Source organism: Rhea americana, unplaced genomic scaffold, assembly GCF_003343005.1.
Source record: "Rhea americana isolate MKP2758 unplaced genomic scaffold, rheAme1 scaffold_57, whole genome shotgun sequence".
In the NCBI taxonomy this organism is placed as follows: domain Eukaryota; kingdom Metazoa; phylum Chordata; class Aves; order Rheiformes; family Rheidae; genus Rhea; species Rhea americana.
The window spans coordinates 1906264-2042749 of record NW_028186723.1 but is presented as its reverse complement, the minus strand read 5'-3'; the positions used below and the strand labels follow the sequence as shown (position 1 = coordinate 2042749).

Genomic DNA, 136486 nt, shown 5'->3' with positions numbered 1-136486 from the left:
CTAAATAGTGCAGCATTAACTTTGAGGTAAAGTGACTCCAAAAGTGTGCACTGATAAAACTTAATCTTTGAAATACACTTTGTTATTCAGTATTTGAGCTAAGATCTACCTAGAGAAAAACAACTATCACAAATCCTAGGATTATAGAACTCAGCGATGGAAAAGGACTAGAAGATGTCTCTGTGTTGCTAAGGATCATTTACTTTTGTACCTTTTCTGACAATTTATTTAGTCTCATTTAAGAAAAGTGAAATTCTGTGTTACAGTAATTTCCATACACTTCTAAAATAAAGAAGTTTACATTTAAAAGAGTGTTCTAGTAACAGAAAGAAATGTGCAAGTTTAATAGGAAGTGATTCTGGTGTCTAGAAAATTTAAGAGAAACGAGAAGTTAGTAAGGTGGTGCAATTCTAAAATGTTGTAATGGAAAATGTATTTTAAGGCAGAAAAGAAAAAGGAGGAAGAAAAAAAAGTTGCAGAAAGTAATAATAAGCCAAATAGTCATCACAAACCTATAACTGAGCTGGCAGAGCTACACGCCAAGTTTCAGCTAAGGACATTGAATTCGGCTGACAGGTCCATCTAATTTACTGCTTTGTTTTGGACATCAGGTTAAAACACTTTAAAGAAAAACTGGACCAACAAAGCTAYGTCCTGGGTTTTCCAAGCATGATGAGCTCAGCCTGGAAAAGCAACTAAGTATTTGACTTTACTGTGCAAAACTTAGGCTCTTAATTTTGTCTCTTTCTTATTTTTTAAAAGGGTTATTAAATCCTGGATCTTATCAAGAGAAAAGACTATCAGGGCAAGAATTTAAAAGCTCAAGAAAGTGTAAAAACATGGACAAAAGTATAAAAAGGACTTGTGGTTAAGGGAGAAATTCCGACTGCTTACTCACGTGTGTAAGTCTAGTCATGGAGAATGATTCAGAATGCCTGTATGCCACCAACMCCAACCCCAGAGGAACCTAACCACCATCCCCATTTATGACTGCTCAAATATTTGTGCATATATTTAGGCACCCATGTGTGTTTAGAAGGGCCCYGGTACTGAGGTGCTGGCACCTCCTTTCCCTCTGGGACAATAAGGGAGACCAAACAGGCCACTCCTACTTGAGCACACCCATTGCATAGCAAGTCTTGACTTGGACATACCCCAGCTGAATAAGAGTGAGTCATTGCTCGGTTAGATGCCTGGCCTCTGAGTCAGACTTCATGCTCTGAATGTCAAGTGGACGATGGATAATGAGCAATCCTGACTGGTRCTTATGGTCAAGAGAGGAAAGGGATTTTAGACAGACTCCCCGTGCAAGACTTTTGTAAGCACCTAACCTTCCTGTGCAGCCAATGAGGAGAGAAGAGTGTCCCACTTAGATTCTTTTTATCATATAGGGAAGTCCTGGCATTTCATTCAGGTGCCCTCAAGCATTTACAAGGGTAGGTATCTGTTAGCACCTGCGGGGTGAGGCAACTCTGCAGTGTAGGGATTATAGCTCCCTAAAGTGGGATGCATGACTTTGAATAGGTCATGTTACTGAGTCTTCTTAGAGGTCAGTTTTAAGCACAAGCCTAACATCTAACCTAGCAACATTAAATTAATTATTCTTTCATCAAATGAGGCTTCAGTACAAGGCTCTGCTATTTCTTGGTCATTAAAAAGCTGAGGGGAATTCTCTCCAGATTTCAGCTAAGATAGTTACCCCATTTTATATGTGATGTTACAGCAGAAAGCAATAACCTTTAAGTTATTATGTATGCCATATTCCTCATGGGTTTATGTTTCCATGTGGTGAAGTGATACATAATATGCTGGTCTGTAAAACTGTATAGCTCCTAAATGACCTCCCAGAGGAAAGGTACAAAGTAAAGGCAAGCACATGTGAAAAACTGCAACCACACATCCACAAAGCCTTGTCTCACTCAACTCTTGGAAATCCAGCTTGAGTTTCTCTTAATTGCAGTTGCCAGTGTCATCACCCCACTTTTCAGATTGTAACGGTGGAAGGCACACTTGACATACGGACAGAAATTTCCTGTCTCAGCCTGCACCAAATTGGAAAACCTCCTCCACTGTAACGAGTCTCAAATGCAGATTAGAATCCCAGGTTGTTACCTTTCTACTGCTCATTCCCTGTCACATTAATCACCCTTTTCAGCTTCAGATGGTGTCCCTGAACCGTAATGACCTGAAGAACCATACAGCTCTCACCGACTTCTCTCTGCAGTTGATATGCAGATAGCACTGGCCTTTCACTGTGTCCGAGGTCCAAGTTCAAGAGCAGGCCAAAAGGCAAATGAAATTGTTTATTCAGTCACATTCTCTATTAGCACAGATCCATTTTTTAAAGTGACAACACAAAACCAGATGAAACAGTTTGGCTATCTTGTAGCCAAATAGCAAGCGATGCTGCAGATGACAGCTTAGATGAGTTGGCAGAACAGCTTAAGGTCTCTACACTGAGTCGACTAGCTATATTTTTAAATCATTCTAATTTATGAAAATAATCTAGAAAGATTGTTCTGTCTTTTGCCTTCCCAACATAAATAAAATCTCGAAAATGTTGGCTGGCTTTGATTTGTGTATCTTTGCTTTCTGCACATTCTTTCTGGTTTGGGGTGGAGAAGTATAGTCCTTTCTTTCACAGAACAGGCACAGTCCTGACAGCAGCTATTCAAAATTAACCACATTTGTGTACAAAATATGCTGCATAAAAACTGCTGTTATTGTCTCTTCAGCACTGGGCTTCAGCTCAGTTCTGGAACATCCAGCTCAAAGGCACTTCTGTTTCCCACTTTTCTCAGTGTTTTACCTTTCTGTAAAGTCAATCTAATGCAAGTTAGTTATGATGGCATTTTCCTGGAGAGTTGCTTCGTGGCTACTGAGTAGATTGAGGCCATTAATAATAGGTATTAAGTGTGTATAAAGTGGGCAATGCTTGTTCTCTTCCTACTTTGAAATCTTCCAGCCAGCAAGAATCCCAGTGTCTCTTATGAATGAGCAGACTTTTGGTAGACATACTCTGATCGAAAATGTAATCTATATTCATGGAATCTGAAATACTGAATACTATGAAGCTTTGGTCCTCCCCACCACATGCCCTATCAGAAACAGTCTTACTGTTCATGTGTATTGCTCTGCTCTCACACTTCTGTATACTCTTCTACAAACTTTACTTGTGGTCTTTCCTCTGGATTTTAAACCAACTTTATGATGAGGTAAGGCCTAAGGATTTGCAATTGTGGTGATTTAATCAACTCTAGAACCTTGTGCCCATGTGTGTATTTTTCTACAGTTTCAAAAGTCTTTCATAGCTGGATGATTCATTTTCTTTCTTGTCTGTTGCATAATTTTAGCAGTGTTACTTGCTGAGGAAAAATACAGCAAAGGTCAAGCTTTAGYTGCAAACCAATACGAAGTTTTGAGGCACGCACCATTGTCAGAGGAAGTAAAATAAAAAGAGATGGGGAAGTGAAAATCATTTTTGGACTCCAAAGCTGTGGAAGTATTTGGTAAGCATTTGCAATGTGCAAAACTCTTAAAAACAGCATTCTTGAAGCACTTTCTTCTATTTTTGTAGAAAAAAACAGTTAAGTTACCTAAAATTTCTCAGTAAGACTTTGGCTGGAATTTGTAATACAACTCAGGCAAATTTTTTCTGTTCATGCTACCACCTTGAAGCTGTGTAGTCTTCTAGTCAACAGCAGCTGCAAAGTAATCTAAATTACTGTGGCCCTCAGTGAAGACAGGCTCACTCAAATAAACTTGCTTGTGGCATAGGCTACAGACATGTCCAACTGATCTTTTATGTTGCTGTAAGTTGACTTATGATTCAGGAAGACTCTTTTTTTTTTTTTTTTTTTTTTTTTNAACACTCAAGTGATTCTGCAGCTCAAACCCATTTCTAAAGAAGATCTGAGAGCCCTTGAATTGCCCACCTATGTAAAAAATCTATTTTGGGAAATGTTAGCATAGCTATGTTGAAGTTCATTTTAAAAATTAAATGATTATATATCTTCCAGTATTTCCTTTGCATATAGGCTGATATCTCCATTTGCCATTTTTGCTAATACATTTTGTTCTGTGATTTATATCAAACACAAAAACAAAGCCTTCTAAATATATGGAGAAGACCTAACATTATACAGCTTTAAATGGTTTGTAGTCAAACACATCAAAAATGTGTACTACACTTTAAAAGATGACCAATCCCTGTTGCCTCAGTTTGTAGACACCTGAAGGAAAACAGTCTGCTATTCAGAAAGCACTGAACGGCCTTCCTTTAAAATTTAGATGCATTTAAGGGAATATTAAGATTGGTGTCCCAAAATTGAGGTATCATTTAAACCACTTACTTAAAAATATTTGGAACTGAGGGCTCAGCTGAGACTCTGGGAGTTCTAGAGTGCTCCCAGGATCTTCAAAGACGAAAGGCTTYACAGCGGATAAACATCGCAGTGCTAGATTCCTGCTTGATACATAGTTTAATTCTCAACTTAATGCTGTTTAGGTTATTTGATTTCGTTTTGTGTTTACTGAAGGATGTGCTCTGCGAATATGTTCACTGATTTCAAAATTAAAGGAAAAGAAGGATTCCAGAAGATTAAAGATGGGAATTAGTGCAAGTCCCTTAGAAGTAGGATTATAGGGCATTTTACAGTGGACAGTGCCTTCCTGCGTACTACTGAACCAGCATGCATAAAAAGTTTGACAACACATACTGAGCACCTGCCATAGCATTGACAGAATCTGTTCTAAGAAGTTGTGTATATAAACTTTGATATTTTGCATAATAACATGTTCTTATCAGATCTGAAGCTGCTGAATTAAAACAGCAGGACACTAGACATGAGCCTTTCTTTAGAAGTGAGATTTAAATTTGCCTGCATTTTTGAAATGACTGGAGCTTGTTTTGCCACTGTGACAAACCCTCAGATATATTTTATATATTTATTTTTGTATTTTTACATATTTATTTCATACGGTAAATGGAATCTACAGGCTTATTCAGGGCTTTTAACTACTTTTTCACCCTACTGAAGGCTTTCATTAAAATTGCAGAAAATGCAATGCAACCTTTCAAATACCAGTCTAAGCAAAAAAACAGTATAGGAAATACTTTTTATGACAGGGCTATTTAAACATAATCACATATCTGTCATCAAACAGGCCTGCATATAACAGGTTGTCAGTTCTCCTGGAGAGGGGGTGGTCTACGGTCACAGTTTTTAAGTAAGTAAGAGAGCAGAATTTTTAAAAAGCTATAATGGGCATCTAAGAAAGAATCTGTAATTTCAATCATTCATTCCTATTAAAACGGGACTTAGCACCCCAAAGTTTTGCTAGGCACATGAAAAATGTAGGCTATGCTTTTTCAGATATGTGTTTATTTATGTGCAGATCTCTACTACAGTGAGTAAACTCTTTTTTTATCAGCAAGGATGTTCCTGGACAATGAAGCATGAAYATAGTTTTTGAAAAACTGCGATCAACAAATAGAATCTACAAATCTCACAGTCTTCCAAAACAAATCCTTTGCAGGATTTGTCTAGGGTATTCAGTCACAGAAACTGTCTCTACTAGTGAATTAAAACTATTTAGGACCTTTCCTTGGTTGTGAGATGAACAAGCATGAAAGAGCGTAAGTGGAACTAGACCCCGTCAGTGTGCAGATTTGGGGGAATGCTTGCGAAGTGCCTCCCCCTGCGATGCCCTGAACCATGCCTCCGAAATACTTAGCGTGGTTTTGGTTCTAAGTCTCAAGCATGCAGAGGACTGTTCTAACAACTTACTGCTACAAACAGGGAAGCTCCAGTGTCCAGGAATGTTTCCTGTCACTACCTAATTTTCTAGTACCACTGTAGACTGTGGCCAGATTGGGAATGCATTCAAATTAATATACAGTGTCTGTGACAGAGAGCAGAGAATGGTGACAGAGGACACCAGGGTATGCTGGGCTCTTGCTTACCGCTCCCTCTGCTTGCAATGGCCAGCTCTGGTTTCTTAGTTAATTCTCAAATTGTTGAGTTCTTCTGGGCAGGGAGCTCTTGTTATATGGGGGGCCTATGCCTGCCACATTCGGGCCGGGGTACCCAGGCTTGGACACAACATCCCTATTTCTGTCCTATACAATCGATCAAGAAACTTGCTTGTGGGGGAATATTGACAGCTGACAGTTAAAAATGAGTTTTATTTCTTACTGGAAAATAAACAAAAAAATCATTCTGTATTGGATGAAATATGATTTCATGTGTAAAAACTAAAAAAAAAAAAAAAAAAAAAAAAACCCACAAAACAAAAGGTATTTTCAACCTAAGTTAAAAGAATAGATTTATAGATTTTCAGAAAGAAAAAGATAAATTTTCACAGAAGGCTGGCTCAAATACTTTGTTTAGATTCTTGTAACTGAAAAATCAAAATGTCATTGAAGTTGTCAGTTTTGTACAGAAATTTAAAATTTCCTGAAACAACAGAGAGAAGAAGCTTGCCAAAAGTACTATTAAGCCAGTACCAACAACGGTAGTGCTGAACTCTGGTCTAGGGGATTCAGAAACTGATACATAATCGTTCTGAACCAAGTATTCTCATATCCCACTGACAACAGACAAGACCCCCCTTGCGGTCTGTTTGTGTTTTAGACAGTTTTGGTTACATAACCACATCTTACATTCTTCACTATTCAAAAGTACTTAAAATTAGTTACCTTAGCTATAATTTGCAGTCTTCAAAGATGTGTCTGTGACTCTTAGGAATTTAGGACTGAGATTAAGGAATCTGAAACAATTATTTAAGCTCCTAGGCCATGGTAATACCTTTAGATTTTTCTTGAACTTTATGGTCTTAGGTGCTAATTTCCCAGTGTTAATATCATATATGAGATGTTTTACATTTCAAGTTCCTCCACTTCATAGAAAAGGAAAAATATCACAGAATCACAGAATGGGTAAGGTTGGAAGGGACCTCTGGAGATCATCTAGTCCAACCTCCCTGCTCAGCAGGGTCACCTACAGCATGTTAGACAGGGTTGCATCCAGGCGGGCCTTGAAGATCTCCAGAGAAAGAGACTCCACAACCTCTCTGGGCAACCTGTGCCAGTGCTCCMTCACTCTCACAGGGAAGAAATTCCCCCTCACGGTCAGCCGGAACTTCCTGTGCTTCAATTTCTGCCCATTGCCTCTTGTCCTGTCACATGGGACAACTGAAAAGAGTKTGTCCCCGTACCCTTGACATCCTCCCTTCAGGTACTTATACACATTGAAAACATCCCCCCTCAGCCTTCTCTTCCCCAGGCTGAAGAGGCCCAGCTCTCGCAGCCGTTCCTCGTAGGGCAGATGCTCCAGCCCTCTCAKCATCTTCGTAGCTCTACRCTGGACTCTCTCCAGTAGCTCCATGTCTCTCTTGTCCTGGGGAGCCCAGAACTAGACACAGTACTCGAGATGAGGCCTCACCAGGGCTGACTAGAGGGGCAGGATCACCTCCCTCGACCTGCTGGCAACACTCTTCCTAATGCAGCCCAGGAGACCATTGGCCTCCATGGCCACAAGGGCACATTGCTGGCTCATGGTCAACTTGTCATCCACCAGCATTTCCAGGTCCTCCCTAGGTGCAGGACTGCACTTGCCCTTTTTGAACCTCATGAGGTTCCTCTCCGCCCAACTCTCCAGCCTGTCCAGGTCTCCCTGAATGGCAGCACAGCCCTCTGGTATATCAGCCACTCCTCCCAGCTTGGTATCATCAGCAAACTTGCTGAGGAGGCACTCTGTCCCCTCATCCAGATCATTGATGAAAAAGTTGAACAGGATGGGACCCAGTATTGAGCCCTGGGAGACACCACTAGCCACAGGCCTCCAACTAGACTCTACACCACTGATGACGACCCTCTGAGCTCGGCCTTTCAGCCCATTCTCGATCCACCTCACTGTCCACTTGTCTAACCTGCACTTCCTGAGCTTCTCTAGGAGGGTGTTATGGAAGACAGTGTCAGAAGCCTTGCTGAAGTCAAGGTACACAATGTCCACTGCTCTCCTCTCATCTACCCAGCCAGTCATTCCATCCTAGAAGGCGATCAGGTTGGTTAAGCAGGATTTCCGCTTGGTGAATCCATGCTGGCTACTCCTGATCACCTTCTTTTCCTCCATATGCCTGGAGATGACATCCAGAATGAGCTGTTCCATCCCCTTTCYAGGGATGGAAGTGAAGCTGACCGGCCTATAGTTGCCTGGGTCCTCCTTCTTGCCCTTCTTGAAGACTAGAGTGACATTGGCTTTCTTCCAGTCCTCAGGCACCTCTCCAGTTCTCCATGATTTTTCAAAGATGATGGAGAGCGGCCTGGCAACAACATCCGGCAGCTCCCTCAGTACCCATGGGTGCATCCCCTCTGGGCCCATGGATCTGTGGATGTCTAGCCTGCCCAGAAGGTCTCTAATCCTATCCTCCTCAACCAAAGGAAAGTCTTCCCTTCTCTAGACTTTCTCCCTCACGTCCAGGCTGCAGGATTCCTGGGGGCTGCCCTTAGCAGTGAAGACTGAAGCACAGAAGGCATTCAGTAATTCTGCCTTCTCTGTATCCCTTGTCACCAGGGCCCCCGCCCCATTCAGTAGTGGGCCCACATTTTCCCTAGTCCTCCTCTTGCTGMTGATGTATTTGAAGAAGCCCTTCCTGTTGCCCTTAGCATCCCCTGCCAGACTCAATTCCAACTGGGCCTTAACCTTCCTCGCAGCATCTCTATGTACTCTGACTGCGTTCCTGTAATTCTCCCAAGTAGCCTGTCCCCTCTTCCACATTCTGTGGACTTTCTTCTTCTGTCTGAATTTGGCCAGGAGCTCCTTGCTCACCCATGCAAGTCTCCTGCCCCTTTTGCTTCACGTCTTACTCATAGGGATGCACCGCTCTTGAACTTGGAGGAAGTGATGTTTGAATATTAGCCAGCTCTCCTGGACCCCCCCGCTTCCTTCTAGGGCCTTAAACCATGAGAGTCCTCCAAGCAGGTCTCTGAAGAGCCTGAAGTCTGCTCTCCTGAAGTCCAGAGTTGCAATCCTGCTTGTTGCCCTACTTCTTTCCTGCAGGATCCTGAACTCCACCACCTCGTGGTCACTGCAGCCAAGGCTGCCCCCAACCTTCACATCTCTAACCAGTCCCTCTCTGTTGGTAAGGACAAGGTCCAGCAGGACACCCTTCCTCGTAGGCTCCTCCACCATTTGTGACAAGAAGTTACCATCAATGCATTGCAGGAGCCTCCTGSACTGCTTGTGCCTTGCTGTGTAGTCCCTCCAGCAGATGTCAGGGTGGTTGAAGTCCCCCATGAGAACCAGGGCCTGTGATTGTGAGGCTACCTCCAGCTCTCTTACATTGCTCCTTCCAATATTTTATTCAGATACCACATTATCTTAAAAAGAAAAACCACCAGAAGAAGATGTGAAAGAGTTAAAAAGACAACTTTTAATGAAAGGCTAAACTCAGGATCCCACACATACTGGAATGAAGCTTGGTAAGTTAGTTCTAATAAAACATGCAAAAATAAGGTTAGAATATCAGACAGGAATTCTTCAGGATTAGGATAAGAATAAACCAGGCCAAGCTAGGAGGAGATTTATATATGATTGCAGAAATTCCCCAAGAAAGGGCTTCCTGACWATCTGTCTGGGTATTTACATCGCAACGAGAGTACTCCTTGATTCCTCACTGACACTAAGCTTTCACAAAACACCATCTCTGAGTAACACTTTCTGCCTTCCCTGGCTGACTAGAAGGTTCCTATCCTGGCAGACTACTGGCCTCCGTTATAAATGCCTTTCATAATAACCTCTTCCCTGGACAGCAACAGTCTGATACTGAACATGAAATTGTAACTGTTTTGGGAACTGCACCAAAGTCAGCAAATGAAAGGTCTTACATGTCTCCCTCTTTCATCGAGACAATCTTCTCATAAAACAGTGTCATCTAGCTGGCATTAATAGGATTCAGACCACTGCCTTGCTTCAGAGGAAATGTCCAAACAGCTAAAAATCCTCCTCCCACTGACCAGTTCTTCTGAAGTTTTACCCCATCCCATGCCACTCTGCAGGGAGCAGTGCTAGGATGCATCCTCCAAGGATATGGGAATGGTAGGAGGCAGCTTCTGATGCAGAGTGTGGAGAAACGTGGAGAGAACAGCTTATACAGAACAGCACATATCTAGATGAGGAAAGTGAATCCTTCAGCTCCAAATATCAAGTAAAAGTCATGAAGTTGTTCATTATCTTCCAGATGTTCAATGCTAAACATAAAAAAGTCAGATATTAAGAAAGAATGCTGATCATTCACTGAGATTTCCATTATAAGGTTAAATTTAGCAGTTTGGGCTTGTCCAAAACCAGCTATAAACTCCTATATGGAACTACATATCCCCACAAACCTCAGCTCCTACAAACACTCTCTTGCCAATACATGTCTTCTTCAGAGGAGAAGATAAGAGAAAGTATGAACCACAAATGATGGCTCCCAGTCATATATATTCACCAACACACAATGCAAGATGCTCTGCCATTATGATAAGGAGGTCAGGAAAAAGCTGTAAAAATATAAATTATCCCTTCTGAGTGCTGTATGATTATATACAAAGAAAGTATATAAAACTTATTGCTGTAGCCTCACAACACCAGATCATCAGCTATAAACTTATTTCCTACATTATAGTTCAGCTCTTGCCTGACGGGTATTCTGAGCTGTATTATTTGACAGTGGTGCTGGCAGATCATGTTTCAGGCTCAGCCTCGCTACTGCCAGGCTACCAAGAAGACTCAAGCCTGGCCTGCGAGCTTTACGCTCTGCTTGTCTAGCGCATGTGGAACCCATTCCTTCTGTTCCGTGTTACGGTGCCTCCTGTTTTCTGACCTTCAGTCTTCTCCTGACCATATTCCTTCCTTCAGACTGGTATAGTGTACTACTACATTTATCAGCCATGAACTCAGCATACAGCATGTTACTGGTTTGTCATGGCTGGTATCAAGGTACTGCTTCTCATCGACCAGACTGAACAAAAATCACCTAGTGAGTACCGGTAAGAAAAGAGTGGTTTTGCAACACCCTACGTTGGAAAGACTCATGCCTTGACTCACATGTGGCTAGGATCTGTTGTGTTTCAGTGAGACAGATGTACCACAGTGCAGAATTCAGCCCCATGTCTTTTACTATTTTATTTTCTATATGTTCTAATCAATCACCTCTTTATACACTAGAACAAACTAAAAAAGCCGATAAATAAAGACTGCTGCCTCTCTGGCCAGCTTCAACATTTTTTCAATATGTGATCAAACATCCATATAACAAGCTTGATAAAATCTCTAGACCCTTTAGAGGTGGAACCTGGAAAGACATCGAGTTCAACTGAACTCCATTTGCCCTTCCGGAATTCCTGGACTAATGACTTAATCTCTCAGTTCAGGAAGCTTTTTTATTTATTGCTTGTACATTTCTGAAGCTTTAGGAGAAAAAACAATGCGAGTTTTGTATATGAAAAGAAAGACTAGAACAAGCCACTGGAATGATGGAAGTAGAACTTCAGATTTTGTAGAGTTCATTTATTATACTGGCTTTTGAATCTATTTTTAAAGCTGTTTTGTTGAGATTATACGCTGCTGGGGAAATAAATCTGTCATACTAACTATTATTATTGTTATTTATACTACCATAGTACCTAGGAGTTCTTCTTAGGAAGATAAACTCTGTTGCATTAGGTATTATGTAAACACATAAGAAGAAAATGCCCTATACACCAGGAGCTTACAATCCATATAAAACATAAATCAGCAAATGATACTATGCAGACAACAGAGAGAGACTAACAGCAACCAGTGAGATGATGTTGGATTAAGAGTGATCTTAGTGCACAGGGACCTAAATACTGTCAACACTTTGACAATATTTTTGAATGTTATAGAGAGGCTTTGTTGGCATTTTTGAGGAAATGCCTCTGAAAATGAAGGGGAGCATTGGAGAACTTGTTTTGAGAATAGTAGGTGGAAATTGGTGTCTAGTAAGATGGAACAATCGAAAGCAGGAGCTAGTATTTCAAAAATGAATAAAAACTCACAGAGAGGATGTAAATACAATGGTCATATGGTGAATGGTCTTCAAAATGAGTAGGTGCAGCAAATGGCTGAAATGAGCAACTAGGGAAAGATGGCAGTAGGATTTAACATATTAATGTTTCAATCTTCAGTTTATGGGTAATACTTAAAGTTGCATTTGCACAAGTAATACTGGATACTGGAGCAATTGAGACACGAGGTCCGGAGACCTTTAACTGTTCAAAGGTGTAAAAAGATTATGCAAGATCCAGACACTGCTGAAATATAAGAGGTTGAAATCCAAAAGTACACTGAAGCTCTAAGCCTTAGGTGATCAGCATGATTGCTTGATTGCGAAAGGGAGCAACAAGAGCGAGCAGTGAAGAGATAATTAGGAGTTCCTTTTAGCTATACTGATTATCAGAAAAGTCAGAGATAAAGGCAGAGATTGAGCTTTGATAGAAAGACAGAGTTCTGAAGTGATGGCTGAACTTTGTACAACACAAAGTGTTGAATGAGAAGAGGGAAGAAGCAGTGACAGAGCCCAGTGCAGTTCCCACAGAAAGCTGGGGAAAGGGAAGATGAGGACTATTCGGCCAACGACAAGATGAATTTCCAAAGTAAACAGAATGCCAGAATAAAGAGAAGTAGAGAAGCAAAGAGAAATGAAGATTTCAAAAAATAAAAGGCTGGTTGCATGTGTTCAAGGTAACTGACAGGTCAGAAGTTTTGAGAGATTTGATGAGCAATAGATCATTAGAAACCTTGCTGAGAGCAATTTTAGTGGTCAGCATGGGAACAGCCAAATTAGTGGGAATGTAATACAGAAGTGAAAGAGGAAGCAGGAGCTACTGTTAATAGCACATTTCATGAAAGGGGAAAGGGATGGAAAGGTTAGCAATTTATTTTTTTTTAATATGAGAGAGACTAAATTACTTTTCCTTTGTGAAGAAAAAGTGCTACAAGTTGATACTCAATGGGCTGCAAGCTCTAAGAAGACAAATTAGAGAGGTGAAGGTAAAGTGAAAAGGATCAAGTGATAATCACTAAGAAGAAACTCAATAAACATTAAAGAGATGAGCCCAGCTACAAAATGATAAATACACCTATTTGCTGCCTAGGARAAATGTATAAACTCTACTGCCCAATTAGAAGCAAGAAAATTAATATACTCTCTTGAAGATACTATCAGAACCATGTGAAATGTCTGGCCTCATAAATGGGACAGCTGAAGGGACGTTTCAGGTTGAAAGCAAATATGAAGGCAAAGAAAGGACTAGCTGAGAGGCCAGAGGCACTGGCTAGGTGCACATGTGCTTAGGAACCTGTGYGTTTTGCTGAGTCTTCCGAGTAACAGTGGCCACAGCCTCCTTTCTCCATCGCCACAGATTTATGCCAGGGATGGACTGACCCCTCCGAATGACTGAAAATGTTCAGGGCCCACTGTGATGTGACAAATATATTGCTAAAGAGAACAACTCTGATTTATCCTGCCCAAGGATTCAGCACTCATATAGTGATATCAGAGAGTCAAATTTACTATTAAATCTGAGTCTCTTGCCAGTCTGAGATTTCCTTACGCTTTAATGATGATACGCACTACTGAAGTGCCTCACTGAGGTCCCACAGTGTAATCCTAACGGATTTTCCTATTTTTCTTGACTAATAAAAATAATGGATGGGCTATATCATTGCTTGTAACAGTACTCAAAACACATTGTCAAGCTGAAAAGTCAGAATTGCTTTAGAATAACATGATCATAGAATAACTTTTTCTGAAAATTTCTTTAATTGGCCATAAACATTTCTCAGATAAAAATATTCATGTGTTCTAGGTTAACAACATAAATTTGTTGGGATTTTTTCCAAATAGCTGTTCAGCACTTTCTGGGGACCACTTTAATCACAAATACGAATATCTTTCAAGACTGTGAGAAACTCAAATACTGATTAAATCTAAAAGACTCCCAATCAGTTCTCACTTGTCTGCTGTAATGAGGCACACCATTAGCTTTCTGCATATCAGAAGAAAATGGAAAACAATTACCAGGAAGGATTCGAGCTCCTCAAAAACAAATGTATATGTCTTGTCAGATGCCTACGGTAAGGTAGTCTTTCCTGCAAGCAAGGTCAAACCCACGATAGGCAGGGTAATGAATGGCATCACAGTGATTACACTACCATGGTATGTGAAACAGGAGACCCCGCTACTAAGCATATAAGAAAACTTTGTTAAAGGGGATATACTTACATAGACCTGAAGCAGCTCATAAAGTTGTTGAGACTCTCCATCCACTAACATTGATTTTAAAAAAATATTTTTATATAAGCTCTTGGTATTAGAAGAAAAGATGCTTACACATCTATGTTAAAAAGTGTAGCATTCACCCCACCTCTTCACTTCTCCTAGTGAAGTTCTATTTTTTGCATTTGATGCACTCTGAATTTAAACTTACTGTGAACTGCTCTGTTTAGCAGCCTTAAATAAACAAAAAACAAAATAATCCCCTAATTTCATTACTACCTCTCTAAGGCTTCAGTAGATGCTTCACTTTACAATTACTAATAAATTTGTGAAGCAAATACAATCGTGCCACTCTTCACTAGGGACTCCATTTCTGAGAGTCCCAGCGTATCCGCCGCACTTTCCATACAAGGTCCGAGAAGTTCTGCCACATCCTCCCTTGACTCAAGTGTACAATAACATCAGCATTTTACAGCACTACTAACAGCATGGCAAAAATGCTAATTAAATCCATCTTCTTCTCTCAACTGCATAAAGGAGAAAAATTTAAATGATGGGTGTTTCAGTAGCACCCAGCAAGTTTCCCTTCGATTGAACTGCCATTTAAATATAGATGCTCCCATGCACTGTTTGACACACTTAAATTTTATATCCATTTGCCTAATGTGTTAAGATCTCGAAGAACAGCTACATCTCTCATTCTTAAGGATCTTTGTATCGTAACTCCAAACAACATCTTTTAAAACATTACAGCTTTATTCAATCATTAGTGTGTCACTGTCTGTATGGAGAGAGGAGGGAGGGAAAGTGCAYGGGCTTTAACTATTATACTTGCTACTAGCTTTTAGACTGTGTATCGTACTTTGCTCTGCTTAAAACATTTCATATTTACACGCACTCATTTCAGACTTAGGATTCAGACATCGCTAGGGAAGTGATGTGCTTTTCCAAGCCCTGTGATACAAAGAAGATAATAAACTTGACTTACTGCTTTCTCATTAGTATATAAAGATGACATTAGAATTTTCAGCTTCCAAAATTACTGTCATTGCAACGTCAGCTTCAAAGATCAAAAATAACATTGCATAGGAGGAGCTTAAAAATAGCAATACAGCACACACAAATTTGATATAATAAAGTATTTGGTTTTACCAATGCAATCTTTTCATTATCATCTAACTACTCCYTAATACTGCAGTTTGTTCCACTTCTGGAAAGTATACCCATTATTTACAGCCTGTTGTTAGGCTCTCCGAGCATTAATAGTCCCACATAGTCCATTTAAGGAAATACCTAAGATAGCAAAAACTTGGAGGGATTTCACTAAGTTACAACTTGCTAATGCTTTTTCAAAAAAGAGAAAATACATACTCCTATAGCACTAACTTTAGAAAGCTATTCTTTCACATATAAAAGTTGAAATCATCACCTCTACTTTGATTTCTATGCTTAAGAAGGAGCAAGGAATCATAAACAAGTTCTTGAGACCCCAGATACAACTAGGGTACAGTATTACTACATACAGGCAGCATGCAACAGTCATCAGAAACCACTTTGCAAGTTCCAGTAAGATTACGTGTAAGGAGTACTGGCGTGGCAGGTCAAAAAGACAGAATTCAGGTGAGGCAGCAGGGTCAAAACATTGAGCAGCCTCAGAAAACTATACTTTCGACTGGAAGTATAGGGTAGGGAAAGAAGCCTTCTAAAGCCTCAACTACACAATCTCTGGGCATTCTTCTAGGAGGCAGATGGCAGAGTCCCTTGCAGTAACTAGAAAACATCTTGGCCCTGCTGGTGACTTTCAAACAAAAGGCTCCTTCCCTCCACCTTCAGAAACGAGGAAAGGACGATTCCTTCCCTAGAACAGCTAATTTGATGGAAATCTGTAACAGGGCAGCGACTCCAGCTGAGTCACACAAACGCCGTTGTACACAGCGGCACCCACTCCTGCGTCAGCATCTCCGGGTTCGCACGTAGGATGCACAGGCCCGTTTCAATAATTCTTAGGTGAAAGGCGGGGAGGGGGGAAGGTCTCATTTCAGAAGGGATGTCCAAAAGCAAGCAAACTTTCTGCTTTATGAGTTGAAGCAAATGCTGAGAGATCACATGACCCTGTGTAATTTGGTTGGGTTTGGCAGAAGCTTTATATGCCCTTTATAACAAACCATAGAAATTGCAAATAAATTTGTCTGAATGTTTTTCCAAGTGGGACTTGCATCAGGCTAAGCTGATACTTARTCTGGATAGAAATCAAAGAAAACTAATCAAATTTTATAGGTAGGAGTTGTAAATGCTTTAAGTATTTGAATAGATACACAGAGAAATTTTTAGCAGAGAAAAAAAATCAACATAACTACACTACTAATCATATGGCTCACCTATGGTAAATAAGCCAGAGTTTTTGGCATACAATATTTTCATTAAAGCTAAATCACTGTATCAGTAAAAACATGATTGGAGTCATAAGTAAGAGATCATCTTTTCAGGCATGTTGGTATTGCCCCTCAGTTGTATCAGTGCATACAAAAAGCCTACATTAATACTCAGCATCCCAAAGGGTTTTATTCAAAGCTGCTGAAATGTGATTCAGCCATAATTATTCAAATTAAATGCTTTCACTATGATAGCTACTGTTGTGAACAGAATAAAATGCTCACCTCCCTAGGCAAGTGAGACAGAAATGCAAGGGGAAGGCATATTCCCCCCCCCCCCCATTAAGATATGGGGGAAATCAAACCAAGCATATGGTTATTGCCAAAAACCTCCASGGAGAGCCTCAATGCAGCTAGACTTCTTCCAGTATCGAAGCTAGCTCTGCTACCTCCGCAATACCCAGTCTACGACGCAGGCAGTATACCGTTCCTCATCGCTCTCATGTGCAGAAAGGAAAGACATCAGACCTCTTGTTTCCAGATCACTGTGTAAATTTGAAGCTGGGGAGTCCTTACATCCATATACTCTTTTGTAGAACCTCAGGTCATGGATTTCAACCAATCATTCAATGTCTGCAGAGCCTGTTGGTGAAATGTGAAACAACAATACTTGCTAGTTAAAGGATTTTAACAAAGCTGTCACCCTTATGACATACCTATTTTATTATTTTCACACCTACATTGATACAAAGATTGACAGACAAGACAAGCCGTAAAAGATAAATTTTTTTAATGTTTATTTTTCCACAAAAAAGCTTTACAGGGAGAAGCATGTTTTATTAGAGAAAGAGTACATTCTTTAATCACTGTTTATTTGTCAAATTTATATCTGAGGCTGCAACTTCTACAGTGTATTTCATCTCATAATATTACAGGATGTATACCTTTTATTTAAAAGGACTATAATCCTTGGACGTTGTTAACAATTCTATTAGGTAATGCTACATGTGAACAACTGTATCCACTGCAGATGAAGTGCCTTCAGTTTAATTCTGTGTACACTTCACAGCGGTAAATATAAAACATCTTTCAAATATTCAGATTTTTAAAAGGCTTTGCATCACATGTAATGGAAAAACAGATGTTTAGAATCTTAAACAGCAACAAAAATATTCCAATGTCCACAATGCAACACTCCAGAAAGGAAAACAAAAGAAAATCCCCCCCTCTTTCCCCATAAACAACACTGAGACATTTATAGGGTGTTAAGTGCTCAAATATGACTTTCCTCACCAGTGGTAAACTGCTGCGTCAGACATCCCAACATCAGAATTTAAATGAAGTTATATGGTTTTACACAGTGAGAGAACCTGACCCTTCATAGCTGCCTGTATGCACAACCCTCTGCCATTTACAGCATCTTTGTTGTTCTTCAGAACAAGTGAAAAAAAACAACAACAAAACAACCCTAAAACAAACCTCTCACACTCAAATACCAAGGTAACAATCTTCACCCTTAGATCAATGAAAGTTTTGTCCTTCATTTTACTCAAATCAGAATTTCAGCAAGATTTTTGCAATCTCCCTGCCAAATGTGTTTTGAAGTGTGCATAAAAATGTAAGAACAGTCTCAGAAGCAGGTTCACAAACTGATAAAAAAAATGTTTTACAGAAAAATACTTAGTAAGAAGAACAGATTGAACAGAAAGCATTTTCCTTTCTACTTCATCGAAAAATCTAATGAAGAGGGAAAATTCTTAACAGTTTCCAAATTAATATAGAATTAAAAAAATTCCAAATTTACAAACCATGAAGGTTAAATGAATACTATATTTCAAACAATACTCCAGCAGTTCTGTAAATATATGCATTCAAATATTTTAAGGCACTGATATTTTATTCAGTCATCATGACTTAAGGAAAACGTGATATTTTGATCTGAGGCTGAACTACTAGCCCAAAAGATATTTACCATCAACCTTAAAAAGCCAGGATTTCACCTACAGTTTCACAATTATCTCATTTTTATTAGTGCCCTTATAAAATCAAATAAGCCCATTACAGGTTTTAACAAACATACAATGATTACATATGAGAAAGTTTTTATTGCATTAATCCTCCTTTAAAAAATGAAATTGGATAACTTTGAAGTTAAACATTTAAACGTGTAAAACACTTAGTAGTTTTGTTCCTCCACTTCAGTCTCAACTCCATTTTTTTTAAAATTTGGAAGTCAGTTATCCGATATAGACAACTCTCAGGACAGATTACTGGACTGGATTGTTTAAATGCAGGTAATGTAAAATCAAACTGGGAAGTCATCTTGTTTTCTATGACGTCTGTTAACAGCCAGATAGGTTGAGTTTCTAAATACTTACTCCAAAGGGGAGAAGTTTTGTGTGCAGTATTGCTTAACTGAGGAATGTTGAGTCCAAAACATTAAATTTCATTAAATTAAGGTAGACTTAAGAACAGATTTTTACAAGTGGTGTTTCTTTAACTTAAAATTGTCAATGTTGCAAACGAACCAGGTAAGATTTGAAAAACACTTGCAACTCTTCTGCTTAGCCCTGGGGCCTGCAGTTGGACAAAATGTTCTCCAGTATGCTTGAAAGCAATGGATGAACAGAGAAGAGATACAGTAGACAATCATAATAGTAGTTATAGCTGCACAGACAGTCCCCAACTTAAACCCACGGTTTTTAGCTTTTCAGCTGCGACACAAATATGCTAACCTCCAATAAAAAGCAAAATCTGCACCAAGAAAGCAAGCTGGAGTATCTTTCAAATCACCTATTACTCAAAGTATTTTCTGTAACACTGAAGTTTCCTGAAACTGAGAGCCATCAAAATCCCTGCATAGGCCACTCAAGTTTGCTGGGACGCTCTGGGAGGTCTCGAAACAACTGTACCATCTTACCGTATAGTAAGGCAATGGTAAAAATGCTGATGGTAGCTGCATCAGTACAAAGCTTCATGAAGCTGACATGAGAACATAATCTTACCTAGAACAGTGGGGGAGTGTCCAGATATCACCTAGATTTCAGTAATTATTACCTGTAATTATCTCAAGATAAAGAATACTTATTGGATCAGATGGTGGCAGATTTCTGCAGGAAGAATAAGAGCAACATTGCTGCCTTCAGTACAGAGCAAGATTGTAAAGAATGTAAATAGGACCTTGGAAGTAGCTAATCTCAGAAACTGAGTCTATACATTTTGAGAATCACTGTCATGGTGTAGCTCATCCTCACACTCTCAACTCATTTGCACCACTGTGCGTGCACTGCCAGAGAACATCAGCTTTATATGGAACAGCCCTACTGCACTGTCTATTTACATCCGTCTCCCTAAAGCAGGAGCAGGGAAAAGTGGACAAGGTAACTGTCCTGCTTTGTACCCTCTGAGGTATCAAGAAACTGGCTGGACTTCACCCTTGTGGGAAATGATAGGAAAGCCTAACCAAAACCCCACACAACAATTTTATGACAAAGAAGCCAAAATAAACCTGGAAATCAAATCCCTAACAGGAGCAAGTGATTTTACATATAAGAGTACAGAAACTACAAAAAACAGGAACAGGTGGTTCTGACAGAAGACAGTGGTCAAGTTTGGTTATATGAACATAACTGAAAATAGAAATATTGTTGGAAATCTTTTCATATTTATGATCTGCTGTAGAATACAGAGACAGACGTGGCAGAATAATTCAAAATAACCACGTCTCACTTTTGCATGACTGTAAAGGTTACCATCCATAACTGTCAGCATTCTTCCAGCTTTCTAGCTGGGGACAAACAAGCTCATTTAATCCCCAACAAACCTATTCCAATGCAAATTATTAAATTTCACTTAAAATACTAGATTTTTGCTAACATATATGAATTATTTTAATTGATTATATGAACAACTCTTCTGGCAGATCTAAGCAGAGAGTTACTGTCAGGAAGAGCAGGTGATAAGCTGTTGTGTGTGGTAAATTCCTCAGGTAACATAACTGCTGCCTGGAGAACACATGCACATGGCCTGTTACAACATCTGTCACATGTTATACAAGAAGGAAAACTTCCTTTTGACTTGCAACACACAGTTTATGCATACACTTCTGTGGGACCYTAGCTGCAATGTACCTTTGAAGTAAGTGTTAATGAGTAACAGTGATTTTTAAAAGTTAAGCATCATAAGACTGTAATAATTTAGCAGACAATAGCAGAGATATTTGTAAGTTCTTTCAGCTAAATAATTTTTGACTTTGTAGAGTTTTAAGTGCTTCATCTATGTAACAAACCTTGTTAGGAACGAAAAATTCAAGAAAATTTGCAAAAGCACAGTCAGTAATACCTCTATCTTTGCTTAAATAAACAATAATTAAATGAATGGAATGACATTTCCCCGTACAAGAAGGAAAATCACTTGATTCTGATCATCTCCCTTTTCTGAGCAATAGATAAGGAATATATTTCTCTCCATGTTCTCACAAATAATACTTTTACCCATAGTTTCAACTACAAGATTTGCCCACTGGAAAGAAAAGTGCATTAAGAATATATACAATATACTGAAACCCATATATACCTTTTCTCAGATTTATAGCAGATTTATACGATGCTATAAAACTACCTTCTTGTGTATTACACATCTGGTTTGTACTTGCTTTGAATCACTACATTGCTGTAGTATTATACAAGCACAAGGTTCTACAAGTGGAAGACATGAGGGGCAAAACAGTGACTATGACAGGATGCATCCAACAGAATAGCCCAAAATAACACGTGAGAAGAGAACACAGAAAGGAATCTTGCATGATATATGCTTACATCAATAAGCTCACACAGCCAGTATCCTTCCCAAACCCTTTTCAACAGAAAGAAATAAACTATATGAAGATATTATTGAATTCAAATAATACGGAAAAGTTAATAAAACATATCATCTTCCCTCCTATTTTTTTCTAATAAAAAATAATCATACTGTAATTAAATTACAATTCCTAAAACGTTCTAATGGTACTTTTATATATTCCTTCATAAAAAAAAGCTTTCTAGGAGAGCAAGCATTAGCCCTAACGTAGGGTGTAGGGTGACTTACTATGGGGTGTGGGAGAAAAAGCATTTCAGGACTATGTTTTGGGGGTGCTTTAAAGGGACTTAGGGTCCCTTAAGTACAAAACTTACTACAGGATGTTTAGGGGAAGATCAAACGTCAGGAAAGGGAGGGATCCAGGTGGAGTGAGAAGGAACAAGCACAGGAAGGTACAGGGAAAAGAGGATAAAAAAGGCTAGTTGAGTATAAACACGACTGTTCAGCACTTGTCTTGATCAAGTCTTGTAGTTTGATCACCAGTCTAGCATACATTTGTATTAAATTCTACTTTCAACTATTCTGGAGGGAGGTGTATTCTCTACTCTATGTGTGTATGCTATAAAAGCTTCAGGACAGACTAGCCAGTGAGCTAGAGAAGAGCGCTGAGCAACAACTGGAGGGGAAACAAACCACAGGGGCTCACACGTTCAGGTGCCAGTGGCTGGAGGAGCCTGGAGGCCAACTACTGGATAGATCAAGTGCCTAAGAGCAATTACTGAAGAATCCCATAATATATGTGGGTGTGCACATGTACACACACACATGTATATACATACATCTCTCAATACAAATACATTCCACTTCAATCCTGATCATCCAAAGAGGGGGCTGTTCATGCCGCTCCTTTTTTCGCCACTGCTGTGTCTGTTTAGGAGGGTGTCAGTAAATTACATCCCTCTGGCTGTGCTGGTCTATGCAGCTGCCTGTGTGTGTACTCTGTATACAGTGTATTCTGTACACATACGTGTACCTACTAGGAGCGCATGTTCAGCATTGCTACTGACTGGACCAGGAGGAACTGATCTGGGTAGGAAAATCCACCAGATTCTGCTATCTCCAACATATAGCTTTTCTTCTAAATAATAGGTGGTATGTCTTTTTGAGACGGAACCACACCTTGTGCCTCTGTTTTCTATTTTTAGCATAAAAACATTACAGCAGTGAAAGCAAAGCAGTAGCAAGGATATAGTATCTTTACAAAGCTCATGAAAAATGCACGAGGGAAGCAGAGAATAGTTCTTAAATTTAATGAAAAAGCTTTTGGTGCTGGACTAGCATCACCAAATTGTTTTCACATTCAGTTCATTGCTGCAAGACATGGACTTAAAAGAAAAGAGAAAGAAAAACTTGGTCCAAATGGATATATTCCTGTCCTTTGCTAGTTAAGCGGAAATTGTTTTCACTGGAATACAATTATTAAAATTTGGCCATGACTAAATATTTAAAGGTCCTTTACTGTCACATCCAGGACTTCAGCTTGATTTTACCCAACAGTTTTCCTGCTGCTACTCACGTCCTCTCCCAATAAGCTTACAGTGGTTCTGAGTATGCAAATATACAATAACTTTAAGTTGAGACTTGAAAAAACAGAACAGCTACGACCCTTAAGCGCACATCTATGCACATTTATCTAAATGTGCAAATGTGTGCATGTTTGGATAGAAAATGTATCTACAATACTGTATTTAAATGCTACATATTATATTTAAATGAAAGGTAGGAATACAATTTTTCCCCCTTCAACAATATGTTAAAAAGTGCCACTAAGGTAACATATATTGACATATGGATTACTTTTTTGAATACAGGAAGTTAAACGGGTCAAATTTGATTATCTTGCCAAATAGACAAATATCAAATAATTCTAGTTGGAATTTAGAGAACAAATCTATCTGTTGAGTGATATACTCAAGATAACAGTAAAAGCTGAATTGAGCATTTTGAACTCGTGAAACTAGTGTTTTTTTTTTTTCAGTAAACAATAGAAAAAGTATGAACTGATTGGAAGCTAACCTAAGGCTTCCTGGCTACCATCCAAAGTTAAACAAAAAAAATTTCAGAAAAAAAAAAAAAAAAAAAAAAAAAAAAAAAAAGTCTGGATCAGTTTCTTTGCTTTCATCTTTCAAATAGCATTTACAAACTGTGAACAAAGTAGGAAATCTTGTTCCTCAAGACTACATGTAAACTGAAAGGCTATACCAGAAAAGTTGCTTAAAAAACACAAGAAAAATAATATCTCAGTCCTTGCCTTGTTAACAGATGAGATAATTATCATTTCTTGTACCACAGAGCTCACAGATCGGCTGGTATTTCAATGGAAGGAAAACACACCAGTGCATATGGTTTCCTTAAAACAAAAGTCTCTTAAGTTCATGACCAACATTTCAATCAGCTTCTAAGTAGCAAAGAGCAACAACAAATCATACTGAGCATTTACTGACAGATGTCAGGAGCAATGGCTTTCTCTCTCTCTTTTTTTTTTTTTTTTTTTTTTTTTTTTTTTTTTTTTTAGAAAAAGCTATTTAATTCTTTAACTACTGTGGTGCTTCATAATATATATAAAAGTCTATCTTCAAAACATATGTAAAAAGTGCATCTTCAAACTTTGGATAAATTCATCTTTTTAGAACGGATCTTCATGATTCAAGCATTGAGCCCAATCTAAGCATCACTGAAGCCTAGTGGAAACCCTACCAATTCATGTAATAAACTCACACACACTCCAGTATTCCTGCTATATGCTATGGCAAATTGATAGGATTTTACTTGCAAAACATTTAAACAGCAAAGGCAGAATGCAGTTTTGAATGCTTTTGGAATACAGTTTTAAAGTTCCTTGTTCAAAGACTAGAATACCAGTTTACTAGCAAAAGCTCAGCTCCTGCACAAATGAATATGAATGCGAGTAGTCCACCATTAAATGTATGGTTCTGGTTGAGAGGCCACTATAACAAATGACTTAAAAGGCTTTGAATTAGATTTCAAGAGTACAATACCATTCTTAACCGTAAGTGTTCGCAAGACAGGTCTTTACACAGGAATCACAGAAGGGGGAAGAAGTGGTGATTTACCTGCTTGAAATGTCTGATGCTTAATTTTTGTGGTTTAGATAGTCAACTATTACCTACAATTTACTATAAAATGTAAATGGGTAGATAACAGGAAAACTCTGACATGTTTTTAATACACACATTAGAGAGAGGCACATTTTTTGTTAGAAATCAGTATGAAATGCTTCTGAAGGACTTAAACACGTTCTTTCACAGAATTTTTTTCATGAAACTGTGCTTTTCATATAAGGCGGTCATATCTAGTTAAGTAAAACACAGTTTGCATAAAATTAAAGCTGCACCTAGTTTAAGATGTGTTTTCAAAATACATACATCATAAATGCCAACACTGAAAAAYAAGAAAAATAATTCTTTTATAACCTGGAGAAAGCAAGCACTGGTTTTGACATTCTGTTAGAAATTAAGGGCATGAAAGCAGTTTGGACTGCTGGTTCAAACGATCTAGCTGTTCTACCGGTACACACAGTGCAAAGAACTTATTACAGTAATATCACAAAGAAATACTACTTCTTCCAAAAGTACTCTTGAAATAGTTGCTCATTGCTCCGAATGGCATAATGTTCACAACGCAACAGAATCTAGAGTGTTACTGCATTATTGCTGCTACAGTAATGAAAAGAACTGAGGTGGTGATTATACATTTTCATGTTAAATTGTGAGGAATTATACTTTGATTTATCAAGCATATTACTTAGCTTCTTCATAAGCTGTAGGAAAATGAGCAGTGGAGAGAAGTTATCTATTCGTATTTTTTCCTACAGAAACATCAAACGCTAAAATAAAATATGAAATTAGTTGTCTTTGTATTAGTTAGTTAAAAATGAGTATGTCAGTTCAACTTGAGTCAAGCTACCTCGGTTTGTATTAGCTATCTGTAAAGGCTGACTGAATGAGATTCCTTTCATCATACAGGCACTGCTATCTTTGCTGCAGTAATAGAGGCATGCTTTGATAGCCAGGATAGCTTCAGCTGATAGACAGCTACTGGGTAACTGAAAGGGAATGAGAGTTTGACAGGAAACATCCTTAATTCCTCCAGACAGGCATTGTCCTTGAAGCAACCATGCATTATCTGCAAAAAACAGAAAACAAAAACAAAAATATAGGTTTTCTCACTAGGAACAAAAAAACCAGGTTTTATCATTAGGACATTCAACATTGTGTCTAAAACCTATAGAAAACATTGATATTATTTATCAAAAGACATAGTCTTTCTTTCCTTGTGCAATACTAGGAGAAACTAGAAAAATCTGTTTTTTCCAGTCACAGAGAAAAAGGAAAAGTGATTTAAGTGCTTTTGGTTGTCATTTAAAGGTGGAAGGATCCATAGCTCTGATTTAAGAAGTATACCTTAGTTAAATACAATGCATCTGCAATTTGTCCTATAAGCTCTAAAAAGAGTATTAAAATTTATTCTGAGATATGTAATCAAAACTCCTTAAATTAACGGGCTGTTACAGATTTGTATCAGAGGCTTAACACTCAAGGCAAGGTGACTGCATGTACTTTATGACATCTCCAAACAGAAATGTTGGTTTCATAAGCGGGTTGCTATGACTTATTACTGTTCAGGCTGATTGTTACAATGGGACCCAAGCTTTGTATTTATTTAAGTATTTAAGAGTATGTGAGCTGAAAAACTAACTGCACAATAAATGCACCTAACGCATTGCACTCTGTATTCTGCTGTGAGATGAATGAAGTGTTCTTTTTGGCATTTTACAGCAAATAATTACAGCTTGGCTCTAGAATACATGAGCTTGAAAAGGCTTGTTGAGTTTCAGTTGGTTAAATTCTGCAATTTTACTAACTCTTGCAACTATGACATATCTCTTTGCTTCAACAATATTTGGAGATTTTTAGGCCAAAATGTATGCTGATACTCCTGGAAAGAGTCTATGTGTTCTTCTAAAGGTACAAATCGGGACAAGAAACTTCTTCAAATCACAAGGTACATGAACAAATTGCAGTGCTAAACAGTATTTTGACTGTTTTAAAAACAACTCATCCAATTAAGGTACCACATAAAGAAACACTTTGAAAGCTGGCTAGCAAAAGACTAGTCAAAAGATAAGATGTTTAGTTTTAGATCTGTTCAATTGCATCTGCTTGCATTAATGACTACTAAGAGTATAAATAGACTGTAACAGACAATTCAGACTGAGAATAATTACTAATAATTAGCAGAATTTTAAAATCCAGTAGCATTTCTAAAACAGAATGTTTTCCAATGTAGTGCTATAAATGAGTGAAAAATAATTTAAATATAAGTGTTTTCTCTCTGACTTCCCAAAAAATCTACTGAAGGTGCAAATGAGACATTTTCTATATCCAGAACTTGACAAAGAAAACCAAAGAAAAATGACATCCTATATACATATGCACAAATATATGTATTTAACTGTTTAGCAACCCTAAACAGCTGATTAGGCTTTCTATTGCTCTGTACTGCTTAGTGGGTAACTTGTTCACTTCCTCCTAAGTACTCTGTACGCTGCATGACATACTTCTAGGGAACCTAGAGACTAACAGCAGATGTGTTTATAGGGTTCAGATTTTTTTCTCAGCATCTGCCTGTTAAGTGTCTTGCCTTCATCCCCAGAAACACTAGTTTACAGCAGCAGTTTTACTTAGGCATATAGTGCCATAGTATATGGTATCTTTTAGAAGCATTAACATCCTAGTGAGACCAAAAATTTGTTTCTAGAGTTTAAATGTGTTAAAGCAAAGGAGTTGCACCTGAGTAACTCAATAATCAGGCAAAATTGTTTCACCACACAAAGCATCTGAAAAACACGTAGGTTATTTTATATGCTAGCTTTTGTACGGCACTTTCGAGAACACCGATACATGTTCTCTTCTGGGTATAGCTGGAACACTGGAAAACACTGTCTCCAAACACTCATTAATGGTCACCCTGCCCAAGGAGGAGCTTCAGATAACCTTGCTATTTTTATACTGAAGGAAATTGTAGGGAATGCTCACATGTTCCATTCTGCCAGTTATCYTGTGGGCACAGTAATCTCCAGTGTAAGAACAGCAATGATGGATGGAATTAAACCACTGCAATCACAGGCCACAAGAACAGGTTCTCTGCATTCTTTTCAAATACTTAAGAGTTGAGATACTGATTAATTTAGCTTCACAACACTTCTGTGACATGAAATAGTATTATTCCCATTTTACAGTAACTAATGTACACAGTGACCAAAAAAAATTGTGCAAGGTCACACAGGAAGTCAGCAAAAGAACTTGAAATAAAGGCCAGTCATTTCTGTTTCCTTGATATAGAATTTGTGCCTTGTTATAGAAATAATTCAATATGAAAATATGAACCACAACAAAGTAGGTTCAAAGTAGTTAGGTAAAAATATACCTCAAATAATTTTTTGAAGAGAGAAAAAGAAAAATAAGTGAATCTCCTTCAGGAAAATACTTCAGGTTTGTGCTAAGTTTTCTCAAAGAAAAAAAAAGAAAAACACAGACATTAGGCCTGGTATGATCTATTCATAGAGACAGAGTGGAGAAAGCAAGCATCTAAAAATCAAAAAGCCTGACTGTTCTGGGAACAGTATCTTTGCCAACCCTCACTGGCAGTTTGTTCCAAGCAATTCTAAAAAAGTGAATGTAGCACGTGTTAATTCATGCAAGAACCAGCCATTATCATTTTTTTCTTAATCTTCCCACTCCAGCTGTTAAAAGTAGCAACTCTAAATATTATACATCACATCACAATGTCATATAGGCCTTCTAGGGATATTTTGGTCCACGAGATTGAGACTCCTTGTGTTGTAAGCATGTCATGATCATATCTTCTCTGTTCTTGTTCAACTGATGTGACAACACAGGCATTTACCTTCTGCTGTGATGAACCAGGAACTAGGTGCTTCTTCATGCAGTTTTGTATCTGGAGGAAGAGTCAACTTTAACAGAAATTGAATTGTCTGGCCAGGAGTTACAGCCAGTGAAGGAAGTTGAATGTTTGGTGCAGATTTAGGCAGTTTTGGAAGGTTTGCTATCTTATCCCCTTGTACAGAAAGATGATCTGGAACATCACATGCTTCTGGATTCAGGATAGGCAACTACCAGCAGAAATCAAACAAAATATTAGTTTTAATTTGTGCTGTAGCACAAATAGGCTTTCACAATACAATCACACATTCATAGCTGATGTGTTAGGAAAACTAACATAAGACAAGACCGAATGCACCAGTACTGCACTGACAGAAATAAAAAAGGACAGATTTTTTAAAAGTTAAAAATACATAAAATTGATATATACATATATAAAATTGAGAAAAATAATATTCACTATTAAAATCATAAAATCTACCACTTAGGAGTTTCCACTATTTACAGTATACTTTCATCACATTTTTAGTTTAACAAACATTAAAGATATTTTCTCCTAATCTGGTGGTACCTGTACCCTTAGGTAATAAAATCCAAGATTCTAGCCATGCAGATTACACAGCAAAGCAAAGGATTATTTCTCAGAATGTTACATTTCCTATGAAAATTTAAACCTACAGAAAGATGGTTTGACCATTCTGTCATACCTGTATGAAAACAGTAAGACATAGAGCCATTGTAAGACGGACAGGAATTCAAAGCTGTTTTGCCCTCATGTGGTATAAGCAAAGAGAGCACTGCTGAATTCTGAAAGGGGTTTTGATTTGACAACTTGGAAGCCCAAGAGAAAGAATATTAAAATTCTGCATTGCATATAATGAAAAGTTAGACATCATATAAAAGTAAGTTTTAAATGTTTAGCAATGTAATAGTAAAAACAAGACTTTTTAGTACCAACATTTCTGAAAGATTCAGAAGAATTCCCTACAAGAGAGTAATGAGAGCTCTTCTGCTCTCTCAATAGAAGCCATATTAAGTAATCTATTGAGGACATTTCTCTCCAGTTCACTGTTGCAATTTATTCTATGTATCTCAATATTCTATATGCTTCTGGAAATAATTAAAGATCAGACATACAGATGCAGAATTGGAGACAATGATGTCAATAGATATAAGATCTAGTAAAAACAATGTGGAAAAAAAAAGATATTGCAAGGTAATCTAGATGTAAACACAAAGCACAAGGGGTAAGGTGCCTCACATTTACTTTGCTGTACAGTTCACACAGTAGTAAATGTAGAATAGCTGAATTTTGGCATAAATGACACCCTAGTGTGTCCTGAAAATAATCTGATCATCTGTATACTATGCCTGAAGTGGCTGATCTCTCAAAATCATCTTTTGTGGCTTAGCTACATGACTTGGCAAACGATTTCAACTTCCACTCATTCCAAAGAGAGTTGCAAGGGCTCATGAAGTGATTTTTCAGTGCAAAACTGCACTGTACTTTTTTTAGGATAGCTCATGTTTCCATATTATTTAGAGGATCATCACTTTCTGTTTCTATGCAGCCTTCTCAAAGACTAAAGTTTTCAACAAATGCATTAATAAACAATGTTTGTTTGCCAAACCATATAATGTTTTGCCACAAAATATTATGTGAATATAACTACTGTACCAAAAATTCACTAGCTATATGATTTTTATACCACCTACCAAAGTCTGTAATAGTAATTTATATCAAAAAACACCACTATCAGTACATTTAATAAATATTACTTGCCACGGAAAGAATTTTTGTTTCCAAATCCAGCACTTTAATCTGATGATTATTTGTGTCTGCAACATACATCAAGCGGCCATTTTCCTCAACACATAAGCCTCCTGGTTCATTGAAAGTTGACTGTGTAAAGTTGGAAGCAGTAACATTGCTTGCTTCTCCTGTGCCTGCCAGAGTGGCGCAGTTCTTCGTTCTGGGATCTACAACTTTAATCTAAGATAAATAAACAAACCAACCAACCTGAGGAAAAAAATTCACCAATACTTAAAAGTTCTACATTATCTTACACTCAACATTTTCAGAAGCCAGCATTAACTTTCAGTATCTTAGCTAACAAGCATCCTTCCTCGGAACTATATCGTTTCTAGTTATCATCCTTTAATAAAAATATCTCCCTTCTTTCTCCCTGATTTCCCTGCTGGACTTTACTGCTTTCCTTGGTCTCCATTTAGTGTTCTCTTTTATCATTTCTAAGCTACATAATCCCATGCTATGTAAGTATGCTGAACAGCACATTCTTCTTATATTTGCTACCTTTCCGGAAAGATCTGAGAAGTGGTTGAAGTATAACAAAACTGGTAGGCTAACTTTGATATCATTCTTTCTAAAAATGAGTGCGTTAAATTTTGTTTCAAGTATTGTACAAAATGCAGTTTCAGTGTTTATTTTGCTATTGCTTCAAGAAAAATAATAATTTGCCGTATAAACTTTAATGAGTATTTAGTGTATATATTTTACTCTTCAAATTAAACATGTTACTTTTTCTTAATGCATCTAATCAAGGTAAATGTTAACAAACTTACAGGCATAAGAGCTTATACATCACCACATGAGGAGAAACACACAACACAACCTTTCTTACATCTGAAGTGACTCTGAGTTCCAGGGGGGCAACCCATAGTATTTCTTTCTCAAAACCATACGTAGCTTTTTTAAGGAAGTCCAAAAGTAAGTCCTTTGGACTACAAATTTTAGCAAACCTGCAGTAGCAAACTTGCCATCATATCCATACAATAATATGTGATAACAAAACAATAACTCAAGAGAAAGAACCACACGGAAAAAAAAAGAGAATCCACAAAATAACACATATCGTTTGTTTTCTCAACTCCTCCAAACACAACCTTTATATGTTCCCAAAATAATCTCCCGTAGTGGTAAGAAGTGTAAAACCATACGCAATATGCTCCCGTATGCTTACCTTATGATTATAGGAATCAGCCACATAGAGCAGTTTTCTTTTCTTGTCCCATGTTACTCCTAGGGGATGCTGCAACTTTGCATTTATGCCTGCTCCATCCATATCACCAAAGGCAAACAAATTCTAAAGAAGTATGTTACTAAATTAAAATTTAATTAGTCAATGCTAACATAAATTTAAATGATTATAATTAAATGGAAATGAACTGACTTTTTGGCAAACAGAAGTAAGACAACTTCGAAATAAGGATACTAAGAACTGGGAACTATGATGCTGACCATGGAAATAGAGGCCATGACAGTTAAACTATCAATATGAATACAGTTGACTAAAAACTAGGCAATGCCATCTCAGGTCAGCTGTTTTATAAATAAGTGAATCCCTGCAGCAACAATCTGCACTACAATCTAAGCACTGTGACTGGCACATATTTGTATTCCAAGCAGCAAAGTTAAGAAATGGATGGCCATGCAAACTGATCTACTCCCCGCTCACCCCAAAAGTGGCTCTTCCAGGTCAGGCTCTAGGAATATTAGCAGGGCATTGTGGGGAAGTTTGAAGTGATTACCAGTGGATCTCTCTCTCCTCCTACAAGGTGCTTCACTGCTCCATCTTTCAGAGAGATTGTTCGCACAGCGCTGCTCTCGCTATCTACTACAAAAAGGCAATTCCATGGATCCTCAGAAGCCAGAGAGAGACCTGAAGGCTGTGCAAAGCCTGCCTTATGCGGGTATGCATTGTTTCTGTTCTCTTCATTCCCACTCCCAGCAAATCGAATGCAGGTTCCTTTCTTTAAATTGCTGAAGGAAAACAGTATCCAAGACCAAGAATAAGTTTGAAATGCTTCAGACACTATGCATAAACTGAAGTTACAGGAAAAGCATGTGAGTTATAAACAACCGTACAGCAGCACAAAGAATTATTTGAATTGCCTCTGTGCTAACTTTTATTTCACCTTAGTTTATCATTCATCAGGAAATGCAATGCAAAGTAACATCCAGTTATACTAATGTAGCTTACTAAGTCATAGCTTTATAGCAAAAGTAACAGCTTCCATTTATCTAACTTATGTAGGGAAAAAAAAAAACAGGCAGACTTTAAAGTACACAAGCCTTTTAAGTCTGAAGAAAAGCAGTAAACTTCAAGCTAAGTACAGGCTTAGGAAAATTACTTTGATTTTAATGTGATTATCTCTCTTCAGGGTTTGAACGCTATTTATCAAACAAACAGCAATTTTTATGTCTCTCATTAAAGCTGCTTACCTTCCCTTTGGTAGTTTCCCACCTTCCAACATCAGTGCCCAGATCTGATGAGTGCCTGCCATGGCTATCCATAAAACATCGTCTTCCTGGGTGCCTGAAACTTTTTAAAAAGGGTATAGAAACAGGAGGAAAAAAAAAATCCTTTGGACATGTTTTATAAAATCAAGAAGTCAACAAGCCCTGACATTCCCAGTCTAGTACATCTTTTGCCATAAGACATTCTGCTTTTCTTCTTCTATTCTCTTTCCAAGATTATAAAAAAATTATTTTTGATATCTCTGGTAAAGACAACACTTCAAATGAGATTTGCTGTTTTGCATGATTTTGTTGTTGGGTTCACCTATTTTTGGATTCATACTGGCCAATAAATACGTATATATGTTTGTTAAAAATGTATTTTTTTTTATTAAGCTAGCTGACAAAGTTCGATAATCCAAATTATTATTGGCAGTTGTTTCCAGGGTTTATGAGAAATAACATGGCAGTACATTTCAGATCATATGCTCATTTTAACTACAGATCTTTTATCTTGCAAATTCACATGTTCTCTTATCCCAGTAATCCACTGAAATTAGTGGTAATACTAATGGTAGTAAAGATAAGATACATGCCTGTTTTCAAGAAAACAAAATCCAGTGCTTGAATGTCATGTAGATCAATGCAACAGAAAGTAAAAACTGCTGTTTATTCAACGGTTAGGTGTGATGTGTGCAATCACCATTTTTCCTCTAACCAGTTTCCAAGTGATAATCTCTTCGTGTACACCTGTATACGTGATATTACAAATGCAAAATGCAGACATCTGTGTTCCTGTAGAACAGGGACCTTCTGACCGAAAAGTGTTCAAATGTGTATCTGTTTTTTTTCAGCTCATGAAGTATAAAACTATTATTCACCAATCCAAATTTGTAAAATTAAACAAAGCTTGACAACCTTATTTTCCAAACAAAATGATATAAATGAAAATAGAAAAACAAGTAAGTGCTCTACAGCTTAAAACAGATCATATTGCAGCATAAGAAAGAATGCATGAAGTAGTGAAAGGCCATAAAAACAAAATGAATTTACTTAGCATTTATGAAAAATTTAAGGAACAGAAAATTGACATTTAAAAACTTTATTAAAACAGGTAGAGTTATCTTCCTAATACTGAACTAGTCTATACACACTACAGAACTGTCTCATCTAGTCAGAAACAAAATTAAAAAGTTTTTCTAAAACAATGTAACAGATATTGGAATAACTATTAGCCAGTTAACTGAAAAAYGTCTTCCAAGTGCTCACAAAGACTTTTTACTTCTATGAATTTATAAAACAATGTGGGTCCCATAGCACTGTTCCTTGCAACAAACAGCAGCTCCTCATATTTTGTAGTTTCAGAATACAAATAATTTTATGTAAGATGTTTGCAAACAYTTTAAACCTGAAAAGTTAGACCAAATCACTCTTCCTGAAATAAAATTATCACTGTGCTCCAAATTGAGATTCTTGCATTTTCCACTTCTCAAGCATTCTTACATCATACATTAGAAGAGGAAAAAAATAGTACCATTCTACCTACAGAAACAATTTCCTCCTACTGTAAGCACTCTTAAGAGTAGTATTAATATGATTTTAATGGAATTTATCTTCATTCTTTTCTTTTTCTGGGATCAAGACAGATGTTTCCAAGCATGTGGATCAAAAAAGAGCTCTGCCGAATCTCTCCTGCATCTCTGCATGCTCTGTGTTTTTAGGCAAACTGGAATCACAATAATAAAAGCTAAACTTCCACAGCACCTAAAAGCTTTTGATGAGCGGCAAGGTTCACAAAATGAGCTGTAAAACAAACATTCTACAAATCATAAGAGATGCTAAGAAAGTACCAGCAATGCCAAAAAATACCTCCTGAAAATCCCCAAACCACAGAATGATCTTAGTTTCAAACTTTTTTTTTTAAGGGACTTAATTAAGAAAACAGGCTAGGCAATCATCTGACTACCTCCTAAATAGCACATGCTCAACTCCCATGATTTTCTGTTTCTATGCTGCATAGCTTGCATTTTTCAGATGCTACTGTTCTGAGTACCCCAGAATGAGCAGTGCTAAAATCACTGCTTAATTCAGAAAATGGGCTTTTAAACTTGCATTTACGCTATCCACTTCATTCTGAAGGATCTCAAAATGCTTTGTTAATTATTTCTAATGAAATGGAACAGTAAGAATAGAGCTGAGCACTTCAGAAAATCTAATGCATAAATCAAATTTTGTAGTTCCACACACTGAGAACTATCTTTTAACAGTCAGAAGCTGAAAAGCTGAAGAGACACCTTACTCCAATTATACACACTGAAAGGCTCATCAAACAAAATACAAGACAAATGTATCATTATTAATTTCAAATTTTACTGAATACGTAAGATCAATAGAGAAAAGACTTTCTTCAACTAGAGAATAAGACAGAAAAATAAGAAAGACTTATAACTGCTACAGACTTTAATGCAAGTTAAATATTTTCTTCCAGATAGCCAGTAGAACAAAGGGAATAGCTATAATAATGGAAATAGAATGCTTATACTGAATCAGAAAAAATACGTCAGAGCTTTAACCAGAAAGCTATAAAAAACAGAAAAGTAAAAACAATGCCTGTGGTTGCCTATTTTATCACATGATGGTCCTGACACCACACAGTTTAATGTTCTAAAGCAGAAGAGAGAAAACCTTCTTCTTCGAGGAGAAAACAATTTGGTGATTTGTCACCAGCATCACCCTCCTACTATTCTCAAAGGAGAAGGAGGGGACAGGGAGAACAAGCATGCCAGAAGTTACGATATTGCCACCAACTACTCCTTATCATCCTTGAATGGAAAGAATTTATTTTCAAAAGAACTTATTACAAAACAACATAATTGAATAAATGTAAAAGAATTACTTTGTTTTTTTAAGAGCCACATTCCAACCTATCTCAAGCTGTTTTTAAAATTCAGTGTAGTTTCTCCTTTTTAGGATATGTACTTTCTTATCTTTAGGGCTCTCTGTATTAAAGCAAAGTATGGCTTGTAAATACGAAACACATTACAAAGATTCACATAACGAACTAGAGTGTTGAATGCACTACTGTTCCATATGGCAGCACTATACTATTCTTTACTTCTGTGCTTTTCAAGTTCCTAAATCTGCCTCTGTTACATATCCATGCTTTTAACAATTCACAGTCCTGTTCCTATACATATTCAATTTTAAAAATGTCAGTAGTAATGTTGACATTTCTAAGGCTAACTGTAAGTCAATCTGAAAACACAGATAAGTACCTACTCAGGTACTCAGTGCAGGATGCCACATTCTTTCCTTGTTTAATATAAAGGATGAGAAAGACTTTCTTTAGTAGCAGTAAACAGCAATATTTATTTACAAGGATTCCATTCCCAGGAATACTGAATACTTCCAGTTTCCCTGTCTGGGGACTGCATGTTTACTTCCAATTCAGGAGTTAAAAGTCTGGGAATCAAAGTCACATTTTGTGGATGACAGCACTGACATTTTCTAAATAGACTAATTGAAAATATTTTTCCCATATAAAAAATTTACCTTAAAGAAGTAATCTGTTGGTACACTCATGTGCTAACACATAAAAGGGAACTATTTTTATGTAACAAGGTATCCTGCTTACAGACATGTATGAAAATAAGTCTTATCTTCACTTAAGTCAGTGCAAGTTTAATAAATTGAATCTGACTGGTAGAATGACTGGAGATTCAGTGTTCTTTCTTCAGTAAAAGAGAGCGCACAAATCTCAGAAGAATGCCATTTTAGGAGCAGGAACAAAAGCTGTTTAGAGATGACAAAACCTATCACAAATTACTTTAGGACACATGAAAATTTCTGCTAAATTGACCAGCCCCTCTTTGGGATTCAATAGGGAAGTGATTGTTTGACCCATTCAGACAATATATAGAGGAAAATCACGTGCTTTAGAAGTCCTCCCAAAACGTTTCTAGATAATACTCTCTTCACTGCAGTCCTTCATTGCAACTTTTTAATATCATGTTTCTCAGAAGACATTTCTCCTTTAACGGTTCATATAAGGGAATGAAACACTATAATAAGTCTTTTGCTTAACTTTAGCACTATCTTTATTCATGAAATTACTTTTTTCCCTTGAAATTTCGAGTATTTTAAAGAAAAAGTAACTTCATTTACAAGTAAATTTAGGATTTAATTAAACAAGAGAAGAACAAACAATGCTGTTAAATGCCAATGATATTTTAGAAATTATTTTCTGAACTGAACTTGCATTAGGGCAGCTACAGCACAAAACTGAACGGGGTATCTGTGAGTTTGTACCTTGCATGGGGAATTGCTGAAAAGATGAAGTCTTCTGCATTCCAAATGAGTCTGCACCACGCATCATGCAGTGTGCATCATGCAGTGTAAAACATTTATTTAGAGTAATTCAAATTTTGAGTTGTAAAGAAATAAGATTCAAAATTAATCCCTGATAATCTCAAAAACCAGTTCTTATTTTCAGCTATTACCAGGGGAAATTCCTTTCACATAACAAGGGCTACAGCATCAACATTGGAATGACAAGACTAAAAGGATAAAGACACATAGATAGCATACTTTCAAGATCAGATAGTTAAGATGCATGCTCAGTTCACCCAGGGAGTTAATTGGTTATTACTTTTTTGGTAAAATTATGGAAGAATCACTATGAATAATTCAGAAAAAATAAATCTTTACTTTGGAATGCAGTTCTAAATAATCCTCTAGCAGAAGCATGGAAAATCTTACATATTTTGGCTTTTTAAGGGTTATAAAGATTGTACCAGGATGACAGGTACTGCACTTCCAGTTAAATAAAATCTATGTAAAACGTATATTAAAGCACAAATTTCCAACTCATTTATTGAAAGCATGGTCAATGCTGTACTTGGGAATTTCTATAAATAGCTTTCAAACATGCAATTGAAGACTGGATTTTGCAGTTATGTCACCATGCACAGGTCATCGTTGTTTCTTCCAGTAAGAATACAGCTATCAGGAACATTTAACACTTGCATCAGCTGTGCATTTAAGTATCACTTGCTTTCAACACCCACTGAATAAAAATAGAACAGGACAATAGAGAAATCTTAAAAAAAAAAAAAAAAAAACCTCTCCACACACAGTAATATAATAATGTATTTTGAAATTGATAGCCCTATATTATGCATTTCCTATACAATCTATGCCAATACAAACTTCAGTATCAACTTCAACAATGCCAGAATTTAATCCATGGAGTTCACTCAAGAATTTTAAAGGAGGGTAAAACAAAGTTCAGTGGCCATAACTAAAGTAACTAAAAATATGATGATGAAGAATATTGTCTGCCTGAATCCTAGCCTTTGTTTTGTCTCCATTAGTTCCCCTACCTTAAAGGGAAACAATTGTGTCAACTTTCTTTTAAATGGTATTTAACAGCCACTTAAACTCTTTGCCTCAGTCTTCAACATCTATACAAAACGGGGAAACAAAGCTTACTATCTCATGCAAATACTATGAGCCTTGGTTAGAAATATGCTGAGATACTCGGTAATATCTGTTCTAAGAATCAAATGATCTGCTCCCTCATTTACATTTTTCTGAATATTTTTATCTTTCAAATGTATACAAAGCAAATTCCAATCACAAAATTGACTCCTAATGGATATAGTTGGTTTTGGTAAAGATGTCATCAGGTCTTGGTTTTGCTTGTCTGTTAATCTGAAAACTTTATCCTCAAAATACACTCAAAAATATTTTCAATGTGATCACACTAAGATTAGATACCACAGTGCTGAACTGCTAAGAAGCTGAGAAGTCCAATTCTTACTATACTTGGAGCCAAATTAATGTAAAAATGTCATTCACTTAAACAATTTCACAAAACTACACCTCAAACCTACAGGTGATTTATTCTCTATTGACAATGCAAAATAATCTTCCTAAACCTTCAAGCCAGATGTCAGGAACAGATCTAATGACTTACATGACTTCTGGATCAGGACTGATGTCCTTTGGAATCCAATAACTAAACCGTGTATTTACTTCATATCTYTGAAATCAACCATCTCAAAGCAATAATGAATCAAAGCAATTGTGAATACAGTGTTCTAAGATTAGCAAGGATATTTCTTAGTTCTTTAAATGGCATCTTTTAGACCATAATTAAAGTTTGTTTCATCCCACAACAATCTAAAATTAAAATAAACAAATGAAAACAATGAAGTCTTTTAATAGACCAATACATACTCTAAACTGTATGTAGAAAAGTAATGTTTTAAGAGATATGATTGATATGGAAAAGAAGTTCATCTTTTAAGAGGGTAACCTTTTCCTTTGAGATTTTGAAAAAGGTTAGTATAAGCTGTTTAATACTGTAAGTATCTCGCACAGCACAAAGAGCTTAAACTTCTAAGCTTTCTTTCTTCTGCCTTTCATGTTCTAGACAGCATGGCTCTGGGCATTAAAAGAAGGCTTACGGAAGCATCATTTGTTTTWAAAAAATCTGAAAAACGTAGATCTAGGTTCTGAAAAAAATCCTCTTGTGCACAGCTTAACATATATAGATTTAAGGAAAATGGAAATCTATGCCATGCCAGTTAACACAAAAGTCAATCTAATAAATACGTAATAATGAACTGTAACTTTTTGCATTATATGCAGCCTCCTCAAACTTGCACAAAGATGCATATAAGCATGTGTAAAAAAGGATAATACAAATGGGCATCACTGTATGGATGCAAATAGAAGTAACTTCTGAAACACAAACTCATCCATCCAAACTCACTAGTAGACACTAACACAGTTATTTTTTCGGTATGCTAACAACAACAGCATATCTAATTGTGGTAGGACAGCACACTGAGAAAAACCAACAGAAGGCTGGGTCTCTGCCCAGGAACAGAGCTCTATACGTTTGGCCAGGACAAGGAAGACTTCCTACAGAGCTGTGCTTCCTACGCATTTGCTGAATAACGAATATACGCTATGACATACCAGAGAGTAACAGAAGAGCCTACCAGTCTCCAGCAATTTCCAGTAACAGCAGAACTTTGACAAATTCTACTGCAATAGTGATAATCTATTTTGATGCTTAACATACACACACAGACACACACACAAAAAAAAGCTACTGCAGCTCGTGACTATATCTATGCTGAAGGCAAATACAYTGCAGGCTACAACAGACAATCCTGGTTACTCATGCACATTTTTGTTGTGTTTGCAGTGTGTCTTAAGACAACATCTTAGATGCTTACATCATTCACACRTCTATCTAAACCTCCTTTGACTCCTCCAACAGGTTCTTGAAACTCGTGATTTAAGTGCATGCTGGAGTCCTAGCCCTCTAAAAACCATCTATTTTACAATCTATACACTGACACTGCCAAAATTCTGCACAGGCATCAAGAACACTTGATGTGTACACATCAAGTACTTTTGCTAGTGGCTCACCATTGCTGGGTATATTTTGACACATTTCATTTTAGGTCAGCATGCTAAATCCCCCAGAATGACTCTCTAAAACCCAGAGAATACAGACTGTTACACAGAGTTCAACCATAAGCACTCCATTTGAAATTCACCATTTGTAATGTCACTTAATTTTCATAAAACATTTACAGAAAAAAACCAGCTATAAATCTATTAAAACAAATCTGGCATCATACTGCCACATACAAGGTTTCAAGAAGCCTACACTGAGAAGAGCAGCTGCGGCTGAACTAATTAAGCTTTGACAATACAAGCCTGTTTTAGAAGAACGCGATAGGGAGGAACTGAGGTGGTTCTCTGCAGCAGATTTTCAGTCTCTGGGAATACAGAAGGAAGGTATCTTAAAATAAGCAGGATTGAGGTGCTCTACCCTAAGATGGTACAGTCAAAAAGTCTTTGTTTGTGCTTTATGCCAACTCTCCCACATTTTCTCTGCAAAAAGAAAAGACAATGGGAGAAGGCAGCAGTGCCAAGAGGTTAATTTTATAAGTCATCTCAATAATTAATATAACTGTCCCATTATAGTTTTATATGCAAACTTTTTTTTTTTAAAGTATTTCTGTATTTTCTCCAACATTAAAAATGGCTGACTGATTTCACACATGAAGTATTTTCTTTTCAAAACTGAATTCATCTTGAAACAACTAAAATCCAGCTCCCCAACACATTACCCCGGAGTATCTATCCAGGGTATATATTACTCCAGGGTAACAGTCAGTGAGAAGGAGAGGAAGAAATGTCTTTTAGTGACAAACTACCATGGACTCCAAGGAGAGGATGAAACAGTGCAAATCTTCCAAATAATAATGACTGAAAGAGCATCCAGGAAGTGATCTAGTTCACTATTCTTCTCTAAGGAGATACTAAATACATCCAGCTCATTCCTGAAAGACTGTCTAACCCATTTTTCAATACCCGTAAAGAGAATACTCTACAACTTCATCAGGCAGGAAATTTTACCTATTTTTTCCCCATGCAAATTTTTGCCAATTCAACCCACCACAGATCTGAAAATAAAACTACTCTCTTTCACATGGTAGCAGTTGTCTATACATTTGATCATTCCTTTATATGTGAAGGACCTAGTCCTTCTTCCTACTAAGTTACACCAGTAAGTTACACCAAATTTTTCCAGGCCATATTTCCAGGGAATCTAAATCATTTTGAACATCTTTTCATCATTTTACTGGCTATTCTGTCCACTCAGGTGTTACCAGGATCAGAAACAGACTCTTGCCAACATTGTACTCAATACACTCCTCTGTTTTGAAGTCTCTCTGGTCACAGTTTTCTAACAATTTTATGTAAGTATTATAGTAATTTCATTAAGTCTTTTTCCCTAGCTTATTTTGCTCACACAGGTTGGTAATAAAAGTCTTAAAAATAAATTAAAAACAAAAGTTTTATGTATTTGGCTTATTACCCTCTCAAAGAAGGAAATTAAATTGATTTCACTCCTCTTAACTCACAGGTTATACTGTATTTTGATAGAGATCTAAATACACAACTGACAGCTAGGATCTAATTGAATATGAAAAGAATATATACTGTGAACAGAGTTTAGAAGATCTGATTTTCATAAACAGTAATAAAAACTCAGTAGTCAATGTTAAACAGTACAGGTGACTAATTCTCTACAAATGACTAATTGAGTGATGACTATGTTCATGTTGGTAACAATCATATCAATTAACATTTCATTTAACAAGCAGAGCTCTCAAAAATATCAAGACATTCAGATACTGGCAGAAGTAAAAGGAAGCATCATGAAAATCAGTAAGTAAAATAACAGGGTATTTCAAACAGGTCTGTTAATCAGCTTAAGCTTCTGAAGCGCTGGGGCAATAACCTATGATGAGTTATTAGTCTCCTTCCTTGCTGATCTGTGAAACAGCTTTGCCACGACATCCCACAGAGATCAGCTTGCCAGTTCAGGATAGCATGAAAACCATAGCATCTGACCACATAACAGTCTACTGGACCACATCAGCACAATCAGATTGGATAATATTCAGAACTCATGCAGCAACTCTTTTATAGTCACCCATATCTGGTGGGACTCTCAGGTATTCCGCGTACCTTCCACAATATCCTTAACATAGACCACAYGTGAAGGTCACTGGTAGGGACTTCCAATATAGCGCTAGGCTTTTTTTGTAGAAGACACATTAGTAAAAATGTTAAATCTAAAAATTGGTGCCTCTTGTTTGTCTTAGTAGTCATAGTACACTGTCAACACTGAGAACATATTTGCACCAACACTCTACATTTATGAAATAGCTTTATGTTCCCTTAAACTAAATCCAAAGATTTTTTTTTTCCTGGGTAACTCATCCAAGATTATAGCATGCTTTCAGGTCATTAAAAAGTTCTAATTACTACCCTTGCAAAGCACTTCCAATTTAAAGATAACAAACATAAATCATACCACAATTGTTATGCTCTTCCTTACCCCTTCATCTGCAGATTCAAGGAAACCCAGTGTTAGCAGTCAAATTTTACACCAAAAATGCTGGCTACAGAGTTTTATGCCACATTTAAACATTCATTGCTCATTGTTAAGAGATTTGCAGTTCCAACTCCTAAATTATATTGAAATGAAAACTAAACGAGAAAGAATATTAACTCATAGCTCCTAACAGTTAACAGCATCACAGTTACATGATTTCAAGCTCAGGTATGTGTTAGGTGGATCAGGAGAGAAAAAGCTTATTAAATCCTTGGAAGACGGTACTTGCATCTTTCCTGTTATACAAAGATTTTATTTTTACCTCTGAAACTTGCAAGATTTTTCCTGAGATATGCCTCTGCTATCAGTCTGAATCTACTATGATCTTCAGTCTAATGATCTTATGTCACCTGAACGTTAATAAATATTGTCACAAACTCAAATATTTTACAAAGTCAGAGTGTCTGTGGAGTCAAGAAAAGAAACTTACAGACAATGTGCACTTCCTATAAAGYGCATATACTTCTTTAGTGATGCTGGCATAAAGCATTAACCTAGCAACAGCAATCACAACTTTCTTTTCTATTTAGATACAGTAATTATATAACTTGCTACAAAAAGTTTGCCTCTATCTCAGATAATAGAGGTCCACATTTTTTCAGGACCCAAAACAGAAACTTGATCTCAGCTGATAACGGTGATATTTTTTCTGAAGAAACCACTGTTTTTAAACTCAGTTATACAGTAAAGTAAATCTTTGCTTTTTGGTATCTCAGAGTACCAAAAAAGGGAAAATAAATAGTCACGCGCGTATAAATAAAACAAGTCAAAATCTCAACTGATACAATACCTGAATTTCCGAAGGCCACATCCCATGGAGAGCTGATGGGCTGTTCTTCTCCTTTTGCTCCACCTTCCTTGTCAACACCTTGTATCCCAACACCTGCTACAGTGCTCACCATCTCTAATTCTAGGTCAATCTATATGAAACAAAATTATATAAATTGAGTGTACAACAGCAAGCTGAATCAATACAGATAATCTGAGCTAAATGTCAAAAACACAAAACCAGATAATCTTTGCTGACAAGAAGAAACCAAATACCCCAAAATTTCAGGTATTTCTTTACATAGGAGGAAAAAACTGCACAGGACTTTTATGTCCAACTGCACATAAAGAACACTAGTCTGTCAAGGTTAAGTCTAACTTTTGGAAAAAAAGTAAAAATATTCCAGAGAAGTGTTCAGATGGACAACAAATGTGGCTGTTTCATTTTAAACTAGTTTTAATGGAATATACTATAAAAACTCAAACACTGTAACAGTACTTCACATCTCTCTATATAATAATCTGTACAAAGCAAATAATTTTTGCAGTTTTTTTCACTAGCAAGACATAAATATAATTCACGGCCTGGAGGGAAAAATACTTATTTCATTTCTGTCACCTAAATGTCTTCCTCTTTTCCTCACTTTTTCTGTGCATTTAAGTCACTTCTAGTAAGTCTCATAAATTTATTGTGATGATTATGTAAAAAAGTAGAGTCTTATTGACACAGCATCTTCTAACTTTTGTAGCAATAAATGCCTCCCTTTTACATAGCTGTGTCTTGCATAAGCAGTTGAAAGCTTGTACCTATAGCTGTTATATTACCTTAATTCTTTAATCCTGGGATATCCTGATGTCATGTTTAGAAACCATGAAAAATGATGAAGCTGTATGGCCCAAATCTTCATCTGTCTCTGTCCTATCTTTGTTACCCAAACTACTTACAATTTATATTGACTAACGTTCCTACCTGCTAAACACTCGTGCTTAATCCAAAAAATCCACATGCAGACAATTCTCAAATTAAACCAGTTACCTGTCATTTGCAGACCCCAACAGCTAAGTAACAACGGTGTAGAAGTCCACTGAACCATAAGAGAACAGTAACTTTAGATAAGAATTTGACAGTTCTGGAAGTGAAGCACAAACAAGTTCTGCTTCCGATACTAAAAAAAAAAGACATTTCTCACAACATAAGCAATAAACACTAGGAAAAAAAAAAAAACAAAAACAAACCTAGCTATGTTAGAACAAGTAGTGCATATCATCTCCATTTGAAAGGATGTATAAATGTAGCCCTTCAGAAAATGAACTTCACTACAGCATTTATTTATCAGATATTAGTCTAACCTTCCTTCTTGATACAGAAGGTATTTGTAAAATAATTCATTTGGCGCAAATTTTCATCTGTGTGGGTGGGATAAGCTGTAATAGATCAAATTTTAAATTGTTTTATGGAAAATTTACCTTTCTAATTAGATGATTTTCTGTATCAGCAACATAAATAATATTATTTTTTATAGCAATCCCTTGAGGTGAGTTGAAAGTTGCCTCTGAAAATCTTCCATCTTTCCTTCCGCTGTTTGGACCTATCAATGAAAGAGAGCAAACTCAAAAGTCATTTTAAAAAAAGGAACTTAAAATATAATCAAAGTGCGTATATTTAAATCTTAAAGATAATTACATATTTTAAAAGGTGCTTTCATAGCACCTTGTACAGCTTAAGTTATTAATATTTTGTGTAGTCTCAGTTTAGTCACTACGGTTTGTGACAACAATGACAACAATCAGGTGCAATTACGTTTTTCACTCTTTTTACATAAGTTCTCTGCATCTTTGGCTTATTCTCTAAAGAAAGGTCTTAATAAGGGTCTGAATTGCTCCTGTTTCTTTGCATTAAGAAATAACAGCAAAAAGAGAAGACAAAAATAAGAAACTCTGTCTTTTTATTCCTGATTGCATCAAAGCAGGCCAGCAGCAAAAACCGTAAATTCCAAAACTCAATTTAATTTAAATGATTTAGATTTTGGTGCAAGTTACAAAGTGCAAGTAGTTGAAAATACTGCTCAGTAGTGTTTTCTCATGAATAATAACTAGCAGAAAGATGACATAGAACTAATTATGTGGAGGAACAGTGAGAATGATGGAGTGACGGTGTTCTGCATAGCATAATCAAGACAGGAAAAAAAAAACACGAGCTGAATAAAACATTATGAAGGTAAGCATCATACTTTAGAGGGAGTAACATTTAAAGTGCATTAGCAGTATGTGTCAACAGAAGACATTTAGATATATGAGTTATTATGTTTGCATCATTTATAGTAATTTTAACCTTTGTGCATTCCCACATTTATTACTGTATGATCAGCTTCATTATATTACTTTCTGAGCACAGAATCATTTAATTGAGTAACTAAAATACACAACTTGTACAACTAACTATCAGAAGACAGTTTAGACATTATTAAACAGGAAGGGCAAGGGTGCTACTGTGGCAGACTCCACTAGTTTCCTTTGCTTACCAAAGGAAAGCACCATGGTCCAAATGCCTAAAGAGCACAGAGTTCCACTGCTGGTATCAACACAGAAGTTAGGACACTTCCCTTTCAGCTGCTGTTTAATGAATATCCCAGAACACAAAAAGGTACTTTGTTGACAGAAGCTTCATCTCACAAATCAAACAGAAATCAAATTCCGTGAGTTTTATCATAAGAAATTCTTTTGTAATTTCCTTACAGAAGGCCATTAAGGCTGATGTCTTTATCAGGTTAACTAGGGCAATTTGTCTATTTAATGGAGTATTCTTCAAATAATGAAAGATCCTCCTCCTTGCTTAAACAGCAGTGCCAATGGTATTTTTATAAAGCTTGTACTATTCCCACCATGGGTCAGTACTGACCTAGTCAATACTAGATTAAGTAACATACCGGTCCTGATTCTCAGACAAAAACGAACCATTGTTTTCAACAGTTTGAAGATACAAACCTTTCCCAAACCTGTCTATAATGGCTGCTTGTAAATGGACTGTCCTAACAGCTATTTACTTGGTGCATTAAGTGTACTTTCGACCAGCATACTAGATAAGAAGGAACAATTCTGAATGTTTCATTTATGAAAAAATAAGTCATATAATAAGTGAGCAAGTTCAACTGAATTTTCTTGATTTGTATTGTAGAATTGATAGTAATTTATCAAAACAAAGAGATTTTTAAAGTAGAAACACTACTGTAGAATTACTAATAAAGGGTTTGTAATAAAAGTAAATTTTAAACGCTTAACTTTTCTCTTTTGGATAACTTGCTTACACATTACACTTGAATTTTGATGAGAACATAAGCCTGTTCATAAATATTTAGGTAACTTCCTTTTCAGATGCCTATGCACTGGTACAACACCACTGCTCTTAACAATAACTCTCCGATCCTCTCAAAACCAGACCGGGATACTACTGAGGGATTGGATTAAAAACAAACAAAAAACCCTACTTTTTTTTATTGGGAAGTGTTATTGTCTCTTTTCCATGCTTTGCTGCTGGTAGGTATATGGGTGTATGTTGCTTTAAATCTAAACCCATTTGCAACTCTTACGTAAGAATGCAGAATATGCCATTTGTGCTTCACATTGGACACAATATAAAAAAATGCTTCACATTGGACACAATATAAAAAAATGCTAAAACTAGCAAAAAAACATAGAAAAAAACATTAGGCATCTAAATCAGCTGCATTAACAGTGCAATCCTACTGATGGTACTGTATTATACCCCCCCAGCATCCACTAAAAGTTATTTTAGATTTTTTTTTTTTTTGCTGCCAATACAAATAAAATGCAAGGTGCTCTAAGAAAAGAATCAGCATAAAAGCTCAAAGAAAAGAATCAGGCTAGTAGCCCCAGAGAATATACTCCACTCATAAAATAAAATTACCATAAGAAACTTGCATAGCCTTACCTCCAATAGTGTGTAGAATTTGTCCACTTTTCTGGATAACCAAAATCCTGTGATGTCCAGTGTCTGCTATCACCAACCTTTCTCCTGAATTATCTACAGTCACTTTGCCAGGAAATAGCAAGGGAGAAGGTGGGAGGGAGTCTCTGTATAGCTTTATTCCAATATTGTTATCTTTGATTTGTCCTTTCTCTTTGTAGAACTTTAGTGTTATAGAAGTAAATAAAAACAACTTCTCTTTGTGTCCCTCTCCAAAAAGGGAAAACAGCATGTTTCCACGGGGCCCAAGAATGACAAGAGTTGGCCAGCAGGACACTTCTAGTTCATGCCAAAGTACTGCATCTGCATCATTTACTACTGGGTGGGTAATATTATACCTCAGAACTGCACTTTTAATGTTATCCAGAACTTTTTCATTTGGGAATTTTGCTGAGTGGACACCAATAACAACAAGACCATCTGAAAAGAAAAATAAGATTTGTATTGAAACATATTTATATCTGAATTCAATAAAAAAGTTAAAATGAGGTACAGTTATCTCACTATGTGACTTACTGCATTCCAGAATGAAAGAATATTTGAACAAATAATAAATGATTACTTCTCAGTAGGAATACATATCTTATGTATACAAAACACTGAAACTGAAAAACAAATTATCAGTAAAGTTACTGAACTTGAGTACTACTACTTCCCCAGTTTGCTGACATTTAATATAGCATAAACTATTCTTAATTCATGAACCTCAGCATACAAAGGCTGAGGAAAATACTTCCAAAATAATTAAGAGTAAGCTGAACAGTTCACCTGATACTTTATTTTTTCAAGTGTTTACCATTCCTCTTTGCTTTTTCATTCCCCAACAAAATTATCCTTTTTTAGAAAACAAATTATTTTCCATTATTAGCTAGAAGTCACTAATACAACACTGAACTCTAGAAGTGCGGAGTTATCCTGGAATATCTAACTCAAGATACATAGTGAAAAAATATATAAGCTTATAAAATCAATCCTGTATTCTATATTTCAACTAAACTGGTGGCACTGAAAACTATGACAAATAGTGCTTGTGACAAATCAAGCTTGAAACCTCCTTTTTTTTTCAAAAGAAAAGATTCATTATGGATTTTTGCCCCTCCTTTTCACATGTTTAACCTGATTTCTGTATTTGACCTGCAAAGACAACCAAGAGTTTAGGTTTTCCATAGTAATGATAACTTCACTTGAGATCCTAATATGAAAGGCGTTGCATAAGAACAAAAGTTTTATACATTGCATATACAGCACCAATCCTAAAATCCATCAAAAGCACACAAGGAAGCAATCAGCTTCTCTGAATTGCCTATTTTCTCAGTTTCACGAAATCAAGCACAGAGATAAAAATCTACAGGTCAGACTTTAGCTGYTTTTATTCATGTGGTAAAAGCAAATTTACTCCTACCACATGTAGACATCAGGGAAGCAGCCCCAAATTTTCCATTCTCCCTACTTACCCAACAGAAAACAATTAAGAGCCTTCTTTTAATCAAGTCACTTTTCAAAACTTTCTAGAAGCAAAAGGAAGTTTACATCCTTTTTTTAGGGGTTTAACATATGTTTTACTTGCAAAATTTCTACCAAATGAAGCAAGCAATATACAAGACATCAGTATTATACTTCATCTCACTTCATGCTTAGAGAATATTATTAAGCATAAACATAACCTTTGTATAGCCAAAGTAAGCCATCAATTCTGTGATTTTTTTTTTAAACTTTGGATATCTGAGTAACACTGGACTAAATTTCGGAGTCTGTTTTTACATCCATTTACAGAGTCTGTTGCTCACAGCCATCATGATAGAACGAAGTATTTAAGATTTTTATTAACCAAAGCAAAAAAAAAGTTACAGCAGTAACCATACGGTTGTAGAAAGCTGCAATAAAACACTTTTAAACCAGAACTTAACCTTACTACATTTTCAAAAATTACTCATGTTTCTGGACAGCACTAGCATTTTGGAACCACAATAACATCTGGGATCTTTCTATTTCTTTATGCAAATAAAAGTTCTAAATTTTCACCTTTATGCAAATAAAAGTTCTAAATTTTCACCTTTTCTGTCATTCTAAGTGAAATTAAATGGGAAACAGGAATATTCTTACAGTTTATGCCCTTCCCAGTTAATTTTACTTCAGTATTAGAAAATATTTTGACAACAAAAATGAATGTAGTTCCCCCCCGGCTGCCATCATCACATCTATAAAAATATTTGGCATTTTGTTTATCAGTAGCATCTGTAGAATTTCCTTCCTTCCTCCAATCGCCGAAGTCTACAGGTGGATTCCTTGTAGTATTGTATTTTTTCAGTAATACAACCAGCAACTATTTCAAAAGTAAACAAAGTCAAGGAGGCACTGTAAGGTTGGGGGGGGGGGGGAAGAAGAAACATTATTCAATCTAATCCAGTTTTGATAACGCTTATACTTCAATTACATCCAAGGACATGGTTTGGAATGGAATATAGTATTATTTTTTTTGTTTTTCTCTTTATGGCAGAGTCTGGTTAGCTGGACATCTCTGTTTCACTCTTTATTATCTGAATAATCTGCTCTTCCCAGACAGTTTTGACAGCTCTACTATCATTAGTGATTGCCATCTGTTAACTTTTTTTTTTTCCTACTCAATTCTATAGTCCTACCTGCTTTTGATCAGACAGGCCCTTCAATTTAACTGAGTAAAATCACTGCCATTCATTCTTTCAGCAAATACTTAAAAATCAGTCAGCAATGTCATATTATGCCAACATTGAATTTGACTAATTTAGTCTAAAATGGAGGGTTTTCTTCTTAAATTCCCGATTCTTGATTTTCCTAGCACATAGAGAATGTTTCCTGTTATACAAACCCATTCCCATTAAGAAATCTTTGACTCCCTTACCTGGAGCTACTGATTATATTTGGGCCTTTGCAAAATCCTGCCATTGTTTTTTTCTACAGTATTTCAAATTTCTTAATGGTCTACTGCCAAAATAGTAATCCCAGTTGAGTTGGGTTGAATTTAAGACTGTGTCCTCTTTTTCTTCAGGCTGTTCTTCCTCAGTCTACCTAAAAGCACAGCTGCAAATACCTTCCCCTTTCCTGCTGCTCTGGAGAGTTTTTTTTTTTTTTTAATAAACTTTGTGTGTAAAAACACATAACCCAGTATAGTTTAAGGTTCTCCTTTTCACACGTAAGAAGTCTCTACAATTCAGCTGTTACTAAATCCTTACATCTCCTTACAGCTTTGCTATCTAAGCTGCCCTCTCAACAGTTTTCCTTCTAATTCTAACAGTATGTTTTCTTCTTTGCTGTTCCAAACTGCTGGCAGTATGGGAACACACATTCAATTTCTCTATTTTCTAATGTAAAAATCCAGCTCCACTTGTGAAAGCATTCCCACCATGAACAACTATGCTGCCATTTCTAGTGCCTTCACTGTACTTTTAAAAGTTTTGAAGCTTAAATCTATAGTTACTTAAAACAGATCATTGACTACCCCGTAGTACCACATACAACAATAGTTGAAATACAACCACATACAAAAAAGTTGACAGAAAAATGTAATTATTCTCTTTTTTTACTATAGTATATAATACAAAAAAAAGCATAAATACTCCCTTGTTCTGAAAAGAGACTCAGTGTTCCAAGATACAGTATGGCTGTCTGACACCTATTCAAGAAAAGAAATTTTCTGCTGTAATGTACACTCTATTGCTTGCACATGAGCAAATCTCTATAATAATTGAGGATTGCCAGCATCATTATTGTTTTGGCAGCAAAATCCATATTTTATTTTAAATAATCTACTTTGTTGGTTTTGTGGTGGAAACATACGAAAGGCAGTTATTTCAAGTCTTAAATAGTTGTATTATTCGAGCTCAGAGGAGTTTCCTTCCTCCTAAAAAACTAATTCAATCTCAGGTTGGCTTTTTCTTTGGTTACAGAAAAATGGAAAACTATTCTTCTCTTCTAGCCTTTCTCCTCCCTCAACCATAACACAGTATCAATGGAGAAGTGTAGCACGTCCAGGAACGGCAGTATTTCAAGATGAGAACAGAAAAGGATAAAGAACTGCACAGTAGGAGAGCAATGAAACTTAGCTAAATAAAACAGGTTCATGGATTACAAAAACCACTGTAACTGATACAGTCTTTGTTAATCCTGCAGGTACAGCATGTTGCAATATCAGATAGTTGAAGTCCTAAATACTGTAAACCATTGAACTCCAAAGGTATGTGAAACAATTCCACTGTAATAGCATCAGCAGCAGTGCTTACACTTGTCCTTCCAAAGTATCAACAAAGCTAGAATAACTCTATTTTCAACACCTATACAGCGCAAATAAGACAAAACACCACCTCATGAGGAAAACTCCTGTGTGAACTCACAAATGTTACTTCAGGGTATATTAATATGCATACCATTTAAAATGCTTTATTTGCAGGATTATACCAGAGCATAACACTGGACTTCTGCCAAGCTATTTCTGAATATATAAAAAGTACTCCCTCTTATAGAAGTCATTTCTGGACTGCTGATAACATGAACCGAATATGCACTGAGGTTTAAAATAACTTTCTGAATGTCACTATGAAAACAGAAATAGCACCACTGAAGATAGCAGCAAGAGCATATCAGATAAAGATGCTAAGCAGTTATTTAATTCTATGGAAAGTAGTCTTCTAGACAAATCTACTGAAGTTCCACACAATAAAAATGTGTACATATGCACAAAGACATATTTGACGGTTATGATCATCCTAAAACAGCTTCTTGTGCTTGCATATCTCATGTCTGATTATCACATTGCTGACGTTCCAACATACTCCTGCGTAAGAGGGTACTTACACCATAAGAACAATAAAAACATTATCAGAATATCAAATGTTTATATACTTGATATCGAGTCAAAGAAAAAGACACTGCTATGAATTATATCTATATCAAAACATGTCCTCAGTTAAGCAGAAAAATACACGAAACATTCCTTCAGATATTCCAACAACAGATTACAGATCTAAAAGCACTTTGAGACAAAATGCTTTAGCAAAATAAGATGATTGTTTCCATTCCAAATAATATCATCTGCTAGGTCAGCACACTCTCTCACTTCCATTGCACTGTAAATATATAGATGAAACGTGCAAATACATCCTATATTTATACACGTAAAGTTTGGTAAAGCTGCAGTTTCACTATCTATTTAACCTGACATGCAGCTCTCAAAAGGAGTGATTTTGCCATTCAGTTGCATCAAAATTAGCATTTGTGTAATCACAAGGTGACAAACACTGCAGAACCATCCAACTGAAAGTGAAGCTGCTCCCCTCCGCCCAACAGAAGGGACTTTCCTTAACTAAAACAGACTGAACTTCAGTGTAAAGCACTGAACACCAAGACACTTGCATTACTGTATATGGATTTTTTTTTTGATACGTCAGATATCCTTTCCTCTTTAACCTTGTTTGTCTGACCTTTATTTTCTCAGCTTTCTCAAGCTAGCTCTCCTCACCTCTTTTCCCTGGTGACTGGTAAGTAATTTCCCCCTTTAGAGAAGATCACAGAATCATAGAATCAGTAAGGTTGGAAGGGACCTCTGGAGATCATCTAGTCCAACCTCCCTGCTCAGCAGGGTCACCTACAGCATGTTAGACAGGGTTGCATCCAGGCGGGCCTTGAAGATCTCCAGAGAAGGAGACTCCACAACCTCTCTGGGCAACCTGGTCCAGGGCTCCGTCACTCTCTCAGGGAAGAAATTCCCCCTCGCATTCAGGTGGAACTTCTTGTGCTTCAATTTCTGCCCATTGCCTCTTGTCCTGTCACATGGGACAACTGAAAAGAGTTTGTCCCCGTCCCCTTGACACCCTCCCTTCAGGTACTTATACACATTGATCAGATCCCCCCTCAGTCTTCTCTTCCCCAGGCTGAAGAGGCCCAGCTCTCGCAGCCATTGCACATTGACATAAAACCCTGTCTTTGTCTACAGCTTAAAAAAACCCTCGACTTCTATTGCTTTGGTATCTGTATACATGCATATATCCATTTATAGCTTTATACTACTTCAGTGCTAGAATTCATGCAATTAATACTTAATTTAAAAATCTATCAAAGGTTCACAATATACACATGAAAATAACAGAAAAAAAAAACAAAAGGGAAAAATACAGTTAAAAAAAAAATCTATCTTCCTTTTTTGTTTGAACTATACAAACATATTAATCTCTTCCTGAATCCAGCTGCTAGCCTCTTTTACCTACCACATTAAATTTAACATCCCACACATCTGTTTTCATTTCCTTCTATCTCCACCTTAGTTTTCCACTTTCATCCCAAATATCTTTTTTCTATCACCAGTTCCTGCAGGAAACAATAGGATAACTCAAATACAAAAAAGACATATCATCTATCAGCAAAGTATTTTCTTCAAGTAGTAATTCCTATAACAGGAAGCTTTATATAATTCAAATTATATATAAAAAAAACAACTGGACTACAAATTCAGTTCAGAATGCTTTAGCCTTTTCTACATGAAAATAGAACTGTTCAAGTATTTTAACGAGCAAGTTTGTAGGRAGAGGTTGTTAACAACCAACCTTCCGTAATCAACTGTTTTAACAATTTGGTCTTAAAAAGACAGATTAAAGATATGAGAGATATACTGGTATTACAGAATACAATAACACTATAGTACAGAATGTTTATCATTAATCAGTGTAATCTTCTGAAATCTCAATTTAGACCTTCTTCCCAGCATACCTGATATTTAGAGCAGCCCATTTATAATTCGTTAACTACCTCCCCACTTAAAAGAGCTTCCCTTCCCCTAAAAATGCCAGTTTTTTCATTATATTAAGTTCCTTATATCTGAAACCATCATAGCACATCTCTAACTAATCTGAAGTAAACAGCTAAGTTTTTCAGGGCAGAAAAATCAGTCTAATTAAGTGTTTTGTAAAGCACTACGTAAATGCTGCAATATACAGTGATATTTCTTACAGAAAAACTGTGATTTCTTTTTCTAGTAAAAGCAGGTAGTACATGAAAATAAATGTTGGCAAAATGAAAACCAATCAGAAAGGCTAATAGAAAATCAGAACCTTATTAAGCATTATAAAGTAATGCTATTCTATTATAATATTTAATATATTTTTTTGAGGACTGAAGGTGATATTTTTTCAAGTCTCACTGTTCAGCTTACTAAATTATCCCTGGTAAGTTAGTGGCTGCTGCAACGTTCTGTAAGAATAAATCTCACCTCTGCCTAGTCATCATAACAGCAAGGGACTAAATTCTAAATAGTACTTGTCCTGCATTTTTATTTAATCACAGAGTGATGGAGGTTTTTTCATAGACCTGAATTTAATGTTCTTAAATCTCTCTCCGGAGCAAAGATGACTACTAATGGAAAATAAGGTGATGCTGCAGGGAATACCAAAAGAATCCTAAATCAAGTTTATGTATCTTGCTATTTCGGTTAGAACAGGGTGGGTCGGGAGAGGGTGTGGGGGGTAGTTTTATCTACATCGATTCTACTATCTGTACTATGTCCTGCTCAGAGCTGGTTCCTAAGTCAAATGCAGAGGGTTACATACATATACTAATTTTGAGCRGCTTTCTTACATCCTTGTGTAGCATTTTCAAATAGCTGTATTCGTAAGATCAGATTCTTTAATTATACAGACACAATAGCTACCATATTTAATTCCATTTTAAAATGTGATGAGGGTACAGTCACTTTTACTAGGTAAGATAAAAGATTATAGGACATTTAGGCTCCCCTGAAATTTTGCCAGCTTTTAGTAATAAGTAGCAAAACGACTCAGCTACTCCACCTGCAGCACTGCCAGGAAATTCTACTCTAAGCAAGCCAAAGCACTTTTACCTTTATCAGAGTACTGGTGCTCTAAGGCATGGAGATCAGGCAGCAAGTGCAAACAATTGATGCAGCAGTAAGTAAAAAAATCCAACACCACCACTTTTCCACAAAGGTCTTTGTGAAGAGAAATGGGACTTTCAGTGTTTAGCCACTGTAAATCTGGAATTCAGAGAACAGAGGTATCCAAATTAGGGGGGGAAGGTAGGGCAAGGAACACCTTTATACCTAACCACCATGAAAACAGACAACATTCCTAATATTGTTTAAAAATGTTCAACATCACTTTCTATCCAGGTAGGAAGGCAAACAGAAGTCTTACATTTATCAAACTCACCTTTATGCTCTACAAATTTTCATAATTAGCAAACAAAATTTATTAGGTATAAAGTACTGTTAAGCAAAATTATTAAGTTAACAAGATTTAATGTAATGTTGAAACTATAGATTATATATTTAAATAGGTACCTTTTAATGGAAAGTACATGCAAGCCTCAGAACAATTTTCATCTATTGTAAAGCACAATCTACATTATCCAACCCCTAAGAAAGTTATATGGGTAATGCTTATTTATTTAAAATTCAACAAATACATRCTAGTAAGCAAATAAAAACCTGCTGAACTTTTGAAGATTTTACATTTTTGTAAAGAACTAACATCAAAGACTATTGAAGGATTTCTGCAATTAGAGTTTTGATCTTGAGATTGAACAGTCTGAAATAACAGATATAAATTAATGATGTTATTTGTTATTTTGAAGAATTAAAACCCTTTCAGATATAGCTGGTACTACTTCTGTTTATTTTCAACCACCTGATACAAGACATTAAGGCAGTGTTTTCTCATTTTACGTGCATACAAAGAAGTAACTGATATTCCTCTGATCTCATAAGAAAATGGTATCAAGGCAGGAAATAAAAATCCTAGAATATGTTCGGCCCTTATTATCACTCAACACTTCTTTAAAAAARGGGGAAAATATAGGTGTGATATATCATAACCAAACTATTTTTTGAAAAGCTACTTTAAAAAAAATGTACAAGTGTGCTTTGGGAACCTAAAAATATCCAAAAATTCCACCCCGACAGTTTCAACAAACTAAATTTTTACTTCCCACATCCCCAGAACAAGTTATTGCTACTCAAGTCTGTTTTCTGCTTCATTAAGAGAAGGGTTGTTCACTGCTTACATAGATATAAGCATAAATGGATTCACACACAGTCATTGTTTTGGTGACAATAATAAGACTTAGTAAACTGTACACTGAGGAAATTATGCATCAGTTTGAAAAATGTTTTGTTTTTAAAAGAGTAGGTTATTTATTTTATGGTATTGCTCCCTTTTTCACTACAGCATCTTTCATCAAAACATACTGCAACTTAGAAGAGTTGACTATTTATCTGAGCTGCTTTCAGAAAAGAACACAAGAGCTGGAAAAAAAAAAGCTGAAAAAAAAAAAGCTGAAAGTTGAAATGACACTAACGACAAACGTGAAAGTTCAGGAATCCTAATCCAGACAGAAAGAGTATTCAACTTTACTTCATTAGTTAAGCCAGAATTCAGTTCCACGATATGTGATTTTAACCCTGAAGTTTTATCTTTTTAGGTCTTTGTCCTGTAAACTCCTTTCGTGAGCTCTCATGCATCCAGAGTGTCTCACCAGGTTATCAGGACTCCGAGTAGGACTTAAAAGATCTTACAAAACTTAACATTTGATTCACATTGAGCGTAAAAGAGATATAGAAGTGTGCGAAAGGGAAATACCTCCAGCATGGTTTGTATTAATCAGAAACATGAAAATTGACAAATGTGGTTAAGAAGCAGGAAGAGAGCTGGGAAACATCTCAAAGGGTGCAATGAAACTACAGGAGCTCAAGAGGAAGCTGACAGAACGGGTAAGGCAAGACCACTGAGTGGCTGAGGGCCGGTATCAATACACTGCAGAGAAGAGAAATGTTTCAGAGAGGAGAAATGTTTCACTAAAAATAATAAAACAGTGAAGCTACATATCAGAGACTTAGAAGACAAATTTTAAAGAACACATTTTTACAAACATCAGCAAAGCACTTATAAACGGGTTCTTTGCACTCGTCTTTTCCTGCTCGTTCTTTCAGGACATTTCTTGCAATGAGGACAAGTATTTTATTTTTCAAAAAATTAAAAAAAAAAAAAAGGTAGTTAACGAGGCCTGAAGTTAACCGGGCCGTAGTAAAACGCCTCTCTAGGCGACAAGGCTTCAAGGAAGACGCGGGAGCCAGGGCTCGGTCCCGGGGCCCGGCGGCGGTCCGGAGACCCGGGGGTCGAGGGCAGCTGCTGCCGCCCGCGGGCCTGAGCTCCGCTCCGCTCGCGGGGGGGGCCTGGCCCGCTCGGGTCCCGCCACCCACCTCTGCCGAGCTCGGGCACCGCCAGGTCCCGCTCCCGGCTGTCCATCCTCTTCAGGTACTGGTAGACCAAGTTCTCCTTCTCCTGAGCGGCGTCGGCGTCCAGCAGGGCGTACTCCAGCTGGGTCTGGGCAGGCAGCAGCGCCGCCAGGCCCGCCGCCGCCATGGCGCCTCCCGGGCCCGCGCACGGGCAGCGCCGCCCTTTCTGCCCTGCCTTTTCCCCTTCCCATATTCAAAAACTACGGAAAAACAAGAAAAAAAAAAAAAAGGAAAAAAAAAAAAAAAAAAAAAAAAAGAAAAAATCCCCTAATCACAAACACGAAATAAACCGTGTGTCTTGAAGGGCGACCGCCTCCAATAAACCCGTGTTATTATATAGCGCTAATATTCTCGGCAGTAGCATATTCGCGAAGACAATCCCTAGTGGTGATTTCAGTTCCGCAGATTCAGCAGAGCCTTTTTTTTCCCGCCCAGTTACTGATTTATTTTTAAGTGGAATAAACCTGAAAATCGAGGGGCTGGAGATACAGTCCGAGCACGGCACCAATAATTAAATAGAGCTTTTWATTTTTTTCGGAAGCTACGGGAGATCCAGGAAGCTGAGCGGCGGCCGTCGTGACGAAGCTGCGGCGGCGAATGCGGCGGGCGGCGGCGGGCGCGGTGCGCGGCAGCGCCGGCGGGAAGCGCCGCCCGTGTCGGCCTTCGGCGGGTGGCGGCTCCTGGCAGCGGCTCCGGCGCGGACAGCTGCGTCGTTTTCTGTTGAAATCCTCCCCGCTTCGGCCAGCGAGGTGGCAGTCGGGGGCGGGGGTAGCTGGGCTTCGCCTTGCGAGGCCGGGTTAGGTGCTTGCGAGAGGAGTAACCGAAGGAAATGGCGCGCTCTGCGAATGCTTCAGCATCTTACAGCGTCGGGTTTTGTTTGACAGCTGGGTTTGCAAATGTCCAGAGAGGCGCTCCTTAAATTATTTTTAGGGTAGGAGCCACCATGCTTCTATCTTATCAGGGGTCGCTGTTTGGTTTGTGGACCAGTCTTGCTTTTCTAAAATGGAGGTCAAGTGCTTTTCTTCAGCTAGTAAAGGAAGGGGGAGAGAGAAAACATATTAACAGAAGGAAAACTAGACTAGAGGACTGCTGCCAAAGAGCAAGGAAAATATTTCATGTGTTGCCATGTCTGAAGACACTTTACTGGAAGAGGACATTTGGGAATACAAATCCATTAGAAAACAAAAGTTTGTGCGTCAGAATAATTCAGAGTGCATCTCTACAGCTGTGCAGAAAATAAGTAGTGACAAGTGCAGGCCAAAAAGAAAGGGAAATGGAAATAAAAAAAAATCGGTGGAAAAAACTGATACTGTTAAGAAAAGCAAGCAGAGATCAACACCAGATCAAGATCTAGATCRAAGTAAAGATGATACTATTGTGCAGTCCCAGGAAAGTGTTAGTAGCCTGACAGAGGAAAGCTCACAAAATGCAAAGCCTGTTCACGATGGATACTGTCCAAGCTGTCAGATGCCTTTCTCTTTATTGTTAGTCCAGACACCTCGGTGGCATGTTGCTGAATGTTTGGATACTCCAGGATCCATGGAAAAAGGTATGAGTAGCATAAGAAAAGGTCTTTAAAAAAAGATGCTAAAGACACATCACATAATGTTGCTGTAAACTCTACTTTTCCTATTTTGCTCAAAATCTGAGGTGGTAGTTGGTATATGTTGTTACTGATCATTTGTCAGCATTATTTTCATATCAGATTTTGGATTCTTTATAAAGAACATGGAACTGATACGAAAATAGTAATGTTATTTCAAAACTCTGTGGAGTATTGATAAAGATTAATGGTTGTTCTTCAAAGTCCCCTTTCACTGGCTTTAATTAAGAAATAAAAAGCATTCAGCATATTGCGTATTTACCACTCTAAAAAAAATGGACGTGATCAATCTTGACACCTGTTTCAATTAGTCAATGTTGAGAAAAAGCCTCTTTCAATTAAGAGATGGCTACTTTGGAAACAATTTATTTCTCCTTGGGTGTGAATTCTGTTACTGCGTATCCACATTGCTGTGCAATTTTTCCAGTTGTCTATGGACAGTTGCAAGCTGAAATTGGTTAGGCTGATGTACTTGAAGTGTTAACCCCTGGCACAGTGTATTTTGGAAGTTTTTTTACAGAATTATATGTGAACATTCCTATATTTGTGCCTGTGAAACTTGTCTGCCATGTGAAGGCATGATCATAGGATCTCACACTTTTTTCTGAGTTCACGAGAGAAATTAACTCTGAAACATTCCAATAGCTAGTTTTATGTGAGGAAGTGCCATGCATTTACAAGTATCTGAACAGATCCAGGCATCCAACCTACATTGTTAATATACCTCATAACTTTTGAAGAACAGAAGGTGTACAGTCAGAAAACTTCAAGTAAAGGCTACTGTTAATTAATACAATCACTTTCCATTTCATATGGACTGACTTTTCTCGAGGCTTTACCTTCAGAGCAATGGAATAGGAGCTCTTAATCTTGAGTTTGCTGGTGTTCTTAACCTAAGGCAGATGTTAATATTTCATTTCCATTTCTTACTCCTATAATTAAGAAATGAAAAATCTGATTTCTTCTATGCATTCACCTTTAAATTTTCAAAAGTTAGGCCAACAAACTTTCAACAAGAAGGTCTTCAGGTGTTCTTGGCATCTGAATCCTGAATACTTTTTGCACATAAGTAATTATTTTTTAATTTAATTTTATATATTTAATATGTAACCCACTGGACAACTTTGAAATGGAATTTCAGGTTGATTCAGAACATAGCTTTGCTTTGTTTTGAAACATGTTTATTGCCTTTTGAAGTGCCACTGCTCTGAGGTCGTTGCTTGCACATGGGATGGCTCTAAACTAGAAGCTGTGTAATTATGCTAGCACATTGGAACAAGCTAACACACCCTCCTTGTTAGATGGGTATATTAATTCAGGCTTAGTGTTGAGTTTACAGCAGCTATTCAGTTTTAGGTGGGAAGCAGTCTTCAGCCAGCTTAGGGCAGGAGCTCTTGGCTGATTGAAGATTGTTTTGTATTTGTGCTTTTTATCCTATGATGACTGCTTCTGTAAGAAAAAGCCTTTAAATGAAAAGACATATATAATTTTTATTTTAATATTTGTGCCAAGTGCACATCTTTATGAAGATATTAACAGTGCTCTCTGTTTAACTTTTCATAGAGTGTCCTGATGGTTTACTATGTACTTCTACCATTCCATCCCACTACAAGCGTTATACCCATTTTCTACTTGCAGCAAGCAGGGCAGGAGATTATCTTGTAAACTCTTCAATATACACTTCAGAGAGGAAGATCACGTGTTCTCCAACTCTTGTGGAGGCATTCTCACAAAATGAGAAGCCATCCAGTAATGTCTCAAATGAGGAGCGTACATTGATGGTACAGAGTTCAACACAAATGAAATCTCTTAATATGACCACTGAAAGTACTTCTGCAAACGTTCAAGAGTCTCAACAAAAGCTTCAATTTATACATACCAGAGATGATAATTGCAAATTTGAATTTTATGACTTTGCATCCTTTCAAGAAGGTGAAATAGGAGAAGATTTTGATAGTCAGAAGGATACAAATCAGCTAAGTCTGCTACAGTCAAAAGCTGACTTCAGTGACTGTGAAATTTCTTATTCTCCACTAAGTACTTGTGAGGAAAGTGAAGAGGAAGCTGAGGAGGAGAAGAAAGTAAAAGTGTCACAAAAGAAATTAGTTGAAGTCCAGAGCTCTGAAAATGAAGAATCTAACAATGTATTGTTTAAAAAAATTGATGGGCTTCTCTTAGAGCAGATGAATCAGTATGAGTGTATTAAAATGGTAAATTTCACAACAGGAAAAGAACACTGTGAGAAAGCAAATACATCAAGCTATCTAGATCATAGTGTAAAAACTGTTTCTTGGGGTCACATGAATGGTGTGTTCTCTAATTCAGCATGTGTAGATAATCAGCATCAGCAAGAGGTGCTAACCACAGAATCTTCTTTTCTTCTTAATTATAATATAATTAGGGAGGAGGTTGAACAGTCAGAATTGATTTCCTCTGTTGCTAATGCAGGTAATAAAGAGTCTAAAGACCATTTTACTTGTGCTTTGGGTTCTGCCTATGTGACTCTTACTGACAAGCCATTGCTGCAAGTCAGAGAAGGTGCTAGTTCTCTCCTGTCACAGGAAAGTAATATTTTGAAGGACCCAAATAACCTGTTAACTATTACAAATAAAATGACTGCTAACACAATTGAAAAAGCAGTATGCCAGGACAATTTGCAGTCAGTAATGGAGAAAGAAGGAAATCTTCCTAATACAGCTGCTGTATGTTGTCCCAGCCCAATCTCTAAAACAGTGCAGTTTGTTTCTTTAGCGAGTATGAATACCAAATCCAGTTCTGCCAAAGAACTCAAACAAATGGACATTGGTGTTTTCTTTGGGTTAAAACCCAAAGTAAAAGAGGAAAGCAAAGAAGAGATGTGTTCAAGTGAAAGAACACAGATATCGAGTCCAGTTACTCCCGACAGAAAGAGGCCCAGACAGTGCAAAAGGAAAGCTGAAGGATCTGTGGAGGATGTAGAAACAGTTACAGAACGTTCAAATGAAAATGGAGTCTTTGCAAATACATGTTCTGGTGGCCAACGAAGGTGGAGAAAAAAATTTAGAGAATCATCTGCTACAGAGGAAAGAACAAGGAAAAAACAGTGCCCGTTCTACAAGAAAATACCAGGTGAGAGATAGTTCCTGCTTTTGTAGTGGTTAATTAATCTGTCTGGAGTGTTGTATTTTTTTCCTCACAATTTTAGGCAGTATTCTTTACTCTCTGTAACCATTTGTCCCTAGGGGGCAATTAGGGACTCCAGTCCCTAATGAATTTTCCTTTCCCGCCTAAGTCGATCGGATTTTGTGAAAGTGTAGGTCTCCAGGAGCTGATGGCAGAATTAGAATCATCAAAGGCTTTGTCAGTATAGTGAAATAATTGTCTCTGAAAAATGATTTCGAAGACAAGTTTTCAAATGTATTTAAGAGAGTAAGAAACATAAGGAGCTTCGAAAGACAAAGGTACTTTCTTAAATTATTTTGAATCTATCCCTTCTTAATATTCCCTTCTTCTAATTCCCCAAATTAATCTTTTATATAACTCTGTTTGTGCCTGGAAAATAAGTCTGTCAATAGCAATTATTTCCTTACACTAAATAAAAAAACTGAATTTCATTTTTATTGGAATTCACAAGTAGTATTAGAAATATTAAGTGTTACAACTATAAAAACAAAAAAAAAATAGGGAAAGAGCCAAGAATTTCTCAGAATCTCAAACAATTATCAGAGATACAGGATGCTGCTGATGGATCAACAGCTTAAAAAACTTCAGACCCTCACAGTTTACTACTAAAGGTCTGTCTTAGTTGTACGGTTTGATTTTAGCACCCTAGATAGAAATTTGAAGAAGCAAAGTAGAAATGTATTTGTGATACTAAATGCCTAGCTGCTTTTTGGAGACTGACCTTTAAGCCTTTGCAAAGTTATAACAGTATCATGGGTTCCATGGGTTGAGAGAATTTTCTATATATAATAAAGTTGGCGGATTGATTCCTACAGTAAAAATTTCAAGCTGATTTGCTATCATCTTTCTGTATCACTTTTATTCTGAATTTTGTTAATACACTTGAAATATATTTGACTTTATTTTCTATATTGCTGATATATGCATTTATCCTGTGACCTGCTGTGATTCAGTCTCATTAAAGTTTAAAACTTGATACATCTCTAACAATTGGGGATTTTTTGGCTTTTGTTTTTTAATTTCTGGACTGCTGTGGGGTTTTTTTTTGGAGCTGCAAGTACTTAAAGCTCTAGAGTCAAGTAAATAGTTCTATTTGGAAGAGCTGAACAATTTGCATAAAATAAAATTAAAAGTATTTGCTAGCAGATGGATTAATTCTGTGCGATATTTTACGGCTTTGAGAAAGTAGAGTCAAATGTAAAAGGACCGTTTATCAATATGTTTGAATTAAAAAAAAATTGCAGAGAAAAGGACTATCTTTTATACAGCTGTTTCTGTACAGCAGCTTTATACAAACAATGCCATATTGAAAATATACATTGGCCAATCAGTGAAGTTTTATCTCAGCAAATGTATTAAAAGACTGCAGATCACTTGCTTGATAACTATACAGTAGCATGTTTTAGGAGAAAAATTAAACATGTAATAGTTGAAAAACTACAGTTTGACTGCAAAATGTGTTTTTTTTAAGCTGTAGTTGTCTGTTGTATTTTGTGTTAAGATGCTGATATTAGACTTGAATCTACATGGACTTTCAGAAATACCAGCTGAATATAGATAGATGTATTTGCTTAACCAGTTGCCATCTCTGGAAGGTGACATATGAACAATAGATATTTGGGTGGCCTGTAAAGCTGTTTGTGCACAGACATTTTGTTAAGCTTTATTTTAATAAATGAAAAGTGCTTGTGACTGTTAACTCATGTGCAAGCCATGTTCATCTTTAAATGCTTTCTTTAATTGCATATCTTGTAACCATATTCCCTTTTTAAACTGTATTTTCTTTTTTGGAAGAAAAGAAGGAAGAAAAAAAATCAAAATGGAAAACAGTTCCGAACTATGCATATTTACTGACTCACTTCTCTTCCTCTTTTTCTGTAGGAACTGGTTTTACAGTTGATGCCTTCCAGTATGGAGAAATTGAAGGCTGTACAGCCTATTTCCTCACTCATTTTCATTCTGATCACTATTGTGGGCTAACAAAAAACTTCGTATTTCCAATCTACTGTAATAAGGTAAAATTTCCAAGATTACTAGACATTATCAAATCCATATGCAACTATAATCACTGTTATACTGATGATGATAAATGTAGAAGAGGAGGTTCCACTTCTGGGGTAGTATACACAGTTTTCATATAGATGAATGTGGGATCCTTTGGTGAGAGATCTTCTTATCCTGATTTGTCTGATAAGGAAGATTTATGAAGTTTCCCTTACTAAATAACATGGAAGAGAATAGGTTTAAAGATCATACAGTCCAATCTCCTGCTCAAAGCAGGGCTAACTTTGCAGTTGGATCAGATCACTCAGAACCTTTGCCCGTCAAATTTTGAAAATATCTGAAAACATTTTCCAGAACCTCTCTGCAACCTGTTCCAGTGCTTACCCGCTCTGTGAAACTTCTTCCTTATATTCAACCAAAGTGTCTCTTTTTGCAGCTTGTAGCCATAGCTTCTTGTTCTTTTTGTGTGCATCATGGAGAAGAATCTGGCTCCATCTTCTCTGTAACTCTCTTCAGATGGTGGAAGACTGCAGTGAGATTCCCCTTAAGCCATCTCTTCTCCACATTAAGTAAATGTAGTTATCTTAACCTTCTGAATGGCTGAGACTACCGTAGACTATTGTATTTCCAACAGCGCCTCTTTATTTGTGATGCAGTAGAGCACCTCACCTAATCAGTCCCTACAGAACCAGTTCTGATGTATGCCAGAAGTCTCCTGGATTGCTTGTGTCCCACCATGTTGTCCTTTCAGCAAGTGTTAGGATGATTACAGTCCCCCATGATGTTGGGTAATCACAGTCCCCCAGGCCTTGACTTGGAAACTTCTTCAATTACTCAGAAAAGGCTTGGTACACCCCTCCTCTTTTTGCCTGGAGAATTTGTAACGGATGTTCACCAGCCTGCTCATCCTTTTTGGACCTCCTCACTGATTCTGATCCATAACCCATTGACAGGGTTTTTTAAGTTTGCTTTTAAAAAAATTTGCTTTTTTTTAAGGCATTTTTTTTTTCATTTTGCTTTTTGAGGGGTGAAATGCTACTGAAAGGCTTGATTATACCAGGATCTCATAGTTTCTCTCTGAGCTAGACTGGCTGAGTTAGAAAGCCTTTTTTTCTAAAATAAATAATGGGAGAGGGGAGAAATTTGAAGATTTTGTATCTGTTTGATATTAAATCCTTTTGTCGTTACAGATAACTGGCAATCTGGTGAAGAGCAAACTCCGAGTCAAAGAGCAGTACATCCACGTGTTGCCAATGGACACAGAATGTATAGTAAATGGGATCAAAGTGTTGTTGCTTGATGCCAATCAGTATGTATCGTTTTGTTTGTTGAGCAGTGTTTGTATATATAGAATATTAAAGATAAATAGCTATATACATATACATGTATATATACATATATACACACACAGTTAATGATTTCATGATCTTGATGATTTCAGTGGACCTGAAAAATTAAGGCCAAAAATACTTCAGATACTTGGGTTAACTTAATAACACAAATTTTTATTTCAGAAGTAATTTAAGAGCATAGGAGCCTAAATTTCTTGCAAGTAGATAGCTTTTGAAATAGCTGAGTTGCTTTTAAAAATGAAACCTAGGCTTTTTTTGGATAGCTTTTACTTTATTTTGTTTGCTTGTAATGAGTCCACGGTGTCATCCATATACAGTTCCTTAACTTTTTACATTTGCTGAGAGGCTGAATGATTTTCCAGTGGTCTGGACACTTCAGTCTTTGGTGTCTAGTGGGAACGTCCTTGACCTGATTTTTGTGTACGCTAGGTTTCGGTAGGTAGGTTTCAGATATGTTCTATTTCCCCTGAAGATAGTGAAATCTTCAGGTAAAGAAGAGTGTTGTACTTTGGATCCTGGTACATTTTCATCCAGCCATCCTAACCAACAATTTAAAAATTGAACTCTAAACCTTGTTGAAATCTATAACAAGATTTTTATTGGATTCAGTGACAAAGGGTTAGATTTTGCCCAGGTTTACACTGGCAGCATATATAGCAATGTTTCAATTAGTATTCAGTAGCTTCTGGCTTCCAGTCCTGTGCCCTTGCTCTTCTTCCTCTTGGTGCCTTATTTGGCTATGAGATAAAAGAAAAGTTCTTTCCCTAAAGTATGTATTGAAATGCACTGTGTCACAGCTGGTTTGAATATTACTTATCTCTGGTTTTGTTTTTTGTTGGAGAAATAAGATTGCATGAAGTCCTTTGAGAACCCTTTCTGGGAATGAAAGAAGCCTTGTTGCTTATGTAATTTGGACGCTTCTCATTTTTCTTGATTTGCTCCTCAATCCTCTGCTTCAATTTAAAAGGCATATAAACCCTAGATACAAAGTTCAAGTTTTTTGAGCGCTTACCAATTCTGTCATTTTTAGCTCTGATTCTTGACAATGTTTCTTTTTTGAGATTTTGTTTATCCTTTATGGATGATTCATATTCAAAATAGTCCCACTCATTTCCCAGTCTGAGCATTTACCCGCTTTTAGTGAAGAACTGGAGAAGATGCAAAGGACTCCCTGTAGCTGTGGCCTGCAAAAGAATTGTGTTTATAATCAGTAAATTCTGGATGGAAGATAATGTTTAAAATCTGCAAATAGAATTTAAAAGCAAAAGCTTTAAGTTCTAAAGGAGTGAAGATGGCTTTTGCAATAACACAATTCTGTTTCTCCAAAATAAGAATCTTTAGCGTGCTGTTTCCTCTTTAAATCGAGTCTAATGGAAACCACAGAGACTGGAACTGAGGCAGCAWCTGTGTCATACCTAGAGGAAGACAGAGCATCCTAAAGAAGCAGTTAATGCTTGATTAATTTACTGTTGATGTATTTTTCTTCTTTTCATCTTAGCCAAAAAATAAAGTTAGCTTGTCAATGGCCATGAGGATAACCTTAGATTTCCTTTAGAAATTAGGAATTTCTAGCAAACCTGGCCTGCATATAATACCCATAATTTAAAAATCTGTTCTCTCTGCCTTCCTGCTACTGGAGCGCAGTGTACCTCTTGTCTTAAGGCAGTTCATCGATATAGAAAATTAAATTTTTTTTCCTTTTCCTTTTTCTTTCCTTTTTCTTTTTTATTYTTTTTAAGTTGTCCGGGTGCAACAATGATCCTTTTCTATCTGCCTACTGGAAATGTTATTCTACACACAGGAGACTTTAGGGCAGATCCTTCTATGGAGCGCTATCCTCCTCTGATTGGTCGAAAAGTCCATACCCTTTACCTTGATACCACGTAGGTCTTTTTTTATTATTATTATTTATTCAATATAACCCTTGTTTCAGTTGAGTAAGACTTTATATGAATCAGATAAATTGTAGTATGAATGACCTTTCTGTTTTTAACACTCCATTAGGTGTGTTCAATGTTATATAAAATCAGATAATTATTAAAAATCTATGTATGTCTGGTCTCTTCATAAGTTATAGGAGTGAGAATAACAGTGGGTGGTGGAAAAGTTGCCAGAGTGGCCTTATTATTTATAAGTGATATTAAATTCTAGATGTCAAAGTTCATATTTTGAGTGTTCAACTTTAAAAATAGAGGTTTATGGAGCAAATGGTTTTAGGTAGATTCAGATCTATTGTGGAAAAAAGGAAAAAGAAAATTCAGAGACTGAAAGAATGCAAAATAGTTAAGTCAGTTTTCCAAGTTTTCATTAGAACTTCTTCTGACTCATCTATATAAAATTGTTTCTCTGTATATGATGACTAATGCCCAGCTGCAGTCTTTATTTCTGTTCCATATGTTTCTGTGAATGAATAATACTTTATGTTATGGTTTGTGTGCATGACAGAAAATAGCCATAAAGATGTAATTATTATGTGATACAAATATCTAACTTGAAAGAGCATTTGGTATTTATAAAAGAAAAAAATGACAAAATGCAGTGTCAGTTTCAGACAGTGAATAGTTATATAGAAAAGTATGCATATATTGAACATAAATTTTATTGCAACAATTTCATCTGGGTACCACAGTGTTTTCTAACAAACAGATTGCCAATAGTTTGAAATTACATTGATAGGTAACACCTTTTTCATTTCTGTAATCCTCTGTGCATGAAGTTTTAAAAGTCTTTTAGGAAAACTAACATGCCTTCGTTCTTGTATAACAAAGTGTTAACATAAACATCTTGTTTCTACGCCTCAGATACTGTAGTCCTGAATATACTTTCCCTTCTCAACAAGAGGTTATCCAGTTTGCTGTGAATACTGCTTTTGAAACAGTAACTTTAAACCCACGTACTCTAGTTGTCTGTGGCACCTATTCTATTGGAAAAGAAAAAGTTTTTTTAGGTATGTAAAATAAATATACTACATCAAATGACTAAATACCTGTGTGAATCTGTTCTAAATGACCTTTACAGGATCTCTTAAGCTTGATGGTCAAATATCACATAAAGAAGAAAAATATATTTAGTAGAATTCTGCCAGCAGTCTTTCCCCCCCCCCCCCCCCGCTTTAGCATGCTGAAAGGAGTGTTTTTCTGCTATATTTACAGCCCCCAGAATGTATGAAATGTCTATTCAGATACTAAGATGAATGAACAGCTTTGGTGGTGGTGGTGAGAAAAGCACTGATAATAATTTAAAAACCATAAATGAAATCTTCATAATGCCTTTAGTTTTAATAATCTCAAATGTTGTCAAGAAACAGCAAAGGGGCAATCTTAATTATTCTTGAACCATCTGTCTTGTTAACACATTTTTTCCTCAAGGTTTTTTTTTGTTTTTTTTTTGGTTTTTTTTTTGTTTTAATGGGATCAATTTTAACAAAGCATTCCCAAAAACAAAACATATCTTTTCCGTGTCAGTGAAAATCATCTGTGTGCTATGCTTCACTCAATTACATCATTAGGAACCATAATAATTAACTGAATGTATTTTTTTAGAGCAGACAGCTGTGTGCTATTTGTGTTTCTGAGTAGATTTTTAAAGTCATCAGTGCAAGACTTTCTCTGAAATTCAGTCTGTAGTTAACTTGGGCTGTTCGTCCCATATTCCAAAAAGTACACACAGTTCTGGCTTCTTTGAAATAAATACCAGTTCATCCCCAAAACACACCTTGTAACTGAAGAATGTACTTCCATTCTGCTTCTCTTTCCAATTGTCCTAGAATTCTAGAACTAAAATATAGGAAGCTGTGTATTTGAAGTCATTACAGTTTTCTACTTTTAATTTTAGAACATGGAATATTGTATCTTGTTGAATATGAGTTTTCTTTTAAATAGTAAAAATGTTCCAGTGCAATAACTAGGAATATCTCCAAGACAAGTAATATAAGAACTCTCACTTAACATTTTTTCTTTCTTTCTTTCTTTTTAACTTAATTCTAAAGCAATTGCTGAAGTTTTGGGCTCAAAAGCAAGTATGTCCCGTGATAAATACAAAACACTGCAGTGCTTGGAATCAGCAGCTGTTAATTCCCTCATCAGTATGGACTGGGATAATAGTTTGCTTCATGTTCTTCCTATGATGCAAATTAATTTTAAGGTAAGTTTAGAAAATATTATATGTTAATTAACCTGAGGGCAAACTTTGTTGTTGGCTCATTCCAACCTGTGTTGTCTGTTGCTTTTTAACCACCTGTCAGATCATATTTGTTTAGTAAAGTTTTGACATACAGCAATACCTTGAAAATGAGATGCAATTAAGTATTAATAACTGTCTTCAAACATGATGCACAGAAAGTGTAATTTCACATTAATGCAGTGTTCATACAAGATGAGATGAGATTTGTTCAAAGGCTTGCTCTTTGCAGGCCTTTTTGAAGCAGGTTTGTGTAATGACTGCAGGATCTATCCTATTAACAATTAATTTATTGTGACACTTAGTCCCTGTTTTTGGCCTGCTTTTTACCTTGTATGATGTAGAAAAAGACTAGAAGGATTTTCTGTCTGAAGATTTCTTTGTTTAGAGGCAGCCTGTGAGCACTGCAAACTTTCGATCTGTTTTTTAACAAAATGAAAGAATCGAGTTCTCCCTGTTCCTTTCAGTTCTATTTCCATGGCTTTACCACATAGTTTCAACAGATAAAATAATATTCTCTCTCATCCCATGATGAAGATCAAAGATGGGGATATGGAAACTTGAAACCAGTGAAAACTCATGTACAACATACACTTGTTTGTGTATAAGTTTGTATATGCACTGAGTGGGTTGAAGGACACCGCGTAAATATACATTCTTTATTTTTTCCACATACAAGACTTTTCTCTACTACTTGTAGCAAAAGGAAATAAAACAGTTTTTGTTTAAGATACTGTTTCATCTTAGCTGACTTTTAGTGACATTTTATTCAAGAGAACTGAGACACTGGGATTTCAGTGTGGAGATTTCTGTGGGAATTTCTTAGTTGGGAAAGGTGACAGATTCGTGGGAAAACATTTTTTTTAAATAGACCCCAAAATACAGAATGGCATTAGAGCAAAGCAGCAGGCTCTAGTTTAAAGGAAGCCAGAAAGAGGGGGAAAAAAATGATCACTGCAGTGTTTCTCACTTGGATTCATTTTCCTGCTCTGCCTTAGGTCTACTCAGTGAGCTCAAGCAAATCCTTCATAACAACATAGTATTTAGCTGCAGGACCAGCCAAGGTCGGAGTTGACCTAAAAAGGAGAAAAAAATGGCTGTATGATTTGGACAGGAGCTGTAGGAGAGGGAACTTAGTATCTTAATGGCTTAAACTTATTCTATAATCTTTTCTGTAGTAGGGGAGAAAATGAGTAATAGAAATCCATATRGATTTATTTTGTTCAGCTCAATGTGTTGTATTATCTTAATAAACAGCAATACACTTTAGTTTCTTGCAGAGYGTTTGTTATGTGATACTTCTATCATGTATCCCTGTGCTTGTAGAGTACTCAGCAGTTGGATTTCTGGTAGAGGATGTGCATAAACTTCAAGGATCTGTAGACAGCCTTACTTCTCAGAAGGAAGTGGCTGTGTTGTCTAGCAGGGTCTCGTCTTTCAGAATGGAGATTCTGGACAAATTTGCAGCTTGCCAGGAGTGATGCCCGGACCCACATCAGGCCCAGGGAAAGATAAAGGCACARACATCCTTTGGACTGAGGCACTACAGTACTGGTATAACAGCTGCAGTGTTCTGTTCTGGGGCTTTAATGTCACGTATGAAGTTTGACTGTGATCTGCAGCTATGATTGGTAATATTATGTCCATATAAACTAGTTATGCCAGGTGGACTTCCAGAGTGTACTAATCTTCCAACAAGGCCAATAACTAGATGTGATATGTAGTATCAGTAAGAAGTGGAGAATGTTAAATATTTAAAGATGAATTCATACAGCCATTTATTTGTCTGCTCCAGCAACATCAGTTAACATGAATTCAGAAACACAGTATTTTGAGGATATATTATCTGGTCACTGGGAGTCCCTTGTTCTAGTTAAAGAATAACAAATGATACATCTTGTTTTTATAGGCCATGTAAATCTTGATGTCATTATCTCTGATTGTGTGTTTTTCTTGTGTGCTAGATTACACAATTTCATCTTGAGTTACTGACTCACTACAGAGTCTGTTAGTGGACCTCATCACTAAATACCAAATAGTTTTCAGCAGAGTAAGCCTTAGCTTTCATTAGCTTCTTCTTAGGTCTCTTCTACCTCTTATATTTTATTTGGTCATTAGCTTTACTTAATAACCCAGTCCTACTTCTTAATTCAGGCTAATCTACTCACCTAGCTGAGAAACCTACAAATCCATGAAATCCTTATGGGAGTATTCTCAATCAAAAGATCAGATTCAGTCCTTATTTAGTAAGTTGAATAGAGCTGTGATTTTTTTTTTTTAACATCAATTGCCTTTTTAATAGAATGCAAAAAGCCAGATCCTGATAGTATATTATAATAGGTCTTAGAGGCTCCAGTTTTATACCCTAGGATTTTGTTGTTATTGTCCTGTTTACTAACACTCTCTGTGCTCCAGAATTGATAGCTGTAAGAGCTGTATATGCGATACTTCAGCTTTATATTACTAAAAATACTCTCTGATCTGATTCTAGATAAAGGACAGACAAGAAGCTGCATAATCTACACAAGCTTACCATGACTGAAGTCTAGTTTGTGATAACTGTTGATAAAACTGTACCCAGCCAAGGAAGGCTTTATGTTTCCAGAGCTGAGACTTCCCAAGATCAAATCTAGCCTCAGCTTTCCTTTCTACTCRGTTGAGTCTAACTTGCTCCTATTTGTCAAATATTAATTCAATCTATCAGGGAATGGGCTAATTTAACTCATGAGTTCTTAACAAAAATGAGTTCATTGTTACAAGAAGATTCTACTTTTACTTTGCTCACAGGTCTTYTACTGTATTCATAAACTTTTTTTTCTCAGCTTCAAGTTTCCAGTGATGACARTCCTCCAAATTGCTGGGAAATAAGTTATAAATATGTGTATAGTTAAATTTAAGTTACAGCTATATATATATAGTTGAATAATCATGTAATATATAATTATGTAATAATTTTATGTAGTTATAACTCATGCTTATGTATATATAGAATATAATATATATATTTAATGTACATAACTATAGTTTTTTATCTTTACAAATATATATTTAAATTTTAGAAGTATTTTTGCAGTCTGTGTATGTTGCTTTTTTTTAAAAAAAAAAAAAAAAAAGTTCTTAGTGGCATTATCCAGCTGTTCTARATTTAGGGTTATTTGAAATTTCCTGCTCTTTTACATGTTGATTTTCAGGGGTATTRTCGAACATCATTTTTCATTTTGGAGTCAGCTGCTTTATTTTTTGTGAACAACCAGCTTAGCTGTTCACATATGATTTATAGACACTGTTTCAAGAGACACTGTTTCAAGAGAGCCTCACTCACCTAAATTTCACAGGCACTTTGGAAAATACAGAAACTGCAAACCTCTTTCTATCTTTCTCCTAGTTACTTTTTTTTTTTTTTTTTGAGTGCCTTTTGCCTAGAGCTGGAGCAAACAAAAAGTGATTAGTGTTTAACACACAATTGTGTTAAATCCAATATGAAAAAAAGACTGATCACTGGGTGGTTTTATGACAGAAGAGGTTGAAAGCTTTTTTCTGTAAACCTCCAGCATCCTCAGAATTATATTGCTGTACCTAGCTTTTCACTTAGCCAAATACCTGGCAACAAATCCAGTGCGCAGCATACTTCCTTTCATGCTTGAGCTGTCTGTGTAAAGATGTGCACATTTCTATACAAATGCATCCACAGTGGAGGAGACTGTTACATGGCTTGAATGCTTCTGTCACTTTTTATCCTCAAATATTTGTTTGAATAATAAATGCAGTGCAGTATTCTATCACTTCATCAAGATTTGTATCAATGTTCCAAAAATTTACTGAAGAAGTCCAAATTTAGAAAGAAGGTACGTCTTTTCTCTTTATATGTGACATCCTTGTCTGGCTGAATTTGTGTGGATAGTCACCATCTGTAGTTAGGATGAAAGCAGTCCTGTCTGTAATATTAAATACCTGGCCAACTATCAGCAGATTTAATGTACTTAATCTAGGCCTTATGACTGCCCCCTTGAAGAGAACCAGTGCTTGAAAATTAGTGTTTGCCTAATGTGTGTGAAGTTTGAAAAGTAAAAGTAGAAAGAAAAAGCATCAAGGGATCAGAGGCAGGGGAGATACAGTGGCAAAGGAATAAGCTTTTTGTGTTGTAATACTACTGTTGATTTTTTTTTTTTTTTTAACATATGTCCCCGTCTTTCTCTAGGAGTTTATTTATAGGACTTGATGGAATTGGATTTAAATAAAACTTTCTTCAGTAACTACTGGGGTCAAAAGAGAGGTGACATGCTCTAGATTAACATTTGGATGTTCTTAATGGATATCCTTTGAACAAATGACAAACAAAACATTAATTGCTGCAATATTGAAAGTGGATGTGATGCATGAGAAAGAAGGATTTAAAAAATACTAATCCAAAGAGATGTGATATTTCACTGCAATGCTGGGTTTTACCTCAGTAAAATATAGAGATCACTATATATATTCATGAATAGCTCCTTTTGAATAAACCGAGTGAGGTTAAGTGGTGTTAGAGCTGATAAATTAACCATTTAATCGTATTTGAACCTTCTTATACCATATGGAAGCCACTTCAGTTTACTGCTGACTTTAGCAATGCAGTAGGTAAAAGATTATGGTAATTGAAGGAGGCTGATTTAGCAAGGGAATATGTTTTCCATTTTAAAAATATGGAGCTGTTAGAATATCATTGGCTAAAAAAAATAAAAGAACTTGGTGTATTTGAGATGTATTTGTTATGAATAAGCATTGTAATCATTTGTTTCATGGAATGATGCCATCTTTTCTAAAATGCATATATGTTTCTTTTGCAACAAACAACTTTTTGTARCAGTGAAAAGTAGAGACTTCTGCCACTTGAATATGCAGTGGAACATTTCCAGAGAATTTAAGTCTTTGTGGCACAKAAACTGTGCACCCCTTTTGTATTGCTTATCCAAGTAATATCATGTGCTTCCGTTAAGGTGGGATTTTCAAAAATGTCTGTGATTGAATGCACACACACATTTTTGAGATTGAAATTGCATCATTAGTGTTAACATTGCTCACCCGATTGACTGGTTAATGTTGTAATCATTGTATTTGAAGTACTGTGTTTGGATTTCTTTGAGGCAAGGCAAGCAAATGAAAGTTTGTGATTTGTTCCTTATGCAGTGTTGGTCCTTTTGAAATGAAGCGTGAAGGAGAGGTAAAATGCTACAGTTGTATTTTTATTCTAGTGAACACAGGAATTCTGTAGTGCATTAAGAGTCACGGAGGCTAGTCTTAATTCCTGTTGCTGAATGAAATGTGTTTTATAGTAGGATTTTTCATTATTGTTCTTTAATGTGCCCAGTTTAATGGRTCATGTATGTTACTAATGGATGTTGTATTGAAGGTGCTGTTAAATGTGGCAGTGTCACAGGCAGCTTTCCACTTCGCTACTCAATTTTTCATATGTCAGACGTGTTAGTTGGTGTTCTATCACAGCTTTTTTTTCTTTTGGCAATCTTTATTTTCTTTACATTCCTCTGCCTGCTGCTAACATAATGTTTATGCTTTGGAGAACTAAAATCTTGGACTTTCAAATGGAGAATGTGCCTTTAAGTTTTTATACAGGACACATGAAATAGATTTTCTATTTTTGTTTTGAAATAATACTGACTTCACTTTATTCAAAAGTGGGATTGCATATTCCTTGTACTTGCCTCTCATCTTTTTCCCTATCCTACCTTCAACAATGTTGAAGGCTAGCTTAGCCAACTTGAAAAAGTTTCAATTTAATTTTTTCTAAAGTGAATTGATGTGAGGTGGTTTTCTTCTGATTGTGACTGGAGGTGTGGTARAGCTTGGTTAGTGGTCAGAGCAAGACCTAGATTCCTTACTGAGTTCATGCACTGACTTGCTGTGTTAGTTTATCTCTGAGTGCTTCTGAGCATAGGCAGATGTCAGAATGTCGGTGTCACTTTTAAACAGACAATTTTTACTGAAACAGGCTTTCACAACTCTGCTGCTGGAGTGCAGACCTGCAGCTGAGAGGAGGAAATGAGTAGCCTGGGTGCAATTATACTGTTTCCTCAAGATCTGTAAGAGGATGTGACTGTCAGAATTCTGTGTTCTGATCAGTAATGCGCGCTCTTAATAAGTTTGTATTCAGGTGAGGCAATTGGGATCCTAAAGTATAAGGTGCTCTGCAAATGTAAATATTTGTCATTATTTATTTGAAGGAAAATGGTATTAAAAGATTTTTTTTTTTTTTTTTTTACTAAAAATAAAATTTAGTCTGAAGTCTCTTCATTACCAAATTCTCAACCATTTATAGTAATGAGCTATTTGGTAGGTTTCAGTATATGCTGTATTCCTTTAACAGGGCTTGCAAGATCACTTGAATAAGTTTTCTGAGCATTTTGATCAAGTTCTGGCTTTCAGACCTACTGGGTGGACCTACTCAGATTCATGCCTTTCACTGGTGGATATCAAACCTCAGACGAGAGGAAGGATCACCATATATGGTATAAGTGTGATAAAGATTCTCTGCATTTAATTTTGTATGGATGGTTTTCATATCTTTATTTGGGAAACTCCTACTGTTCATTGTAACCAGTGCTTTCTGATAACTCTTCTGTGAGAAACTGAAAGATGGATCTCTCCAGGACAGGTTTGTGGACTGAGTAATCCAAAACCCTGTAAATACMGATTTTACATACTTTCCTCTCCTACTGTCCTCTTGCAAATAAAGATTTTTATCTAATATAAGCAAAGACTTCAGGAATGAAGTCTTGGCCCCACTAATGATGGTGGCAGTGCAGCTCCAGAGTCAGGATTTCATTCCATATGTCATTCCACTTGAGAATGTGGGCCTTCCTATTCCTTTTAACTCCACCCACAGASTAGAACTAAATCTTTTAAAAATTTAATGTTAATTTAACAAATATTATGTGTTGCTCAGTTTGATAATTGACTTGATAAAATGAATGCTAGGTATTTTTTCCAGTAATAAAGTCTAGATTTTCATTTTACCCTTGCTAAAATCCTTGTATCTCCAGTTTGAATTAAAACATTCTTTAAAGTATTTCTTAGCTGGAAGGCTTCTTTAAAGTATTTTTTCAACAAGCTAAGTAGACTGACAGATCTCTCTGATTTGTTTTGTTTCAGGGATTCCTTACAGTGAACACAGCAGTTACCTAGAAATGAAGCGTTTTGTTCAATGGTTGAAGCCACAGAAGATCATCCCCACTGTAAACATTGGTGACTGGAGAGCCAGAAGCTTGATGGAGAAGCAGTTTAGAGACTGGATGGTTGAGGGCGATGGGCATAAATAAAAATAAGGAATACTGCATATTTCAAAGGAGATAGGGAATTGATGTTCCTATCTTTAACTCCTCATTTTTCTGTGAAGCTCTCTTTGAGTAGGACTAAGCTGCTGTTCTCATGAAAAAGCAGTATTTAGAAAAAGTGGGCATCTCACACTTCTAATGTACTTATTAGAAGCTAAATTAATAACTTCCCTGCAAATGCATATTTCAAGTGATTTTATCTTACTCCTTTTTCTTCCATGTTCTTTATTTTCCCAAGATCATGGAGATGCTCAGATGTAAAATGCTGGGGGATAGAACACTTCCAGGTTAAAGATTTCTGAAGGRAAGTTATGGTAATAAATAAAACAGTGATACTAAGCTTACGTGGCATGATGTCAATACAGGCTTCAGACAATCTCATTTCATTAGGCAGAACAGGCTATTATGTCAATGATAATTTAAAGCTTGTAAAGAAAATTTAAGATAGGATTGGCGTGGACTGTTGCAGCAACTTGAACAATAATTAAAAAAAAGATGTTGCTACTTACATTCTACTCAAGATTTTATACGYTTTTTTTTAATAAAGAATCTACTTGATGTGTATGTGTTCTTTGTAATTTAGAGGGAAGAGTATTGTTTTCAGTACTTCAGCTGCCAGTCCAACAAACCTCTAAAATATTCAGTGACCATTTTGTAAATAMTGCTTGTTTGCACAGGCTGTATGAGATTAGTCCCATGTAGTGTAAGGATGTTAGTGCATAAAGTGGTCGCTCTCCAAATAGCCTTCTGTATTGTATTTAATTTGTAGATTGCATATATAGGCTTGTCACTTGATTTCTGGAAAAATAAGAAAGACAAATACTATTATAAGTAACAGAAAGATTGGTTCTSCTTTGTGTTTTTCCCATGAATCCTACAAGATTCTCAGTGGTGCTTTTTTTTGAATCTCAGTATTTATGATGCTGAGATATGTGGCTGTATGCAGTCACACTATTACAATTTCAAACAGTATATTAATATTCATTCCAAATATCCAGGAGATTTAAAAAAGTTGAATCGTGCATAATGGACTATTCCCAACCCCCCAAAAAAGCTAATCTGAAATCTCCAGTATGCTTTTTGGTGGGAAAACATTTTTTTAATGAGCAGTGTAATATGAACAGGCACTTGTCTTTGATCAACTCTGTAATACAACATTACTTCGTTTTATTTCTGCCTTCTCGGAGAAATAGTATGATGGTGTGAAACTAGTGGAAAAGTAGTTCTTTGCTGATTCTCAATACTTCTGGTACATTCATTGAAATATGGCATTGTTAAATGGTACTATTTGAATTATGCAATTAAAGGAATCTAAGTTGTTTTATGTGCTACTTAAGACGCATAATTCATTATACTACCTCCCCTTATCACAATAACTGTTAATTGTCCTGGATTTGATCTGTTCATTCCTAGCACTCTACTTCTTGTTGGAGTAGGCGTATGAAAATGCGYCTTCCATACTCTATACAAACACTGAACCTGATTTTAGCCCCTTGTACAATTCAGAGCAAAATTGGAGATTCACCTTGGCAGGAAAATATTATTGCATCATTATGGTTGCGTCTTCAATGGTTGCATCATTAAGGATTCATTCATGGTTTTGCCTCGCAGGTTTTCTGTCTGGCCAATTTTGTGCCACGTATCAGGGGTCTGGAGTAAGCACACCAAAGTTAAAACCCTAATCACAGCTCTGGCATGTTCTCGCTTCTACTGTCCCATTTTCAGGAATGAATATCCCTACAGAGTGAGTATGTTTATGTGGTCCCAACATGGTGCTGTTAGAGGTTTGCAATTCAATTCATTATCCTCTGTTAATGAACCAAAAATAAACTAGTTTTCACTGCAACGGSTCTGTCCCAGGTACCTGTTGCTCTTTAAAGAAAAAAAAATCCTCCACTCTGGGTGATGTCATCCAAAACAAAAAGAGGGTGGGAAAWCATAGCTTGAAGGCAAACTTCTTTATGAAATTAACCACAGTAAGAATGTAGCTTGGCATACACTGACATTGTCCTCTACTGGACTGGCTGACTTGAAGGTTTTCAGCCATTAATTGTGTCCTGATCTGGAACAGATGCTGAAACTCTCGCTGCAGTCCACAAAGCAGAAGTGCAATGGCTTTTGTATTAGATCCCTTTCTTGTCTGTATATGTTGGGGTCTGTTTTCGGTTGCATGCTCTCCTTCAGGTCTTCACACATCAGCCCTCTAGCTGCTTTCATCGCTCCTTCTTCGTGGTTGGTATTTGCACTTCTACCAGCTGTTTTTCATGGGTGGACTTAAACTCCACAGCATTTCATCCACCTTCACAGTAGCTGCTCTACAAGCTCTTTGCTTGGCCTTCTTCCTGTGGAAAAAAAATCTTTTCAGAATCTGAACGCAGGAAGAAATTATTTTTGTTCATCTTATTGTAAAGGAAGGAGGTTAATCACAGAAAGTGTCTGCTTAGATTACCAAGGAGGAAATACAAGCAGAKGTGGAAAACAATTTAATTAAACAAGAGTTTTGTAGAAAGATTTGTAATAAAACCTTTTCTCTTTCCTTTTCTAAATTATTCCTAGGGCAAGCTTTCTGATCACAGCATATAAAGTCTTTTTGGAAGCACAGACATGATAAACCTAATTTCAGAGTTGTGGCCCAAGTGTAATTAATTAGGATTTAGGGAAAGGTCTGCTTTTGCATGTGAAGGAGTTGAGTGTGTTTTCAGTCTTTTGACAGTGTTGGTGTTACAGGAGTCTAAAGATTTGTTATTCAAGTTAAACAGCATTGCCTCTACGTACAGAGAAGGCATCATTTTTCAAAAGCAAGGACTTGATGGTTTTTGATCTTCATTAAGTTGCAGCAAAACTAGAGCAGAGTCCAGTATGCAGTGGGTAAAATAGTCAGACTCTATCCTTCCCTTCACATCAAATGTGTGTCAAATATTTACATAAATAGTATTTTACTAAAGATAGCTGGATGCTCTCCTAATTTGTTCAGTGCTGACAGACTTGGGGCAGAAGGCAAAGCAAACCAAAAGGGCAGCCATAGCACTAGCTTCTCGAGTGCTCAGAATGGTTTTCAAGGCCAATCGCTCTAAGGAATCACGTTGCGTTTCCCATCAGGACTCCCTGCTCCTATCGTGTATCACCCCAATAAACAGATAAGCGAGTTAAAAGCAACACTATTTGAAAAGGGTAGAGGGAGGGGAAGGAAAGAGGAAGAAAACAGCACACTAATTCTACCGAGTCAGGCAATGTATRATGGACTTGCTGCAGTAAATGAAAACCTCTGTGCATCATGCTCCACTGTCGTCACTGAAGAGGACTCCGGGAAGGCGAGTTCAAAGGTGTTGCTGAATAAAAGTACATATGGCAATTAAGGGGAAGTTCAAGGTGTTGGCTATCTTTTAAAACCATGCCATGAAATTAAGTTTGTCAGTCTGAATGGGGAAAGGAATTGAGATGTCACTGGGATGGGGAAAGCACATCTCTTATCTGCGATCAGAACTGTCTACCTATATGTTCTTGGTAAAGGCTATCAAATTAAATTGATGCTTAATGGCTTTTTGTCTCTCTCTCTCTTTTTTTTTAAGATAATATGGCTTCCAACATATCCTTCAACCAATTTGGGACTGATTTATACCAAGACTGCATTTTAAATGCTTCTCGGGGTTTTGTAAGAGCCTTGCTATCATGTCAGGCTAAAGATGTAGTTTTTGTCTTGGTGTTTTCTGTGTCTATTGAATGTAATTTGTGGTTTTGTAATGTGGTTTTTTTGTGGGGGGGGGGACAAGAAGCAGGTGAGTTTTGTGAACAAAAAAATTCACCCCAAACTTTCCCATCCTTCCTTAGCTGCAGAAAAGCAGCTACTTCTCATTTCAGAGTCAAAACAAGCAAGAGTGTCTTGTTTCAGGGTGGGACAGGACCTGCTTCACCCTTTTAGGATTTGTGGTTAGCTAGCATAGACCTGGGATGATGCTTGCAGGGATGTCAGTGAAGGAATGGTGGTCTGCAAAGGCAGAGCCCTGCACTGTGCAGATGCATTTTTCTGTTTCTAGTCCCCTCTCTGAACCTTTACCCGCTCTTGTACAGTGGCACCTTGTTATCAAATCCCCAGTGAATGTTTTGGCAGGGAAGAGGCTTTTCCACTCTCTCACATTTACATGTGTTGTCCTATCTTAGAGCAGATAGCGGTCTGTCTGTGCCCATTTCCAGTAAGTGCTTATATAAACAAATAGTTTTTAAAAACTGCAAGCTTTCCTCTTTGGCGTTTGAATTTAACTTTGTTCACTTTTTTTCTGTACATTGTATTAATTGTTAAGGATGGGAGGAGGAAAAATGTACTGTCTTAGGTAAAAAGCTACAAATAACGCACCTGAGGAAAGGTGATACAAGGACACAGCAAGGATGATCTGAAGCTGAGCTCAGCAAGATTGGGACCAACAATAAAGTTCTGCATGTACTGACTGCTGCTGCCCCCCACCTCTCCTGGCTGTCCACCAGCCTTTCTCCATGCAGGAAAACACTGACTTCTGTGAACTGTGTTGTGACAAGCAAAATYGASTTTTACCTGATCATTCCCATTCCTKGTCAGCTCCCAGTAGAGACTTCCATGTGTGCAGTGCTGACCAGCACCACTGCAGACTCCCTGCTGCGAGATCTAACTCATTTCTTTGCTCCTGTTTTGATGCAGTTATCCCAGAAGGGCTTCATCGATCAGAGGTACCCCAGTATCAGAGCTGTGTTATTTGCTTGGCTCTCTGCCCTGCTTTTCGTTGGACCTGTTGCCTGAACAAGGGAGCTTAAGCTGAAATTCAGTTATTTCTGCTGATATCCAGTGACTGAGGAACTGAGCTCTGCAGCACAACAGAAACATGTTTTTCTCTAATAGTATCTTCATAATGATTCACGGGACAGCTCCTCCCAGGTCTTCTACAGGAAGAGTGTCTACAGCCACAGGAAACTAGATACTTTCTTCCTATTGYAAACCATTTATGGATTGTCTACTGGTGATGTTTCAATAAAGACCCTAGTTTAAGCAGGAAAGTCATAACTGTCCTTCGGAGTGTCCCRCTGCTGCTGAGCAGCTCTGCAGGCAGGGCAAATTACACAGTAAGCGCTAGACTGAAGCTCAGGAGATACAGGGGCCTGGATTGCTCCAAGACGCTTCACTCTTCATTTCAGTTTTCCTATTGCTAAAATTGCAATAGTGATCTAGACTTTGTATAACAGTTGGGTTTGCAGGTGAAAAGCACCATCTAAGAGCTAGGTGCAATTAGCTAATTTACCTACATGACTCTCAGTGAATAGGTGGWTTGAAGTTACTGTCAGAGAGGAGCAGTCTGCACTTGCTGGGCTTCAGCCCACGCAATCTCCCGGACTTGGGAGATGCATAGTGGAAATTCTCATGAATAATCATCTTACCTACCCACTCAGTTCCTTCTTGTCTTACCACATGACACCGCCTGGAAGTAAAACCATGTTTGCAAACACTGTCATCTTCTTAGAGGTATGATGAGATAGTGCCAGCCTCCAAGCCAATTTTCCTAGTACTAGAAGGAGACACCACTGGCTATTGCATCTGTTCCATTGCTGTTGCAGTTCTCAGGGGCATCAGGCAAACTGCAGCGTGCCCAAGGGAGATGCCTTGGTTAAACAGGGAGAAAGCACTGCCTCTTGCTTAGCAGCAAAAGAGCACCTTAGCATGCCATGTCTTGGGGCAAGAGACGCCTCAGGTCATCTCACCAAGGAAAGGCCAGCCAGTGAGCTGAAGGAGAAATGCTGTGATTAAAACAGTGATAACAGCAGCTCAGATAAGCTGTTACTGAGAATGCTGTCAGGGTGCCACATGGGCTGGGGGTGCCTGTGGGGCAGGACCCATCCAGCTGCCCCATGGGAGTGGAGCAGCTGGAGCAGCCCCAGCCCCAAGCTGGGCTGAAATGGGGCTGGGGCTGGGCTGTGGGGGGAGGCTCAGGGGGTGGGCAGGGGCAGGGGGTGCTGCTGGTGCTCACAGGACCCTGAAGAACCTTCTCAGGAGCACATAAAAGTCCCTGTTTTTCTGCCCTACAACAACAAGCTTTCCCACTGTAAAGCCCTCCATTTTTGACAAAGAAGAAAAGGTGCTGAAGGGAGAAGGGGAGAGGCTGAGACAACTGGACCCTCAGAGGTAGCTCCTTAGGTGACGACCGGCTTTCCAAGCTATCCTAACAGACTGATGGCAAGGAGATGGGTGGGCAGCTCACGGGAGCGGGAAGAGTAGTGTTACCTCCCACACTGCTTTGGCAAAGGGCTGTGTGTGGCTAGAAAGGTGCGTCGCAAAACGGGAGACATTCAGAGCATGACTCCACGAAGCTGTGTCAGCGGGAGCTGTGGGTCCACAGTGTCCCCACGCAAGCACCCCCACAGCCCCTGCAGCYGCTTGGCTGTGTTATTCAGTGTATGCTTGCTCCCTCTGACAAACTCGTGGCATTTCTAAACCTACCTGCTAAGCTCCGCGTACTGACAGTGCCCTGGCAGAAAGCAGAGCAGGTGATATCCCCCTTACAGGACCAAAGCAGGACCCTGCTGTGAGCTTCCCTGCTCTGGAGAGATGGACTGTCTGGGATCCAGCAGCCACTCTTGTGTCTAACATCAGCTTTGTGAGGGCCGCACATGGGGCGGCTTGTGAAATCCAAGGGACCACATTAATGATCTCCTGAGATACACACCAAACACAACCAAAGAAATGGCTGTTATCCACTCTACTGCTTTCGTTGCCTGATTTATATCACTTCTGTCATACACAAACCTACAAGGAGCCATCAGTGATCTTTCTCACTCATGAATGAAATCAAAAGGGCCGTGGAAGAACCTAGGGAATGCCAGCAGGGACAGCAAACTCATAAAACAGCTCATCCACTAAATGATTATAATCAAGCCATTTCATTCTGTTGCCAACTAATTTGCTTTCTYCTTTCTTTTTCATCTCTCTCCTTTCTAATCCTTTGACAGTACTAATTGCAGCTGGAGATACTAGTRTGCAAATCAGAGAGTCCAGTACGAAGGTAGACAGTGCATGCAGAAGGAGCTTAATGCACAGAAGAGAAAGTCCAGAAAAGGAAATGAAGGACCACATTTGTGTCTGTAATGAATATGATAGTGGCAGAGCTTGCTGGAGTGAACAAAGATTTGAGCAGGTTGCAGACTGCACCAGCCATAAATGAAATGCTTAATCAGTTAGGGAAATTTCAGTGATTACACAGCATCAGATCTGGATGCTCAGTGACTTTTCAATGAAAGCTAGCAGATGTTAGGGCTCTCATCTCCCAGTTTGGTTCCTATTATTTTGTTTCCAGGATGTTCCTCCAAACAAGCAGCCTGATTCCTTTGTCTGCTGGGGACAATAAACATCTCACCTTCCTTTTCAATAGATTTGGCCATGGCCCCAGGCTGTTCCTCAGAAAGCACCAGGGGCAGGTAAAGGCAAACAGCAACCAGTCACTGAGGAGAGCAGGTTACTAAGACAAAGAACTATGGTTCAGATCATGCCCTCAGATACACATTTTACTTTACTTTTCTTGGATCTTATAATACATACACCACAGATCCTGAGGAAGAAGCAGGGTATGTGCTTCCTGGCCCATACATGGGAGAAGAGCACCACTACCTACCGGGGTGCTTATCTTGTCTAGGCCATACTTGGTGTCTCAAACCTGTAAGGGGGTCAGTGGTTGGCAGAAGCAATCCTGCTAGCATTTAATAATAATTGGATTATCATAACGAATTTACTCCCAGAGGCTCTGCACTTGCTTAGTTGCTGGCTGACTTGCCCTCAGATATGACATTTGCTTATTGATTCAGTTCTGCGTGGGTACATTCTGTCACATTATCCGTCTCCTTGCTGCAATGCCAAAATATCTCTGGACTATTCCTAGCCTCTTGATCTTCATCAGCATCAGTGAATTCCATTTGCAGGAGTTAAACAAGACAAATAAAAATGAATGGAAACTCTCAGGGTGCCAGGACCATGGGGCTGTTGTTTTTAGCAATGTTTCATTACAGTGCCAGACAGACTGGACACATATTTGTTTTGAGTCATTTCAATGCTTCAGCTGCCCTTGAARAGCAGGTACTGCCACTAGCCTGATGCTAGGAATAATTTTAAGCTGATTTATTTCAAATCATTGAATATATCAAAACTTATTTACAGCAGAGTACTTTGGTTTTTACAGGCTTTGACTTMATTTGTTCCTCCCCCTTGCTGTCTATATCTACTTTTGACTCAGTTTTCCTTTCTCTCTATCATTTTCTGCCCTCCTAACTACCCTCCCACTACTGGGACTTTCTCGGAAATGTTTCTCTGCGAGCACTCACCTTCATTCTTAGAAAAAGGAGCACAAGAACATTTGCTTTGAAGCAAAAATTACTTCTGTGAAGAATGATTTTGGGCATCAAATAAGATAGAGGAGGGGCAAATCTGTGGACAGAAGGCCAGAAAGCCTTCAGGGCATCTAATCAGTTCAAGGACATTTAGAATATAAATGAGGTTATATTGGCAAAGTGTATCCTGACATCAAATACGCAGCTTCCCTAGGACTGATCAGTAGGGRCTGCTGAGGAGCTTGAGTGCTTGAAAAAATGGGCTTCTCTTTGGTGAAAAAATTGAGCAATCTTCATAGCTGATGGTAGCAGCAGCCATCTAACAACCCTTGGAGAAATATGAACAGCTTTATGCTGTGCTTTATAGACACAGACTGGAAACAGAAACAGATTTTATGAGAAAACTTACAGAGACAGAAAAAAAAATGGACATAGATTTCTTGAAAGCCATGACAAGTGCTRTTGTTGGCTGGGTCTCAGGAGGATGTTCTGTGGCTTTTTGAGGTCTGTTCTGCCTGCAAAAAATGCAGCTCTCCTCCTGTCCACTGCCAGAAGTGACTGCTTCCCAAAATTTACTGTTGGTGTCAGTAATTCAAGTACTGGGAGTTTCATCCTGGTGTTCCCCGTCTAGGACTGTTTGCAGAAGAATTGGTTAGTGGATATGTAGCGATGGTTCTTGGGACCCTCAGCCACAGGGTACCTCCCCTGGTGCACATACAGGGCGGTTGCTCTGGTTTGCTGTTTTTCGTATGCCTGCATAGACCACGTCTGCAGCACAGGCATGCTAGGTTTGGCGCTTCATACTGGAGCTGATCAGTGCTCAGCATGTCCACATGCCCAGATACCCTGGGCAACTATACAAGCTCCCTGCAGTCTGCCAGTGCAACATTTCCAGGTAGAAAAGGACAAGTCTGAGAAATGAAAACATGTGGTTTCATTTCCAAATGGGTTTCATAGCACACCATTCAGTGATTTCACAGAAAAATAAAGGCAGACAACGCATATGCTCTAGTTCTTTCAATCTTTTTTTTTTCTCTCTCTCTTTTCTCATTTTTCTTCTGGAGTTACAGAGATGGAGGCTTAGATTAACTTGTTTTTGCCTTCTAGAGCAAGTGTTTGAGGATATATGACTTTTTTCAAATGAAACTTATGCCATGGGGAAAGAGGTCAAACTCCTTTTTGCTTTGATTTTTTTTTTCCCTGTTTCAAAGGCCATTAGAGACAAGYCTACATCCAGTTGTGATGGTTTGTGATAGACACTGACTAGGGCAAAGCTACAACAGAATATCCCAGGAAAGGCACCCTCCTCTGGCTACTTGGCCTGTATGCATTCACAAAAACATTACTAAAAGCAGCATCCTTATTGTGCATGGCAGTAGCTGTTTGAGATCATAGGCTTGTTTACAAACTGTGTAATTATAATAAAGCACTACTTAGAATTACGTATGCTTAAACTAACTTTATGCCCCAGCACACAGTTTGTTTGGCACAGACAATGTTGACAACATCCACATCTAACATCCACGGAGTGCGTGTGGCTATATCTGATGTGTCTGATYCACTTGACAGTTTGCTTTTATATCCATTGATCAGCTTTATCAAACCCATTTCCTCATTGTGACTGAGGAAATGAGCCAAACCGAGAAGGGTAATGTAAGTGAGACCTTGCAGACCTAAACTATGACATGCAGATTGTTTGTTCTTGTTAGTCGAGGACATGTTGAGTCCTTCAGGGAAGAGACCCCTGGGCTGCAAACCTCTGGCCTGTGACTAGGGCTCTGAAGCACATCTTATAATGACGATAATAACAGATACAGTGTTTTAAAACATGGTATTAGCAAAACTGCTAACCACAGCCTTTCTTTGTCCTCAACTTTTGGGTTATGTAAGAAACTAGTTCTCGGGCACATATCTGATCAGTGTTTGATTCCAGTCACTCCAGGATGGAAAATTCAACTATGCCAGACTCTCGTCTGCTGCAAGTCTGGTCCTGCTGGCATCAGAGTAGCTTTGTGCCTACTAAAGAGCTTGCCCTGCTGTGACTTCAAAGTGGGAAGGCTGAGTCACTGAGCAGCTGCTGGTAGCAAGGAAATAGCTTCTGGCTGCTGACCATCTTCACTGTCGTAGAGCGCAGAGATGGGATTTCTCTTAAGGTGTTTTTGCTGAGTGAAAGATTTGGATTAACCTTGGCCAACTTCTCATTTTCTTGAAATGATGCAATAAATTAGAAAGTGATAAGAGCCCAACAGCAACATTTGACATTCCAGTGGCATTTCTAGGAGCTTCCTCACACGTTCAAAGTTCTTTGCAATGACCTGCTGGCTAACCAGCAGAAGGGAATTGGGTAGCTACAGAGAGGCATGGTTGTGGGATGGCTGTTTTTCCTTGAGAAACCAATCAAAAAAGCCCACAGCACATCTAAGATTAMCCTGTCAGCTCCCCAGATCTGAAGGTGGATTGTCCTGTGGCTAAGACTTTCTGCCAGGATGCAACACTCTCTAGCCCCTGCCCTGATAAAAGGAGCACCAGCAAGGAAATACCCTTGTAAATATAACTAATAATAGAGCCTGAAGAACTTGCAGAAGCCATTCTACTGAGAATTTTGTAGATACTTGGTGGTGCTGCTCTCTGCAAGCAGCACACAGCCTGGATGAGTCAGTTCCCTGTAGAGAAGCATCACCTAATGTCTGCTCATGAAGGTGCTCTCTGAAGGGCACCTGAGCATAAGCTACTGTTCTGCACTGAGGATGAATTTTCTCTTATCACTGAACATCAGCACCTCTTCATAGTACAAGACAGGCACTGGTGACTCTCCCCAACCCCACCTGTGTTTGCACCTTTCAGCAGATGTTCTGGGAGTGAAAATGGTTAATTCTTTTGGATGTGATGGTGAAGATAAAATTCTTTGTAAACAACAGCATGATGCAAATGTGTGTGAAGCCACTTTTTGAATTCTAATGAGGGAGTGCAAGGAAATGGATCTCCTGAGGTCACCCCTCAAAAATCTGAGGCAAAATACAGAATACTGTCTAGTGTTCCCACTTCACCATTGGTCCATTTTCTCTCTAGTATGGGAGATAATATTACTCTCCTTTACTGCTTCCATGTGCTGAAAGTCCAGAAACATTGCAGCATCTCTGGTTGTGTATCCCAGGTTGGGTGGACTCTAAACAACCTCCAGTCCCAAGCACTGTGGCTAGGCATTGCACTACGCAGAACTTGTTGGTAGCTGGGTTCAGGATAGATGCAGTTAACATGGACTCCCTTCCCCAGCTGGATTTGTTCTCTTGCAAGACTTGCAATGATCAATGTATGGTTCTAACACTCTGGTGTCACCCCCAAGAGGAAGTACTTGGGTTGTGTGACCTGTTTTGTGCTTGCTGTGATTTTTATTGTACTTAGCTTCAGTGGTATCACATCAGTTTGGACACCTTTTCTTCTCATCATATTCTCTCTGTTCTAGGACTTGCTTTCTCCTGGACAATTGCTACTCTCCTGCTGAAACAAGTCAGCCCCCAGCCTGTACTGACACATCAGGTTATTCCTCTCTGGGTGCAGGACCCTGCACTTGCCTTTGTTGAAGTATTCTGGAACTATCCTGCGCTTGATAAACCTGCCCAAACCATATTCTTGCCCCAAGGTAACATTCTCCTTTGGTTGAAAGGTGCAATGTGCATTGCTCAATTTCTGCTTCAACAGCAACGATGCATTCAGGTTCCACTGGGAGATTTCCACTCACCACCATGTACGATTCACAGTTTCTTTGCTAGTTCAGTTCTTTTTGGAAATGTTTCTCTACAAAGTCTTGCTTTAAGACTTTCTCACCTCTTTTGTTCATCCATAACTGGAAACAAAAAGTACTTCATGTTGCAGTTCAGTGGCATATAACCATTTTTAGGAAATGCTTGAAAAAGGTAGATGGAATTGGGGATAATTGTTCTGGAAAAGAGACGGAAGAAGAAGCGGGAAAAAAAAACATCTTTGAGAATGAAGATTTMTTTAGAGACAATGGAGATTGAGCTTTCACTGAAAACAAGGCAAGAAAAAAATTCCAATTCATTTTCAGAAAAGATGATCTAGGATAAATATTAGAAAGAACTTCCTAATCATACAGAGAGGAGTCTTGGAGCAATGCGGGAGGGTTTCCTGTTCTAGAGTTCTTAACAAGAGTTTAGGTGAACATTTAGCAGGAACAGTCAAGGGAGAGGTCCTCAGTGGGTACTCTTAGCCGGATGATTTGCGATTTTAGTATTCAGGCCAAAAGGACTGTCCTAAAAGGCTGACACAGTTACAGAGCTGAACAAGCCTTATCTGGCTTAGTTATGGCTTAGCCATCCCAGCAGTCAGAGACTCTTTGGACAGAAAGGGCTGTATTGTGCTCAGAGAGACAGTGCAGAGCTAAGGACTCCTATAGCAACATTGGAGGAGAGCTCTTAAGAAATATTTTTTCTTCCACTTTCAGTCTGTAGTTCTARAACTTGTATCTCCCTCTGTCTTTATGCAGGATTCAGCATAAAAGGGCCTTTCAACATGACTGAAACAGAAATATGAAAAAGTGATCCCTTCCCACCTTCAGAAATAAGCACATCGCAAACACTTCTCTTTTAAGAAGAAAAGATAGGCCTCTCTTGAATAGGAGGTGGAATTCAATTTGATTTAATTGTACCAATATCTTTGTTTCAAGTTACCAATGCTTTCTTCATCTTTGGCTAAGTAACATCTTGTAAAGATAAAAAAAAAAAAAAAAAAAAAAAAAAAAAAAAAAAAAAAAAAAAAAAAAAAAAAAAAAAAAAAAAAAAAAAAGAAAGAAAGAAAAAGCTGAAAGCTGAGATGGAATTTTAAAGCAAGGATACAAATTAAATTTGTAAAATTTATTACTGGAGTAAGTGGCACCACCACTGATTTTAATAAGAGCAGTTTCTTACACAAAGTGTCTGATTTGGTCTATCTAATTCAACTGGGACCTGGACAAATGTTGACTTTGGACCAAACCAACCTTGATCAAAGCTTATACAAATCTGCTAATATTAGTAACACTATGACTGGTAAAATCTATAATTATTTTGGCAGTATCTGGCAAAATAAAATGATCTGTTCTTAGATATAGTGGTGGTTTGGTTTCTTAGCCTATCACTGTACATTAATGCATGTATGTATGTAAACATACACACATGCACACATATATACAAATGTGTACATATTCATATAGAGAACAGGTATATGTTCTGCATAAAATCTATATTACACTATCTTTCTGTAAGCATCAGAGGTCACTATAGTCCAGGACAAGACTTCCTTTTGGCAGCTACTAAAGGCACCCCTGCAGATGTCCATATCAGACACCAATATATTTTGGTATGACAGTAACTGAAAATCAGTCATGTTTCTATGATACTAATGGAAGCAAGGAATATTCACAAACAAACATTGACATATTTACAGGAAATTTATTTGTCTGGGAAACAAAAACACTTGTTCTGGAAATGTCACTGTATCTGGGATGTCCTCGTGGTAGTATTTGGTAGAATAAAAAATATCTTTCAGTGAACTCTGTTTGCATGGGGCTGTGTGCACATGCCTTCACAGTCATCATTTCTCTCWGTTTTTCCCAGTTCTCTTGATCAAAAACACTTTTCCAAAGGAGGTCAGCTCTGTACTCTCCCAAATGCTCCTGGTTCCTGCATTTCTCATTTAAGGCTTGGTTCAACTGCCAAAGAATCCAAAGGTGCTTCAGACACATTCCCTTTTTCCAACTGGAACTTTTCCCCATCATCCCTTAAATGTCTTTTCGTGGCTGTAATATAAGAGGGGTATAACACAGCAGGAGTCCCCACTGAATCACTGCTACACGATGCTTTATTTACCAACCTTCCTTCTCGCATTACAGGTCTCAGTTTGCCTTTGCCTTTCTGTAGTTAGTTAACAGGAAAACACATCTTTATTCCAAATGCAGGTTGTTTCCACACCCCTAAATGATTAGGGGATCAGTACAAATGAGTATAATTCAGTGTAAAGAGACAAACATAGGTATGAACCAAGATTTTCTAGTGAGGTAAGAAGTGTGTACAGTGCAAAGGTTTGACACATGCTTCGACATTTAGTTTTGTTCAATCTATTCACTCTGGCCAAACACATGCCATTCATGTGTCCAAAACAAGTTATTAGGACATAAAGTGAAAATGAAATCCACATCTTGTATTCTTTGTACTTCAGCACAAAAAGCTGCCTGGCAGCTCTGTAAGGTAAAGATTACATGCATATGCTATATATTATATTCTTCTTCACTATTCTTTCCATCAAACTTTAGCACTTAACCGCTGAGGTCTTTTTTTCAGGAACATGAGCATCCTTTAGCATGGAAGATATCTGAATCTGGGATCCTACATACAGTAAGTTTTACCTTAAAAAAAAAAAGAAAAACAAGGTGAGAGATACTGTTTTATGCTTATTACAGCTGATCAACATCTGTGCTACTGTATGACTTGTATTTTTTACCAGCTAAAAGGATAGATCAGTATTTTTTCTTGCTGTGAATGGCTTTCTATTCTTTAGGTGCGAACAACATCTGATGGCCTCAACTTTCTAAGCAGAATTTAAATATGAAGGTGTTCCTTCGTAGGTTGGAGAGCCTGGATACTGAAATAGGATTCCATTTAAGAGAAACATAGGACTCAACACATAGCAGATCGCTGTGCAGTTTAAGGCACCACTAAGAAATCCTCCAGGTTCTTCAAAAGAAAGTAGCAAGTATCAGACAAGGAGCTTGCATAGTGCTTGATTAAAAAAGGAATAGGAGGTAGGAATTTTTTCTCTGTGCTCAATAGCCAGATGGCTAAGCTACCCTTGAGAGAAAATTCTTTTGACCAAAACCACCACAAGCTCACTGGAGGCGTTCCTTTTATTCACCAACATTTGCATTCCAAGGTCCTTATCTAAAAAATACCAAGTAACTCTAATTTATAGTTGGCCAGAATCTTGCAAGGTTGCTTCAGGCTCTTTGAGATCAAGCCCTCAAACACAACAGTGCAGACTCTGAATTTCCCAAATAGCTCATGAATCAGAAGCACTATGTCAGAATGATGCTGAGGGGCCATTTGGCACTGAGATTACTAATGAAGCTCTTTGAAAGGTGAAAAATAACTTGCTTTCTCATTTGGTTTAATTCACTTGACTATCACATTCAAGTTAGTTGAGCCTACCTCCTTTCTTGTGGACCTGCTGACAAACAGGGAAACTTCCTCCACATTTTTTGGGTACAGATCATTCACAGCCACTATACGGTCTCCATGGTTAAATATACATCCCAGTCGGTAAGGACCAGTCCAGTGTGACACACTAGGCATTGGAAGACAGACAATAAAGGAATCACAAGGGATATCTAGTTATTTCTAACAGAATGAAGATGACCAAATAGGATTGCATTTGTTGATATTTCCTTCTTGAAATAACTTATAGTGTAAGTGATATTGTAATATTGTGATATTGTGATATTTTTGATCTGCTTCTAGCTGAAATGAAATTGCTCCAATCATCCCAACAGGTCCCTGTAAAAGTGTACATGACCCTGACCCCAATACAATGTTAGTATTAACAAGGTCAAGATATATCCCTTCCCAACATCTCTATCATTTTAGTCCACCAAATCAAAGGCAAAATTGACTAGCAGTAACTATGTGATTCACATGAATATGAGAAGATTAGCTTTTGGATGGGATTTAATTGCACAAGATGCCATAGACATCTCAATTCTATACAGTCCCTTTCAATAGGGAAATTGGAACTCAACTATAGGAACAGTTGGACACAGCAGTAGGAAATTTCTGGAGTTCTAACATACACTGATTCTGTCCTGTTCCGCACAGTCAAAAATGTATGTGGAGGTATCCACACTTCTATCTCTATGTTGATTGTCACTCATTCACATCTGACAGGCACCATCATAAGACATCCAGAACTCACCATATTTGTCCTGCTGCTTCAGTAAGTGTTAAGTAATTGTTAACATCAGTCAGGGGGATGAAAATATCCAACTTCTGCAGCTGGGTCTCATCTGTAACTTGACTGTGAGAGAAAACACCAGAGACAAGGCATGCTTATCAGTACCTCATCAGAAGCCTGTGAATACATCTGTCTTCTCTGCAATGTAAAATGGAGAAGACACTTACCTGAGTAGTATAGTCAGCTGAACCACTGAAAGGGGTAATGAGTTTTGCTTTTTCTGGAGGGTTGGCTGCTGCCCGGTGCTGCTTTCTGCAAGTTTTAGGTCTCTGTTTGCCACCAAGTCTCTTGGACATGCATTGGTTTCTTGGCACTTGAGAGGAGTCAGGAGTCCATCACTGGTGCACATGCGCTGGTGATCCTCATCCAGGACCTGACTGAAGAGAAAGGGCAACAGAAAATGTACTCGTCTGGCCTTTCCAGTCACAGTTAATTTTGCTTTGTTTGAAGCTAGGTCAAATAGCTGTCAGTGAAGCAAAGAATAACAAGTTCTTGTAGCATATCCAGTGGACAAAATTACAGCTGAGTAAAATAAACTGTCCTTCTAAAAATGGACCATAAATCTCAAAATAAACCTTTCAAGTATTTAAAGACTACTATTAAGCCTGAAAACATTCCAGCTAAAAACATGCTTTGACAAAGAAAGTGAGTACAGATTGTTGGCGTTAGCTGTACTGGCTTCTGTGGGGATGTAACACTGTCCTCTGGGGGATACAATAATGCAGATATGCTTAAATGTTTCTTAGGTTATTTGATTAACCACGTAACAACAGGGGCCTTCTCCCACCAAGACTGGAGCGAGTTCTTGGTGGGTTTTAACTCAGATGGTATAGGCTTATAGGGTTACACAGAAACACTTCAATGAGTCTATCATAACAAACTGGTTCATGAGTTTGCATTTCCAACTCCTTCCTACTAGGTAGAGGAAGATCTGACCACCTGTTAGTTAAGGCCTGTCACCTACAAGTAACACTCCTCCATCTCAAAACTGGTATCCTTCTGCCATGAAGGCACGCTTCTCTTCAGTGTAATGTGCTATAACATGACAGCTGTAAAATTTAATTATGGCACTAGAACTGTTAACACTAATTTCAGATATTTTGGTAGCTTGCCAAATACTGCACCTTTGAGTATGCAGCAGTAGATCCATCCTTTGGATGGCATAATGGAAGGAAGATGACCTTTTCAAGATCCTATAACCTCTTACTAGCAAAACTACGATCTAACATCTTAGATCTCTTTTCCTCTTTTTACCACTAGACAGTGCTGCCTGCTGTGGAATCTGGCTGGCTGAAGTGTCACTGGAGCTTGGCTGGGGTATCTGAGTACAGTGGTTGCCTGTCGCATCATAAGACTAGAAAGAGTTTCAGTCAAACAGAAGTGTTGTATCCTACAGTCAGAGCCTATCTAAATGCATGAGTTTGCAAAGTGAGTTTAAATTTCACTTTGATAAGTTTGAATTTCACTCTAGTGTACTCAGTTGTTTTGAACTTTCTGAACCAAGACCAAACAGACTCATTCAACCAAGATGAAACCAAGACAGACAGCTCTTCCTATATCACTGTATCACTTCTAACTTTCAAAACCTTAATAAAGTTGTTACTTACAGTGATTTCATTGACATATAAATGTTCTCCTTTACAGTATTCTTCTGCACTGGCTTCTCTTGCATAGGAACATTAGATTTGGCTGTAGAGTCAGGCTTTGATATTTCAGTATTACACTGTTAGAAACATATAACAATATATGAGGCAAATGTTCCTGTTCTGCCTWCAGAAAAATCTTCTTGATTTCATTATTTTATTCAGTATTTGTGCTGTATAATGATAAACCACTGGCTAATACAGCTTAGCTTTCTTCAGATAAGTCACCTCCCAGAAACAGTGAGCTCTAAATGGTTGAAACTTAGATGTTAATGTTATCTGGTATTAGTGACACTATCGTTTGCTTTCCTTTCAGACCGAAACATAATCAGCTATATTCTGAAGTATCCCCCAAAGCTACTTCTCTTGCTCCCTTTTTTCAAACTGAAATGCATATATCAAAACGTTTCACAGCATGTTAAAATTACTGTTTGATTTTATGCTGTTTACTGTCACTTTAGTAGAACCATGTTTTAAAATATTTAAAATAATGTACAGATAAATTTGCTAAAGAAGTTAATAGTTTCTGAAAAAACTGTGACAGAGTGGGCAAAAACCATTTACAATGAAGTAGTCTGCTTGAGGAATTTCAAGAAAATCAATATTTTTGTCAAAATGCTACTTGCTACCAGAAAAATCCTTTGAATGAGTATATTTTTTCTCATACAAATGAACGCTCTATCACCTACTGCTTTATAAATGTATTTCTCCGGCAAAGTATTAGCTCCCTCTATATACCAGTCCCTCCTTGGATTGTTAAATGTATCCTGTATCTTTGGAGCTAGATTATAGTTACAAAACAGAAAAACTCACATCTGTTAAACTACCTTTGCTAAAATGTTGCTCGGAGTTTTGTAATAGTCRTCGTCTTCCTCCTCAATGTCTTCATCTGTTTCTGATGATAATGGACTTTCCTCAGTCTTTCCCATACTTTTATTCTGTTAAAATAATGTTTTCATATTTAACTGTTTTACAGATTATTTAATGTGTATTTTTCCATTTATTTGGAAAAGTAATAGAATCAGCAAGTATCCACAGGAAATGTGGGAAGACTTGCTTCTCCTTGAAGAGAGAAATGCTAATACAAGTTTGTTTTAGGATAAAGGTATCTGTAATTGTGCTTCTACTTTTATCTTTGAGATAAACTGCACATCTACAATACTGGCCACTAATATTAGTATTTCTCATATGTTGGTATGTGGTAAGCAGGAAGCTACAGTTCACTGCGTGCTCAATAATTGTTATCTTATTTTAAAACCAAGGTAAGTGTGTTAAATTCTTATATACGACTGCATGTATTTAGGATACATTCTTTTGTACAAAAGATTTTTTATTTGGGTTCAGTCCTAGCGTCCTTATCCTAGGGAAAAAATCCAAAAGAAATCTAGAATTAGATAGGAAAGTATTTGCTATTTTCAAGTAACTGCTATCAAGTAAAGAATAGTTTGGACTTCCCTGATTAATGACAAATCTGTTAACTCATACTTCTCCATGAACTAGAACAAACCTCAGAGGGCTGGAGATCCAGCATTGAATGATTTGCAAACTGAGGGATGTTCTGCCTTAAGATGCTTCATAAATACTCAAAATAGTAAGTTTTGGACAATTTCATAAGTCAAGAAGAAATTAATCTCTCCACCAAGTTTATCTTTTTAAGTCACAAAGATAAATTATTTATTTTTATGTCTCCTTATTGACTTCACTATAATGAAAAAAGTATGGTAATTAGTATTTAGTTTCCTCACAGTGCAATTCTCCATGCCATGTTTCTGATGCAATAATTTTTTATCTCTCTACCTACATCCTAGGTTTCCATGGTGATAATTTTAATAACTGCTAAATATGCCACCAAATATATTAGCGTTTTCAAAGTAAAGTAAATTAAACTAATTACTCCCTTTCATGTAAAGAAAAGAAACTGGCATTGAATAGAAATTAGGCATTTATGAAGGCATTAGGCATTTATGAAGGCATTTATGTTCCTTGTGGGTATAAATGTCATTAAAAAAGCAGCCCATGTTCTAGGAGTCAGTGCACACCTACAAACAGTCCCTCAGGACATCTGTAACAAAAATCCTTGGTGGAAACTGGACTGACTCTATGCTCATAATCTAAAGTTGTGAACAGGTTTCCCAGTGAATTTTCAGGGGCTTTGGATGAATCCTATAGTAAACACTGGGGAAAAATAGGGTAAAGGAGGTGATTTTATGAGCTCTTGAGACCCTCTGACCCCTCTCATGAGTAGACAGCACACATCAGCTTCCCAGATTGATCTTTCAGCCACTAACAGTGGTCATCTTTTGCAACATAAATACGGTGTTTTCTTGGCACCATCTCAGATTTAGGGGATAATGGGAAGTAGAAGGTTAAACTGCTGCAGTAGCATTTGGCCTAGATCTCAGATCTTCCAGGTGCTTTGGAAGTGGAGTAGTACAGTTATCTTCATTGTAAAATCATTCTCAATCTTACAGCTAAGCAAATTATTAAAGGCTATGTTGAGCCAAGGTGAGATTAGGAAAAAAGCAGATTACAAAATAGATTAGCTGTAGCACAAATGGAATATGAAAGGGGTAACTGGAAAACAATTGAGCAATTGTTAGTTTTAGGCCTTTTAGGGGAAGAGTCAAAAGCTATGCACTGTGCTAAGCTCTTTAAAAGAGGGACTTCTCTTTTAATCACATATGTCTCACACATATTAAAGCCAGTGTTCCTGACTAGGATGCCTAATCTTGACTGGTCTGTACGTCAGTAATGAGTAGTACAGGGTGACACAAGTCACAACTCACTATTTTGATGCATTTTAGGTATTGAAAGCTGCATATGAAAACAGCTGATAATGAACTGCCTAGTAAACAGAAATTTGATTTTGTAGCCCTAGAAAGTGGGTTCAAAAGGAACCAGGTCCTGAAAACCTCTCTTAGGTTACTGAGTCCCTGACTATGTGACTAGATTCCCTGACATTGAGGAGCCTGTTTGCAGGAGTAATAGTTACTCACCAAAGAGTTTTCAGGATTAGGACATGCAAGAGGGATCCACCAAAAGTAACTAGATACTGGGAATGTGGAGTCATACTTTTAACAGGAAGTAAACGCAAGACATAATCTGTAAATAAACTGTCTAAATATCATTGAGCAGAGAAAGGATACAGAGATGTTAGCAGATACTAAACTTAAGAGGCAAGTAAAATACTTTTAACACATGATCAATCACTGTTCCTTGTTAGCTCTCTGGTAAGGTCATTCATAATATTTTCACCCATCCTGAAACAAAAATATGAGCTTCCTGCTAGTCCCTCTGCTTCAGATTAAAGAGTAAAACACAGACTGTAAAACACAGACTCCTTATTGTTTATTCCTTGTGATCACTCTGTCCCACTCTCAACAGCAGTATATAATACACACCCTCCATGTCACCGTGATTATGAGAAGGATTAATGAGAGAGACAGGAAAGCGATATGTGAGAGAGAGATAGAAAGAAAGCGTTGGCATGCATACAAAGTAGCACTAGATAAAAAACAAAGTGTTTGATTTTAAACTGAGTTAATCCAACCCAGTTTAGGGCTCAGACTCACAACTAAATTCATAAATTACTGCATGTCAGCTCTGCTGTGGTAACTACCCATGGCATTACAAGGTAGTTTCAACTATTTTCACTTCATTAAACTAAATTTAGCTGTATTATCTCATACTTGCTGCCAGGCTGTACGTACACGGATGGTTATTGCAACATGTGATTTATAATCCTGCTAGCTGTGATAGCAAGATAGATTCTTTCCCTATGTCTCAGCCACTCCAGATCATAATCCAATGTATAAACTGCTAATAAAGATGGTTTTATAATCAGCTGCCAAACTGTACACTGGCATGGTGGAGCCTTGGGCACGTATTTTATTTTGTTGACTCTGCTGCAAAGACAGTAACCAAGGGCAGAGGGCTGGTAAAAGATATCTGAAATTTGCTGCAGCTACTTGTTCAGGGAACACAAGTCAGAACCTGCAGCCAATAATGCATGRTCATGTTTATCATTTTATCTTTTAGAATCATTTCTACCAGATATGGAAGCTAAATTACTGGAAGCTRTACTTATGTCAATATAAGGTCAGCCCTGAGGTGTTCTTCAATATAACAAAACTTTGTTATTTAGTTCTGTTAAACTGATTCAGCTGCTATTTGCACACATATTCTGAAAGAGGATAGAAAAATAAACCATTCAGAAAGAGTGTGGCACAGCTGAGAAATATGGTGGGAGGCATAAGTCCTCAAGCAGGACACCTTCAGAGCTCTCTATCAAGCTTCTTAGAGGTGTCACAAGTTGCAATCGCTGCAGAGAAACTCTAAGGATCTGTCCCCAAGAAACAAAGTAAATGAAAGGTATTTCAAGCAAGTTCTCAGAAGGTTATTTTCAATGCCAAATAGATTAGCTCTATTTACAATATTTTTACGTATATTTACAATAGATTAGCTATATTTATAAAACCTTCATGATGAAAACTCAACATGCTTGTGAAGTAGATGAATAATCTACAGGTACAGATATTCAGGTGAGATGAGAGCCAATAGTTACTTCAGCAGACTGGACAARTCAAAAGCTGCTCACCAGGCTTGGAAAAACTCTTCTCAGTGAGTTGTACTGAGACTGATGGGGGCCAGGATCTGAATTAGGCCTGTTCTTCTCTTCTGAGAGACCTTTCTCCTGTATGGAAAAGAAAAATGTTGACTCCTACACACTCTGCAGATGTTTTACTTTGCCTGTTGCTGGGTAACAGCCTTTTTAAGCTTCCTTCAGCAGACTATTGGCACAGAGCTTTGTAATCATAGAAAACCAATTTTTCCCTGGCTGCTATTCAGTCTGCTGCCAAAGGATGGAGCCTGTAATTGCTCTGGGATAGTAGCAAAGCTTTCCTTCCTTTCTATTTACATTTTGAGGGAGAAGATCTGAAAGGCACAGAGGACAGCTAGGAATCCAGGTTCCAGTGGATGTCACTGGAACTGAACTCCCCTCTAGGCTTTAAAGTCTGAAGAGAAACTCAAAGAAAAGMGCAATCACAAAAAAGGAAGAACATCACCAGTAGCTGCACAAAAAATATTCAAATGGCTTTGCCAAGACATGTCAAAGCCAATATGTAGGGGCTTATTTTAGGGATGAGAAGATGACCACCAATCTTTGCCAGTCAGCTGATATGGCCAATGAATATTAGTGCTCACCGCCATGAACACCTGCCCTTACTTAAATGCAGATTAGTAAAAAAAAAATATGCCAGTGCTGACCCTGCGTGGGGACTCTGACATTATAATCCAGATCCTACTACATAAAGCTCCAATATAATGCAGAATACACCAACTGGCAATCAGTGCATGCTCTCAGAACTTATTTTGATTGAAACTAGCAACTACACAAAACAAATTTCACAGTTATCCCTGTCAGTAAGCTCATTAGGGACTGCTAATCTACCTTCTGGATGCTTTGGCTTTCCAGGTGGCTGGTCATAGCTACATCATTCAGGGATAATGGCAAAGAGCAAGGTCGGCTTTTGACTTCTGGCTTTGCAAGATCTTGGTTCTAGAGAGAAGACAACAGCAGTGTAAGACAGGCATCTGAAGTGCATGGGCTACAAGGAACAGGGCATCTCAGTAGTAGTAATTCTACTTCTAAAGGCTCAGATAGGTTTTATATGTGGTATTTTGCAGGCAAAAATAAATTTCCTCTACTTAGACTCTGAGCTGGCTGGAAGCTGTTAGGATGTAAGCAGCGTAGTGCTGAGTCTGAAATATTAGGCTCACCTGACCAACAAAGTACAGAAACTTAGGCTTTACACTGAATTAACAGGCTTCCAGTTGGTTCATAGCACTGACAGGCTACATGTGAATCAAACTGTAAAACAGCATGTAGACATATCCAAAAAGCCCACAGTAAAAACTGTACACAGGTTTTCATTCTGAGACATCAAAGGTGCAATTCATTGCAGCATAATGTTAATCACCAACTAATTTCCATGTGGCTTATTCTTCAAAGAGATTGCTTCAATGTAAAATCAATCCCAGTGGAACACAGACTGTGCAATGCCTGCTTAATTCATAAGTCCAGCCTAATTGATCTATAAGGAAAATTAATTTTCTACTAAAAATGTCAAAGGCCAACTTGCAAGGTCAAAATCAGGAAAATTCCTTGCCTCTTAGCACAAGTTTCTAATGAACTTACAAACTGCTTTCTTTCTTAAATCAAGTCTAGTAACAAGTCACCTGAGGACATCCACCTTCTTTCGCCTCCCTGCAGATTGAAGATATCTCAGTGACCCAGTCCTCTATCTCTTGCCTGCAGCGAGGAACAACATAAATGCAAACCTCRTAAGTAAACTGCAAGGAAAACACACTTGCTCACCCACTTCCTCTTATGGGCCTAAAATAACACTTTCTGAAATCAACAGGGAAAATTGCTTCTTCCTTTGAAGAGAGTGCGTTTGGGTGGCATGCAGTTCAAGATTAAAAGCTAAATCTCTGAAGGTGTGTGTGTGTTTGTGTGTGTGTGCACGAACACATGCACACGCAAGAGAGGTGAAGGAGGGGTGGAATGGTTCCTACTGCTTCATTTGCTATGTGTAATGCTGCTTTGCTCTGTACTGCCCCAAAAATGGCCAGTAAGGCTTATGAATGTGTTTGGGCAGACAGAATGAGCAATGGGTCATGAACGCCCCATAGAAACACTTCTGTGCTTGCGAGTGGGATTAGTTTGATGAATTCCAGACCACTTCCCATCAAATACTTGTGAAAGGAGTGCCCTGAGCGAAGGTGTGGAATGGTGTACTCAAGCAACGCATAGGTATGTGTTTTCCTTTGTGCTCGTCAGCCTTTCACACATCAGCTGCTCTTCTGCATTAAGACAGAAAAACCCTTGACATGCTTGTGGCTGGGAAACTCAGGGCAGAAGCTGCACGTAGCAGCAGAGAAGCACCTTGCCAAATGTACTCCCTCGCTGAACTGGCTGCTCACCACAACAGCAGTAATATCAGCTCTTGCTGAAGACTGGATTATAGATTGGGAAAGCAGGGAGTGCAGCAGCCGTGCTGCTGAGCTGCAAAGCCAGCCATCTGAATAGAGGCCCTGAATCATTCCTTTTAGAGTCTGTTTTCTCTTCAATCTGTTTTTCTTGATAAATAACCTTTTTTCTAGGGCAGGATTATTTCCTGTGATTTATCCATAAGCAGCATAAGCTTTCCTAACTCCCAGAAGCCACAGGGTTAGAAGACAAAACTGTCTGCTCTTCCCTGACCCTTTACTGATAGAGATTSACGTTACAGTAGCACACTGATAAAATGTTGTTGCCATGCCCACTCCCAGCTGTGTACTTCCATTACTTTCTCATGTTGAATCTTATAATAGCACGGATATTGGGGAAGTTAAATCAGCTGTCTGAACCAGTAGAAAATTAACCTTGCCACAGGAAATAAGAAAAGAAAGAAAAGACATAAAGAACAGTTTTCCGCTGGATCATTTCATCCTGGAGTTACACAGTCAGTAGACCTGATATGAGGAGAGACTGGAACTGCTGGCCAGAGCTGCAGGAAAGGAGAAGGACCTTGCCCTGGGGCAGCAGCATGTGTTACAATCGCTTAATTGTAATGTCAGGCTGCACTTACATGCCTTTCTATGCATACCTGCTCCTCCCAATGAGGTAGTAACTTCTGTCTCCAGTATGAATAGACATCACCTCTTCAGGAGGACATTTAAACATCTTCCTTACCGTTGCCATCCTTTCAGAATTACTTATGCCAATTTCTACATTTATGATCCTGTGAAGATAAGCATATGAAACATCCTATATATACACATATATACATGTATGTATGTGTATGTATTTTACACTCTAAGCACAGCAGGACATTAAAAATCTGCCTGGAAAAGGTATGTACTTTCCCTACAAAAAATTCTCAATAATAAGGCACACTTCCAAAACATTTCTTGTCTTTCAATAAAGAAAGCTCTAAAATGAACACATAAAAATTGACTTTTACAATGACCTATGCCCAAATTTTGGAAACTTCTTTTTGAATAAAGGGGCTTTTGCCTGCACATAAAATCTTGAGAAGTTGTAATAAAAAAAATGCTTTGCAAATCTTGTTTCAACAACTACAGTTTTTCAACAACTTATCAAACAGTAAGTTTGATTTGAAACCAAACGTACCTTAACAGTGTTCTAATGGAGGACAGCAGGAACAAGTAAGATGCACTTTTAATGTATTCTTAAATGGAAGCCCTGTAAGTCTATTAATTTCCAAAAYGTTAAATTAGATCAAATTGCTATTGTAGCAAAAATAGTAAGAACAATGACAATAATGATAATAATAATACAGCAATACACCCCTGAGCAARCTGGAAATTTTTCCAAAGCTTCACATTAGAAATCTTTTTAATAGAAGAAACACAATAGCAATGTGAGTCCAGTGATCTCCATGCTTAATAAGTCCTGTGGCCTTTGGATCTGGTCTCAAGTCTGACTGGTAAAACCTTTACATTTTTTTGACATAACTGTTTCCCTTTATATATAATATTATATATATATATTTAATACCACAGGTAACACTACAAAGCCAATGACATCCAGCCTTGCTGCAGCCTGCAATGGGCACCGTCTTGAGTAGAATGAAATGACCATCCCAAATGTGCCAAGCAGAGCATTTCTCAGGGTAAGTGGCAGCAGAGCAGCCTACATCAGCCTAAATGGCTAACAAAAAGCAGTGAGACTTCTGCTCTATTTTTGGAGCACTTTACAAAGTCAAAAGGTAGGAAAGGTTCTGTTCAACAGTTGAGTGGTACACTCCATACTTACTTGTGTGTGAATAAATGCATAGTGTCATACTCACAGAAGATAATTTATCTTTTACTACAGGAATATAAGCCTTCTGGATCATGGAGCCAAGCTGTCTGCTTTGCAGACACCATACAGTCACAATCCCTCAGGTAAGTGTGTCAAATTCCACCAGAAACATTTAGAATTTTTACTTCTACATAAATTATATGCTATAAGCTGCATCAAAAGCCTACAAAAGTCCATGGGACTCTTGACTCAATTCTTGAGTAGAATTTGGCTCAAGAACCTCAAGCAGCAACTAACATCTGCACAGTTAGTGGACATTTAAGAATGGTGATACATGATTTTAAACAAAAAGATGATGCATTAGAGTTACATACTGATCAACAGCTATGCAGCCTTTTATATTCTGGCCTTTTAGGTACTTCAGGGTGTAATAATCCTTGCTGGATTTGCACAGGATGAAAAATCGCCTTTTCCAGGAATTCTGACAAAGAGAAAATAATTTGTCTTTCATCAAAACTCAGGAGAGCAGAAATAACAGATGTTTCTTGAGGCATTGCTGGAATATGACTAATCTGTGGCATATACCTGTGAGCTCAAGAGTTGAAGAGGTGGCGATTTGGTGAAGAATCCATGCTTGCAAACTTCATCACTGGGGGAGAATATATTTTGAACTCCTAGCAATCAAAGAGAAATGAATAGCATCATTATTCAATTTGTTGCTAATTGATCTATTACAAGGACCTGCTCARACTGGAAACTGTTGCTGATCACTGGGCTTCTGTGCTTAAGCGGCCATGAAACACGTTCAATTAGAGATGACAAGCACAAATCAGAGCTCTAAAATGCAGGGCCAGGCCATCCTCCGCTGATATCAGTGTGTTTGGGCTGACAACTGGACATATCTGTAAGTAAAAGAGAGTGCCAGTATATTGCATTGCGGGAGGTGGCTTGGAAGATACTGTAAGGCTCTGTCTTAGGTCTGGTCTTACTTAACTTCTTACTAGTGATCTGAAAGAGAGTAAGCAGCATGCTAACAGCATTTRCAGGCAGCATTCAGTTTGGATGGGGCACCACTATGGAAACCACCCTCCTCTGTGAATTGTGACACACCACCAGGAGAACATCTACCATGGAAAACACAAGCTAAAACCTCAGGGGYGGGTGGGAATATCTCAACGAATATTTATTCGTGATGTGCATACTCTGTGGTCAGCTATAGTTTCAGACTTGTATTTTCTCATCAGTGGTGGATTTGTAACCAAAATCTCAGTCTTCACTTATTAATGCACTTTAATATAGTAAGTGGAAATCTCATTCCATCTTTTAAGCTGTAAACTCTGTATGGGAAATTAAGATTTCAAAAGAATTCAGTGACTGAAGGGAACACAATCAACAACACTTTGTATCTTTCAGTAAGGGACAGTAGAGGACGTACATAAATTTTTGGAGATCCACCAGCAATGTACCACAAACCAAACTTTGTGGTGGCACGAGAAACACTTTGTGCTGAAATTACAACTGACTTCAGTAGAGGTAAGATTTCATCACTAGTGTCTTGGAACTACCGATGGTATCTCCTTGTTCCTGGTTAATTTTTAAGGATTTTAATCTTCTTATAGTGTCTGTCTAACCTCTGTAACAGGCCAAGAAAGATTCTGTTTTAAAGGGATGGGTTGTATTTAGGATAGATTTGTTACAGAAGGGAGCAGAAGAGTAGAATTATGGAATTAACACACAGAGTAAGTGCAGCTGGACTCATCTAATTTTCCTAATACGCTGTCCTCCCCCCCCCTTTTTTTTTTCTTTTTTTACTAACTTCTTAAGACAAAGTCCTTGGCACAAGGAGGGGAAAGGTATAGTGTCAAATACTGATGAAATGGCTTGAAACCTGACACAATTGACAAATTTCCATAAATTAAATTTTGTACCTGTAGAATTTCTTCTATTTCTGGATGCCATCCTGACCGCTTCTTCCACTCAGAAAATAAAGAGAGCAAAAACCCTGAGGCTAACTCCTTTCACTTGGATTCCGGCTGAGCAGTATTTTATTGTACTTACGGTCACCTGAGAAAATAACAAGCACTTAAAAAGTGTTTATTTCTAAAGCGATGATAAATCTATATACAAATAAATACAGAAAGATAAAAATCTATAGTAAATTATAATAATGCTTATAAAATACAATTAGAATATTTAATATATACATTGTATTATATATTAAAATTATAATTTAATAATTATATAATATCATATATTAATCATTTAATTTACAAAATTATGGAGTTCAAAGGAATGACCCAGGAACTAAGAAGATCTGTCAATGGAGTCCCATTTTGTCCCTTTATAACAGCTGCAACCCAGGAACATTGCATCAGATAAATCTTTCTGACAGTGATTAGCAGTTGATTGAAATTGCAGTTGATTGAAATTGCCTAAAGTAAGCATAGCCTGGCCTAAAGAGCTTAAAATCTAAAGATATTAAAAAAAAATAGTAACAAAACTACATGTCTAATAATTTACAAGTCTTTAGCGCCATTAATACAATGCCCTCAGAGCAATTTATAAACAACAATACATTTCAAAGCATTCTAAGATGTGGATTAGTATCACTATTTTACAGATGAGTGAACAGACAATATCTATTTTTACTGATGAAAATTGATGTTCAGAATGTCCCCTCCAATTTTACCATGGAAATTGGAATCTGCCTGTAACTCTCAGAAGAGGCAAGATTATCTGTCTTATAGCCAGGCTGTAGCAGAGGTGGAAATAGGGGATAAAATTAAGGTAAAACTCAGTAATACACTACCATGTTCTTCTCCAAAGTTTTGTTAAATAACCATTTAATAAAATAAGCAAGTAGCAGTYTGTGGGATTTGATAATTGCAAGAAGACAGAGATGGAATATTTAGAAGGCAAAAGGTGGTTTTGGTTTATGGACTTCTATTATTGTTTTTAAGTTCATTTGCCTTTCTCTTAAATAACACTCTTCAGTGTTTGGATAACAGAGCTAGACATCCATTGTATTGCTTCTTCTTTGCAATTCTGGACCCCTGCCAATCGATTGCACTATATTTTGGTACTATATTTTGGACATTGAACAGTTTATTATGTCACAATTACTTGCTTATTTAAAATCAGATCTAGTTTCTCTCATTTAGTTACATTTCCAACAATATCAAGTTTTGTCCTTTCGTAACACCATGTGAGAAACGGTTTTCAAAATTTCCTTTTGCCCCACCGTAAGTCTCCCATTCCTTGCAAAATCAAATCCTTTTCTTGTAATAACTTGGCTTAAACTTGCCTGGCAGCTACAGCAACATTATATGGCCTCTAACATGCCTGTTTACATGAAACTGCAGAGCTTCTGGGAAAACCTACAGGACTGCAGCACTGTTCTCTTGTTCCTTTCTGAACATCCTGCCTCAACCGAGAGATTTAAGTGGTTTCCTTGGCTTGTATACCTTCGGAGATTTACTCCACAGTATCAGAAGTAAATATGAAACAGCTAGGAGTAGCAGTCAGAAACAGTCTGTTATGGTACCCAAAATTTTGCCTCCCTCACTCAACTGACGTTACAGACTTCAGTGGCTGTTGTTTCAGGTGACACCATGGTGCCAATGCCAACAACCCATTTCTAACGTAGGTCCGTGGGAGAGCTCTAAAGCATTTCTGCCTGTACATTTTTGATAGGAAAATTTTGGCATTTTTGCCTTTTTGGGAGAAAGATTTGTTGTACAAACGTGCTGACGAAACTACACTATAAGCTTTACTGCCTAGGCTTTTTGCCTAAAGAAAAAGGACAAAAAGCAAAAATAAGCAAGCAAACAAAACATTTAAAAAAAGAAGTGACTGTACGCAAACTCAGACTCAAATGTACATTCCATATATTCATAACCCCCACACCTGGGGTTTCAATCAAAGACACTGCAATGTTCTTCTCAGCTTGACTGACAAAGCCATCACCACTGGCAAGTGATCTGTCACAAAAACATCATACGAGTCTATAACAGGATAAAAGTCTCATCTAGGTTTGAGTAAAGTCAAGATCTGCAGGTGGAAAAACAAAAACTTCTGGGATTACAATAGGCTCTTAATCATCTGTGTGATCTCACTCTGTATTTTGAAAACAAGTTTATAATTGTTACATTTAATCATTTCTTTCTCTTCAATGGAAAGCAACCTTTTAAACCACTTACTTCTAATTCAGAGTAGACAACGCCAATTCCATGATTATATCCCTTCATATTTTGGAAGCATGGTATTAAGAAATTTGATTGCTTTCAATCTTTCAAAATGTAATAGGACACTTCAGTTAAAATGCAAATAAAGTGTTGCAAATGAATTAACATTATAAAGCTTCAGATATAAATCAATACTATGTTAATACTTACAGGCAAAATGTGTTCATGGTGTGGAAGATCTAGTAGAAATATCCCTTAAAACATTTTCAAGTTACCTGTATCGTTTTCTGCAGCACAACACAATGTATTATTGYTCTGCACAGTGACTGCGTTCTTATAAACCTTGCATAAATACAAACACCTTGAAATATGACCCACAAGGAAATTCCCATTTCTACCAAAGGAAGCAAATAAAAGATTGTTCTGAAAGGGGAAACCTGGTCACAAATGAACCTTGTAGTTCACTTACAAGGGGGGGGGAAATAATAATACACACATTTGAGCCAACCATAAATGTCTCCCACGCAGAAAAAAAAAACCCCRAAGATTGTTTTGTTTTGTTGTTTCAGTTTTCCAAACAGTCCCTACTTATCCCCGGAGCAGTGTGTCTACAGTATCACGTCAACTTATTACTGGGCTCACTCCTAGGTCAACTTTTTGGCTTCTCTGCAGAGACAGCCAACAAATCATTAACGATAGTATATCTTGTCACTCCACACTAAATGGTGTTCAACTAAGCCTGCAAATATCAAGGGAATTGCTTTTAGAAAGAAAATAATTATAAATTTGAACTGAAAATAGGCTAAAATGCCCTACCTCACGTAAGTCACTATTCAGCTGTTTGGTCTTGTGCAAGTCAGAGGATAAGGTCTCCTTACTCTAAACTGCCTCCTTATGACTATTTGGCTATCACAGCCATCAGGATGTAAACATATCACTTTACATGATGTGATGTCAGCTGGTGGGAAGTTTTATTCTTGAGTAATATTAACAATACTTTTTAGACATGATGTAAAGCAATGCTCTATCTAGCAGATACACAAGTCCCAACACAAGGAACGATGCCTTTCTCTCTCTCTTTCCATACTACTGTAACTCACAGTTAAAAGTTGCTCTCCTTTGCCTATTTGTCTGCCACATTAAAGCACTGAAGAGCGCCAAGTAACACTACTAGATAGCCTTTCTTCTCAGACAGACACCATGTCACCTGTAAATCAGGACAGTTCCATCAAAATCCTTTCAATAATTCTACTTTAAGAGAGCATCCGGCCTGCCTAGTCCAAGTCATCAAATGCCAGCTTATTCTTCTAAACGACTTTTCAAGTGAGACTGGAAATCTTGTCTTGACAAAGGTGCTGAAGACCATCTGTAATCTCTGTTGAGAAAGGTTTTGAGATGTATTTTGGTTTGTTTTCGCTTTACCAGATTAAGTGTTAAACAGGCAGATACTCGTAAAAATTTTTTTAGAAAGGTTTTACTGGTGTTATGCTCAAGTTTCCTACAAAACAGTCATTTATTGGATTCACACAGTTGTAAATTTGACTTCTGAAAAAATATATGCTTCACTATATCACAATACTGGTAGSAAACTAAACTTAAAGATGTGGTAACATTAACTACTAAGCACCTATTTTCTTAGAGAATTTCATAAAAGTGTAGAGTACAATTAATTGGAAAAAGGATGACTATCTGCTTATTTATTAGTTTAACCAAATCATTAATTTGCTTTTTGAGCTAGCTACCAACTCTAAAGAGAATATAAAGAGTAGGAATGCAGTATCAGTAACATATCTCCGAAATACAAAATCAAGACAAGGCATAGCCAGAAAGGCATTTCTGCTTTCTATTCAAGTAAGTACTTCCAGTCTTGGCAAATTCCTCCTAAACAGAAATTAAACATAAACATACATTTACTACTGAGACACACAATTCTAGCAATTCAAGATTCAAATTTAAAGTTTTAGAACAAAAGCTAATCATTAACTCTGTTCATTCAAAATTTCTGAATCATCAAGCACATTTTTTTTCCCAAGTAGAAAAACTGCAACACCACAGTTTTAGGCTGTTCTATCATTTAACTGTCATTTACAAAGAAAAATTCTTTATTACAGTATTTTAATAAGGATTCCTCCAGTTAGTTTGCAAAGTTTTACAGATTTTCATTTTGATTTTTCTATTTGTTACATTTATATGAAATTCAGCTCAACCATCTACAAATATTGATTTTTTACATATCTACCTTATGCTAAAATCAGAGCTAAGTAAATTGACTTTCAAATAAAACACAGAGTAATCAAATTGTCTTCACTAATAATGCTCACAAAAGGGAACTGAGCATATTAGACTAAGAAACACTCTTAAATAGCTACAAATTCAGCTTGTCACTAAATATTCCCCTAATATGATGCTCTTCGGAAATTTCCAAGAAAGTCACTGTTCCATGAACCAGTAATTTAGTGAAAGAAAAGATGGAGTCTCATGACTGCTTCTTTCATTTTACAATCTGTTTTCTGAGATTGTTTAATTTCTTCAGATTTAGAGACAGACTTCCCCTCTTTTCTCCCCCAAACACCCCCAAGCAAGCATTACACTAGGCCCACCCCCATTTTAGTGGTAGGTAGAATATATGAACAATCATTTAGTCAAAAGGAATAACCTTTATCGGTTAGCTATCTGAATCTCAATCTCTCACTCTTTCCCCAAGATGGAGAAATAGATCAAATAGTTCCTAAGCTTAAAACAAACAATCCAAAAACCCTCCATGAAATAAAACAACATAACTCCATTGTCAAACTAGAAAGGAATTGCCAACTTTTTTAGTTTCATGTTTCGACTTATTTTTGTCCTCTAGAGAGAAAGGTTCTCTGCTTTTCCAATACTAGCATATGCAAGATCAGTGTTTAGTGAATGTGAAAACTGAACAGCAAAAACTATCAAGATAATTTCGTTTAATCTCACTCTGATCCTGTTGATGATCTCCCTGTCTTTCCTCCTAGCAGCTGATAACATTGGTTCTAACAATTACATCTCTTATTSTACTCAGCCTATGAAGCAACAAATACTGAAAGGTTTCCACTTTATAGTGGTGAAGCACCAAGAGCAATGCAAGACTAAAAGGAAAAATCAGCAACCAAAATATGAACAAAATTAGATGGAAATTTTTGAGTGGTAGGGAGACAATAATCCAAAAACACATAATGCAACATAACAGTTGAACATTACAAAAGAAAAGTTCACAGCATCTCTTGAGTGTATGAAGTAAATGGAAGATAGGTGTAATTTTGGAAGCTTTCTTTGCTTATAGGCATGGAGATATACATCTTCAGCACCTGTAAATCAAGATAGTCACACTAAGGGAAATCAAGGCACAGTAACTAGTGTTACCTRTATGGCTGGCCCACAGCATTTGTTTCATCATTAAAATCCTGCATATCACCCATCCTTCAGAAATTTCAGTTTATACAATATAAAAAGTCAGTATAATTACATTTCTTTTATTAAAAAATGTGTTACACCAGTTTATTATCAAACCTCCTCCCAATGGCATACCCTGATCTCATGCCATCGGATGCATTAAAATATGTATTCAGAAGTAAAGTTCCTTAGTGAGCATAGAGACCACACAGGGAATCTGCTTCTTCTCACTGAAGCGTGGATCATCAGACTGTGACTCAAAATTTGTGGCCACCACGTAGTTGACGCGTGTGAGGATCTGCATGATCTCAAGTTGTTTTCCATGCTCATTTAGAACAGAGCATAGAGACTGCACAAACCAAGAGCCTCTTCCAGGATTCCTCCAGGAATAATAACCTTAGAGGAAAAAGAGAAGAAAGTACAGGGGGGGTTGTTTTTCCTCTTTTTTCATGTTATCAGGTGCTGAAAAGTGGAATGGCATAGAGGTGGAATTTATGTGAAAGGTTCCRGGTGAAGGAGTAACTGCGCACGAATGGAAGGTTTAATTCTCATCATTTGTATAACATAGTCTAATTCATTAAAGCAGATAATATTGTGTATTCTTAGCTCTCTGATCCTCACAATATTGAAGTACCTTGCTATATTCTTGCATTTGGGAAAATGCAAGATTACATGCTTTTYCTTTCTAGGAATAAACTGTGCTGTAGCCTTTCCTCTTCCGGCCTTCAACTCACATTCAGTCTATTCACTAAACTGGGCCTTAGAAGGACAGGATTCCCGAAACAGCAGCACTGCATCTGCCTTCTGTAATGTCTGTGCCTTCTCCCCTGCCAAATTTGTCCACTAATGTACAAAATATCATCAATGAAGGTTAGTCTGTAATACTAATGGTAGTCATGCTGCAACTGTTACAGGTAAGGTACAGACACAGTAAGTTATGCAAAAATAACATGTTTCATCAGAACAATTACAATTGGAAACTGTCAATTAAAAACTGAAGATATGAGTGGCTACTTTTTCCAGCTATACTAATTACTCTAATCAAACAGATTAATAATCTATTTCCAAACTCTGTCTACTCTATAATTAAGGAGTTACATCAGATCATGTTTTTTAATCAAGTAATCTTCAACAAGTATTTAAGATAACTTATTTCCATTCTGATGACAGCTGTCATACTCAGCTTCACACTCTCTATGTTAACTATATACTTTATACAAAGTTACTGCTATTTGGACAAGCATTCCTGTACTGTTAACTCCATAGCACTATAGTTGGAATATTTTCCTTAGATTTTGAGTTCTCATTAGAAGAATGAAGGGTGGTAACCACAGCACATTCAAATTCTGAACAGTAGTGAAAGCCAGTATGGCACGTCTATTTGTATTTTCCCAAAATAAAAATAGTAAGAGAAAAGAAATTTTAAAAAAGTTTGAAAAAGTTCTTCATAGAGAATAACTTTACTTCTTTTTTTATTTACTTATACATACCTACAAGCTGAAATTTAAGTGTAAAAATGCATGTCTAATTCACACATACAAATACTGCAAGTTAAAATGACTCCAAATTGTTAGGCTTTCTCCCCCAACAACTCCCCTCACTTTTTAAAAAAATAATTTATTTACCTGGCACTGTAGAATATGCAAACAGAAAATCTGCTTCTACTGGGATTTTGTATCTAGGATTGGCATCTGTTTCCAGAGTGTCATTTGCAGGTCCAGAGTCAGTCTGTATCCCTTCATCAAATTCAGAGCCTCGGCATGCCTGAAGCAGTAGAGAAGACAAAGAGAACTTATTTAATAAGGAGAAATGAGGTGTTTCATAAAGAAGTGGTTGTTAACATTTTTTAATTGACACAGCTTTAAGCAGTACTTTGCCTGAATTAGAAAAGTAATACTTGAAGTCATTTAAGTTGTTTAGTGATAATGTTCGAGAACCATGCCTGGCCATGACTAGCTTATCTATTTTCAATATATGGTTTCTCCTGTATAGCAAAAGGAAGTAGTGGTCTTGCAGGCGCTGGAYCTCAGAGGATTATCAAGGTGCCAAATCAGCATTAGTTAAAGTTGGCTAGTACACTTAAAACTATGTGCAATTTTACTAATCTAGAGTTGTCCTCAGCACGCAGTTATTACCTAACAACTTATGCAATGTAAATTCTGGACATATTCTTTATAGTGGGCTACATATTGTCTTTGGTTCCTGACATTCATTGCCATAGCAGTATATTTCAAGTATACTGCATTTCTAACACCATGGAAAGAAAGAGATTTATTATGTGTAGCATTTTCCATTTCTCTCTTATTTCTATTTTCCTCTTAGTCATGTAGTTTAGCTAAACTATGCAGAGGAACCATAGACCAAGCTGCTAAGTTTCAGTCCTTGAACAGTAGTTTTGACTGACAGCTGCTACAGTAGTCTGCTGGGCAGTCTGTTGAGTTAGTTGCCTTTTAGAAGATAATTTTTAAAGCAACACTGAACCCATTACAAACTTATAACCAAAGAAACATCACTTTAGAAGTATGAGGATTAATTGATGGAACAACTAAGGAAAACCACATGCCTGCTCCAATTCCCATATGTACAGAACACTATGATGAAAAAGGGAATTCAGACCCATGGTATTTCAGTCCATACTGCTTGGAAAAGCTGTCTTTAAAAAGCTTAAGTAATACACTATTATTCACATGCTAATGTAATAATATGATATCAATTTTCAGGTTACTCAAAGAGAGAAAAAAAATTATTTTAGTAGAATGCAGTCATTTGTAGAGACAGCCTTAGTTCAAAGATCTAGACATCTTTCTTTCTACTGATATTCACACACTGTCCTCAGCTCTGTTTGCACACAGAGGGAGATTATCTTTCTTCCCTGAACTTGATATATTGCCAACAACAAAGAGAATCCATGTACAAAAAAAATGAATGGAAAAAATTACAATGACAGCATGTTCTTTATATATATGAATCTTGCATATAAATTACCTTTTAAAAATAAACAAGTCAGCCACAGTCAACTTCTCCCAATACATTTTTTTTCACCTAATACTTAGCAAAATGCAATAAATTAACTTACAGGGCCCTTCTAGAACCAACAAACAACATAATATGTTTTCCCCACTGCATTAGTGATACATTATATTATATTTACCTTAGGGCTATTACCTGAATGAAAAATAATTTGGGTTTGCCTATGAGGCTTTTACATTTGTCTCCTCTGAAGAGAGCAGTCAGACTCTTGATTGCCATAGGTCCATCCGTGCCGTAGATAAGGCCTTCTTCCCCGTGGCTTAGAAGAATACAGGCAAAACAAGCAGCATCACTGTGATCCTCTTCAGCAACTACAAATCAAAAACTTCTTAGCCCAAAGAAAGCAACATTTTAAATACAAAATACAATCAGCAAACATATTTTTCAAAAACCAAATTTACTCTGGGTCTCTAAGGGAAAGAATTAAAAAAGAGTAAATGAAGATGACACAAGCCCCTTTTCACTAACACAATGAGTATGTTAAATACATGAACTTTGCTCTTTGCTTGACTCAGTTTAGCCCACTGAAGTAGGCAGGATGGACCACACTCTTCAATTTAATATAATAAAAAACTACACATATATGAACTGATGTTGAAGGAAGAGATGGGAAATTAAGCCTAATTAATTCAGAAACCRAATTCTTCTACATAGAAAATTGCATTTACAGGGGTCTAAGCAACCTGCTCTAATTTGACCTGCTCTAAGCAGGGGGGTGGACTAGATGACCTATAGACGTCCTTTGCAACCTATATTATTCCATGATTCTAAATTATTACCTCGTTTCAGTAATTTTTCCATATCATCACGGCTTCGATCATTGTATGTGCAAACCTCAAAACCTAAGTTTCTAAAACTCTTAGCTAGATCTCCAGCATCTTTATCAGTGCCATTGCGTGTGCCCATTCCTGCCAGAAAACAAATAATACAGTTGACTGCACACAAAACAATTAAAACATTTCACGTATTCATAGGTAACTTTTTAGGTTTACAATTTATTGACAATGTCATGGTGACATGATTTTAAAACAATCCTTTAGTAACTTCCTCAAATAACCTGTGCATTCAGAGCAACTAGAGAGATTCAGTTTAATGCAAAAAAGGCAAGGTTCAATGATGATATGCATCTTGTCCTGAAATGTGCTGCTATATCCCCAGCATCTTGCACCATGGGACCTCTGTGGCCCTATCTCTTGGCTATGCGATATAACATATGTATAAGGCATTGCAAGAATAACAAGTTTAAAGAATGCTGAGCATTGTTAAAAAAAAAACAAATATTCATAATATTACCCTTAAAATCCCTACCAAAAATATGAAATTGAAGCAAAAAGCCCCACAGTTAACAGTTCCACATAAAAATGAACTTAAGTCTCCTATCCTCAGGTATCTTTCTATAGATAAGAAATGCCACTGTGATGCCCACATAAAAGAAACTTATGTTAATTTTTTGGAGTAAACAGCTCATTTAGTGTCTTTGTACAGTGTGTACAAAAAAGGGCATTATGATATAGCAAAGACCTATAAAGTTGACTATAACACATATATTATCTGTCTGCTTCAAAACCATGCTCAGTTGGAAAGTTAAATTCAGCTATCTCAGGAGTGTGAATAGAGCACAGCAGTGTCTTTTATCTGTAGCTCAGGGAMAGAGAAATTATAACATGGGCTGCTGATGACAAAGTTCAAATTTTAACAACATAACCTTAAACTTAGGGCAAAGGTTTATTTTGAAGTTGATAGACTTTGCTCTTTAAAACACCCACAAGGAGTGTTTTAAACACCAAAGGAGATGCTAAGAGCTGCTCTAGCATAAGTGTTAAAGAAAGGGTACTTTGTAGCAACAACTATTTTCTAAATAAGAAAAATATATTCATTAAAATTACCTGTTTAAGAAATTACAGCCTTGTTAATTAATGAAAGAGTAAAACCTCTAAAATTTGTAATGAGTATCATCAAAGGAAAAAAAGTTACCTGTTTTTTCCTCAAAATTTTTGTTGTTTATAATAATACATTTGCCAACTTTCTTGTAGTCCATATTATACTGGAATGTGGGTGTAACAATTCGGTACTGATTACTGAGAGTGAACTTTGGCTGCTCTTCTTCTCCATTCTTCTTTTTTCTACGTGAACCAAATGAAAACACTGTTAGTGGCTAGTCACACACACTGTGGCTCCTTATCTTAATTCACACCATTAAGGCTGCCCTACCTAATTCTTCTTYTTTTTTTTTTGATATTTATATTCCTTTGTATTTCAGATAGAGATGTAAAGATAATAACTCTTCTGTGGAATCCTGAAATTTTCATGCAGCAATTACTGTACGCTATTGGATTCTGATGATGGTAAAACCACCCTAGAGTGAACAGCAGCCAAGAGCAGTATATGAAGATCTCATCCTGAATCTCATGGATGAAACAAATGGCCTAAAATTTAGGTCAGGCTGGCAGGAACCTTTGCAAACTATGGTCCTGGACTTAAGTGGTTTTTTGCTTTTACTACAAACAGTTTATGGAAGAACAGATAGGGCTTTCTTAGTAGTGATTCCAAGCAGAGCAAGAAGATACACAATTTACCCAATGACTTGATAGGATTTGTTTATTAAATCATCAATATCTCTAAATTCTCTGAAGGTAATGAGCACACGACAATTTCTACTTACAAATCTTACATATGTGAATAGGTCATGTGTTAACTTGGTCTGCCAATAAACAGTCAGAAGCTATGCAAAAGCTAAATATATTTTGGTGTAATCATCAGTATCAAAGAAAAGAAAAGAAAAGAAAAAAGAAAAGAAAAGAGAAAAGAAAAATACTCTCCATTAACATGACCGTGTACTGACCTTTCTCCTATATGAGGGTGTCTTAAATAGGATTACAAAGAGATGCAGAAGGATAGCACAGACCTTACTCACCAACTTATTGTAAATGAAGTATTAAGCAACCAAGGCAATTACAGTCAATACGATTCATCATTTAACACATCTTCAGTGCAAGTATGAGGAACTTGGTGATACTTTAGTGCTTGCTTTTAGAATGGACTTTTTGGTCCAAGCAGATGACTTCTGATGTTGGTAAGATCTCCTTAAACAGAACTGAAGCCAGTGAGACACTAAAAAGGGTCTGATTCAATCCCAGAAATATAAACAAGTTTTGGAGAAGGCATGATTAAAAACAACAATCAAGAAAGGGCAGAACAACACCCTGCTTCCAAGAGTATTTATTGCCAATGTCTTAGAGGAAAACAAAACCCCTTCTCTCAGCACAAATAACTGCATATAGTTTGTTYTTAAACAAAATTTGTTTTTTTCCCCGTAATCTCAGTTTAAGCACTTTCACTATTCTCACTGACATCTAAGCCTTTCTGGAGAATTACTAAACCATTTGCTTCAAATATAGTCTGTAGACATGAGATTGCAGCCAACTGATTTATATGTTGCATAGGAAAAGTTATCTTCCAAAATTAACAATTGCTGTCTGCAGCTCTAAGTGTCCTCTTTTTCAATTACTGAGGAAAAAAACAAATTGGAAACCCTAAAAAACCTTCTCTAGATTATTCCTCATTTTTATATGCTACTGCAATTCATTTTTAAAAGAATCTCCTCTACTCTTGAGTAAACTCATGCTGTATTATAAAAGGTCAAATTAAACAGTGGCACCTGGCAGGCCTTCTCTGTACTCTTTTACATCCAACTATACTATCTCTTCTCATACAGAATTCAAAATAAGGTTTTGAATGGGTCCCATCCTATTCAACTTTTTCATCAATGACCTGGATGAGGGGACAGAGTGCCTCCTCAGCAAGTTTGCCGATGATACCAAGCTGGGAGGAGTGGCTGACACACCAGAGGGCTGTGCTGCCATTCAGGGAGACCTGGACAGGCTGGAGAGTTGGGCGGAGAGGAACCTCCTGAGGTTCAACAAGGGCAAGTGCAGGGTCCTGCACCTAGGGAAAAACAACCCTCGGCACCAGTACAAGCTGGGGGCTGACCTGCTGGAGAGCAGCTCTGCAGAGAAAGACCTGGGAGTGCTGGTGGATGACAAGTTGACCATGAGCCAGCAATGTGCCCTTGTGGCCAAGAAAGCCAATGGTCTCCTGGGCTGCATTAGGAAGAGTGTTGCCAGCAGGTCGAGGGAGGTGATCCTGCCCCTCTASTCAGCCCTAGCGAGGCCTCATCTCAAGTACTGTGTCCAGTTCTGGGCTCCCCAGGACAAGAGAGACATGGAGCTACTGGAGAGAGTCCAGTGTAGGGCTACAAAGATGCTSAGAGGGCTGGARCAYCTGCCCTACGAGGAACAGCTGCGAGAGCTGGGCCTCTTCAGCCTGGGGAAGAGAAGACTGAGGGGGGATCTGATCAATGTGTATAAGTACCTGAAGGGAGGATGTCAAGGGGATGGGGAAAAACTCTTTTTCAGTTGTCCCATGTGACAGGACAAGAGGTAGTGGGCAGAAATTGAAATACAGGAAGTTCTGCCTAAATGGGAGGGGGAATTTCTTCCCTGYGAGAGTGAGGGAGCACTGGACCAGGTTGCCCAGAGAGGTTGTGGAGTCTCCTTCTCTGGAGATCTTCAAGGCCCGCCTGGATGCAACCCTGTCTACCATGCGCTAGGTGACCCTGCTGAGCAGTGAGGTTGGACTAGATGATCTCCAGAGGTCCCTGCCAACCTTACTGATTCTATGATTTTATCAGATACTTGGGAAGTACTGTTTCTGCTAGCAAATAGGAAGTATTGGTATCTTCCTCACATACTGCTTCAGAGTGCTCTGGGAGCAATAATTAAGTACGCTTTGCCTCAAGAAAAGACTTTAACCATTTTAAAGAATTATCCATAGCCATATGATGTTAATATTACATCTGACTTTCAAAGAGATCTTGGGTTCTTATTTTAACTTAAAAATCCCTCTGGTCCTGTATCACTAGACGGATCTCAAGCGAAAAAAAAAAAAAAAGAAAAAGAAAAGAAAAAAAAGAGAGAGAGAAAAAGGAATTTTAAAACAACATATGACAACTCCGGTCAATGAAGAAGCTAATTTTCTCCGTTCATATTGGATTCAAGCTTCTATAGGCTTTTGCTGGCTTCACTAACTTCCTGAACAAGCTCTATGACTAACAGTGGTTGCAACACAYCACGGGATATTTTTAAGGGGTTTTTATACAAATTTCTGTTAATATCCAACCCAGGAACAGTTCTAAATTCTCAGAACAGATCTACATCAATGGTACAATACCACGTTTACCCTCTCTTCTTTTCTAAAAGGCTGAAGGCAAGCTAATTGTAGTTCAGAGGTCATGCAGACATCTTACTGCTCAAGAAACCTGACAAAGTATGAGCTGAGTTAAGCAGTGTAATAATGTAGCCATGCAGCTTCTCCTCCGAAACCACTTCACTTCTGACCTCAATTGTGTGTACTCATCCCTGAAGAAACATCCAGATTTTAAGGGATGCAACAACTGCTGGTATTCCCCAAAGCAGGCCAGAATATATGCTGTACAATATTAAATGTTACGGTCAGCCTCAGCAGTACGGCTACTGCACTCAGGAGTCTATCCTCTTCATCTCTTTTTCAGATCATAATGTGATTTTGTTCTAAGGATTCCTTCCAAGCGGAACAGGCTAATCAGCTACTAAGCAGCCACATTTACCGTAGGTTTACGCCTACAATTTAYTTACTGGTAGCCAACAAAAGAGTTCCAGAAAACTTCTGGTACCTGTCCAAACTGAATGACTAAGGAAGCAAAGTTGTGATATATACGTATTTTAGGTCTGCAGTCCATACAGAAATCGGTTTTTGAAGGTTCTGTTCTCTGCACCAAAATAGCACAATATAGGAACTGCCCGACTTGATTGAACTGACAGTTTAAGGTTCTATCCTATGGCTTAAAGCAGCTAAAACTACTGCTAGTAATAATGAGCAATAATATAATCAGTACATAACAGTCAAGTCCTTAAAAGAAATTTCTTGCCAGTGAGAAACTGGTCTGTGACTCAAAGTACAAAGCTTTACAGATAAATTTTTATTTTCTAACATTTAAACTGGGCACATGCTAATATAAATGTTGTTTTTACTAAGCCTCCTAATAAAAAAAATGAAGAGGGTTTCCACAGGTTTATTATGTAGTGTTATAAAATGTTTTTAGCTGGTTTTTCTGATTGTCTGATATCCAGTGCCTTCTATTTCCCTCTCTTTGAATTAAACTTGTCCAGATTCAACACAGTTATTTTATGACTGTTCCCTATTTCTTAAGCTTATAATTATTACTGTGCCATAATTCTTTACTCCACTAGTGGTCACCTCTGATCGTTTCCTCAAATAGAAATATTCTGCCTGTCAGTACTCTCACATACTTCACGTTCTCTCCTTTCAGACAAGAGTTTAGCAAAACTGAAACTCCACTCTGGCACCCTCATATAGCTTGCACATTTTCATCCTTATTATGTCTCTAAATCCAGGCCTTAGGCTTGACAAGGGTATGTCTGGGAACACAACTCCATAAAGGCTACACTTCATTGGTGTCAACCCTGGGAAAATCATTATTATCAACTTCTCACATTTCAAATATAAAATTAAGCTTTCCCATACTATTTATTATTCTGCTACTGAACTTTTCAATACCAAAGGCCAAATTTCTCATCACCATGAATGGCTAAAACTCTATCAAAGTTAGTGGAGATACACTCAGTTGCACCAACAGTAACTCTGATCATGACTGTCTAGAGTACTACATGCTAATATCATAAACTTTCTGTTCCACTGTGAATAAATTATAATTTCAGTATGTAAGGATAACAGGATTTATGAGTTTAAATGGCTAAAAATGCCCCTGTTAACATTTAAAGATATTTAAAGGTTATTTTCAGTAAAAAAATAAAAATCTTGATAATTTTACTGGAAGCAGAGTTTCTTAGCAGTAGTAATTTCTTCTCCTTTGGCTTCCTTTCTATTGGCACCTCACTGCACTTTCCTCTTCTGCTGTATATCAGTATTCCACCTTAACAGAATAAAAAGAGGTGTGCAGTATGTTGGCTTCTTTGGTTGTTCTAGTTTCTTATCACATCTCTCACCTGCTACACCCAGCTCCTGGGCCCACATCCACAAGTCCTCCAGGGCGCCAAGTAATTCAGTGAGAACTGTCTGCTTAAGTTCAAGTATATCATGATATGTTTCCATGGGAGATCTTCAGTTTGCATATGTTTATCACCTTGAACACCATAAGGATTACTTAATATTTACAGGGAAACATTACAGGGAAAGACAGCATACTATGAGAAGAGCTCAGCTGTGCAGTCTAGCAGTGCTGAGCTTTCGGCAAGGTGTAAAGGCCACTACCTGCAACAAACCTTTGCCCTAAAAAAGGTGGCCTGCTGTAAGGATAGGGTCTCTCCTTCCTACAGAGCCAGCGTAAGGCAGGCAAAACACTCAAGCGAGAAGAGTGGCTAAAAGGGAACATTAAGAAGAAGAAAATGCAGTCTCTAGGGTTGAAACTTTTACGGCAATTAATTTATTACACCCGAACATTAACAGTGATTACAAAGAGACCGATAGTAACCCACAGACCACAGAGCTCTTCTGAAAACATGAACTTTCTCCAATTGTTCTTTCCTCCTAAGAGGAAGTTAAGGGGTTTAATCAAAAAAGAACAGGCATACCTGGGCTTTGGAAGCAGGTATATTCCCTCTCACTCCCAGAAAAGTTAGGGACTTTTGTGGCTATACTGAAAGATGTAAGTAGTTTAAAAAAACAAAAYAAAACAAAAACCCTACAATTAAAATACTATTCAATTTAAGGAAGTGACCATTTAGAAGAGAGTTAAACCGATTACATTAATTTCTAGTTAAAATATACACATAAAAAAAGTGAGAGAACTCTCTTGACTGACTTACTCTTGCTATATGAAGCTAAGTAACTCGAAAAAGTTTAACTGGATAAGGAATATTTCAGAATGTTTTGATTGTTTTTACTCTAGCATGTTTCTTTAATATGATGTGTAATGATACATCATTTTTAATGACTGATAATAGGGTTCTGTTAAAAAGAAAATTTGTCTGTCTTAAAAGCCATGCTGTTCTTAAAGAACACAAATTACCTCAGTATCCTTTCATGAGTCCCCATCCCTTTCGGCATTGTAGAACAGTTTTATTCTGGTTTCAGCCAGGACTTCAGCCTTTCTGTTCAGTCCAGGCAAGAAGATGACAGCAGTGATAAAGTSACAGAGTGTATGGGACAACTTCTCTCAGCCAATTCATCAAAAATCACGAGAACTTTCAAACACTTAATGATGTGGAATTGAACTGCTGTCTTACACCTGCAATGATCTATGATTAGTCACTGAGATATCCTCCTAATGACTTTTATGTTTGAAGACCTTTTAAAAATTTGAATAAATTTCCCACTGCTATCATATTGTGCAGTAAACATACAGGAAAACACATTAGTTTTAAGATCTCTGAAAAAATTTGTGTAGCCTATATTGCTGATTTTATTTCTATGCAGTTAATATTGTTCTATGATTGTCTCTTAATAAAATATAGTTCTTTCTACTATTACCTGTATAGTATAGATGATATTTGTGACTACAGCTCATCACGAGCTCTCTATTTACTCTCCCGCTGAAAAATCCCAGATGGGAATTTTTTAACAAGTAATTACAGGATAGAGAGGACATAATGAAAATGCAAACTCAATCAYGCTTGAATTCGCAAAGCATTAAGTTATGTGTAACAAAATTGAACCTGCTTAAGACCAATTTGGAATTATTCTTCCAAAAGAAGAAAGAAACAGTAAACAATTCATAAATTACACAAATCAATGTTCAAAATGTAGTTCTATGTTTCCACATTAGTCTCAGTAATTAATGGTCTGTTTATAGGTCTGTCACTTTGTGATGATCATGCATTACTAGGTCTTACTCCTACATAACCTTCTTTCCTGCCAGCTTTAATACTTTTACCTAGTCTTATTTCATCATATGTAGTATACCTGTAATTACTGTACACTCTCCTCTCTTTGAATTTCTTGTTCTTGAAACCTATTGGCAATAACAAGCACAAGATACTTGTTAAACCTGACTAGAGCTTTTTCAGATCTTAAATTCTTTAAGGCAGACTCTTTGTTCTTTGTCAGATCCACTTCAGTAAAGTGACATGCAGCTTTAGAGCAGCATGCAAATAACAGATTATCGTGTTGCCTTTTCCTGTAATGTTGCATCAGATGGTAGAGCAGCAAAATTTCTGGACAAGGAGAATATGTCTCTCTTTGAATTTGCTGTCTTTTATAAAATGGATAATCTTTCACTTTTAATAATCAGAAAATAGAAATTATATGGAATAAGGACTAAATACTAATCGTAAAGACTATTACTAGTACAGTATATTTTATATAATATGTATAAACATACAAAAGAACACAGCTATATAATATGTATACATGTATAAATGCATGTGTATATATGTGTGTATATACACACACACATATATGGTTAATACCAAATACTCATATGGTATTATACTGTATTTGATGATGTAATACTGGGTCAAATGCCTAAGAAGGCTACATGCTGAAGTACAGTGTAAAACCTACTATAAACTTTAACATGAACCACTGCAGAAGATGTTGGCCTTTGAGAGATCCAAGTTCTGTTTCCAGCTTTGTCTTTGAATCAATTTATGACCTTGTTAATTCAATCATGTCTCTACTTCTTAGTTTTCCCACAAATATAACGGGAATAATTGTTTAAAAACTCTCATTCTTTGAACTCCCATAGGTATACAATATGGCTTTTATTGATAGTATGCAAAAAATTTCTCATCTAACAGCCACTTAAGGATTTTAAATGTTCTATTCCAACTTTGTGATGGGACTCTGAGCTGGCTGTGGTTTTAAGCAGGATTTGCTCCTATAGCAAGCTCCTAAAGGATACCAGAAGGCTCTCCATATCAAAAAGACAGAATGAAAACTAAAGTAATTATTTTTTTTTTAGATAGAGAAAGCTCAAAGTGAACTAGCTAGACAAGGCAGAAATCTAAAGGTTTGTGCATAGCTCTCTCTTTTACCACTGTGTCCTTCTAGGGTGGGTCCCTGATCCTAGTCATCTCACACAGTGACTTTCTGAGTTGCAGCAAACACTTCCTGGCCCCCTCTGATTGCAAGGTAATTCCTTCCATCCCTGCAGAGGCTGGGGCTTGGCTGCCTGCTGCAGCTCCTTCCTGCAGCCCTGCAGTCTGCATGCAAGAGCTTCCAGATCCTGGGCTGCGACTGCCCAATACACCTACCAACCACAGACTATAGGCTCTCAAACTTTTTCTCTTGAAGCATACTACAAGGGCTGATGTGATTTCTATCTCTTTTCAGACAACCACACCTTACCAACTACTCTCTTGAAAGAGTAAATCAAGTAAGAAAATAAATAAAGCCTCTCAAAATCCCTTTTTAACAAAGGTTACCTAACTTTCTAAATTATGTGCTAGGAGATCAACTGAAAAGCAGCTTAACAGTTCAAATGATTGCTTCACGATGAGCCTTCAATAATGCAAGAAAAAGTTCAAGTAAATATTTTATACTTTCAATTTCCATACAGAAATCTATTATTTGACAATTTTGAGATGTCYAGTGACTTTGGTAGATTAGCACTACTAAATAACCAGTTTGCAGAGAAGGCTGTTTCTAAATATGCTCCAGAGAATTAAGAAAGGAAAACAAAAGAAATTTCTCACATTAAAGTCAGAATCTTCTGAATATAATAGAAATTCTTCATTTAGAAGAAAAAAGAAAAGAGGTCCTACACAACTGAACATAACAATTTTCCCCCAAACACCTAGACATTATTTCACCTATAYTGCTTACTATGGCTTATTTTGGTCTTACACAAAAGGCATGAAAACTGTCAGCAGTGATTTAGAAAGAAGTAATGCAATATAAGCAATACAACACAAAATAATAACAAAAATATAAAAATCAGTCAGGCAGTCCTAGATTTCCAACCCCTTTAGTGGTCCTGTTTTCTGTGTTAATGAAATTTTAAATAATGGCGAAAATGCCAAACTGGTAATACTGGAGTCTAAGGTTTATATTTTTCAGTGACATGGGCATTGTCTGCTTCTTCATACACCTCTCTGCCCAAGAGTCTAAACCTTGAGAGTCCCTTTTGGGAAGGGATGGAATGAAATGTAATGACCACCGCGCCATCCCAATGCACAGGTCCTCAGAAACCCACCCAACTACTCTMCTAGCAGCAGGCTTACTAAAGGCAACAGGACTCACCACGCAGTAAAACAAAACCTGTTTATATGTGTTTTCAGGATCAGGGCCATAATAAATATTTAGGTCCCAGCTTATTTTTAGAAGTGCCATTCATCTTATGATTTATTAAGGTCATCTTTGGAAGTAGACTCTCAGATCACACACTAACAAAGGCTAGTTTTTATATCCCAATGCACTGGAAGAAAAACACATAAATGTCTGGTGGCTGGAAACAAGACTCAAGATTAAATTTTACAGAATGAAAGATAATATGGTTGAGAGAGATCTCAGGAAACATTAATAAATTTCTCTGCTCAAGGCAGGATTGGGTTCATTCATTCAATAAAAGAGTATCATATTAATAATCTTCTTGTGTTCTTATTATAACTTATGTAGCAGTATTATTACAGATTTTGCAGAAAATTCTCAAAGTTATAATGCTTCATTTTTTAAAGAAATCCTGCCATTTTCCTATTTCTCACAGTATGCTGTATCACCTCCTACAACAGAACACAAGTYATAAAAATATTTAAGATTATATGTTAACTATGCTTTTTAAAATTTTTTTTTAAATACAAACTATTTAATAAAAAGAAAATATGTGATCAATTCTATGGGAGGGATACATTGTACTGTTCACAGAGCCATATAGTTGTGCTCAGGACAGAGAACTGAATATGAATGCTGCTACGGTTGTTGAACAACTTTGTGAAAGTAATTCCACATTTTTGAGTCCTAAGTTTTCCATTATAAAATGGAGCCCAAACAGACTTATCTCATAAAGCAATTGCAGCTTTCATGGTTTCTTTAAASAGAGATTTTAGTATGCAATAACCTAGAGAATGAATTTAATATGCACTATATCATCCTTACGGATCACATTTTTGTAGAATCTTTAGGTCCAGAGCGCGTCGGTAGCTTACTGCCATGTTCCGGGTGGAAACGACTGCCTGAGACAAAGGCAGTTGTGCACTATGGAGGTTAATAATGGATCTTAGCACAGAACCACTAATATACTGTAATTCCTATTTACAATTACTGCATATTGGCCTCCCTGAATAGATAAACCCTCAATGCTTACACAGGATTATTTTAGGTCAACTATAAAATGGAGAGAGTTGCAGTCCACAGAATATGGTATTTCCCCAAAGTATATAAGGGCCTAAAAGACATCTGGGACCTTGGGTTTAACAGTCAGGATACCACAGCTTATCAAGTTGCAACTATTTGGCAGAATTGAAATGATGGTTATGTGCATGCTCCACATCATTTGAAAGCACAATGCAAAATACATCAGCTTTAACTGCAATAAGGCCTAATCTACCACAAGGATGGCTTAGCAGAACATACTTTGTTTTGCAATGGCAACAGTCCATGAAGTGCACAAAACCAACTAGTGATCAGCAACATGCTAAACTGCAGCAATTTACTCATCTTTGTGCAAGCGTACTTTTTGTTTGATCTTTCACAAAATGAACCACAAAACCTTATTCAATAATTTCTACAAATTGTAGCTTCCATTTAATCTACAGAACATCCTTTATATTTATACCCCCCTCTTTTTTCCTTTCTTTTTTTTTTTTTTTTTTTTTTTTTTTTTTTTTTTTTTTTTAAGATGCCATGTACTAAATAAAATATTCCAGTGGTTAGATGTCCTCACTACTAAAAATCCACCTGAAAGAAATTACTTGGTATAAACAGATCCAACAACACAGTGAAAGCTTATGAATTAGATTAGAATTTAATTAGAAAAATGCTTCCCTTCTCCTAATCTCCTCCTTCACATATATACTTGTATACTACAATCAAATCACCTTTTACTTTTACTTAGAGAAAGTAAATAATTACATTTTAAATTCCTCACTATAGGGCATTTTTCAGAATCTGAATTTCTGTTCCAGCTTTCTTGCCTCCTTTTATATTCAGATCCTTCCTCAATTAGGCACGAGAATCTTTGCCAGGAGCTCAGAAGACAGAGAATGCTGTCTGGAACAACTGCCCCAGCTGGAAATGTGCCAGATAGTAGGAGCAGCGGAGCTATTTGAAAAGGTAAGTCCTAAGAGTATAACTTCTGACATACTTTGTTTATTATAGATACACTTTTGGAATTTTGTTAGTTATATCTAAATATGTCTTCCTGTCCTTCTGAACTACACACTGTGGCCTGAATTGTGGCTGCAATTTTATTCATTACATATAAATGGAACAGATGAAGCACAGTAGTGCTCAGGCAGCTTTATTTTACAAAAAAGTTATTGGAAACAGCTTGTTATGTCTAACATTGTGTCCACAGTTAACATGGGGGGGGGGGGGAAGCCAGGCAGGGTGACATCGTAAGACTGATTTACAGCCTACACAACAATTTTGCGTATAACTCGTGCAGTTAAGAGGACCAAAACAGAGTAAGCTCTAGATTCTCAACTCTCTATTTATTTTCTGCATGATATCTGCGGTGCAAGACTCACAGTGTGTTATGCAACATAGTATTCAAATAACATTCAAAAGGTAAAGTTTTACAAATAAAAGATAATGCATACTATCGCTTGCTGAAAGGCTTTCTGCTCATTTCTACAAAACCTGCACATACATGCTTTCCACAGGGATTCTGGAAATTGAAATCTTGCGGGATCCTATCCTAGGTAGTAGAGTGTACCTCAGCAATTCCCATTTATGCCCTAAAATAAAAGGGAAAACTCCTCTTATCTATTACAGGTACTAACAACAATTAGCTGGTATTTTTCTTTATGGACAGCACGGAAAATAACTCAAAATAAAGCAAAAACTCAAAAAAAAAACCTATTTCTTAGGAAACATTCTGGCTAGGATTAGCAATTGCAAAATGCCAACAGAGTTATAATTAGCTTGATATAAGCTAAACTCTTTTAGGATATTCATTCATAGACTTCAAAAAGGCGGCATAGAAGGACGGAAATACAGCACATTCTACAGTACCTTGGCTCATCATCAAATGGCACTCCACACTGCATCTGAAAATAGCTTCACTTTGTGTTCAAGAGCAAGTGTAATCTTCTTTACCAATGCTAGGAGCCCACCATGCTCAGGGCTACATTGGAGAGTGAAACAGGATGCTCTGTGTTCAGGCCCAAAGATTTGCCTGTGTCAGCAGTGGGTCACGCTGGACTTTTCTGTGGGGCTATTCAACCCTCCATAGCTATCGCCCTGCAAGCTGAGGTCATGCAGGCCTGATCTACCTTTGCTGACAAGCAGAAAACACACTCCTATCACTGATTCTACACTGCCCCAGCACAAGACTGTAGGAAAATACAGCAGATCTTAAGGTGGGAGGTGAGATAGCAAACTTTTAATACATTTTTCTTTCTTCTCTCAGAACCTTATCCATCATCACCACAATATTTACACAATGAACTTTTTTTTTTTWAAAAAAACAAAACATTGAACTATCATACACAGTTTACAAAATTCCTTTAGCACTCTATTTCATAGAACTGTTTCTTTTACATATACTCTTACATAGTTTTGATTTATTATAAATTCAGATTAATTTGTTGTTAGTTGCTTTAAAATAAGTTATATTGTATAATAGCTTTCCTCCCTATTTTGAACAACACTGAGAAATTTATCTCCTTTGTTGCAATAAATTCAATGAAAAGGAATTCTGATTCTTGACTTGTAGCTGTGATTGCTACAAATACAGTTCAAGGATAACTCAATGTTTGCTATGCTTCACATGAGAAAGTCTCTAAGGAGACTGGAAACAAACACTTGTTGCAAATTAGTGACTTCTTACACTTTAGACTAGATGCAAGTTCAGGGTACTTGGGCATTTCCCATATATTACACTCAGCAAGTCTCCAAGAGGAAAGTACAAGCACTGACCACAATTTTAACTAGTTGTTATTCAAATACTCCTGCAGTATTCCCTAAGAGTTGGTCCTAGATCTCACAAAAACTACAAAACCAAAACTAGCTTAAAAGAGATTAAGGCAAATGAAGTACCTGTTATACTATGTTAAAATCTCTCATAATGCCTTTGTAGGAATGAACATTGGCAGTACAAACTACAGATGCTTGAACCTACTGTTTCTGAAATTACATGTTTAGTGCTTCAGGAGAAATATACACTGGTATTTAGCTTATGTAAAGTAAAACCCACAAACTCCAAACAAAATTAATTTGATATTGTGCTAGACTTTGAAGTCAGGATTTGGAGTTAGTAAACATCAAAATCAGGATACTTCAAAGTTAGTTTATTTATATATATATATATATATATGTATGTATGTATATATGTATGTATGTATTTTTTTTTTCCTTTACAGGGTAAAATCAAGGCCTGCAGTGCTTATAGCCATAAAGGAAACCTGAGGCTGAACCAAGAGTTCAGTTCAGATCTCTGAGTTCCAGCCCAGAGCATAACTTCAGTTAAGGAAACATTCATTAGCTGTTTTCTGTTGCAAACTATCTATTTTTGATCTATCTAATCTAAGGATAAAGAGATACTTTTCTTACTGATGTTTATTTTAAAAAGATCTGTAATATTTGGAGGCTGAAAACCTGTTATGGAACTGTAAAAGTTATGTTGAAACAGATGAGGTATCACTGAAGGCATCATTTGACTTTGAACAYACTGATTTCAAGGCAGGAACAGCTGACATTAACACAGTGCTTCACAGGCACTGGCTGCTAGCAGCAGGAAGTTTTCTACACATAAAGCAATTCATTTATAAGATCAGGCACAGTGTTTCCAAATGGCCCAAACAATATAAAATGGGTAAATCTGGGAAAAAATCTGGGTGAGGGGAAAAAACCCATACACTGTGAAATTATTCTTCTACCAGTTCTACCTGTGAAATAATTTTCTATAAACTGGATAAAAAGAAACTGCTAGCATTCAAAAGTGGGTGGAAAATAACTTCAAAAGCATGGAAGAACAACAAAAGAGCAAGTTTGACACAAATACAATTTTCCAGGCTTGTTACAGTGCCAAAGCTGTCTGGTTATTGTAACTGGTTATTAATCTGTATCAGGGATTTTCCTGAAGGGATTCAAGTCTCACTTAATTAGGTGATCTACCAACTTAACAGCCTAGTATCATCATGAGAGTTATAMAGGATAATCCATTTTCATGGAAATATGTTTAAAACCCAGGGACATAAAGGGATATTTTAATGCTGAATGTCAAAAAATACGTATTTCTTCTTTGAAAGCTAAGGCCATTTAGAGAATTATGGCTATATTGAGACATGAGTCATGAAGATAAATTACACTACTTCACTAACATCTGCACTTCCCCCAGTCTGAGGCTCTAAAACCTCAATAAACATCATATATATGAAAAAAGCCCTATTTAGCTGCAATTTTTTTTGACTTAAATACTAATTTGCTCAGGTATTTAATTGACAGATATCATAATTACTGAAATACAGAAGACCAGATACGCACTGATTTTTCTGGCAGATTTTCAAATTAATTAAAATGGAGTCTCTGACTTGGCAGAAATAAATACTTCACAGATATTTTGTTGCTTTGCACTGTGACTATATGTCAGTGTACCTTACAAATGTCTCAAATGCCTCACTGAAGTTTTATTACAATTCATTTGATGTTTCTGAATTAAAGCCACTATAGGAGTATAAAGAGTTTCAGTTCAGTGATAACTAGGTATTCATAGGAATTTTTAAATACAGTTTTGAATGCTGTTTTGTGCTTCCAAATGAATACTGAATGCAAAACAGATAGCAGGACTGAAGTAGAAAAAGGATAAAAGTAACTAAGTGGCAAATGGTTCTATACAAGTAAATTAGAAAATAATTGGTATCTAGATACTACTAACACTTATCCTTTACTGCATTAATCATAACTGAAGCCCACAATCATGATTGTTGACATAGCAAATGCTAGTCTACTAAACATTAGYAATTTTCAGATATACACCTTTAAAAACTCTGTATTATGAGAATCCTATCCTTAATGCCATGAAACCAGAATTTTATTCTATTTCATGACGTTACCTGGATGCTAAAATACATCTGGCTAGCATATTTCTTATCTCCCAATGGAATGCCCCATTGAAAGAAAAAAGACACTAAATAAAGATACTAAATAATCCTGTGGTGAAGTGAGACTATTTTTAAAGATAATTGCTTAAATAATATTACAGAGCACATAAAGAACAGAAAAGGAAAAGTTCTATGACTCTGTTTCTAATCATCACACAAAGAATTAAAATACACATTTCAAATCATCAGCCCAATTTTCTTTTATTCGTGACATTTWCAGCTGTGCTGTGCTCAGGCTTGCCACAGAATCCTGCTATTTCTACTTTCTGAAGCACAATGTTTTGTTACACTGCAACTTTATGTAACTTGTCCAGCACAGTAGCTTTTTTTGTAGTAAACAAAAGTGATACCAGCCTGCCATCTAGTGGCTTAAAAACCCTAAAACAAACAAAGCAAAGGCAAATGTTAATTCAAAACTTAATTCTTCAAACACTTCTCCTCCCAAACACTTTTTACCCAACAAAATTAAGCAAGWATTACTACTTTTTCAAGAGAAGAAAACATACAGAAGAGAATTCCCTGAACTGTGGTACAGAGAGAAGAGGTTGCCCAAGTCATGGCTCATTTTGAGCCCCGGGGCCTCCTCACTAAGGCTTCTCGGAGAGAAGCATGCTGTAGGAAAGATTTTCACTTACTTCCGTTTACTGCTCTTGCTACATAAATTTCCAGTCATGAAGACACAAGAATGAACTGGAGTTGTGAAACAGCTGTCCTTTCTGCATGGCTCTGAATTAATTTCTCAATGATTTGTTCTCTTCAACATTAAAATTAACATCCTAATTTAAMAATCCAACTTCTCTCTTATGAGCCTACATAAGTATTTAAGTGATAATAAATGAAACGCACTGTGTGATTTCCTTGAAACTACAGCCCAGCTGGTAAACATTGGTTTGCTAAAACAGATCTATGGGCCAAAAAATTATAGTTATCTAAATTTTTCTAGACACTTTTTTGTAAGTATTAATTTCATGTTACTAAAGTGGAGCACACAGAGCTACAGAGGTTCCAACTAAAAGTAGGGGCTAGCAATAAGTGTTAAGAGAACCAATGAAAGAAATTGAATGCAGGACATATTCTCACAGAACCCTTCTTGCACCAAAGATTTTAATATTGATATCCCCAATGGACTTTCCTTCCAAGAAATCATCTAATCTCTTTTGAACTCATCTAAAATCTTGACATCTACATTATTTTATGGCTCTAAGTTCTATGTCAGCATTTTGCACTATGTAAAAAAACCCCATCTTTCTGGTTGATTCAAATCTRCTGCGTGGACATTTCATTGGATGTCATCGAGTTTTTATGTAAAGTTCAATGAACAGTCGTTCTCTATCTCCTTGACATTCAGGATTTTAGACCTCTATTATATCCCCTCTTCCTTTATCCTCTCACATTCCTTCCATGTTTTATTCCAGACCAAGGAGTTTTAGTTTCAATAAGACAAAAACTTTGTCAGTGTGCTTAGATTTTTAAGACTTTTCCTGTCAACCAGCTCATGCCTCTTTAYACAATCATCACTTTCTGCAAAAGTCTCTGATAGATTTTTCAGATTTTCTACAAAATGCTGAATTGTCTCAATTACTTCATTTTTTTTCCTTCTGTATTTATTCAGTCTGAGTGATTTTTTACTTCTAAAGAAAAATGGTTCAAATCGTATATTCAAGGCATTCCCAAAAGATGAATGCTATTTGAACAATTTCTTATTAAAATAAAAGTGATAGAAATGCTGATTCTTGTCTGGAATAATTAGCTATGAGTGGCATAATTTAGTAATAGTATTAGTGTATCACTTCATATAAGAAAGACCAATTCAGATATTAAAATACATATTTTATAAGTTTTAGAAGAAATATTTGAAAAACACTAGGCAAGAATTAGAAATAAATGTTATCTTCTCTATTTTGTATCATGCAAATTTGCAAAAATTAATACACATACACATCAAAAACTACTTTATAGGAATGTGAACATAAGAAATGGGGAAAGTCAAGTAATTCTGCCCAGAAGCACATCAAAAGTCTCCTGTAAAAGAAGTGAAGTTGCATTAGTCCAAGATTTGCTACCCTCATTAGATTCTTTTATAAGTGACAGAAATATAATTTTATTCTCTATGCAATTCCTTTGAATTAGATTGTTCTCTTGAACTCTTGAATGTGAATGCCTAACAGTTAAAAAATAAAAAAACAAAACTAAATACAATAGTCTTTATAATAAACATCTCTAATAAAACCTCTTTAAATCCAAGAAATTCATAACCTGAAATAGTAATTTCTCACATCCTACAGCAAATTTTACATGTCCACTTTTCATCTTTCGCATTTTCAATCACATTTATCTACCACTTTTAGGAGCACAGACAAGCAGCCATAGTTATAGTTTCCTATATATTTAATGAAAGTAGGATTATGCTTTAGTGAGACTACTTACTCTTTAAAATGAAAGGCTTTTAATTTATTCTGTAGCAGGTTACATCTCTAGACTCAATAAAGCTTCTTTGTGCTACAACCTAGATGGCATATTCAGGCTTTAAACTAGCTTAAATAGTCAGCAGGGGATTCCAATATGTAGAAGATTAGCTGAGCTGAATGCAGTAAAACAGATAATTAATGGCATATTTAATTCCGAGCTCTAATACAGGGCAATGTTTAAGATGAGGGGCTACAGCTGATGCTAAATGAACTTAATGGTCTGTTGACTACCAAATAAAGTGGCTGGGAGATACTTCAGGTCTCCGTAAATCAGAGCAGCTTCATGACTATTCAGCTGTAGGGTACAGATCAGATGCATTAAACCTATACAACATAAAACCACCTCACTGTCTAGAGCCATCTGTGATGCTATGTAAGTGGCAAACTGAACATTAAAGTTCTGTCATAAGGTAATATCATAGATGATACAAAAATAACAAAAGTCGTAACTTACTTTAGAAAAAGCGAGAATCTGCCACTTCTGTCTGGTTTTGCATCAACTGTATCACCTTGGTCTTCATTATTTCTGTTTTGAATGGAGCGATCAGCATGCTGGTTTCCTGACATCTACAGGTAAGTGTGAGAATATAAGCATCCTTCAATGAACATTATTATTTTAAAAATATTTCTATAAATCAAACGGATTTTCAGCCCTGCATTAACATGACACTGCACACAATCAGCTGTGGCTATATTACTGTGTGGTAGTTACCAAAAAATGACTCTTCTAATACCAAAATGCAGATAAGAGCAAAGGTAAAAGTCATCTTATGATGAAAGCTCTGTTGACTAACTCCCAGATTTTTAATGGTTTAGAAAAAAAAGAAAGCAAGGACAACTAACAYCAAAATATTTCGAACTGAAGTCCTATCCAATACTAAAACATCCAAAAAGCTCTCATGTTTTCATTTGCATATACACACTCAAATAAGTATAACAGAAAACATGCTATTATGATCCATGGATGGAATTTCAGTCTTAGTTCTTAATTTCTCTCTTTTATCTATATTCATCCTTAATACGAATGTTATATTCTTCTAACGATGAATTAATACATGCATATGGTGTTTAAGAACAGTAGAGTTGTAAAGTCCTTCTGGAAATTAAAAGGCATTTTAATGACATCACAACACCTCTTACACAAATTGCTGCATTTCAGCAATACTTTCCCCGCAATACTTTGGGGTAACCTCAGACATCCTCACCCCTCTCAGAAGGGGAAGAGTGTCGCTGGACAGAATGGCTGAGCTGACCCACTAACTTCTTGCTGACGGAGAAAACCGGCCCCTCTCTCATCTCACGCCACGTGCYGAGCTGATCCCTCGGTAAGGCTGCTCAGATCACTAGGCCGGCACAACGCTGCACSGAGAAAGGCCGGTTCCTCCGGCAGCGTGGCGAGGAGCGGGCGCGCGGCGGGCCGCGGGCGCGGGGCCTGCTGCCCCAGGCCGCGGGACGCGCCGAGCCGAGCCGATCCCCCTCCTCCAGCGTCAGCCCGAGTTTCGCGGGGGCAACCAGCAGCACCCTGCCCTTCCCCATGCTCAGGCAGGCTAAGCTAGCCCATATCCCGCGCTCGACGCGCAGGAGCACACTTTTACACCCAGCCTGAAAACTGCCCTGCTGAGCTTTAACAGATCAACGACTTCCAGTTTGTGGCAGACAGGCAAAAACCAGGTAACCCCTGCGGCGTGGGCGCCGGAGCAACGCTCGGCGCAGCCTGAGCCCCGGATCGGACCACCAAGAAGAGCAGGTGTTTTCGCCTCGGGAGACTCTGAGCCCCGAGAAATACCAGCGGCTCCTCCACGCCGGGGGCTGAACCGCCTGCGGACAAAGGGGCCCTCGGGGGCCTTTAACCAAGCGGGCCCGGCGGGCGCTGGGGGGGGGGCCAGGCCCGCAGAGGCCATCGCCGGGGGGGGGGGGAGCAACCCCCCTTTCGGGGGGCGCTGCCGTCACCGCCAGCCGCCTCACGGGCCC

At 37.3% G+C, this 136486-nt stretch overlaps 4 protein-coding genes across 6 annotated transcripts; 1 reads left to right on the top strand and 3 right to left on the bottom strand.

The window, feature by feature from the left end:
• Positions 1–16726: 16726 nt before the first annotated feature.
• Positions 16727–57924, bottom strand: NHLRC2 (NHL repeat containing 2). 3 transcript variants are annotated; one of them, XM_085319131.1, is made up of 12 exons: positions 57690–57924; positions 55314–55466; positions 47417–47872; positions 44935–45056; positions 43490–43619; positions 32691–32790; positions 31997–32228; positions 31429–31551; positions 30231–30440; positions 28452–28677; positions 25449–25667; positions 16727–17303 (listed from the first exon to the last, which is right to left on the bottom strand). In XM_085319131.1, the coding sequence occupies exons 1-12, from the start codon at positions 57850–57852 to the stop codon at positions 17284–17286; spliced, it is 2154 nt and encodes a 717-aa protein (XP_085175257.1). In that variant the 5' UTR covers positions 57853–57924; the 3' UTR covers positions 16727–17283. The 3 variants fall into 3 exon arrangements, with proteins under 3 accessions (XP_085175257.1, XP_085175256.1, XP_085175258.1); XM_085319130.1 differs by lacking the exon at positions 16727–17303 and having other exon boundaries at positions 17442–25667; XM_085319132.1 differs by lacking the exons at positions 16727–17303; positions 55314–55466 and having other exon boundaries at positions 17442–25667.
• A 406-nt stretch (positions 57925–58330) lies between these two features.
• DCLRE1A (DNA cross-link repair 1A) lies at positions 58331–78194 on the top strand. Its single transcript, XM_085319056.1, has 9 exons — positions 58331–59274; positions 60892–62436; positions 64372–64505; positions 65685–65803; positions 67586–67729; positions 68648–68793; positions 69835–69989; positions 76387–76528; positions 77172–78194. Exons 1-9 carry the CDS (start codon positions 58851–58853, stop codon positions 77336–77338), a joined length of 2976 nt encoding a protein of 991 aa, XP_085175182.1. The 5' UTR covers positions 58331–58850; the 3' UTR covers positions 77339–78194.
• A 13776-nt stretch (positions 78195–91970) lies between these two features.
• On the bottom strand, positions 91971–106099 carry PLEKHS1 (pleckstrin homology domain containing S1). Its single transcript, XM_085319083.1, has 12 exons — positions 106069–106099; positions 104726–104814; positions 104515–104621; positions 102981–103115; positions 101569–101641; positions 99926–100021; positions 96156–96266; positions 95293–95408; positions 93853–94062; positions 93647–93748; positions 92887–93022; positions 91971–92087 (listed from the first exon to the last, which is right to left on the bottom strand). The coding sequence occupies exons 1-12, from the start codon at positions 106097–106099 to the stop codon at positions 92019–92021; spliced, it is 1275 nt and encodes a 424-aa protein (XP_085175209.1). The 3' UTR covers positions 91971–92018.
• A 3415-nt stretch (positions 106100–109514) lies between these two features.
• On the bottom strand, positions 109515–135116 carry CASP7 (caspase 7). The gene is made up of 6 exons (XM_085319119.1): positions 134970–135116; positions 116743–116891; positions 115548–115676; positions 114904–115079; positions 113364–113502; positions 109515–112134 (listed from the first exon to the last, which is right to left on the bottom strand). Exons 1-6 carry the CDS (start codon positions 135080–135082, stop codon positions 111911–111913), a joined length of 930 nt encoding a protein of 309 aa, XP_085175245.1. The 5' UTR covers positions 135083–135116; the 3' UTR covers positions 109515–111910.
• Between the last annotated feature and the right edge of the window lie 1370 nt (positions 135117–136486).

What these genes read in the sequence shown, in the direction of transcription:
- CASP7 (XM_085319119.1), bottom strand. Translation starts at nt 135,082, where the DNA reads ATGTCAGGAAACCAGCATGCTGATCGCTCCATTCAAAACAGAAATAAT. An exon ending in AAATTTTGAGGAAAAAACAG is followed by an intron (nt 115,677 to 116,742) that starts GTAACTTTTTTT and finishes GTTTTCTGGCAG; the next exon opens with GAATGGGCACACGCAATGGC. An exon ending in GGAAAAATTACTGAAACGAG is followed by an intron (nt 115,080 to 115,547) that starts GTAATAATTTAG and finishes TTTGATTTGTAG; the next exon opens with TTGCTGAAGAGGATCACAGT.
- NHLRC2 (XM_085319130.1), bottom strand. Translation starts at nt 57,852, where the DNA reads ATGGCGGCGGCGGGCCTGGCGGCGCTGCTGCCTGCCCAGACCCAGCTG. An exon ending in GGTGCCCGAGCTCGGCAGAG is followed by an intron (nt 55,467 to 57,689) that starts GTGGGTGGCGGG and finishes TCTGAATTCCAG; the next exon opens with ATTTACAGTGGCTAAACACT. An exon ending in AATTCTACACACTATTGGAG is followed by an intron (nt 45,057 to 47,416) that starts GTAAGGCTATGC and finishes TTTCATTGATAG; the next exon opens with GTCCAAACAGCGGAAGGAAA.